The 105,614-nt window shown below is 49.3% G+C and overlaps 1 protein-coding gene, 1 long non-coding RNA gene, 1 other non-coding gene and 1 pseudogene across 4 annotated transcripts; 2 read left to right on the forward strand and 2 right to left on the reverse strand.

The window, feature by feature from the left end:
* Positions 1–5,671: 5,671 nt before the first annotated feature.
* On the reverse strand, positions 5,672–5,812 carry LOC114806236. Its single transcript, XR_003754272.1, has one exon. It is a non-coding gene; the product is annotated as a small nucleolar RNA SNORA7 (small nucleolar RNA).
* Positions 5,813–14,270: 8,458 nt separating this feature from the next.
* Positions 14,271–14,391, forward strand: LOC114806238 (annotated as a pseudogene).
* Positions 14,392–14,571: 180 nt separating this feature from the next.
* Positions 14,572–25,708, reverse strand: LOC114806133. Of its 2 annotated transcripts, XR_003754222.2 has the most exons (3): positions 25,502–25,708; positions 17,147–17,248; positions 14,572–15,176 (listed from the first exon to the last, which is right to left on the reverse strand). It is a non-coding gene; the product is annotated as an uncharacterized LOC114806133 (long non-coding RNA). The 2 variants fall into 2 exon arrangements; XR_003754221.2 differs by lacking the exon at positions 17,147–17,248.
* A 5,790-nt stretch (positions 25,709–31,498) lies between these two features.
* NPSR1 (neuropeptide S receptor 1) lies at positions 31,499–83,257 on the forward strand. Its single transcript, XM_039910075.1, is given in 9 exon segments — positions 31,499–31,633; positions 39,056–39,191; positions 66,315–66,418; positions 68,085–68,178; positions 70,174–70,375; positions 72,460–72,536; positions 76,771–76,857; positions 82,898–83,078; positions 83,167–83,257. Coding segments are annotated over 9 exon segments (1,107 nt in total).
* The last annotated feature ends 22,357 nt before the right edge of the window (positions 83,258–105,614 follow it).

The raw sequence follows: 105,614 nt of genomic DNA on the forward strand, positions 1-105,614 counted from the left end.
AGGAAGGGGGAGAGGACAGGGGCGGAGATGTAGATCTGTGTGTCATCTGCATAGAGATGAGAGTTGAAGCCGTGAGAGCGGATGAGTTCACCGAGGGAGTGAGTGTATATGGAGAACAGAAGAGTGCCAAGAACTGACCCTTGAGGAACCCCAACAGTTAGAGGATGGGAGGGGGAGGAGGAGCCTGTGAAGGAGACCGAGAATGACCGGCCAGAGAGATGAGGAGAACCAGAAGAGGACAGAGTCTGTGAAGCCAAGGTGAGATAAGGTGTGGAGGAGAAGGGGATGGTCGACAGTGTCAAAGGCAGCTGAAGGAGAAGGAGATGTGTCTTCAGTGATCAACCTTTCTGCACAACCTCGTGGAAATTGGCCCCGGGGTCTCTCCCCTAACCTCTGAACCCCCCCAGCATCACACAAGGTACTCTGTGGAAACCACGAGCACCGTGGAAACGCAATTGGCCAGGAAAATCTCCACAAGGAGGGCTTTCTGTCACGGATCAGGGCTGGCCCTCAAGATCCAATCATTCCTTCCGTGAGCGGCAACTGCTGAGCATCTCCTGACTGCGAGGTGCCATGCTAAGTTCATGGGAGAGCTCAACTGCAGGAACGACAGCAGCTGCCAGACCCACGATCCGGACATGGCTGTCAGGGTTGACCAGCTTCCCCGGACCGGGTTCCTCAAGTGCGGAAGCCCGGAGCCCGGAGCCCAGAGCCTGGAGATGCAGGCCTGCACGAGGTGGCGCTCGCTGTTCCGTGAAGACCGCCTGCGGGTTCCCTGTCCCCTCACCCCTGCTAGCAGGCCCGCACGCCATGGACTGATGCATAGTGGCTCTCAGCTGGCGCTCCAATGGAGGAAAATGCAGCCAAGAACTTCTTTGAGCTTCACAACTATGAATAGCATTTATGGAGTGCCAGCTGGGTGCAGGGTACTGTAATCAACACTGGGCAAAGTCTAATAGGCACAATTCCTGCCTTCAAGGACCTTCCAGTCTACCGTGTGAGGAGCACTGTGCTAAGCGTTTAGGAGAGTAAAACAGAGTTAGTAGGTGCAATCACTGCCCTCGAGGAGCTTCCAATTTACTGCAAAGCACTGTGCTAAGTGCTTGGGGTGTGTACAGTGGAGATAGCCAGAACAGTCCCAGTCCCTGAGAAGCTTCCAGTCTAGCAGAGGCACATCTAAGTGTTTGGGAGAGTAACTCAGGGACAGGAGACATGAAATCACTGTTGTAACACGAGTGGTCTCAGCCAGACCTGGACCTGGGAGGGGACCCTGCCCATGACCGGGGGGAGGGGAGGAGGTGGGTCTCGCTGGCTTGGCCAACAAGGTTGGGACAAAAGCCGGGACCAGATGTGACCCATAACAGGAAGGGAAGAGATTCCTGCTTTCCCTCCACCCCTCCTTGGACTAGGAGCCCAGTGGGGGACAAGGACCCTGTCCAATCAGTAAATTGGAGATTTAGACTGTGATCCTCAGGTGGGACATGGACTGTGTCCAACCTTATTAACTTGTATCTACCCCAGTGTTTAGTACCACTCTTGGCACATAGTAAGCACTCAAACACCATTAATAGTCAGTGAAACCCATACCAGCCGTTAACGCTGCCCCCGCAGAACTCTTTGAGCAAAGAAAACCAGTTCCCGCTGTTACCTGGGCACCTTGGGCCTCCCCACCCCCTCGGGAGTCGCCCCCCACCCCCACCCCCAGGCACCCCGCTTACTAAATTGCAAATAAGGAAAGTGATGGAGTATAAGATTACGTTATATAAGTGCTGGGAGGATGGGGGTGGGATGAGTACCCGAGTGATTAGGAGGTGAGGACTAAGAGCATAATTGGGTAAGGATATAGGGAGGGAAAATAAGGTGTGGAGATGAGAATTTTGTCAGGAAGCCCTTCTGGGAGGAGATGTAACTTTAGTAGAGCTTTGAAGATAGGAAGAATACTAATCCACCAAATTTGCAGGGGGGAGGAATTCCAGGCAGGAGGGATTCATTCATTCATTTATTCAATCGTATTTATTGAGCACTTACTGTGTGCAGAACACTGTACTAAGTATTGGGGAGAGTACAATACAGCAATAAACAGTCACTTTCCCTGCCCTCAGTGAGCTTACAGTCTATAGGGGGGAGACATACATTAATATAAATAAATAAATTTGTAATCTATTAAATGCTGTGGAACTATGGGTGAACAAAGGGAGCAAGTCAGAGAGATGCAGAATGGAGTAGAAGAAAAGGAAAGGGGGGTGCTTAGTCAGGGAAGGCCTCTTTGAGGAGATGTGACCTCAGTAAGAATGTGAAGCAGTGGAGAATAATTCTTTGTCAGATTTGAGGAGGGAGGGCGTTCCAGTCCAGAGGCAGGATGTGGGCCAGGGGTTGGCAGTGAGATAGACGAGATCGAGACACAGTGAGAAGGTTAGCATTAGAGGAGCTTCGTGTGGGGGCTGGGTTGTAGTAGGAGATTAGTGAGGTCAGGTAGGAGGGGGCAAGGTGACTGAGTGCTTTAAAGGCAGTAATGAAATTGGCATAAGCAAGGGATCTACCAGGAGAAGTGAAAGTGAGGCCCAGGAAGTAGGTTGGTATTAGAGGAGCAAAGTGTGTGGGCTGGGGGAGGAGTAGGGTACTGAAAATGTTTGAGGTATGGGGAGATAGAATGATTTTTTTTAAGAAAAATGATCCAAGCAGCAGAGGGTACAGTGGACTGGAGAGGGGAGAGGCTGGAGGCAGGGAGTCAGAGAGAAGGCCAATGCTGTAGGTGAGCAGGGATAGAAGTGCTGCCTGTTCGCTATCTTCATTTGGTTACTCTTCCATGGCTCCTTCTCCTCTGCTCTCAAACGTACCCGTGTATCTCCTAATCTAAAAAAACCCTCCTTTGACCACCCCCTACACCCTCCTGTTATCTCTCCATTTCCCTCCTACCATTCCTATCCAAACTACTTGATTCCCCTTGATTCCACTCCCTCTCCTCCAGTTCTTTCCTTGACCCTCTGAAATCTGGCTTTTGCCCCTTCCACTCCATTGAAACTGATCTCTCCAAGGTCACAATGACATCCTCCTTGCAAAGTCTAATGGTCTCCACTCCATTCTAATCCTCCTTGACATCTCAGCGGCCTTTCATACTGTAGATCTCCCACTTCTCCTGGAAACTCTATCTGACCTTGGATTCACTGGCATTATCCTCTCCTGGTTCTCCTTTCTCTTTGGCCATTCCTCCTCAATCTGTTTCCCCTGATTGTGGGGAGGGTCCTGAAGTTCTGGGTCCCCATGTCTTCTCAATCTAGACCCACCCTCTTGGGAAGCTCATCTACTTGCACAGCTTCCAAAATCTACTCCTCCCAGTTGATTTTCAAAGCTGCTGCTTCATCCCTGGCCTCTCTCCTCTGTAATCTTGTGATTCTTCATGGCTTCAGAACATCTCTACTTGGAAATTAACATGTCCAAACCAGAAAACATCATCTTCCCACACAAATCAGTTAACCAATCAATCATTTTTATTGAGTGCTTACTATGTGCAGAGCACTGTACTAAATGCTTGGGAGAATTGTGGTTTCAATAAGACTTTAAAACAGAGTTTGTAGGTATATTCCCTGCCTACCCAAACCCTCGTTTTCCCCAACACTGTAGCCAATACCACCGGCCTCCCTGCCTCAAAAGTCCGTAAACTTGGCATTATCCTTGATTCATCGCTGTCCTTCAACCTTTATATTCAGGGAGTCACCAGATGCTCTCTGTTCTATCTTTACATCATCTCCAGAATCCACCCTTTCCTCTCTATCCACACAGCCACCATCCTGATCCAAGCACTTGGCGCATATCATCTCTACTCCTGCATCAGCTTCCTCACTGACTGCAGTACCCCCAGGCCTCACCTCCCGCCCCTCCTCCTGCCGCATAGGTCCATACTTCACTTTGCTGCCCAAATCATTTTTCTAAACATAGTTTTGTGTACCTTTACCCACCTTTCCAATGGCTGTCCATTTCTCTTCTCATTAAACAAGAAACACTGATCATTGGCTGTAAGGCATTCAGTTAGTTCTTTCACTCCTCTCCCATTAGAGCCCAACTTGCACATTTTAATCAATCAGTTAATAGTATTCACTGAACGCTTACTATGTTCAGAGCGCCGTACTAAATTCATTCATTCAATAGTATTTATTGAGCGCTTACTATGTTCAGAGCACTGTACTAAGCGCTTGGGATGAACAAGTCAGCAACAGATAGAGACAGTCCCTGCCATTTGACGGGCTTACAGTCTAATCGGGGGAGACAGGCAGACAAAAACAATGGCAATAAACAGAGTCAAGGGGAAGAACATCTCGTAAAAACAATGGCAACTAAATAGAATCAAGGCGATGTACAATTCATTAACAAAATAAATAGGGTAACGAAAATATATACAGTTGAGCGGACGAGTACAGTGCTGTGGGGTTGGGAAGGGAGAGGTGGAGGAGCAGAGGGAAAAGGGGAAAATGAGGGTTTAGCTGCGGAGAGGTAAAGGGGGGATGGCAGAGGGAGTAGAGGGAGAAGAGGAGCTGAGTCTGGGAACGCCTCTTGGAGGAGGTGAGTTTTAAGTAGGGTTTTGAAGAGGGAAAGAGAATCGGTTTGGCGGAGGTGAAGAGGGAGGGCGTTCCAGGACCACGGGAGGACGTGACCCAGGGGTCGACGGCGGGATAGGCGAGACCGAGGGACGGTGAGGAGGTGGGCGGCGGAGGAGCGGAGCGTGCGGGGTGGGCGGTAGAAAGAGAGAAGGGAGGAGAGGTAGGAAGGGGCAAGGTGATGGAGAGCCTTGAAGCCTAGAGTGAGGAGTTTTTGTTTGGAGCGGAGGTTGATAGGCAACCACTGGAGTTGTTTAAGAAGGGGAGTGACATGCCCAGATCGTTTCTGCAGGAAGATGAGCCGGGCAGCGGAGTGAAGAATAGACTGGAGCGGGGCGAGAGAGGAGGAAGGGAGGTCAGAGAGAAGGCTGACACAGTAGTCTAGCCGGGATATAATGAGAGCCCGTAACAGTAACAGTAAGGTAGCCGTTTGGGTGGAGAGGAAAGGGCGGATCTTGGCAAGTACAGTACAACAGAATTAGCAGACTCGTTTCCTGCCCATAATGAGCCCACAGTCAAGCTTATTCTTCTCAAGCTAACCTACTCACAGGCCTTTATCTCATCTCTCCCACTAACAATCTCTTGCTCACTCCCTCCTACCTGCTTGGAACTCCCTCCCTCTTCACATCTGGTAGACTATTGCTTTCCCCATCTTCAAAGCCATTTGAAATCACATCTCCTCCGGGAAGGGGGTCTTCCCTGATTAATCTCTCAGCTCCCTAATCTTTTCCTCCCCTCCACTTACTGCCATTTCAATGTTTGTGGGTCACCTAAGAATGTGGCTACCCTCTGCTCATCCTCGACCCCTGGTAGCACTTATATATACTTCTTTAAACTCTGCTTCTCCCTCCTTGTCTTGTCTTATGATGTCGAGTAGTTTCCGACCCATAACGACTCCATGGATGCATCTCTCCCAGAATGTTCCACCTCCATCTGCAATCGCTCTGTTAGTCTATCCATAGAATTTTCCTGGTAAAAATACGGAAGTGGTTTACCATTGCCTCCTTCCACACAGTAAATCTGAGTCTCTGTCCTCGACTCTCTCCCATGCCGCTGCTGCCCAGCACAGGTGAGTTTTGACTTGTAGCAGATTGTCTTCCACTTGCTAGCCACTGCTCAAGCTAGGGATGGAATGGGTAGGCCTCTGCTTGACTCTCCCTCCTAACAGTCTCGAGACTGGTAGAGTACTGGAAGCTCCCCAGGTGTGATCCTGAGAGGGTTTCTTCCTCCTACCTAGAAATAATTTCAGGACCGAATCCCCTGCTGGACTGTAACTCTATTGTACCTTCCCAAACCTGTAGTATAGTGCTCTGAAGAGGGTAAGCACTCAATCAGTACTATTGATTGATCAATTAGGAGTGGGTGGGAGGAATCCCATACTCAAGAATTAGTGAAGGGAAGCTCAAGAAGGGTGAATCTCAAGTTTGTAGGAATGTGGGTGGGATGAGGTAGAAGCTTCAACACTGCCCAGGATATAAAGCCCTGAGTAGAGAGAAAAAAAGAGATGAGACAGAGACACAGACAAAGAGAGAGACAGAGAGAGAGGTTAATTGGTCATTCCAGAGAAGATGTACTTACTGTAGGAAATGGTACTCCTCACAATTCAATCAGTAAATGGTATTTCTTACAAAGCACTTACTTTGTGGAGGACACTGCTAAATGATTTTCTCTGACAAACATGTCTTTCTGGTCGCTGAAGAACTAATGTTCTCTCTGTTCTGTTTATGTCCGTGAGGACAGAAAACCAGCTGGAAAGAGGAGCACAGTCGGTTCAGAATTGTTTTAAAACAGCTGGCCTATCCCTGCCCTAGCCCAGTAGCTGTTCTTCTGAGTCTGTATTTCTGAGGAATAGTTATGCCCGTACATATACCCACATCCACAGATGTGTATTCACAAGAACACACAAACAAAGGGGCAAACATAATCACATACCAATAAACACACACCCATACACCAGTACCAGTTGACTCTGATCATGGAAATCAACCTGTCCAGAAAATAATAATAATAATAATAATGATAATGATAATGAAAAGGGCCTCCTTCCTCTGCTTGGTAATACTGATGTAGGCAATGGGTCTATCTGGAGGTCGGTGAGACTACTGTGGCCAATTCATTCATTCAATACCATTTATTGAGCACTTACTATGTGCAGATCACTGTACAAAGCACTTGGAATATACAATTCGGCAACAGATAGAGACAATCCCTGCCCAGTGACGAGCTTACAGTCTAATCGGGGGAGACGGATGGACAAAAACAAGACAACCTAATCACGATAAATGGAATCAAGGGGATGTACACTTCATTAACAAAATAAATAGGGTAATAAAAATATATACAAATGAGCAGTGCTGAGGGGAGGGGAAGGGAGAGCAGGAGGAGCAGAGGGAAAGGGGGCTTAGCTGAGGGGAGGTGAAGGGAGGAAGGGGAAGGGAGCAGAAGGCAGAGGGGGAGCAGAGAGGGAGCAGAGGGAAAAGGAGAAGCTCAGCCTGGGAAGGTCTCTTGGAGGAGGTGAGCTCTCAGTAGGGCCTTGAAGAGGGGAAGAGAGTTAGTTTGGCGGAGGTGAGGAGGGAGGGCATTCCAGGACAGCGGGAGGACCCAGAGGTTGACGCTGGGATAGGTGTGAATGGGGGACGGTGAGGAAGTGAGCGGCAGAGGAGCGGAGCGTGCAGGGTGGGCAGTAGAAAGAGGGAAGGGAGGTGAGGTAGGAGGGGGCAAAGTGATGGAGAGCCTTAAATCCCAGAGTGAGAAGTTTTTGTTTCGGGCGGAGGTTGATGGGCAACCACTGGAGGTTTTTAAGGAGGGGAATGACATGCCCAGAGCGTTTCCGCAGGAAGATGATCCGGGCAGCGGAATGAAGAATAGACTGGAGTGGGGAGAGACAGGAGGAAGGGAGGTCAGAGAGAAAGCTGACACAAAAATCCAGCTGGGATATTATGAGAGCTTGTACCAGAATGGTAGCAGTTTGGATGAAGAGGAAAGGGTGCTCTGTGTATCAAAGTACTTTTTTTATTTTTTATGGTATTTTTTAAGTGCTTACTATGTGACAGGTCCTTACAAAAAAAACCCCTCTCTCGTCCCCACTTCTCCTTCCAGTTATTGCCCTATCTCCCTACTACCCTTCCTTCCAAACTCCTAGAATGAGTCATCTACACTTGCTGTCTAAAATTCCTTAACTCCCATTCTCTCCTGGACCCCCTCCAATCTGGCTTCCGTCCTCTCCACTCTACCAAGGCTGCTCTCTCAAAGGTCACCCATGACCTCCTTCTTGCCAAATCCAATGGCTCCTACTCTATCCTAATCCTCCTTGACCTCTCAGCTGCCTTTGACACTGTCAACCATCCCCTTTTCCTCCACACCTTCTCTCACCTTGGCTTCACAGACTCTGTCCTCTCCTGGTTCTCCTCTTATCTCTCTGGCTGTTCATTCTTGGTCTTCTTCGCGGGCTCCTCCTCCCCCTCCCGTTCTCTAACTGTAGGAGTTCTTCAAAGGTCAGTTCTTGGCACTCTTCTGTTCTCCATATACACTCACTCCCTCGGTGAACTCATCCGCTCTCACGGCTTCAACTCTCATCTCTATGCAGATGACACACAGATCTACATCTCTGCCCCTGTCCTCTCCCCCACCCTTCAGGTTCGTATCTCCTCCTGCCTCCAGGACGTCTCTACCTGGATGTCTGCCCGCCACCTAAAACTCAACATGTTCAAAACTGAGCTCTTTATCTTCCCTCCCAAGCCCTGTCCTCTTCCTGACTTCCCTATCACCGTGGATGGTACGACCATCCTTCCCATCTCTCAAGCCCGCAACCTCGGTGTTATCTTTGACTCAGATCTCTCATTCACCCCACACATCCAATCCGTCACCAAGACCTGCCGGTCTCACCTTTATAATATCATCAAGATCCACCCTTTCCTCTCCACCCAAACTGCTATCTTACTGCTACAGACTCTCATAATATCCCGACTGGATTACTGTGTCAGCCTTCTCTCTGATCTCTCTTCCTCCCGTCTCTCCCCTCTCCAGTCTATTCTTCATTCCGCTGCCCGGCTCATCTTCCTGCAGAAACGCTCTGGGCATGTCACTCCCCTTCTTAAAAACCTCCAGTGGTTGCCTATCAACCTCCACACAAAACAAAAGCTTCTCACTCTAGGCTTCAAGGCTCTCCATAACCTTGCCCCCTCCTACCTCTCCTCCCTTCTCTCTTCCTACTGCCCACCCTGCACGCTCCGCTCCTCTGCCACCCACCTCCTCACCATCCCCCATTCTTGCCTATCCCACCGTCGATCCCTGGGCCACGTTCTCCCGCTGTCCTGGAATGCCCTCCCCCCTCACCTCCACCAAACTAATTCTCTTCCCCTCTTCAAAGCCCTACTTAGAGCTCACCTCCTCCAAGAGGCCTTCCCAGACTGAGCTTCCCCTTTTCCCTCTGCTGCCCCTCACCCCTCCCTTCACCTTCTCTCAGCTAAGCCCCCTTTCCCCCCCATTTTCCCTCTGCTCCTCCCCCTCTCCCTTCCCCTCCCCTCAGCACTGTGCTCGTCCACTCATTTGTATATATTTTTTATTACCTTATTTATTTTGTTAATGAGATGTACATCACCTTGATTCTATTTATTGCTATTGTTTTAATGAGATGTACATCGCCTTGATTCTATTTAATGCTATTGTTTTTGGTCCATCTGTCTCCCCCGATTAGACTGTAAACCCGTCAAGGGGGAGGGACTGTCTCTATCTGTTGCCGATTTGTACATTCCAAGTGCATAGTACAGCGCTCTGCACATAGTAAGCACTCAATAAATACTACTGAATGAATGAATGAATGAATGATAGACACTGTATTACGCTAGGGTAGATATTAGCTAATCAGGTTGGACCCAATCCACATTCAACATGGCGTTATCTCCGGTTTACAGATGAAGTAACTGAGGCACAGAGAAGCCAAGTGACTTGCTCAAGATCACACAACAGACTAGACTGTAAATTTGTCATGGGCAGGGAATATGTCTGTTATATCGTTTTATTGTACTCTCCCAAGTGCTCAGTACAGTGCTTTGCACACGGTAAGTGCTCAATAAATATGATTGACTGACAAGTGGCAGATCGGGGATTAGAACCCAAGTCCTTGCTGTACCTACCAGGCAACGCTGCTTTCATCCTGCTTACCGGGTGAAGTCTTTCCTTTCTCTCTGTTTGTTTACATCTCTCAGCTTGATCTCTGTCTCCGTCCCCGTCTCTCTGGGGCCGCCAAGCAATGTCCCCGTGGCCACGGAGGCCTCACTTGACAGTTCTCTGGGGACTGTGCCAGGCCCCCCATTGTTCAACACAGATAGAAGGGGCCTGCCAAGTCTCAGCAGAAGCCGGGGGCGGGCGCTGCTCAGCCCCCAACAGCAAACAGGGCATGGAGGGTGGAGATGGGAAAGCAGAGGCAGATGACCCTGACAGGCTGAAACCCACCTGCTGTCAATGAGGACAAAGAACCTTCCCTGGAAAGAGAGCCCTCTTTTCCATCCTTGCCACCCCCAGGCCTCTGTTCTTTAGATTGGGCGGTAAACAGCTGGCTGGGCTGGACCGCGGGCTCCCCTGTGACCCTCAACCCTTTTTCCTCTCAAAATAGCTGCTCCTTATGGAGCCCATCCAGCCCCCACCTCCTGAAAACTGGCCCATGCTGATTTGGGACAACCATGTTCAAGATGGGGGTTGGAGTTTCAGGAGGTTCAGAATAACCCAGCCCACTCTTCTCCAGATGGCCAAGGGAGGCACCCGAGATATCCTCTGTACCAACACTGCTCCCCCAGGTACAATGCTCTTTGTTTACGGAGGGACAGTGTTCTCTATGCACAAGCAGTGCTTTCTATGGTCCAACAATACTCTCCCCACACAATTTGCATTGTCCCTTTACTTGGGAAGGACTCCAACAAGCAGCAGCAGCCTGAGTCTTCCATTGCTCCCCTCACTCCAGCACTCTGACCTCCACCATTCTCCACATGGGATTGTCCCGCTCCCACAGCCACCGGGGCTCCCATCAGCCCCAGCTCCAGCCTGAGGAGGGCTGGGACAGTGTCAGGATGAGGCCTTCTCAACTTCCTTCGGACAAAACCATGGCTGAGACATCGGCAATGTCCAGATTTGTCGTTCCTGTACTCCAACCTAGTCCTCCTCAACCTCTCAGCTGCCTTCGACACTGTTGACCACCCCTTTCTCCTGGGAACATTATCCAACTTCGGCTTCACTGACACTGTCATCTCCTGGTTCTCCTCCTATCTCTCTGGCCGCTCATTATCAGTCTCTTTCAGAGGCTCCTCCTCTGCCTCCCAACCCTTAACTATGGGTGTACCTCAAGGTTCAGTTCTATTCTATTCTCCATCTACACCCACTCCCTTGGAGAACTCATTTGCTCCCATGACTTCAACTACCTCTATGTGGATGATTTGCAAATCTACAGCTCCAGCCCTGATCGCTCGCCTTCCCTGCAGTCTCGTATTTCCTCCGGCTTTCAAGACATATCTACTTGGATGTCCTGCTGATACCTCAAACTTAATATGTCCAAAACAGAACTCCTTATCTTCCTGCCCAAATCCTGTTCTCTCCTTGACTTTTCCATCACTGTAGTCAGCACTACCACCTTTCCTGACTCACAAACTGAGAAGCAGTGTGGCAAAGTGGACAGAGCGCAGGCCCGAGAGTCAGAAAGACCTGGGTTCTAGTTTCAACTCCACCACTTGTCTGCTGTGCGAACTTGGCCAAGTCATTTAACTTCTCTGTGCCTCAGTTACCTCATGTGTATAATGGGGATTAAGACTGTGAGTCTCATGTGAGATATGGACAATGTCCAATCTGATTATCTTGCATCCCCAGCACTTAGAATAGTTCTTGACACATATTAAGTGTTTGATAAGTACTTTTTTTTTTAAAAAAAGCCTATAAACTTGGTGTTATACTTGACTCATCTCTCCCATTAAACCCACATAGTCAATCTGATGCTAAATCCTGTTGGCTCATCCTTCACAGCAAAAGTAAAATCAGCTCTTTTCTCTCCATCCAAACTGCTACCACATTGATTCAAGCACCTATCCTATCCACCTTGATTCCTTCATCTGCCTTCTTGCTGATCTTCCTGACCTCTTGTTTCTCCCAACTCATGGGTTAGGGGAAAGAGCATAGGCTTGGGAGTCAGAGATCATGGGTTCTAATCCCAGCTGCACCACTTGTCAGCCGTGTGACTTTGGGCAAGTCATTTCATTTTTCTGTGCCTCAGTTCCCTCATCTGTAAAATGGGGATTAAGATTGTGAGCCCCACGTGGGACAACCTGATTACCTCCAGCATTTATGTACATACCCATAATTCATTTAATCATATTAGTATCTGTAATGGACGATTTACCATTCTGTCTCTGTTCTGTTTCCTTCCCATATTGTACTAGGCACTTGACCATCCTGTCTCAATAAGTGCTCTGTAATAAGTAAGTGCTCAATAAATACTGTTTATTGAATGATTCTTTCCCAGAATTTAGCATCATACCCTCCTTAGTTAACTGTTCCAAACACAGCCAGCTGCATGCTGAGATGGCTATAACACTGATACCACATAGAACACATGACCCTGGTGAGCCAGGGGAGAGGAAGAATCCATAGCAACACACAGGTTTTTATTAGAAGTGCAGAAAGTGATTTGTAGGATGCATTGGGTCATCTTCTTGAGTTGTGGATCACACCTCCTGGTGCAAAACAAACCCTGCTGAGGTAGATTTTAAAGTAGAAAAAGCTTAAAAACTCAGTAATACTGAGGAAACTTTCGACCAGAAAAATCTCGGTTCCATCCAAATCTGCCCTCTTAACTACTACCTCCTCTTCCTCCTCTCTTCCTCATCTTCCTCTCCTTTTCTTCCTTCTTCCTCTTTGCTTCCTTCCTTCTCCTCTTCCTGCTTTCTCCTCCCCTCCTCCTCTTCTCCTTCTCTGCATTCTCATCTTCTTCCCCTCTCCTTTCCTTCTCCTCTTCCTTCTCTCAGTCTATTTTTTGAGCCCTTACTACGTGCTAGGCACTGTACTAAGTACCGAGTCGATGCAAGCTAATCAGGTTGGACACAGTCCATTTTTGACATGGGGCTTTGTACTACACGATTTACCATCCTGTCTCTGTTCTGTCTCCTTCCCATAGTGTACTAATAATAATCTTAATAATGTTGGTATTTGTTAAGCGCTTACTATGTGCCAAGCACTGTTCTAAGCGCTGGGGTAGACATAGGGGAATCAGGTTGTCCCACTTGGGGCTCACAATCTTAATCCCCATTTTACAGATGAGGTAACTGAGGCACCGAGAAGTTAAGTGACTTGCCCAAAGTCACACAGCTGACAAGTGGCCGAGCTGGAAATCGAACCCACAACCTCTGACTCCAAAGCCCGTGCTCCTTCCACTGAGCCACGCTGCTTCTCAATTGCTACTAGGCAATTGACCACCCTGTCTCCATTCTATCTCCTTCCAATATTGTACTAGACATCCTGTCTCCATTTAATCTCCTTCCCCTGGTAGATCAATCAGTTAAGTTTGGGTAGCAATGTGTCAATTACATTACCCTATGCAGACCACTTCTAAGAACTGGTTCTGATTGAAGGGTGGAGAACGGGTAACACAAGGGAATTGGGTGGGATTTTGGGTGCACCCTGGAAGAGTTGAGGTCGAGTGGAACGGAAAACACTTGCAAATAAAGGTTCCAGGTTCAGGACTGCTTGGCGCTGTTTGTCATTCGTACCCCCCAGGGCTGAACGGGTGGCAGCCACTTTCCGCCCTTTCCTGCTTTCTCGGCTCGCTCTCTTGAGTCTGTTCGTTTCTATACCAAGGTCACGAAACCCTCTCATGCGATTGCGAGATCAGAGTGGTTTCTCTGCTAAAATTCTGTAACAGCTTACAGTTTGAATCCCCATTTTACAGATGAGATAATGAGGTACAGAGACCTTAAGAGACACATCCAGGGTTACACAGATAACAAGTGGTGGAGAGGGATTAAAACCCAGGTCCTTCTGACCCTCTCCTCTTCCTTCTATCTTCCTTGTCCACTTTTTCCTTTTCCTCTTCTCTCTAGTTCCTTCTCCTTTTCTCCTTCTCCTCTTCCTCCTCCTCCTGCCCTTTCTCCTACTCCCTCCTCTTCTGCCCGAACCCCCATATGTCACAAGAACCAAATCTTCCTTACTCAATCTAGATGGCACTAGGTAAATGGGAAGCTAGGGGACTAGGGTGGGCCCTTGACAGAACTGACTTCTCAGAGACTTCCTGGATGAAAGAAACTTTACAAAATTTAGTATAGCAAGGCTATAAACTCTAAAGGAAAGTCTGGGCTGATTGCATGGGTTGGGTTGTGAAAATGTGCATAACCAACTAAACAAAAAACAGGCTACCGATCAATCATTCATTCAGTTGTATTTATTGAGCACTTACAGTGTGCAGAGTACTATACTAAGCGTTTTGGCAAGATCTGCCCTGTGGCTACAAAAACTGACATGTGACTAGTATTTCCCTCTATACTACTTGTAAAGAATTATAACAATAATAATGATAATGAGCAATATATGTTAATTGGTATATTTGTTAAATGCTTTCTATGTGCTGAACGCTGGAGTAGATATAATGCAGTCAGAACAAACCCAGTCCTTGTCCCACAGGGACTGTCCCACATGGGGCTCCCCATCTTAGGGGAAGAGAATATTAATGGTCCTCTTGAGAAGTTTGGAAGACATCTTAGTGGCCTTTACCACACATATATGATTAGGGGATTGCCACCTACTTGGTGGCATCTAACCAGGTTTTGGGGATGTTACAGATTTTTATCAGAGAAAACGACTCTGATCTCACAATCACATGAGAGGGTTTCGTGACCTTGGTGTAGAAGTGAACAGACTCAAGAGAGTGAGCGGAGAGAGCAGGAAAGGGCGGAAAGAGGCTGCCGCCCATTCAACCCAGTGGAGTACGAGTGACGAACAGCCATGAGCCATCCCGAACCCGGTACCTTTATTTGCAAGCACTTCCACGTTCCACTCGACCGCAACTCTTCCAGCACACACCCAAATCCCACCCAATCCCCTTGGGTTGCCCATACGCCACCCTCCATTCAGAACCAGTTCTTAGGAGTGGTCCGTATAAGGTAACATTACCCAAACTTAACTAATTGATCTACCACAGGAGGAGATTAAACTGAGACAGGATGTCTAGTACAATACTGGAAGGAGAAAGAATGGAGACAGGATGGTCAATTGCCTAGTACAACATGGAAAGGAGACAAAACAGAGACAGAATGGTAAATCATCCAGTACAATCCCCTCTTTGATCCTAGGTGTGGTAACCACCGCAGGATCACAAATCATTCCGATAATGGTGGCCGAAGGCCTCCTGAGTCTCACGAGATTATCCATCCAGTCGAGGACCATCTGAGACGTAGAGCAGGAATTCGTGTGTAGGGTTGTTGATTCTCCATGGGGTCAGTTCCACCATCCGCAGGTCACTCACCGGGAGAACCGTCCACGATCGCTGGCTTGACCATCTAAAGGTACTGCTTGGCAGCTGATAGCGTCTTGCTGGAGGGTGTTCAATTCCAGCTGCAGGGAGATTAAGTACTTTGCCAGGGTTTCATCACCTCCCATGAGAGTGACAGACTGATCCGGTCTTGGGACCTCCCCAGCGGAAGAGGGGTGACCAAACAGTAACTCATATGGGGAGTCCTTCAAGTCCCCTTGAGGATGGGAACACAATTGTAACAGCGCATTGGAGAGGACCTGAGGCCACTTTAAATGTCTCCATACACAATTTTCCTAACATAGTTTTAAATTCCTGATTAGCCCTCTCAACTTTCCTGAGCTCTGGGGATAGTAGGGAGTGTGCAGGCTCCTCTCAATACCTAGACAGTGATAGACCTCAGCCAAAATGGACTCGGTAAAATGGGAACCCTGATCCGAATCATGACGGAAGGGAGCCCAAATCGTGGAATAATCTCCTGTAACAACACCCTAGCAACGAACGCAGCAGTTGTGTGCTGGGTCGGGGAAGGACTCTAATCAACTTGTAAGGTGTTCAATGATGGTCAGAACATAACGGTACTCTTCAGCCCTAGGAAGGGTAATGAAATCTATCTGGAACCCCTCAGAGGGGTGGTAAACTCAGGCTTGGCCACCCCAGCGAAGGGCCCGAGGTCAGTTGGCATTAAAACTCTGGCAGATGGGACAGGCCACTGTTACTCGCTGGTCTACAGGATGGATACCAGGAGCAAACCAGTGATGTAAAACTGTGGCAGCCAGGGCACCGGGTCCAAGGTGGGTATTCTGGTGAGTCTGTAAACAAACGACTCTAAGGGCACTTGCAGGAAGTATTGGGTGGCCATCTGGAACCCAGAAAAACCCATTACGCTCGACAGCCTCGTATTTAGTGGGCCATTAGGATTGTTCCTTCTCCGTAATCAGAAAACCGAGCTGAGGCGCGGTGACCACGGTGTTGAGAGCTTCCAGAGGAGGGTTGGGCACATGTCGCATAACCCAGCAAGAGGCTTGGTCAGCTTTATGGTTTCCCAGACTAAACGAGTCCTTTCCCCGGGTGTGCGCTCTAATACGGATAACAGCGAGAACAGTGGGAAATCTGATGGCAGCTAAAAGGCTGGCTACTCGCTCACCATTTGCTACTGGCTTTCCTCCGGAGGTCAAGAAACCTTGGCTCTGCCACAAGGCACCGGTCACATGGCAAATGCCAAAGCCGTACTTGGAATCCGTGTACATATTAGCGTGCAATCCCTTTGCCAGGTGAGAGGCCTGAATCAAAGCCTCGAGCTCAGCCGCCTGAGCACTAAAAGGGGAAGGGACAGATCTGGCCCAGAAAACAGAATCGTGAGTGACCACCGCAGCCCCAGTGTAGCATTTATCCTGGTCCATAAAAGACTAGCCATTGGTGAACAAATCCACATCTGCCATCTCCAAAGAAGTATCCTGGAGATCAGAGTGGGCCACCACCATGGTTTGAACACCCTCACTGTTGTGTTCCTCCCCACCCCTAGCCAGGAGATTTGGGCCCATGAGTGTGGCGGGGTTCAAAACTCTACACCTTTCCACTTGAACCTGGGGATTTTCAAGCAAGGCCAGCTCATATTGGGTTAAACGAGAAACTGACAGTGCCTGTGTAGCAGCACCCCATAGCAAAAGGACTACATTATGTGGAGCACACAGAATAACCTTGTGGCCCAGAAGGATGTCATGCACCTTTTCTAAAAGCAGGACGGCTGCAGCAATACAGCTTATACAGGGGATCTGTCCCAAGATCACTGGGTCGAGCTGGACTGGATAATATGCAACTGGGCGGCATTCCGGACCCAATGTTTGGCAAAGGACGCCAGAAGCCACCCCCATCTTCTCATGCACATAGAGTAAGAAGGGTTTTTCATAGTCCACCAGTCTTAGAGCAGGGGCTGAACTTAAGCTGACTTTAAGCAGACCACCTCTGGGGGCCAATCAAGGGGATCAGGGGACTACTTCTTCAGGAGATGAAAAAGCAAACGAGTTATCAGTCCGAATTCAGGGATCCAAACCTGGCAAAATCCTGCCGCTCCAAGGAAACCCCGAAGCTCCAGGTTGGTGGTGGGCCGGGGGCAAGGCCTGGATGAGGTTGGCAGGACTGGGTTCTCTCTCCCCTGCCCGGAGAATGAACCCCAGATATTTTACCTGCCTTTGACACGACTGCAACTTCTTATAGCTAACTTTGAGGCCAACAGCAAACAAATGCTGCAGAAGCATCAGAGAGCCCTGCCTGCACAATTCCTCAGATTCTCCAGTAATCAAAATATCGTCTACATATTGAAACACTCCCACTCCACTGGGAAACTGAACCGGTAAAAAAACCCTTGTAAAGGGCCCTGGAACGCACAAACCCCTGGGGCAATCGTGTCCGGATCCCAAGTAACCCCTTGTCAGCTGTGTGACTGTGGGCAAGTCACTTCACTTCTCTGTGCCTCAGTTCCCTCATCTGTAAAATGGGGATGGAGACTGTGAGCTTCACGTGGGACAACCTCATTCCCCTGTATCTCCCCCAGCGCTTAGAACAGTGCTCTGCATGTAGTAAGCGCTTAACAAATCTCACCTTCTTAAAACCATCGCCCCTGCCCTCCTCCCTTCCTTAACTTCTATTTTTAACCACTCAATCTCCAAGGGCTCCTTCCCCTCTGCCTTCAAACATGCCCACGTCTCCCCCATCCTAAAAAAACCCGCTCTTGACCCCACTTCCCCCTCCAGTTATCGTCCTATCTCCCTACTACCCTTCCTTTCCAAAATCTTAGAACGAGTCGTCTACAATCGATGCCTAGAATTCCTTAACTCCCATTCTCTCCTAGACCCCCTCCAATCTGGCTTCCGTCCCCTCCGCTCTACCGAGACTGCTCTCTCTAAGGTCACCCATGACCTCCTTCTTGCCAAATCCAATGGCTCCTACTCCATTCTGATCCTCCTTGACCTCTCTGCTGCCTTTGACACTGTCGACCATCCCCTCCTCCTCCATACCTTATCTCACCTTGGCTTCACGGACTCTGTCCTCTCCTGGTTCTCCTCTTACCTCTCTGGCCGATCATTCTCGGTCTCCTACGCTGGAGCCTCCTCCCCCTCCCATCCTTTAACTGTTGGAGTTCCTCAAGGGTCAGTTCTTGGCCCTCTTCTGTTCTCCATTTACACTCACTCCCTCGGTGAACTCATTCGCTCTCACGGCTTTGACTACCATCTCTACGCAGATGACACGCAGATCTACATCTCCGCCCCTGTCCTCTCCCCCTCCCTTCAGGCTCGCATCTCCTCCTGCCTCCGGGACGTCTCCACCTGGATGTCGGCCCGCCACCTAAAACTCAACATGAGCAAGACTGAGCTCCTCATGTTCCCTCCCAAGCCCGGTCCGCTCCCAGACTTCTCCATCACCATGGATGGCACAACCATCCTTCCCGTCCCGCAGGCCCGCAATCTCGGTGTCATCCTTGACTCGTCCCTCTCGTTCACCCCACACATCCTATCCGTTACCAAGACCTGCCGGTTTCACCTCTACAATATCGCCAAGATCCGCCCTTTCCTCTCCACCCAAACGGCTACCTTACTATTACGGGCTCTCATTATATCCCGGCTAGACTACTGTGTCAGCCTTCTCTCTGACCTCCCTTCCTCCTCTCTTGCCCTGCTCCGGTCTATTCTTCACTCTGCTGCCCGGCTCATCTTCCTGCAGAAACGATCTGGGCATGTCACTCACCTTCTTAAACAACTCCAGTGGTTGCCTATCAACCTCCGCTCCAAACAAAAACTCCTCACTCTAGGCTTCAAGGCTCTCCATCACCTTGCCCCTTCCTACCTCTCCTCCCTTCTCTCTTTCTACCGCCCACCCCGCACGCTCCGCTCCTCTGCCGCCCACCTCCTCGCCGTCCCTCGGTCTCGCCTATCCCGCCGTCAACCCCTGGGTCACGTCCTCCCGCGGTCCTGGAACGCCCTCCCTCCTCACCTCCGCCAAACTGATTCTCTTTCCCTCTTCAAAACCTTACTTAAAAATCACCTCCTCCAAGAGGCCTTCCCAGACTGAGCTCCTCTTCCCCCTCTACTCCCTCTGCCATCCCCCCTTTACCTCTCCGCAGCTAAAGCCTCATTTTCCCCTTTTCCCTCTGCTCCTCCACCTCTCCCTTCCCATCCCCACAGCACTGTACTCGTCCGCTCAACTGTATATATTTTTGTTACCCTATTATTTTGTTAATGAATTGTACATCGCCTTGATTCTATTTAGTTGCCATTGTTTTTACGAGATGTTCTTCCCCTTGACGCTGTTTAGTGCCATTGTTCTTGTCTGTCCATCTCCCCCGATTAGACCGTAAGCCCGTCAAACGGCAGGGACCGTCTCTATCTGTTGCCGACTTGTTCATCCCAAGCGCTTAGTACAGTGCTCTGCACATAGTAAGCGCTCAATAAATACTATTGAATGAATGAATGAATGAACAAATACCTACATTATTATTATTAAAGGCAAAAATGTACTGGCTTTCAGGGGATACTGGGATGGTGAAGAACGCCCCATTCAAAGTAATACAGGTAAATGCCGGAGCCCGTGAGCTAATTCCGCTAATTACTGAGGTTGGGCTAGGGATCACCACATGAATAGGGGTGACATTAGCATTAATTACCCGCAGGTCCTGTACGAAACGGTAAATCGGGGTGGGGGGGGTGGGGGGGGGGGGTGTTCCCTGGTTTACGTATTGGCAACACTGGAGTATTGCAGGGAGAATTGCCCTCAACAAGGATTTTGTTTTCCAAGAACTCAGATAATTGCGTCCAGGCCTGCACGGCCCTCAGGTGGCATAGGTGGTATTGCCGGACACAGGGAGGAGATTTATGGAGCAGGGTATTGATCTTAACCAGGTCAGTTCCCCGGAGGATACCCACGTCTGACGGCCAGAGCCCCAAAGGCTTGGTGGCAAAGTAAGCAAAATGGGGTCTTCAGTTTCCATGGGGACTTCAGCAACTACCATCAGGGAGTCTTAGCTCCTTGGGCTGAGCAGGTCTGGTTTAACAAGGAGACTCCCAATAGCTAGCATGATTCCCTCCTCCTCACATTTAAGCGTGACCTGAAGTTTACAAAGGGGCTAGAAGGGCGTTATCTGCCGGGAAGGTGGAAAGGGCGCCATAAACTGGCGGTAGCGGGGGAGGAGAGGCGGCAGAGAGGGATATATATATGAAAGGTCCATGGGCTGGGCAGTCCTGGGGTTTTATCGGACTGACCACAATTTAGGTCTATCAAGGGACATTCAGCATCTGTCTTCAATGGCGCGTTCGGATTAATATTAGTAGGGGTTTTTTTATAATATATATATATGTTTATAATATAGCCAAGATCCCCCCTTTCCTCTCCACTCAAACGGCTATCTTACTGTTACGGGCTCTCATAATATCCCGGCTAGATTACTGTGTCAGCCTTCTCTCTGATCTCCCTCCTCTCTCTCCCCGGTCCAATCTATTCTTCACTCTGCTGCCCGACTCATCTTCCTGCAGAAACGCTCTGGGCATTTCACTCCCCTCCTTAAAAACCTCCAGTGGTTGCCTATCAACCTCCGCGCAAAACAAAAAATTCTCACTCTAGGCTTCAAGGCTCTCCATCATCTTACCCTCTCCTACCTCTCCTCCCTTCTCTCTTTCCACTGCACAACCCGCACGCTCCGCTCCTCTGCCGCCCACCTCCTCACCGTCCCTCGGTCTCGCCTATCTCGCCATCGACCCCTGGGCCACGCCCTCCCGCGGTCCTGGAACGCCCTCCCTCCTCACCTCCGCCAAACTAATTATCTTCCCCTCTTCAAAACCCTACTTACAGCTCACCCCCTCCAAGAGGCCTTCCCAGACTGAGCTCCCTTTCTCCCTCTACCGCCCCCCTTCACCTCTCTGCAGCTAAACCCTCTTTCCCCCCTATTTCCCTCTGCTCCTCCCCCTCTCCCTTCCCATCCCCTCAGCACTGTACTCTGCTCAACTGTATATATTTTCATTATCCTATTTATTTTGTTAATGAAATGTACATCGCCTTGATTCTATTTATTTGCTTTTGTTTTAATGAGATGTTCATCCCCTTGATTCTATTTATTGCTATTGTTCTTGTCTGTCTGTCTCCCCCGATTAGCCTGTAAACCCGTCAGAGGGCAGGGACTGTCTCTATGTTACCGATTTGTACATTCCAAGCGCTTAATACAGTGCTCTGCACATAGTAAACGCTCAATAAATACTATTGAATGAATGAATGGGCGGCAGCAATCCCTCTGACAATTTTGCCCAACAGTATCAATTAACACATCTCATCGGGTTTTAAGTAGATCAGAATTTCACGTAAAATCTGCAGGGCTGTAGGATCAAAAGTAACCCCTTCTGGCCAAAAATAGAGACCCTGCCGATTAAATTTGTCCAAGAGCCATGGCACCATCTCAATTGATTTTTCGTCATTCCTCTTACTTTTTTTTTTTTTAACGGGAGATGACCTTGATCCCAGGATTGGAGAACTTTTGAACACAGGAGACATCTCTAAACTGACGAAACCCCATCCTTCCCTGTACCGAGAAGCCCCTTTCCTTCAACCACGAAAGACCCTCTGGGACGTCTCCCAGAGTCCCGTAGGACGTCTCCTAGGATGATTCCCTTCTCCAAATCCGAAGTCCCCTCTCTGCGGGAACCGGGCAGAGTCCCCTTTCTGTGAAACACAGAGAGAATCCTACCCGCTTACCCACTCAACCCGCGGGCGCTCCGAATTAGACTGGAGAGATCTCAAGGAAGGGGTGTCCGGACCCTAAAAGCGGGTTTAATTACAGTTTTCCTTTGAGCGTTGTTGGGACCTAGTTCCCGGAGATTCTCGACCTGGTCTGTCCAATCCTGAGCACAAGGCCCCTTCGTGGTTGCCAAAACTGTTACGGAATTTTATCAGAGAAAACGACTCTGATCTCGCAATCTCATGAGAGGGTTTCGTGACCTTGGTGTAGAAATGAACAGACACAAGAGAGCGAGCCGAAAGAGCAGGAAAGGGCGGAAAGTGGCTGCCGTCCGTTCACCCCAGGGGGGTAGGAGTGACGAACAGCCCCGAGCCGTCCCGAACCCGGTACCTTTATTTGCAAGCATTTTCGCGTTCCACTCGACCGCAACCCTTCCAGCGCGCACCCCAAATCCCACCCAATCCCCTTGGGTTGCCCGTACTCCACCCTCCATTCAGAACCAGTTCTTAGGAGTGGTCCGTATAAAGTAATGTAATTGACACATCGTTACGCAAATTTGACTGATCCACCACAGGAAGGAGATTAAACAGAGACAGGATGTCTGGTTCAATAGTGGAAGGAGATAGAATGGAGACAGGATGGTCAATTGCCTAATACAACATGGGAAGGAGACAGGGCAGAGACAGAATGGTAAATCGTCCAGTACAGGGGGAAGCAGTGTGGCTTAGTGAAAAGAGTGGAAAGTGGCTTGGTAATCAGAAGTGCATGAGTTGTAATTCCCACTCTGCCACTTATCTGCTGTGTGACCTTGGGCAAGATGCTTAACTTCTCTGTGCCTCAGTTACCTCATCTGTAAAATGGGGATTAAAATTGCGAGCCTGACATGGACAACCTGATTACCTTGTACCTACCCCCGCGCTTAGAAGAGTGCTTGGCACATAGTAAGCACTTAACAAATACCATTATTATTATTATTACTACACTAATGTGGTTGCTGCTGGCAGGACCTCTGCTTTCAAATCTGCCTCTAGGCCTCCTGGTATTCCTGAATCTTCTGCTCACAGAGAGCGACCCCACTCCCTGAGTGCCATCTGCCTTAGTACAGTGCTTTGCACATAGTAAGCGCTCAATAAATAGGATTGAACGAATCTACCAGGCTAGTTGCTGTGTTTTGCTGCTGTCTCCTGCTAGCTTGTGACTCTACATCACTGTTGAAGTACAGGCTTCCCTGCATCTTTAAAGTCTTTCCTCTGTCTCCTGGTCTGCGTGGGTCCTATTTCACTCCCAAACCCCAGGATTAGAATGCACAATTTGCTCCTCCCAAAAGCAGTCTGACATCTTCTCATCTGACCTCCAACTCCAAAGAATGAGAGAGCCTCACTCTTAATTACAGCTGTGAGTGATCTAATTTGAGCTCAGGTTAAGGTGAGAGTGGAGAGAGCCCTACAGATTCCACAGGAGTATTTTCAATCTAGAAGAAAAGAAAAAAAACCCAACATGGAGAAAGCGAGAGCCAAGGGAAGAGGTTTCACCATGGTGACAGAATTGCATTACCCAAAGTTCTTGCCCAGGGGTTCTGTTGCCAGCCAGATGAGCATCTGATTAACATCCCACTGATTTGCATACCACCTTTTCCCTAGGGTCTCGGGCCAGCAAAATCAAGATTATTTGGAGGGATCCTCGAGAGGCTGAGATGAACCATCAGCCCTAGGGAATTACGCAGGGTTAGAGGGATTAATTAGTGAAAAGAGTGGAAAGCTCTTAGTAGGAAGAGGCTTGGTAGTCAGAGGGCATGAGTTCTAATCCCCACTCTGCCACTTGTGACCTTGGGCAAGATGCTTAACTTCTCTGTGCCTCAGTTACCTCACCTGTAAAATGGGGATTAAAACTGTGAGCCCCATGTGGGACAACCTGATTACCTTGTATCTACCCCCACGCTTAGAACAATGCCTGCCCCATAGTAAGAGTTTAATAAATACCATCATTATTATTTAAGGCTAAGGAAACTGAGGCACAGAAGAGTCCCAAGGTCACACAACTGGCAAGCGATAATTACTTGACTGTAAAGTCTTCAGAGATCTTACACCAGGGATCATGATTACATGGGCAGAGCACTGGAGAATAAGGCTTAAGAACTTAGTGATCTCGAGATCACCCAGCTCTTGGACAAGACCTACAGCTCCCCATAGGCGCCGTTTCTCGCGGAAGACCTTTGTACCTCAAGGAGGGACATGTGATCTCCGCAGGGTCTGGGCCCTGCTGGGATCAAAAGGGGAGATGAGGTAACTGAGGCACCGAGAAGTTAAGTGACTTGCCCAAAGTCACACAGCTGACAAGTGGTAGAGCCGGGGTTCGAACCCATGACCTCTGACTTCAAAGCCCGTACAGCACCTGGCACCTAGCAAGTGTTTAACAAATACCATAAATTGCTGAGGGTCTTGTGCTCCAAAGAGAATCGGGCAATTCTCCAAGTTCAGTGGTCCTCGGGGAGTTTCTTGGTGCCTGGACTACCAGGACCTTAGCTGCATTGTCCTGTTTCATAGTCTCTACATGACGAGCAATCCCTCTGAGTTAGGTAAGGGGCTTAGAACTCCATCGGGGAATAAATTTATCACAATAACTAGAAATTTTCCCTTGTTTAACAAAGGCGGTAGCCAGAGCCCTGACGTCCCGATCATTATCCAAATTCAACTGCAATAATAATAATAATGTTGGTATTTGCTAAGCGCTTACTATGTGCCGAGCACTGTTCTAAGCGCTGGGGTAGACACAGGGGAATCAGGACGTCCCACGTGGGGCTCACAGTCTTAATCCCCATTTTACAGATGAGGTAACTGAGGCACAGAGAAGTTAAGTGACTTGCCCACAGTCACACAGCCGACAAGTGGCAGAGCTGGGATTCGAATTCATGAGCCCTGACTCCAAAGCCCATGCTCTTTCCACTGAGCCACGCTGCTTCTCCGGGTTGATGAGATACCTGTACCGGGGCCATGACTGCGGGAGGTGGATGCACGGGTGGGAGGTAGGATGGTGGGGAAGGGCTAAGTGAGGGGGCAATGGGCAACTGAGGATATAGTCCAGGTGGCTGGGGAGAACTGCACCCAAGAATAGACGTTTTAGGGGTGGCTACTGCTTCGGGAACACTGCCAGGATTTTCTCTTGTTCCCGCCTCAGCCCATAAATACCAATAACACATATCCCCGACACTAGAGACGCATAGGATCTCCCGGGAGTCTTTTGAGAATTTGAGGATCAAACGAACCTCCTTCAGGCCAGATATAATGGCCGGTTTGATCTTGAAACTGGGTCCATACTTTATGACACTGCAAGAACTTTTTTCTCGTCATTCCTTTTTGTACCGGAAGGACACCCTCATCCCACAACTTCTGCCATTTAGTTAAACACTCATTAGGCTTACTGTGACCTGACCCCATACTGATCAACGGTCCCGCCTAAATGATTAGGATCCTGGGTTGCCTCCCAGACCCTACCCTGGGACGTCTCCCAGACCCTAGTGAAACGTCTTTCACTAGAAACCCTCCAACCCTATACCGGGAGGAGAACCCTTTCCCTATTTCCGGGAAAGAAACATCGCTTACCCGCTCTCTGACGGGCGTTCCTAATTAAGCAGAAACGGGTCAAAGGAGGGAGGGAGGATCCGGGCCCTAAAAGCGGATCCCTTAGACTTACGATTGCGCGCTAGGTGGATTCACCGTCCCCTCTCTGATCCACTCTGCGTTGAAGATTGCGCGCTAGGTGGATTCACCGTCCCCTCTCTGATCCACTCTGCGTTGAAGTTGGTCACGGCACGAGGGTCCCTTCGTGGTTGCCAAGAAACTGTACTCGAAAAGGGAATGGAACTAAAAGGCAGTGAGGATTCGAACCCAAGGTGGTGACGCAAGCAAGGAAAGTAACACTCAGATAATGTTGGTATTTGTTAAGCGCTTACTATGTGCCGAGCACTGTTCTAAGCGCTGGGGTAAACACAGGGGAATCAGGTTGTCCCACGTGGGGCTCACAGTCTTAATCCCCATTTTACAGATGAGGGAACTGAGGCACAGAGAAGTTAAGTGACTTGCCCAGAGTCACACAGCTGACAAGTGGCAGAGCTGGGATTTGAACTCATGAGCCCTGACTCCAAAGCCCGTGCTCTTTCCACTGCGCCACGCTGCTCCTCGAGACAGTGTGGATAGATCAGAAAAGGGAGGAAGGTGACCGAGTGCCCGTTCACCTCCGGAGAGGTACGAGTGACACAACGGCACCCCTCTCCTGTTTGGCTGGGCCTTTATTTGCAACATATAGGAGAAGTAGCCAATCACAAAAGAACTCGGACAATGTGTTTTCTTCAATGACAAAAGAGACTCTTCAAGCAGGCCTTATCTGTTTTGGGTAAGAAGCAATCTCCTGTCCAAGCAGGCCTTATCTGTTTTGGGAAAGAAGCAATCTCCTGTCCCCTGGAATTTGGAATTTGCAGATGTGATATACATCCCACCTGAAATGGGGGACTTCCTGAGACAAAAACAGAGTCATTTAGATCAAAAGCTGCTATGCTCAGAATGCTGTTTAGTGAATACCATTAAAAAAAATAGGCCAACCAAAAAATCGTATTTATTAAGCACTTACTGTGGGTAGAACATTGTATCAAGTGCTTAATCATTATTTTCCAGTGCTCTGCCCATGTAAGTACGCAATAAGCAAAACCTCCTCACTTTTGGCTTCAGAGCTCTCCATCACCTTGCCTCTTCCTACCTCACCTCCCTTCTCCCCTTCTACAGCCTACCCCGCACACTCCACTCCTCTGCCGCTAACCTCCTCACTGAGCCTCGTTCTCGCCTGTCCTGCTGTCGATCCCTCGCCCTCATCCTACCTCTGGCCTGTAATGCCTTCCTTCTTCACATCTGCCAAACTAGCTCTCTTCCCCCCCTTCAAAGCCCTACTGAGAGCTCACCTCCTCCAGGAGGCCTTCCCAGACTGAGCACCCCTTTATCTCTGCTCCCCCTCCCCTCCCTATCACCCTAACTCGCTCCCTTTGCTCTATCTGCCTTCCCACCACAGCACTTGTATATACATGTACATATTTATAGTTCTATTTATTTTTATTAATGACATGTCTAAATCTAAAATTCTTTTTATTTATTTTGAAGCTATTGATGCCAGTCACACCCTTCTACCCTGTGAGACCATTGTGGGCAGAGTCTGTCTCTGTTGCTGAATTGTACTTTCCAAGTGCTTAGTACAGTGCCCTGCACACAGCAAGTGCTCAGTAAATATGATTGAATGAATGAATACATTAGTTTATTGATTGATTGACTTCCCACCCTCAATGGGTGGCCTGGGTTTTTTGAGGGGTGGGTGTTAAGTTATACTTTGACATGAAATCCTAGGAAAATGGTATAGACAATCCTTTCTGCTGGAGTTGGGGGACAGTCCAGAGCTAGATGAGAACCAGTTTGTCATCCTTCCATCTCTTGATTAATGCACATCTCCAAGACTTGGATACCCTGACAGCCTCTTAAACACGACATGTCCAAAACTGAACTTCTCATGGGGATAATGATCATAATGCATTTATTAAACCAGCTACTAAAGTCGTGTCTGAAATTTGTATGTGCAAGCAATCACATCCCGTTAGCTCCTTGAGAATGGGGGATTGTTAACAACTCTGTAGTGTCCTCTCCCAAGTGCTTAGTACAATGCTCTGCCCACAGTCAGCGGTCATTAAATGCCATTAAGATCTCAATAAATACCATTTCCAAAGAGGGAAGTGAGCCCAGATGGAAAACAGTATAGACAAGTTAACAATTCACGTCCCAGAATACGGCTCTGAGCTCCAGAGGGTATGGCTGAAGCTGGCTGGGTGACTTCCCCAGCCCCTCCTCCCGGGCTGCCTCGGTACTCTGGGCTGGACCCACCCGTGGATCCATTCTGTGCCGTGGCCCTAGAGGCAGGATGTGGGTTACGCCTGTGTTGGACCAGTGCTGATGCCAGTTCTGCCAGTGGGTAGAGCTTGGGCCACCCACAGCCAAGTTGTCCACCAACCTGGGGTTTATTGATTAGAACTTGGAAACGATGATTGAATTGTTATCCATTTCAGTACAAAATGACCTCCCCTTAGCATATGCTCTGATAGCCCCTCTCCCTGCCTGACAGCAAAGAAACTGATGATGGCACTGGGGATCCTGATTGTCTTCACACCCAGTATGCCTTTCTCTGCAGTTGCCTACAGAGCTGCCTTCAGAGAGTCTACATTCAAAGCAGGAGACAGGCAAAAAATATTTGCAAATAGTAGTAATTGTGGTATTTATAAAGGGCTTGCTATGACACAGACAGTTACAAGATAATTAGGTTGGACACCGTCCTCTTTCCACATGGAATTAAGGAGGAGTGAGAACTGGAGGAAAGAGCATGGGTCTGGGATCTGAGTTCTAATCCTTGATCCACCACTTGGCTGCTGTAAATCACTGTGATTCACTCACTCAGTGAATCATTTGTGCCTGTTACCTCATCTGTAAAATGGGAATTAAGTTTGTGAGCCCCATGTAGGACAGGGACTATGTCCAACCTGACTAGCCTTGTATCTACTCCTGCACTTAATACAGTGCCTAATTATAATGATGATGATGGTATTTGTTAAGCGCTTACTATGTGCTAAGCACTGTTCTAAGCACTGGAGTAGATACAAGGTTCTCAGGGTAGACACAGACCCTGTCCCATGTGGGGCTTACTGTCATTTCCAATTTTACAAATGAGGTAACTGAGGCACAGAGAAGTGAAGTGACTTGCCCAAGATCACACAGCAGACAAGTGTCTGGCACATAGTAAATGATTAACAAATACAATTAACAAAAAGCCCCCCAAACCCCAGGTACTTAATTATCCTTTTACAGCTGAGGAAACTGAAGCCCAGAGGAGTTAAGTGATTTGCGCCAGGTCACCCAGCAGGCAATTGGCAAAGCAGGGAGTAGAACCCATGTCTTCTGACTCCAGACCTGTGCTCTTTTCACTTAGCTAATTGAAAATAGGAACGAGAAGGATATAAAAGGCAGAAGTACAACTCTCAGGATGAAATTGCCAATATAAGACACATATATATCTGTACATAATTGCTGAGGATGGGAAATTAGCACATCAATTCTAAGGGTGCTCCTTGTGGGCAGGGAATGTATCTGTTTACTCCCCCAAGCGTTTAGTACAATGCTCTGCACACAGTAAGTGCTCAAATAATTGAATGAATGAATAAGGGCAGCTGTTGGTGACAGGTGAGAGGATTAGATATGGATTAAAGGGAAAAGGCTGGTTAGGGGAGTGGGATTTTAGGAGGGCTTTGACAGTGGGGAGGGCTGCGGTTTGGTGGACTGCGGGGAAGAAGATCCAAGCCGAGGGAGCAGCGAGCAAAGAGCAGAAAACACCCCAAGGATGGCAGGCTGGACGGGGTCAGGATGGAATCGCTGTGGCCTGGAGCTGAGGAGGGGCCACTGGGTGCAGAGGGTAGGGGGTCTGGCCGAGGCAGGGCATTACTCCAGGCCCAGAATCGCCACGAAGGGTCAAGACAGGATGAAGGGCTACTCCCTGCAGGGCCCGAGGCAGAAAGGGGGACCCAGCCGGTCATCGCCCAGCTGAGATCTGGGCTTAAGAGGATGACTATTCACACCCAGAGCCCCTCAGGCTGCAGAAATCCGGAGTGGAGCAGACAGCCATCCCGACCTACCTTGGGGTGGGGCAGAGTCCAGGCCGGAGCTCCAGGGGGCCATGGAGCTGAGGGCGGAGCAGGTGGTTGGTGGGCAAGGAGCCGGGTCGGGTGGTTGGGAGACAACAAGCAGGGCACATGTGGTGTGGGGGGTGCTGAGGGTGGGAACAGGAGAGCTGGAGCTGGGCACAAGTGATCTGGGGGTGCTGAGATGGGGGGGGGGAGGAGCCAGAAAGGTGGAGCTGGGGGTGGCAGGCAGGGGGCACTAAGATGGGGGCAGGAGCTTGGAGCAGGTCAAGTAGGGGTGGTGGTAAGGGGATGCTGAGTGGTGGATGGAGGCAGGAGAGCTGGCGGTGGGAGAGGTATTTGAGGGGTGTTGAGCCGGGGGTGGGCACAGGTGGTCCCGAGGCTCTGAGCTTTGGGGGCTGAAGCTCGTGGTTGGTGGGCAGTGAGCCTGGGGCGAGACAGGTGGTCTTTGGGGAAGAAGTCCTGAGGTAGGGGCAGGTAGAGGAGACCTGAAGGAGGGTGCAGGTGGTTTTGGGGAGCTGAACTGGGCATATGGGCAGGTATTCGGGGGGCACCGAGCTGGTGAGGCAGGAGCAGGAGCAAATGAGGCGGGATGGGCGCTGGTGTTAGGGGCCACCGAGCCAGGGTTGGGGGCTCGTGGCCGGGGGGCGTCGAGTCGGGGGTCGGCAGTCTGGCAGTGGGTGGAGCGTGTACAGGTGAAGAGAAGCAGCATGGCGTAGGAGATGGAGCACTGGCCTGGGAGTCAGAAAGTCATGGGTTCTGATCTTGTCTGCTGTGTGGCCTTGGGCAAATCACTTAACTTGTCTGTGCTTCGGTGACCTCATCTGTAAAAAGGGAATTGAGACTGTGAGCCTCACATGGGACAGGGACTGTGTCCAACCCGATTTGCTTGTATCCACCCCAGCGCTCAGAACAGTGGCTGACACGTAGTAAGCGCTTATCAAAAACCATTATTATTAGGTGGGCTGGAGGAGGCTGGGCAGGGGGTGGGGGCACGTGGTCTCGGTGTGTGTTTGGGGGGTGGGAGTGTCACTGAACCGGGGGCAGGTGGTGTGCGGGGGCACATGGCCTGGGATGGGGGTCACTCAGCCGGGGGCGTCCGGTCAGGCAGGGGGCGGAACGTGCACAGGGGGGCTGGAGGAGGCTGGGGCCACCTAGTCACTCGGCTGAGCGCTCACGGTGTGCAGAACACTCTACTAAGCGCTTGGAAGAGGACAATGCAACAACATAGGAGACACATTCTCTGTCTACAGCGAGCTCGGTGGGAGCTGAGCCGGGGACGGGGAAGGTCGGTGCACAGGTGGGCTGGAGAGGGGATTGAGAGGAGCGGGGCGTGCACAGGTGGGCTGGAGGAAGTATTGGGGGGAGCGGGGTGCGCACAGCTGGCCTGGAAGGGGGGCGGTTGGGGGGAGTGGGGCGTGCCCGGGTGGGCTGGAAGAGGGGTATGTCCAGGTGGGCTGGAAGGGGATTTGTGGGGAGCGGAACGTACACAGGTGGGCTGGAGGAGGGTTGAGGGGAGCGGGGCGCGAACAGGTGGGCTGGAGGGGGCTGGGCGTGCCTGGGTGGCCTGGAAAGGGTGTGTGTCCAGGTGGGCTGGAAGGGGGGGTTAGGGAGAGCGGGACGTACACGGTGGGCTGGAGGGGGGCGGTGCACAGGTGGGCTGGAGGGGGGATTGGGAGGAGCGGGGCGTGCACAGGTGGGTGGGGGAGGGGGAGAGCAGGGCGCGCACAGGTGGACTGGAAGGGGGACGGTGCACAGGTGGGCTGGAGGGGGCGTTGAGGGGAGCGGGGCGCGCACAGGTGGGCTGGAGAGGGGCTTAGGGGGAGCGGGGCGTGCTCAAGTGGGCTGGAGGAGGCTGGGCCGGGGGCGGTGCCCAGGTGGGCTGGCAGAGGCTGGGCGGGGGGCGGGCAGTGGAGCCGGAGCCGCCGGCAGGGTGGCAGCCCCGGGCAGGGCGCCGAGGAGCCAGGCCAGGCATGCCCGCGTGGAGCAGCGCCGGCCCGGGCCGCCCGCAGCCCTCGGCGGGGCCCTGCCCACCCACCGCCGCCACCGCCGCCCCCCAGCCCCGGGACCGGCCACACGCCCCCACCTCCGTCTATGCCGCCTTCAAGGTAGGGACGGCGCCGACAGGCGCGACTGGCGCGACAGACGACAGGGGGAAGCGGCTTCCCCCCCCGGGACCGGCCCCCCCTGGCCTGCCGGCTCATCCCTTCACTTAGCCATTCGCATTTACCGCCTACTCGCCTCCCTTTTATTGATTTCGATGCTTCTTGACTTGCCCTGCTGTCTGTCTTCCCCCCTTCTAGGCTGTGAACTCGTTGTGGGGTAGGGTCGATCTCTATTTTGGGGCCGAATTGTACTTTTCAAGCGCGTAGTCCAGGGCTGCGCACACAGTAAACGCTCCATAAATACGATTGGATGAATGAATGGATTGACTCTCATTATTGTTGTGTTTTCCCAGTCCCTTAGCACAGGGTTCCGCCCACGGTAAGCGCTCAATAAATGCGATCGGATGAATGGAAGTGTGCATATGAAAGTGTCCAGCGGGGAAAGTTTAAGATGAGATGAAACTTGAGGAGGGAGCGGGAGAGGAGCTGCCACCCGAGCTGGGGGCATTTGGGGGTCAGCATGTGTCTGTGTATTGGGGTGTAGCGGGAGTGCTGGTTCTTGCTGGCACCACCCCAAGCTCCGCGCCTCACTTTCTGTGCGGGCTTCGGACCTCTAAGCGGGACAAGCGAGATGGTGAGAAAGAAAACTCTCTTAGGGGCTGCTGCCCAGCCAAAAGAGGGCCATTCAGAAAGGGAGGGCTTCCAAGGGCCAGTCAACTAATTGTATTTACTGAGCGCTTACTATGTGCAGAGAACTCTACTACGGCCTTGGGTGAATACAACAGAACAATAAACCAACACGTTCCCTGCCCACAATGTGCTTACAGTCTGGGGGGGGTAGACAGATATTAATATAAATAAATTGCAGATAATGTACATACGTGCTCTGGGGGTAGGGGTGGTGAATGAGGGGAACAAGTCAGGGAGATGTAGGAGGGAGTGGGAGAAGAAGAAAGGAAGGCTTAGTCAGGGAAGGCCTCTTGGAGGAGATGTGCCTTAATCTAAGACTTTGAAAGGGGAGAGAGTAATTGTCTGTTGGATATGAGGAGGTAGGGCATTCCAGGCCAGATGTAGGATGTGGGTGGCGGTGAGATAGATGAGGTCGAGGTACAGCGAGAAGGTTGGCATTAGTGGCGTGAAATAATCGGGCACTAAGACAGGTCCAGCCAGCCCTGCCCTGTCTTGGGAAGGGGGCTGTTATTTGGTTCTAGCTGATAGAGTCCTGGATTTACAATGTCAATGATTTGTAATGTCTTTAAGCTCCTTGGGGGTTAGAGTTTGGCTCTACCAATTCTGTAGAGCACTCTCCCAAGCGACTAGTACAGTGCCAACCGTACTAGCTCTCAAAAAATGCCACTAGTTGATCTACCTTTAGAAAAGATTTCAGAGACTGCTGCTTAAAGTCACAGGAAAAAATAGGGCTGATGGTGTCCTCTTTGGGCTGGAGACTGCTCGATCCAGCGTCATAGTGGTTGTACAGCACTAAGGTGCGGGGCGGAAGGGGAAAGGGAGGCAGGTGTCTCCATTTACTGTTGTCTAGAAAAAACAAACTTTCCAGTTTTGCAGCAAACCCCACTGTCTGTGGTAGAAACAGATTCACAGTCGCATGCATACACTGCCTTTCTCGGGGTCGTTGGTAAGACCTCAGTCCAGGGAAGAGGAAGAAGAGGCTTGGCCAAGGCTTGGTTTTTGTGAGTGAGAACAGGCATTAAGACCACGGTCCCTAAGGTCAGTCAGCAACTTCTGCCATTGCACTCTGACCTGACATTTATCCCTGTTGTTACACCTCCATAGACTGTGAGCCCCATGTGGGTCAGGGACTGTCTGATCTAATTACCTTTCATCAGTCCCAGTGCTTGGCAGGTGGAAAAGGCTCAGTGGACACCACAATTACCGATGATTAGTATTATTTGCACATGCTGGGGAAACAACCAGGAGTGAGTCTCTAAATGTTGAGTGGTGAGTACTGTTGAGTTGGTGAGGTGATTCTAGGCAAGGTGAGGGCCGACTAGGTGGACTTGGACAACTCTTTCTGCACTAGGACTAAGATACTCTCCAAGTAGAGTTTTAGGGGCCGGGGGGTGGCCTTGATGACCTCTGAAGATACCCGCTTGTCCTAAGGAGTGTACTTAAATTGCAGGTGGCTCTTGTGTACCATGGGGTAAGCAAGTGGAATTGGAAGCTCCCTGCTGCTTTGGATGTTTTGCAGACTTCCCAACTATTCATCACTAATGTTAAGAGTTTGTTTTCCAGGAAGCTGAGACAGTTACATGGTTCCCTGGTGCAAGTAGGCTTGGGGACTGGATCAGGCTCATTTCTGTTTAATAAGGAACACTCTCCCACACGCTACACAATCACACCGTACTCTAAGTACTTGAGAGAACATATAACAGAGTTGGTGGACAGGTTACCTGGCCACGAGAAGGTTACAGTCTAGAGGGGAAGACAATATTAAATTACAGATGTATACATAAGTGCTGTGGGACTGAGGGAGGGGTAAATGAGTGAAAATCCAAGTGCAAGGGTGATGCGGAAGGGAGTGGGAGAAAAGGAAATGAGGGCTTAGTTGGGGAAGCCTCTTGGAAGACACGAGATTTTAATAAGCCATTAAAAGTGAGGAGAGTGATGGTCTGTCAGATATGTCAGGGAGGGAGTTCCAGACCAGAGGCAGGACATGGATGAGGGGTCAGCATTGAGCTCTTCTCTAGATGGAAGTAGAGGGAGTAGGTCAGCATTAGAGGAGTGAAGTGCGCAGGCTGGGTTGTTGTAGAGAAGTGGCGAGCTAAGGTAGGAGTGGGCAAAGTGATTGAGGGAAGGGAAGCAGCATGGCTTAGTGGATAGAGTATGGGCCTGGGAGTCAGAAGGACCTGGGTTCTAATCTTGACTCCACCATGTGTATACTGTGTGCCCTTGGACAAGTCACTTAACCTCTCTGTGCCTCATCTGTAAAATGGGGATTAAGAGTGAGAGCCCCATGTGGGGCAGGGACTGTGTCCAACCTGATTAACTTGTATCTATCCCAGTGCTTAGAGTGCTTGGCACAGAGTAAATGCTTGACAAATACCACAATGATGATTATTATTATTGAGTGCTTTAAAGTTGATGGTAAGGAGTTTTTTTTTGATGCCGAGCTGGATGAACAACCACTGGAGGTTCTTAAGGAATGAAGAAATGTGGACTGCATTTTGAAAAATGGTCCTGGCAATAGAATGATATATGGACTGGAGTGGGGAAGGACATAAGGCATGGAGGTCAGCAAAGAGGCTAATGCAGTTGTCAAGATGGGATAGGATAAGTGCTTGGAGTAACAAAGTAGTTTGGATGGAAGGAAAGGATGGATTTTAGTAATGTTGTGAAGGTTGGTTCCAGAACTGGGGACTCAGACTAATTTCTGTTTGATAAGGAATCATCTCCCCACCATCCCCTGACCCCACATACTCTAATAAAGAAGCCCCAAGACCACTACAATGGTGAATTGAAGTAATGACCTAGCACCAGCTTGAGGGCATTTCAGGTGCTAGAACCAGACACACCGGTAGATGGGATGGTCACAGGCCTCAGCCTCTGATCTCCCTCCTGACTGGGGAGGTGGTGCCCAACAGCCCCAGCAGTTTGCAGGGGGAGAGGTGGATGAGACATTCATTCATTCAATCACATTTGTTGAGTGCTTACTGTGTGCAGAGCACTGTACTAAATGCATGAGAGAGTACAATACAACAATAAACAGACATATTCCCTAACCACAATGAGTTTACAGTGTAGAGGTGCAAATCCTTTTAAAGTATTGTCTGCATACTTGACAACAGCAGCTATCTCAGTCCTCAAAGTGCCTGTAGAATGATTATGCAGATCAGCTTGTTATATCACTGAAAAAATCCATTCTTTGACACAAGGTCACCATCATAAATATAACCCCCCATCAATCCAAATATGGATTACAGATATGGATGTAAGTGCTGTGGGGCTGGGCGGGGGGGATGAATAAAGGGAGCAAGTCAGGGCAATATAGAAGGGAGAGGGAGAAAAGGAAAGGAGATATGTCTTCAATAAGGCATTGAAGAAGTTGGAGATAAATTGTCAGATTTGAAGAGGGGGCGGTATTCCAGTTCAGAGGCAGAATGAGGGGGTGACAGTGAGATGGACGAGATCAAGGTGCAGTGAGAAGGTTGACGTTAGAGGAGTGAAGTGTGAAGGCTGGGTTGTAGTAGAGTAGTGAGGTAAGGCAGGAGGGTCACATTTCCTGGGTGATGATGATACCTCTTTACTCACAGTGGTAACCTCCCCTTTCACCGCCCCTCCCCCCTGCTGCTATGATTATGGCTTAGGATGTTTCCTGGAAGTTGTGGTATAGCTGGTGATGTCTCCAGACATTATGGGAACACTCTGGCAACTCAAGTGCTTGCTGCTGAGTCTGGTGGGGAGCAGCGGGTACACTGGTGAACAGATGTGGAGGGGGATTAGATGTGCATGGATACACTTGCATACAACAGAAGCTCTTCAATTTCAGACACCCAATTCCCAGGCTCAGGAGGAAGGACATGCAGACAAATCAATTCCCTGAAGCTCTGGGCTGAAATGCTCAAAAGACAAAGCCTGCCAACTGCTGAGCCTTCTCAGTCTGGGATGTCCAGTGGGGCCCATTCTTAAATGGGGAGGATTGCCAGCCATGCTTCTCACCACTGTGGATCTTTGGAGGGTGAAAATGAACTTGACAATTTAGAGGCTGGCTGATTTAAATCAGATGCCCTTGGCCTAAGCTCTGGGAGCAGCCAGAGGTCATTCTATTGCCCACTATGGTATCTGGGTCCAGTTCATTACAGCCTGGAAGCCAAGGCCAACATGAACGCAGGCAGCCTGGATGGGAATGAGACTACAGTCGGCCCGGGCCAAGGCCGAGCCCTGAGATCTAGCACCTTGACTCAGCTGGCCAGTTTTAAATTCCAATCAGATTATGACAAACTCATTTGGGGATTTGATTGGTCCTGTGCCACCCCAAGTGGAAGGGGGGAGGCACATAGGGTGCCCCCAACTCCCTGTTCCTCTGGGCGGGATTGCCAGATTGGAAATGCCGGCTAACCTTGGATTTGGGGAGCACAGGTAGTGCAGGGAGGAGACAGATGAGCAGCAATGGCTGCGGTGCCCACAGGATGGTCAGGAAAGTCTAGGGATGAAGAGGAAAAACCTGGCTGCCACCACCCAGTCTCGGAGGTTGGCTTGTGGGGATGGTGGGGAGAAAAAGCCCAGGTTTGGGAGCAGGACATGAAGAGAGCAGATGTGTAAGGAGCAGCAGGAGTACATTCTCTTTTTGTTCATTTGTTTTTGTAGTTTATTGGTTAAGCACTTATGTGCTTATTATGTGTCAAGTGCTGGGGTAGATATAAGTTAATCGGACCCATTCCCGGTCCCATGTGGGGCTCACAGTCTGAGTAGGAGGGAGAACAAGTATTGAATTCCCATTTTGAAGTTGAGGAAACTGAGGCACAGAGAAGTCGTGACCTGCCCAAGGTCTCACAGGCAAGTGGCAGAGCTGGGATTAGAACCCAGGTCCCCTGGCTCCCAGGCCTATGCTCTTTCCACTAGGCCATGCTGCTTCCAAAGAGGATTTGTAGAGTCTCTTTTTAATTACAATTGGTGGAAATTCCATTATCTTGGTCTTCCTGCGGAAGAAGCGGAAATCCTGCTCAATAGTAATAATAGTGGTAATGGTCAAGTGCTTTATTATGGGTCAAACACCATGCGAAGCGGTGGGGTAGGTACAAAAAGGTTGGAAGCAGTTTCTGCCCCTCATGGTATAAGTAGGAAGAACTGGAATTTAATCCCCATTTTAAAGATAAGAAACTTGAAGCCCAGAGAAGTTGAGGAGCTGGGTGGCCTAGTGGAAAGAGCACAGACCTGGGAGTAAGAGGACCTGGGTTCTAATACTGGCTCCTCCAACTGTTTGCTGGGTGACTTAACTTTTCTGTGCCTCATTTTCCTCATCTGTAAAGCAGGGATTCAATTCCTGTTCTCTCTCCTACTTAGCTTGGAAACCCCATGTGGAACAGGGACTGTGTCTGACCTGATTAACTTCTATGAAGCAATTAACAATTCACTTTTTTAAAAATGGTAAGTGACTAGCCCAAGGACATACAGCAAGCAGGTGGCATTCATTTAATAGTGTTTATTGAGCGCTTACTATGTGCAGAGCACTGTACTAAGTGCTTGGAGTATACGGAGGATGGGTGGAGATAAGAATTTAGGTGACATTCAAATAGGTCTTAGACTAGACTGTAAGGGTCAGATTTTTTTTACCAGGATGGAGGCTGGGCAGTTGAGGTAAATCTGGAAATCATCCCCATAAAGGTGGGAACTGGAATCATGTGAGATGGTGAGCTCTTTGAGCAACTGTCTGTGGAGCAAGCAGAGAAGGGGACCCAGAACACAGCCTGTGCATGCCTAGAGTTAGGAATTAGAGGTAGAAGAAGAGCCAGCAGATGAGACGGAGGAGCAGTACAGAGGTGGGAAAAGCAGGCAGTGAAGTCCAAGAATTTCTAAGAGTGGAGAGAGGTCAACAGTAGCCACATTGGCCAATAAGTTGAGGAAGACCACAGCTAGGAGGAGGTCGTTGGTGACCCTCGATAGGGTGGGTCTGGTTGCAGTGAAAGTAGGAGAAATGTGAGGTAGTAGGTAGAGAAGAACTTCTGGGGAAAGGAAGTGAAGGCAGCAGGCATTGATCATTGGTTTGAGGACATGGACAGGAGTGAGAGGTAGGAGAAGGGGATGACTGCCAGAGGGGGATGTGGAATCAAAAGGGTTTTTTATAGTATGAGGATGACTTGGTAGAGCTAATGTAGATGGCCTAGTGGAAAGAGCTTGGGGTTGACAGTTGAAGATCTGAGTTTAAACCTTGGGCAAGTCACTTCACTTTTATGTGCCTCACTTCCCTCATCTGCAAAATGGGGACTGACTGTGGAGCTCCACATGGGACATGGACTGTGTCCTGCCTGATTATCTTGTGTGTTCTTAGTACAGTGCCTGGAACATAGTAAGTGCTTGACAAATACCCTTTAAAAGTTTTTTCAAAATCAGCCCTCTCTTCTGAGGGGAGAGCAGACTCGGATTGTCACAGGGCTGAAGTGGCAGCTGGTGGAGACCCTCTGTTCTGGGACCAGATTAGATGACATTAACAAGATTTGAGGCTCAAACTCCTCTATCTTGGTTTACTGGACTAAGACTTTCCCCGGAATGACTATCCTGATTAGGAACTCCTCTAGACTATAAATTCTTTGTGGGAAGGGAACGTGTCTACCATCATGTCTATTCTCTCCCAAGTGCTCTGGACACAGATATTGCTCAATAAATACCACTGATTAATTGGGGTCTCACTTGTCCTGAACTGCCTTGCTCCCCACCTCTTCCATCCTCACTGTGTTTCTTTGCTCCTTTTAGACGGAGCAGCTGGTCACCCTGTGGATTCTCTTTGTCGTGACAGTAATTGGAAATTCCATCGTCCTGTTCTCTACCTGGAAGAGGAAGCGGAAATCCCGCATGACCTTCTTCGTGACCCAGTTAGCTATTGCAGGTAAGGGGCTGTGCCTGAAGTTATCGTTCCTGCTGAGGAAACAAACCCTAAATGAAGCCAACAATAATATCTGTGGTGTTTTAGCATTTGCATGTCAAGTACTGTGCTGATACAATGCAACCAGATTGGACACAGTCCCTGTCCCTTATGGGTCTCAGGTAAAGAGGGAAGAGAGAATGGGTATTGAATTCCTAATTTACAGAAACTGCAGCACATAGAAGTGAGGCTAGAGGAGCAGTGTGGCCAAGTGGGCAGAGCAGTAGCCTGGGAGTCAGAAGGATCTGGGTTCTAAATACAGTTCTGCCACTTGTCTGCTCTTGTGACCTTAGGCAAGCCATTTTACTTCTCTGTGCCTCAGTTACCTCACCTGTAAAATGCGGATTAAGACTCTGAGCCCCAAGTGGAACTGTGTCCACCCTGATTACCTTGTATCTTCCCCAGCACTTAGAACAGGGCCTGGCACAGAGTACGTACTTGAGAACCATAAAAAAAAAAAGTGGTTTGCCCAAAATAATGCAGCCTACTGGCTGGAGGGGGAATTAAGAATTAAGAGGAGCGGGGCATGCACAGGTGGGCTGCAGCAGGAGGGGGGGGGTGCACAGGTGGGCTGGAGTGGGGGCCGTTGGGCTTAGGAAGTAAGGCTTAGAAACCAGGTCTCCTGACTTCCAGGCCTGTGCACCTTCCATTAGGTCACGCTGCCTCTCTGAACTTCTGTTGCAGATTCCTGGGACCCCCACAGCCCAGGACATGCATGTCTGAAGGGAGCAGGCATTTGTCGGCAGACTTCTTGACTCCAGAGCCAGCAACAGTCCTGCCGAGGGAGTGGAGGCTCAGGGCCAGTTTGCACATATAGCACAGAATGTGGTAGGGCAGTTGACTCTGTCCAATTTTGCAGGCCGGCTAGGAAGGCAAAAGGAAGTTTTAAGAGGTGAGGGGATCCTGACAGAAAGCTCGATGATGCCCCTGCTGCTCCACACATCATCGGGGATGGAAGAAGTGGTTCGCCGGGGCTGGATCCACCCATGTGTGGGAGGAGGGAGGGCAGGTCTTTCCTCCAGGGGAGCAGACAGACACAGGTGGGAGAGTTGAGAGGGAAGTACACTTAAGCAGGCTAGAGAGGTAAGAAGAAAGGGCTGTGTGGATAAGTGATTACAGTGTGGAAGTTGATGTACTTTTCAAGCACTTAGTTCATTCATTCATTCAATAGTATTTATTGAGCGCTTACTATGTGCAGAGCACTGTACTAAGCGCTTGGAATGAACAAGTCGGCAACAGATAGTCCCTGCCATTTGACGGGCTTACAGTCTAATCGGAGGAGACAGGCAGACAAAAACAATGGCAATAAATAGAGTCAAGGGGAAGAACATCTCAAAAACAATGGCAACTAAATAGAATCAAGGCGATGTACATTTCATTAACAAAATAAATAGGGTAATGAAAATAAATACAGTTGAGCAGACGAGTACAGTGCTGAGGGAATGGGAAGGGAGAGGGGGAGGAGCAGAGGGAAGTGGGGGGAAAAGAGGGTTAAGCTGCGGAGAGGTGAAGGGGGGTGGTAGAGGGAGTAGAGGGAGAAGGGGAGCTCAGTCTGGGAAGGCCTCTTGGAGGAGGTGAGTTTTAAGTAGGGTTTTGAAGAGGAGAAGAGAATCAGTTTGGCGGAGGTGAGGAGGGAGGGCGTTCCAGGACCGCGGGAGGACGTGGCCCAGGGGTCGACGGCGGGATAGGCGAGACTGAGGGATGGTGAGGAGGTGGGCGGCAGAGGAGCGGAGCGTGTGGGGTGGGCAGTAGAAAGAGAGAAGGGAGGAGAGGTAGGAAGGGACAAGGTGATGGAGAGCCTCGAAGCCTAGAGTGAGGAGTTTTTGTTTGGAGCGGAGGTTGATAGGCAACCACTGGAGGTGTTTAAGAAGGGGAGTGACATGCCCAGATCGTTTCTGCAGGAAGATGAGCCGGGCAGCGGAGTGAAGAATAGACTGGAGCGGGGCGAGAGAGGAGGAAGGTAGATCAGAGATAAGGCTGACACGGTAGTCTAGCCGGGATATAACAAGAGCCCGTAGCAGTAAGGTAGCCGTTTGGGTGGAGAGGAAAGGGTGTATCTTGGCGATATTGTAAAGGTGAAACCGGCAGGTCTTGGTTACGGATAGGATGTGTGGGGTGAACGAGAGAGACGAGTCAAGGATGACACCGAGATTGCAGGCGTGGACATGATAGTCAAACCGTGAGAGCGAATGAGTTCACCAAGGGAGTGAGTGTAAATGGAGAACAGAAGAGGGCCAAGAACTGACCCTTGAGGAACTCCAACAGTCAAAGGATGGGAGGGGGAGGAGGTGCCTGCGAAGGAGACTGAGAATGACCGGCCAGAGAGATAAGAGGAGAACCAGGATAGGACGGAGTCCGTGAAGCCAAGGTGAGATAAGGTATGGAGGAGGAGGGGATGGTCGACAGTGTCAAAGGCAGCAGAGAGGTCAAGGAGGATTAGAATGGAGTAGGAGCCATTGGATTAGCAAGAAGGTCATGGGTGACCTTAGAGCAGTCTCGGTAGAGTGGAGGGGACGGTAGCCAGATTGGAGGGGTCCAGGAGAGAATGGGAGTTAAGGAATTCTAAGCAGCAATTGTAGACGACTCGTTCTAGGATTTTGGAAAGGAAGGGTAGTAAGGCGATAACTGGAGGGGGAAGTGGGGTCAAGAGCGGGTTTTTTTAGGATGGGGGAGACGTGGGCATGTTTGAAGGCAGAGGGGAAGGAGCCATTGGAGATTGAGTGGTTAAAAATAGAAGTTAAGGAAGGGAGGAGGGCAGGGGCGATGGTTTTAATAAGGTGAGAGGGAATGGGGTCCGAGGCGCAGGTGGAGGGGGTGGCACTTGCGAGGAGGGAGGAGATCTCCTCTGAGGATACTGGAGGGAAGGATGGAAAAGTAGGGGAGAGGGTTGGTGGGGGAGAGGGGAGAGGCGGAGGGGTGACTTTGGGGAGCTCAGACCTGATTGTGTTGATTTTTGGGATGAAGTAGGTGGCCAGATCATTGGGGGTGAGAGATGGGGGAGGGGGAGGAACAGGGGGCCTAAGGAGAGAGTTAAAGGTCTGGAACAATTGGTGGGGGTGACGGGCATGGGTGTCGATGAGGGAGGAGAAGAAGTTTTGCCTGGTGGAGGAGAGGGCAGAGTTACGGCAGGAAAGGATAAATTTGAAGTGTGTGAGGTCAGTTTGGTGCTTGCACTTTCGCCAGCAGCGCTCAGCAGCTCGAGCATAGGAGCGTAGGAGGTGGACAGAGGAGGTGATCCAGGGCTGTGGGTTAGTGGAGCAAGAGCAGCAGAGGGAAAGGGGGGTGAGAGAGTTGAGATGAATAGAGAGGGTGGAGTTGAGAGCGGAGACCTGATCATCGAGAGTGAGAAGTGAGGACAGGGCGGCAAGGTGAGGAGAGATGCTTTTGGAAAGATGGATGGGATCAAGAGAGCGGAGGTCTCTGTGAGGCAGTAGCAAAGATTTGCAGGGGGAGGGAGTGTGAGAGATGAGGCAGGTGAGAAGGATATGGTCAGAGAGAGGGATTTCAGAGTTGGTGAGGGAGGAGATAGTGCAGCGGTAGGAGATGACGAGATCGAGGGTGTGACCTAGTCGGTGAGTGGGCGCGGTATGATGGAGCAGGAGCTCGACAGAGTCGAGGAGGGATAGCAGGCGGGCGGCAGAGGAGTCACCGGGTACATCCATATGGATGTTGAAGTCTCTGAGGATCAGAGTGGGCAGAGAGAAGGAAGGTGAGAAAGGGATCTAGGTGGTTGAAGAAGTCGGAGGTGGGACCAGGAGGGCGATAGATGACAGCGACAAGTATCTGGAGGGGGTGGTAGAGGCGAATTATATGGGCTTCGAAGGAGGGGAAGGAGAGGGAGGGGAGAGGAGGGATAGTGCGGAAGCGGCAACGGGGTGAGAGGAGGAAGCCGACGTCTCCTCCCTTATCGGTGAGTCTGAGGGAGTGTGAGAAGGAGAGGCCTCCACTGGAGAGAGCAGTGGCGGTGACCATGTTTTCGGGAGTGAGCCACGTTTCTGAAAGGGCGAGGAGGAGGAGAGAGAGGGAGAGGAAAGGTCATGGACGAAAGGTAGTTTAACTATAATGGAGCGGGGGTTCCAGAGGCCACACTTGAAAGTAGCTGTGGGTCCAAGGGGGGGGGGGAGAGCGGGGGAAGGGGAGGGTTTGGATGGGAAGGAGGTGGCGGGGCCCTGGACGGGGTAGTGGTGGGACAGGAGGACTGGGATGGGGCGTGGGTGGGGAAGGGGGGAGGGGGTGAGGAGGGTGTTTGGGGGGGAAATAGGGGGAGGGGGAAGAGGGTTATTGCTGGTAAAGTGGGGTTCTAGGGTGGAGGGGACGGCGGGAGGAGGCAGAGGAGAGAACGGGAAAGAGCTGAGCGAGATAGGGGAAGGGGAAGGGGAGGATAGGAAGGGGCGGGCAGGAGGAGGTGGGGAGGAGGGACATGTTGAGGCCAGAGAGTTGGGTGGCAGCACTGACAACAATAAACAGTAACAAACCAAATCAGTAATACAGCAACATGATACAGTATGATACAATACAACAGTGTTAATAAGCAGGCTTGACCAGGGTCTGGGGTAGGCTTGATTAAGGGCCGACCTGATCAAACTCAAAGTCAAGCGGTTGGTGAGGCCAGAGTGGTGGGTGGCAGCACTGACGACAATAAACAATAACAAGCGAAATCGGTAATAGCAACATGGTACAGTATGATACAAGACAATAGTGTTAATAAGCAGGCGATGACCAGGGTCGGGGGTCGACCCGACCTGATCAAACTCAAAGTCAAGCGGCTAGTGGCCGAGAGAGTCCCAGAGCTCGTGACCAAATGTCTGAGGCGACGGCGGGTGCCTTGAGGTTGTCCCGGGGCGGGGGGTTGTGAGCATAGGCGGCGGCTAAGGTAAGGTAACACGTTGAGAACAAGGACATCAGTGTGGGGGGGCTGTTGAGTTGGATTTCCAGGGAAACCTCCCTCCTCCCTCCTGTAGAGAGTGAGAATTGCCCTTTAGCTCTAAAATGATGCTAAGGCTGAGATTGTGTGTGTGTGTGTGTGAGAGAGAGAGAGAGAGAGAGGGAGAGAATTTCCCACCCACACGGTTTAGGGAATAGGATCAGTGCTGACTAGATGGATGAGTGTTTTGGTTGGGTGGATCCGATGTGGAGAAGGAGGAGGCATGGTGGAAGACACCTGGCCCGGTAGGAGGGGAGATGAGGACAGACCCGACAGCCCTCACAGCATTAATTCAATCGTATTTACTGAGTGCTGAGTGTAGAGCACTGGCCTAAGCTCTTGGAAAGTACAATTGAGAAATAAAGACAATCCCTGCCCGCACCAGGCTTCCAGTCTAGAAAGGGGAGACATACATCAAAACAAGTAAACAGGCATCAATATAAATAAATAGAATTATAGCTATGTACCTATATACACAAGTGCACTTCCCCTTCCAGTTATTGCCCTATCTCCCTACTACCCTTCCTTTCCAAAATCCTAGAACGAGTCATCTACAATCGCTGCTTGGAATTCCTTAAGTCCCATTCTCTCCTGGACTCCCTTCAGTCTGGCTTCTATCCACTCCACTCTACCGAGACTGCTCTCTCAAAGGTCACCCATGACCTCCTTCTTGCCAAATCCAATGGCTCCTACTCCATTCTAATCCTCCTTGACCTCTCTGCTGCCTTTGACACTGTCGACGATCCCCTCCTCCTCCACACCTTATCTCACCTTGGCTTCCCGGACTCCGTCCTCTCCTGGTTCTCTTATCTCTCTGGCCGGTCATTCTCGGTCTCCTTCGCAGGCACCTCCTCCCCCTCCCATCCTTTAACTGTTGGAGTTCCTCAAGGGTCAGTTTTTGGCCCTCTTCTGTTCTCCATTTACACTCACTCCCTTGGTGAACTCATTCGGTCTCATGGCTTTGACTACCATCTCTACGCAGATGACACGCAGATCTACATCTCTGCCCCTGTCCTCTCCCCCTCCCTTCAGGCTCGTATCTCCTCCTGCCTCCAGGATGTCTCCACCTGAATGTCGGCCCGCCACCTAAAACTCAACATGAGCAAGACTGAGCTCCTCATCTTCCCTACCAAACCCGGTCCTCTCCCAGACTTCCCTATCACCGTGGATGGCACGACCATCCTTCTCGTCTCTCAGGCCCGCGATCTCGTGTCATCTTTGACTCGTCTCTCTCGTTCACCCCACACATCCTATCCGTTACCAAGACCTGCCGGTTTCACCTTTACAATATCGCCAAGATCCACCCTTTCCTCTCTACCCTAACGGCTACCTTACTGCTACAGGCTCTCGTTATATCCCGGCTAGACTACTGTGTCAGCCTTATCTCTCATCTCCCTTCCTCCTCTCTTGCCCCACTCCGGTCTGTCCTTCACTCCACTGCCCGGCTCATCTTCCTGCAGAAACGATCTGGGCATGTCACTCCCCTTCTTCTGTAAAATGGGGATTAAGACTGTGAGCCCCACGTGGGACAACCTGATTCCCCTATGTCTACCCCAGCGCTTAGAACAGTGCTCGGCACATAGTAAGCGCTTAACAAATACCAACATTATTATTATTATTATTATTCTTAAACACCTCCAGTGGTTGCCTATCAACCTCCGCTCCAAACAAAAACTCCTCAGTCTAGGCTTCGAGGCTCTCCATCACCTTGTCCCTTCCTACCTCTCCTCCCTTCTCTCTTTCTACTGCCCACCCCGCACGCTCCTCTCCTCTGCCGCCCACCTCCTCACCATCCCTCAGTCTCGCCTATCCCGCCGTCGACCCCTGGGCCACGTCCTCCCGCGGTCCTGGAACGCCCTCCCTCCTCACCTCCGCCAAACTGATTCTCTTCCCCTCTTCAGAGCCCTACTTAAAACTCACCTCCTCCAAAAGGCCTTCCCAGACTGAGCTTCCCTTCTCCCTCTACTCCATCTACCACCCGCCTTCACCTCTCCGCAGCTTAACCCTCTTTTCCCCCCATTTCCCTCTGCTCCTCCCCCTCTCCCTTCCCATTCCCTCAGCACTGTACTCATCTGCTCAACTGTGTATATTTTCATTACCCTACTTATTTTGTTAATGAAATGTACATCACCTCGATTCTATTTAGTTGCCATTGTTTTTGAGATGTTCTTCCCCTTGACTCTATTTATTGCCATTGTTTTTGTCTGCCTGTCCCCCCCGATTAGACTGTAAGCCCGTCAAACGGCAGGGACTGTCTCTATCTGTTGCCGACTTGTTCATTCCAAGTGCTTAGTACAGTGCTCTGCACATAGTAAGCTCTCAATAAATACTATTGAATGAATGAATGAATGTGGGACGGGGAAGGTGGGTAGAGCAAAGGGAGTGAGTCAGGGTAACGGAGAGGGGAGGGGCAGCTGAGAAAAAGCGGGGCTTAGCCTGGGAAGGCTTCTTGGAGGAAGTAAGCCTTCAGTAGGTCTTTGAATGGGGGAAGTGTGTTTGGAGGATTTGAGGAGAGAGGGTGTTCCAGGCCAGAGCTAGGACGTGGGGCAGGCAAGAATGAGGCACAGTGAGAAGGTTAGCCCAAGAGGAATGAAGTGTGTGGGCTGGGATGTAGAAGGAGAGAAGGGAGGGGAGGTAAGAGGGGGCAAGGTGATGGACAGCTTGGGAGAGTACAACAGTAAATAGACACATTCCCTGTCCACAGTGATCTAGAACGGGGGAAACAGACATTAATAAATAAATCACAGATATGTACATAAGTGCTGTGGGGCTAGGGAAGGAAAGAACAAAAGGAGCAAGTCAGGGCGAAACAGAAGGGAGTGGGAGAAGATGAAAGGGCTTAGGGAAGGCCTCTTTGAGGAGATCAGCTTCAGTAAGGCTTTGAAGAGGGGGGTGAGTAATTGTTGGATATAATAATAATTACAGTATTTTTTAAGCACTTACTATGTGCCAAGCACTGTTCTAACCCCTGGAAGGGAGGGCGTTCCAGGCCAGATGAAGGACGTGGGCGAGGGGTCGGCAGTGAGATAGAGGCACAGTGAGAAGGTTGTCATTAGAGTGAAGTGTGCAGGCTGGGTTGTAGCAGGAAAGTAATAAAAAATAATAATGGTATTTGTTAAGCACTTACTATGTGCCAGGCACTAAGGTGAGGTAGGAGGGGGTAAAGTGATTGAGTGCTTTAAAGCCAGCAGTGAGGAATTTTTGTTTGAGGAAGTGGATGGGCAATGGTTGGTACCAATGTTGTGCAGGGAAAAGGAGAAGAACTGACCTGTCACCCAACCCTGGACACCCGTCACCCCCCAGCTCTGGCGATCCCTCACCCTAGCCCTCCTGGTCCTGGAACCCCCTCGCCCCAGTCCTCCCCTAATCACGCCAGTCCCGGTGACCAGTCACCCTGGCCCTCCAGCCCTGGTGACCCCCATCACCCCCCACAAACCACCAGCAATGCAGGATATGCCCCTGTAGACCCTGAGGTGACCTGATGACCTGAGTGGAGAAGAATTTAAAACCTAGCAATCCTTCGACATTCTATCTACACAGAGTCCCTCAGCCGCCCCTGCCCTAGGCCTCAGCAGATGGATAGCCATGGGGGCTGAATAAATAGTGACCTTGAGGAGACAAGGAAATAGCTTACCCTTCCACCAGGCAGTGTCTTTCAGGGGAAAGAGCCAGGGAGCGGGAGTCAGTAAACTGCACAGCTTTCATGGATAAAGCATGGATCATGGAGGCGAAGGACCTGGGTTCTCATTCCAGTTCCTCGCTTGCCCATTATGTGACCTTAGTGCCTCTGTAAAATGGGAATTCAGTACCTTTCCTCCCTCCTACTTACACTTTGGGACAGGGATTGTGTCCAAATCAATTAACTTGTATCTTTGCCAGTGCTTAGAATAGAGCTTGGCACATAGTAAGCACTTAAAACCATAAAAAAAATTCTGGGTTCTAATCCAAGCTCTGTTCTTGGGTGGTTGTGTGACCTTAGACAAGTCACTTAACCTCTTTGTGCCTGTTCCTTAATTGGGGATGAGACCCTCTCTCCCTACCCCTTGGATTGTGGGGTGGGAATGATATCTGACCTGTTTCTTTTTTGTCCCCAGAGCTTGACCTAGTGCTTGAAATAAAGTCCTTAATAAATCCATAATTAGCAGTAGTAGGAGCTTATTGTGTCCACGTTGTGCAGTTCACTGTACTAGGTCCCTGTGGTACACAATAACAGAGTGACACACTTCCTGCCCACCCTCTGAAGAGGGAGACAAACATACAAATATTTATATCTAATGGTAATAATTATAGTTTTGTTAAGGGCTTATTCTGGGTCAAGCAAGTACCAAGCACTGGGGTGAATACATGATAATCAGATTGGGCACACTCTCTATCCTACATGAAGCTAGGAAACTGAGGCACAGAGAAGTTAAGTGATTTGCTCATGGTCGCACAGCAGACAAGTGGCAGAACTGGAATTAGAACCCAGTTCCTCTGACTTCCAGGCTCTAACCACTAGACCACGCTGATGCACTTGGCTCAACTGCAGTGGTTAGAATAGATAATTGAATTCTCATATCTGAATGCACCTTGGTACTCATATAAGTTCCCAGGTGATAAGCTGACATGAAGCTTCAACTAAGGTGCTGATTCAGAACCAAGAGATAGATGGACTTTGGAAAAAAGAGGAAATGGGAGCTCAGAGGGTGACTTCCTTGCCTTCACATCTTGGCCTGGGAATGTGGGCAGACTGGAGTGCCTGAGGCCAGGAGCATTTGTGAAAGGAAGTTTGGGAGGGAAGTTCCACGAGGAGCAGAATTTCCCTGTCGCTGAGCTCTTCCACAGCCCTTGGGAAGCTTCTGAGTGGCCTCTCTTCCTGGCTCAGGACTGTCTGGAACAGCTAGCCTCAAAAATTGCCCCTAACCCATCCATCCACCTGCTAGCGCCAGACTGCCAGGGCCAGCCTCTGCCATGGGGAGCTGTCAATGGGGAGGGCATCAAAGATATTAGCCCCACCCCCCGCAGAAGGAAATGAAATCCTGGCTCCAGAAATGTGGGTTCTCCAGAGGCTCTATCAAGGAGCTTCACAGTATTACCATTGACAAAGCAATTTCCTGTTGTTCCTCCCTAGTCATTAGTGTTTGGGGTTAATTTACTCCCCGAACAAATGTGAGTTTAACTGGCAGTGAAAGATCTAATTAATAGAGCAAGAGCTAATAGCCCAACTTTATGGCTGTGCTAATGGCACCAACTTAAAGCTTTTCACCCTGAACAATAGCAGTGTATTTGGGAATATTAAAAATTCACTCATCCCTTGAGGGCAGGGACTAGAGAAAGTGATTAGGGCTCTCTCCTAGAGTGACTCAAGCACTGTGCTCTGTCAAGTATCACAGCATGGAATGTTGGGGGATACCTGCTGCAGGATGGCTAGCGAAGGTGGGGAGCAGCCAGTAGATAGTCCTCAAAAATACTGGACCTGGGGAGGCATGAAACTCTCTTAAGTTGGTCCTGTGCTAAAGCATAGCAATGTTAACTGAGAAGTAGCATGGCCTAGAAGGACGGGCCTGGGCATTAGAAGACCTAGGTTCTAATCCCGGTTTTGCCACTTCCCTGCTTTGAGACCTTGGATAAGTCACTTAACTTAGTGCCTCAGCTACCTCATCTATAAAATGGGGATTCAGTCCTACTCCCTCTTAATTATGGCATTTGTTAAGCGCTTACTATGTGCCAGACACTGTACTAAGTGCTGGGGGGAATAAAGCAAATTGAGTTGGACAAAGTCCCTGTCCCACATAGGGCTCCCAGTCCCCATTGTACAGATGAGGGAACTGAGGCCTAGAGAAGTGAAGTGACTTGCCCAAGGCCACACAGCAGACAAGTGACAGAGCTGGGGTTAGACTATGAGCCCTATGTGGGACAGGGACTCTCTCCAGCCCGGTGATCTTGTATCTATCTCAGTGTTTAGTTCAGTTCTTTGCACATAGTAAGCATTAAACAAGTACCTTAATTATTAACATAAGCTCAATGTGGGTAGGAAACATGTCTTCCAAGTACTTAGCACAGTGTCTGCACACAGTAAATGTTCAATAAATACCATAATAATACCAGTACTTAGTACAGTGCGTGGCACATAGTAAGCCCTTGACAAATACCGTTATTATTTAACCCTTTTGCAGTAACCCTGGTGGTGCCCCCCCCACTGAGGGCATTTCTCCCGTGGCATCTCTACACACCCTCCCCTCCTCCACCCACCAACTCACATCAGCTGTAGAGCTGTGCCATTCCCTGTCCAAATCTCCCACTGTGCAGAAGCCACTTCTGTGGAACTCTGCTGCAGACGCCAAAGTTGAGGGCTCTGGAAAGAAACACAAATCTCACACACGAAGACATTTGGTGCCAAAGCTGCACAGGATAAGAGACCAGTGAATACCAGACGGCCCGGTATAAAACCGGATCAACAGTTTTCTTTCAGACCAGTTTAATGTGCAGCAATCAGAAGAGGGGTTGCTCTCCTCAAAATGGGGATGCCAAGAGGCAAGCTAGAAAAGTCAAGAATGGGACAAACCCAATAATGCACCCAAGACCTACCCTTGAAGCACATATAGTGTCATGGAAAGGGCCAGTCCCATGCCAGGCACACTCATGTATGGATAAAATATCCACCATAGGCATCATCTAAAATGGAGACGTAGGTGTCAGTGTGTTGGGGGAAGTGACGTGTATGTAGCAACAAATTGTGTATACCCATTCATTCATTCAATCATTTATTGAGCATTTCCTTTGTGCAAAGCACTGTACTAAGCCCTTGGGAGCACAGTACAACAACAAATTTAACCTAGGTAATGATAAATCTCTAATATATCATCACTTGGTGTTCTTATGCTGAATAGAAGGTGAAAGATAACATTTGGTAAATGAGTATTTACAAGTACTTGGGAGAGTACATTACAACAACAGACACATTCCCTTCCCAGATACAATAATCAGGAATCAGTGGTATTTACTGAGCACTTAATTATGGGTAGATCACTGTACTGAGTGTTTGGGAGAGCTTATGGACTAATACCACTATTATCATTATTACTCATTTTATAATATTATTATGACACTGGTTAAGCATTTACTATATGTCAAGTACTGTTCTAAGCTTGGGGTTGATATGAGTTAATCAGATCAGACACCATCCCTATTCCTCAGGGAGAACAAGTATTGAATTCCCATTTTACATTTGAGGAAACTGAGGCACAGAGACTTTAAATGACTCATCCAAGGTCACATAGGCAAGTGGTGGATCTGGGATTAGAACCCAGGTCCTCTGACTCCTAGGCCTGGGCTCTTTCTGAAAGGCCACACTGCCTCCAAGGGCTCTTGGTTATGCTGCCATTCAGTTGAGTTAAAGGTGTTTCCCACCGACCCAACATTGCATTCTGACAGCAGTCTTGAGGTTTCCAGGACCTGAGAGGTCCTGGAGCATAGTGGCTTTTAAAATATGTTGGGCAGTATTAGATTTTGTGTGCTACCCTGCTCTCCTATGCTGGTAAGTAACTCAGCTGTCTCCAGCTGTACATCTTGGAGTAATCTGAGGAACTCGATAAGCTTTTCAGGGAGCTGCAGACAGTGACAGGATGTACATCCCGTCATACTTCATTATAATGATCTTTTAGCAGTAAAACTCTTTTGAGAGAGCCTTAATGCACTTTAGTGCTGGTATTTCTTAGATTGCTCTCGTGGCTAGATAATATGTGCTCAATAAATACGTTTGAATGAATGAAAAAGAGCGAAGTTTAGTTTGTCTTAAACATCTCACTTCTTTCTTTCTCAACCTTGGAAATATTTGGTCATACTTGAATAGAGTGATTAAAGCCCATTTCTATTTCTATTTAGTATTAGAAAATGACAGATGTATCCATGGTGAAGTTCCCCTTTGGAATGATAGATGACCCTTGGTTATAAGGAAAAACATGTAGCCTAATGGATAGAGCACAGGCCTGCCCGATGTTGGGCAGGGATTGTCTCTATCTGTTGCCCATTTGTACATTCCAAGTGCTTAGGACAGTGCTCTGCATATAGTAAGCGCTCAATAAATACAATTGAATAAATGAATGAACCCTAGCTCCTCCACTTGTCTGCTATGTGACCTAGGGCAAGTCACTTAACTTCTCTGTGGCTCAGTTACCTTATCTGTAAAATTGGAGATTAACATGAGCCCCATGTGGGACATTACTGGTACAAGCTTTCATAATATCCTGGCTGGATTATTGTGTCGGCCTTCTCTCTGATCTCCCTTCCTCTTGTCTCTCCCCACTCCAGCCTATTCTTCATTCCGCTGCCCAGATCATCTTCCTGCAGAAATGCTCTGGGCATGTCACTCCCCTCCTTAAAAACCACCAGTGGTTGCCTATCAACCTCTGCACGAAACAAAAACTTCTCACTGTGGCCTTTAAGGCTCTCCATCACCTTGCCCCCTCCTACCTCACCTCCCTTCTCTCTTTCTACTGCCCACCCTGCACGCTCCGCTCCTCTGCCGCTCACTTCCTCACCGTCCCCCATTCACACCTATCCCAGCGTCAACCTCTGGGTCCTACCGCTGTCCTGGAATGCCCTCCCTCCTCACCTCCGCCAAACTAATTCTCTTCCCCTCTTCAAAGCCCTATTGAGAGCTCACCTCCAGGAGGCCTTCCCAGTCTGAGCTTCCCCATTTCCATCTGCTCCCTCTGCTCCCTTTCTGCCCCCCCTCCGCCCTCTGCTCCCTCCCCTTTCCCCACTTCACCTCCCCTCAGCTAAGCCCCCTTTTCTCTGCTCCTTCCCCTCTCCCTTTTCCTCCCCTCAGCACTGTGCTCATTTGTATATATTTTTATTGCCCTATTTATTTTGTTAATGAGATGTCCATCCCCTTGATTCTATTTATCAAGATTATGTTGTCTTGTTTTTGTCCGTCTCCTCTGATTAGACTGTAAGGCCGTCAGGAATTGTCTCTATCTGTTGCCGAATTGTACATTCCAAGTACTTAGTACAGTGCTCTGCACATAGCGCTCAATAAATACTATTGAATGAATGAATAGACTGTGTCCAACCTGATCATCTTGTATCTACTCCAGTGCTTACTACTGTGCTTGTCAAATAGGTGCTTAACGAATGCAGAAAAACAGTGTCTTCAGGTACAAGAACCTGGGTCTCATCTTAGGCTGTCGGGTCATCTCCAGCCTATAGCGAGGCCATGGACACATCTCTTCCAGAGCGCCCCACCTCCATTTGCAATCGTTCTGGTAGTGGATCCATAGAGTTTTCTTGGTAAAAATACTGAAGTGGTTTACCACTGGTAAACTCAAATCTCCATTCTCGACTCTCTCCCATGCTGCTGCTGCCTAGCACAGGTGAGTTTTGACCTGTAGCAGATTGCCTTTCACTCGCCTGCCACTGCTCAAGCTAGGAATAAAATGGCTATGCTTCTGCTTGACTCTCCCTCCCATAGTCAAGACTGGTAAATAATTGGAAACTCTCCAGGTGTGACCCTGAGAGGAGCAAGAAGCTGGGTGGAAGAAGTTATTTTAGTACTAGTGGACTGAACTCTCTCTTCCCTGTAGACTGTAAGCTCCTTGTGGGCAGGGATGCAGAATATATACTTTCCCCAGGGTGTAATATAGAGCTCTGCACACAGCAAAAATTCAGTAAGTACCATTGATTGATTGCCAGCAATGCTTCTGCTGGAGCATGGAACACTGAGGCATATTAGGTGCAGGTCCTCTTTGCAACCAAAGTGATACCGTGTCATAGTGCCATGACGTTGCATGGACGTTGCATGGAGGTTACAAGGAGGTTACAAGGAGGTTGCCTTTGTAACCTCTCTGGCCTTTACCATCATTGATGAACTGCTTAGGGAGTTCTGTGAGTTGGACAGGCCCAGTAGGAATCTTGAAAGATAGCTGTTCAATGTGGGCAGCAAAGGTACATTTAACTTGGATGACGTTACAGCTCTAATATATCAGCACCCAGTGTCTTTGTGCTGAGTAGAAATTGAGAGATAACCTTTGGAAAATTAAGTATTTACATATGAACACGTGACAAACTAGTTAGGCAATCTTATATAGCTATTTGTACAGAGCAGCCAGGCCTAGGGGAATGAGACCAGGCCTGGGAGTCAGAATATCAGGGTTCTAATCCTGGGTCTACTTGCTGTGTGTGCTTGGACAAGTCACTTGACTTCTCTGTGCTTCAGTTTTTTCAGCTATAAAATGGAGATTAAGTATACTTTCTCCCTCCTAGTTAGACTGTGAGCCCCATGTGGGGCATTGACAGTATGCATCCTGATTAATAGAACAGTGCTCTGCACGTAGTAAGCGCTTAACAAATACCATCATTATTATTATTATTATTAACTGGGTATCTACCCCAGTGCTTAGAATATGGCTTGAAACATAGTAAACACTTAACAAGTACCATAATAACAATACAACTATATGTATTCTCATCATAGTTTTTAAAATTTATTTAGATTCTTTTTTTTTGGATTTTGTGAATGCTTTAATGCACTTTATGCTCTGTCCTAAGGGAAGCCATACTTGGTTTCGTGCTCTTTTGCTTAACATTCTGTTTTCTTGGAACCACTTAGGAGCAAAGCCCTAGTCCTTTGGCACCAGACATCACATTTCTGGCTCCAAGATGCAAAAGTCAATAAAATAATTTTAAGTCACTTCAAGAACTGTTGCTTGCAAAGTGCATAAGGAGGAACAGCTGCGGCTCTCAGTAAAAGAGGTCTCCTCCCAGTGAATAACAGCAAATTTCCCTTTGCTCAATCAAAACCTTTCTTGCAGTTCTCAATCAATAACTGGTATTTGAGTGCTTACTGTGTGCCAAGAACTTTGCTAGGTGCCCGGAGGAGAACATAAGAGTTGATAGCTATGGGATCCACAAACAAGCCTTATTGAAGACACATCTCCAAGAGGTCTTCCCCAACTATGCCCTCATTTCCCTTCTCCCACTCCCTTCTGTGTCGCCCTTGCATTTGGATTAACATTTTCTATTTATCCCTCCTTCAGCCCCCCAGCACTTATGTACATATTAATAATTTATATTAATGTCCGTCTTCCCCTCTAGACTGTAAGCAAGTTTCTTTTGGGAGGGGTGAGGTGTGAGGGTGAGGGGCAGGAGGCCTGAGGAGTTGAGGAAGCAGGCAGCTGCGTGGTCATTAAGAGATTTAGAAGTCCCCAGGGAGCAGTATAAGAGGGGAGGAGGAAGCTGGTCAGGAATTTGGAGGTACTTCATAGCTAGTAATTGTAGTGAGGGTGATAGAGGCAGAGAATGTTGGTGACAAATGAAGAGAAATTGAGGGCAAGTAGCGTTGGGAGGGTTGGAGGAAGAGGCCAACTTCTCACATCCCAATGAGTCAGAGGGAATGAATGAGTGAGTCGATCTCATCTGTCTGATCGCCAACCCTTCGCCCACATCCTGCCTCTGTCCTGGAATGCCCTCCCTCCTCATATCCCACAGGCAATCACTCTCCCCTGCTTCAAAGCCTTATTGACGGCACATCTTCTCCAAGAGGCCTTCCCTGACTAAGCTCTCATTTCCTCTTCTCCCACTCCCTTCAGTGTCGCTCTTGCACTTGGATTTGCATCCTTTATTTCCCCCTCCCTCAGCCCCACAGCCCTTATGTCTTGTCTTATGCTGTCGCGTCATTTCCGACCTATAGTAACTCCATAGACATGTCTCTCCCAGAAAGCCTCACTCTCCAGGTGCAATCATTCTGGTAGTGTGACCCTAGAGTTTTCTTTGTAAAAATATGGACGTAATTTACCAATGCCTCCTTCTGTGCAGTAAACTCGAGTCTCCTCCCTTGAATCTCTCCCATGTTACTGCTGCCCAGCACAGGTAAGTTTTGACTAGTAGCAGATTTTCTCCCACTTGCTACCTACTGCCCAAGCTAGAGAATAGAAATGCCTCTACTTGACTCTCCCTCTTGTAGCCAAGACTGGTAGAGTACTAGAAACTCTCCAGGTGTGATCCTGAGAGGGTGCAACACTTACGTATGTATCCATAATTTATTTATACTAATGTCTGTCTCCCTGTCTAGACTGTAAGCTCATTGTGAGCAGGAACATATCTACCAACTCTGTTGTATTGTACTCACACAAACGCTTAGTACACTGCTGAGAAAGTGAGGCCCCTTGGGAGAGAGAGGCAGGAAAGACAGAATCACCTGGGGGGGATCCAAGTTTCAGGGATGACAAGCAGGAGCAGTGCCTGGGTTAAGAACAGGGCGTAGATGAAGGGGAGTTTGCCCAACTCCTCCTCCACTTTCTTCACCTTCTCATATTTCTCCTCTTCCTCATCCTTTTCATGTTCCTGTTTTCTCCTTCCTCTTCCTCTGTTTCCCTTGGTCTTGTCATTCATTTCCGGTACACTTGAGTTTTTCCTTTCTCCTGGGCTTCCCAGTTTGGTTTTTGCTTCTCCATTTCTGTCTTGTTCTCTCTTCTTCTCCCCTTTTCTGCTCAACCACAGGCTCAGACATCTGGCTACTCGGAATTAGGGAAAAAAATTCCAGGTTCTTTTATTCCATGTGACATTATACACATTTTGCAATCTCTCAAAAATGACATTGGGATGCAAGTTGGGGATCTCGGAGATCAACTGCTCAGGACCACCATTTTGAGAGGGGCTACCTTGGGGCGGGTGCTTACCTTGAGTACCATCTGAATCTGACCCTGTTCCCCCCTTTGGTTTCCTCATTTTTCTCCTTTCCCATCTGTTCTTTTCCTTTCTCTCTTGTCCCTTGTATTTCTTTGTGTGTTTTCTTTTAGTTTTTTAGAGGCCCGGCCCCCTCTCCCCCTCCTTTTTCTCCTGAACCCATCCCTGCACATGGCCTAGGGGGCTGGCTTCCTATAGTGTGTCCAGGACCCTCATTTCAGGCTGGGAAGTGTAGTTGAAACAGCCTAGCCTGAGCCATCATGGTGGTCAGTGCCCTGACCTGAGCCCACGTGGCAGACTAAGGTAGAGAAATAGCTCCGAATGCCCAAACCCCATCTCCGGGCTGGGAACCAGGATCACTTCAGCTTTCCAGCCATGCTGCTGCCGGGTTCTGGACAGAGCTCTGTCCGGCCTCGCTGCCACGGAAGGGAAGATGGGGTTAAGTGTGGGGAGGGAGGAGTGGTTTAGTCGAGTGCACCCTGCTGCTGCTGTGAGGGCAGACAATGATAATGCTCTTCTGTGGTCTGGGGAACCTGCTCCTGTATAGGTGCAGAGAGGAAGAGACCCTATAGGGGAAGGGCTATACCATCCTGGAGACAGAGCCAGGCCAGTACCCCTCCAGGTCTTGACCTGGCCCCCACCCCCAGCATGGTTGGTACCCTGTATGGGATGCTGGTCCCATGAACATGGCTCAATGGGAAGAGCCTGGGCTTGGGAGTCAGAGGTCATGTGTTCGATTCCCGGTTCTGCCACTTGTCAGCTGTGTGTCTGTGGGCAAGACACTTCTCTGTGCCTCAGTTACCTCATCTGTAAAATGGGGATTGACTGTGAGCCTCACGTGGGACAACCTGATTACCCTGTATTGACCCCAGCGCTTAGAACAGTGCTCTGCACATAGTAAGCGCTTAACAAATACCAACATTATTATGAGCAAGAGACCCTGGGCTAATGGACTGTAAAAGGTTTGCCTGCCTTGCCTTCTGGAGGCTCCTGGACTCCTGCAGGAGTTGTAGGCTGCTTCTGTCTCAGTCAAGGGACACAATCAATTGCTCCAGTCGAGGTGGTGATTCCAGGGAAGAAGTTGGCTATTGCTCAGGGCAGGAGCTGGGAGGCTGCAACCCCTTGATTCTATTTATTGCTATTTTTTTTGTCTGTCTTTCTCCCCCGATTAGACTGTAAGCCCATCAATGGGCAGGGATCGTCTCTATCTATTGCTGAATTGTACATTCCAAGCGCTTAATACAGTGTAAGCACATAGTAAGTGCTCAATAAATACTATTGAATGAAATGAATGAATTGGGTGGGTGGGTCACTGTCCAGGCTTGTGGCCCTGAGTCTTGGGGGAGACAGGTTAGACCCAGATGGAGGTTATATCATGGTGGAGACAGGGCCAGTTGGCAATGGCTGGAGGGGGCCATTCCCAGGGCAGAGCTGTCTGGTAGACAGACTGGCTCTCTGTTGGATGATGAGGTCCTGCAGCAGTTTTGGGGTGGTGATGGTTGCCATGGAAACATAGGGCGGGCACACACACACACACTCACACACACACACACACACACATTCATATGCTCATTTCCTCAGCTTGATGGAACTTTAAAGGTGCACCATTCATCATTTGTAGGAAATCAGAGATTGGTGTCCAAGGTCCCCTGGCTTCAGCAGCAGGAATCTTTTCTCCTGAGATTGTAGAGATAGGGTGGCAAAGTTTCCCCAGAAAGAGTTTTTGGAAGAAAAATCTGTTTGCCCTCATATAGTGGCAAACGAGGTGATTTTAGCTCCACCTACCATTCGTTCCTTTCTAACAAGCCTTCTTGGGGAATGTTAAATCAGGGTGCCTGCTTGCCTGATTGACAGGTGCCATTTCCAATCTTCCTGCCCCTATTCCTCGCTGCCAACCTGGAGGAACCTCAGGGTAAGCCCCAGAGTCTAGGCCAGGTGGGAGTGGGTACAGGAGATCAGAGAAGAACATAGTGTCTGGCAACTCTGGGCAACAGCCATTAATCAGATGGATTCATGAGCCATTCAGGAGGCAACATGAGGTCATAATCTCATAGCAAAAATACTTTGACCTCTCCTTGGCTTTCCAGGTCCCTACACTGATGTGTCCAATAGTATTTGCAGCTGTCTTCTGATTGCTGGCTGGCTAACCAGGCAGGCTTTATGCCTTTGTTAAGCTGATTCCCTGGGGGCCCGTTTTTGCAAGAGTTTAATAAAACCTACTTTCAACCAGGCTCAGAACAGTGGCAAACCCCTCTGACCAGTGGTCTTAACTACTAGCTGAAGTGATTTTATGTCCCTCTATTGTCTCCAGACTTGTTTCCACTGTGACCCGTTCTGACCAGTCATGTAGATGTCACCCGATTTTCAGAGTGAGAGGAACTGACCCAGCATGAACAGGATTTGCCCATTTCCTGACGGGAAGGTTGGGTTTCCAACCTCATAAACCTCAGTACCTCTCCCTACCAAGAAGCCCATTATGAGCCTTAACACTGGAACCATACCCCTTCCCCGAAGTCACAACAATCAATCACTCAGTGGTACTTATTGAGTACTTAACTGTGTGCAGAACACTGTACTAAAGACTTGGGAAAGTACAACATAACAGAGTTGGGAAATGTGATAGCTTCCCATAAGGAGCTTACAGTCTACAGACAGATGTTAAAATAGATTACAGTTAGGTGAAATAGAGTATACAAATATTTGCATAAGTGCTGTGGAGGTAGGGTAAATATCAAGTGTTGAAAGTATTCACAGCCAAGTGCATATTTGACACAGAATGGGGGGCAGTTAGAGGAAATGAAGGACTTAGTCCAGGAAGCCCTCTCAGAGGAGATGTGACTTCTGTGTCACACAGAATTTCTTCCAGAGATCAGCGACACAGAGCTGAGAACAATACGCCGAAGTGATTAAGGCTTTGGCCAGTACCTGTAATAATACCGTTCCCTCTAATTGTCCAATTTCCTCAATGCTAGCTGAACAGTATTAACTGAGCACCCGGGAGAACATTACCCCACAGTGGATCATATCTTTGCAAATGGAGATGGATCATATCTCCGCAAAGACTCTGTCGGGTCAACAGCTGAGCAGTCTGTCCAGAGATATGATCCATTCATGGGATAATGTTCGCCTGGGTGCTCAGGGATTAACGTGCCTCTCAAGTAGTATCTTCTGGAACTGTATAGTGGGGGGCCCAATAAGTATCATTCCTATTCATCTGGTCTATGAACTCTGGGGCTTGGGAGCAGAACATTGTCCTTATGACATGTTTTCTGAGTGGAAGACCCAGCTCTTCTGCCCTGTTGTTCCCATCCAGGGAGTTTGTGTGTGAGGGGGCCATGCACAAGATTGGAGAGGAGACTGTGATGCACGGCCAGGTTTTATGAACCACATCAGCGCCGGCTGGCCCGGACCCCTTGATGCTTTGGCTGAATGCCCCGAGCAGGAAGAAGTTGGTTACTCCTGTGGCCCACTATGCCCGAAGGGGGATACTGCACAGCTGCACTATTGCGCTTTATAGGAATACGCAAGTACAGAACGCACACTGAAAGGATGCCCTAAGGTGCAGCTTTATGAGATCCTCACCTTGGGCTCCTGGGTGTGCCGTGGGATCCCCGAACTCTCCATGTGGTTACTGGGTCTCTCCGTGCTGTTTGGAGTGTAAGTGGCCCAATTAAAGCTACTGGTTTACCACGTGTGTGTGCAGAGTGCCATTTCTGCCTCAGTATTGACCTCTGTTCAACACACTGGGTTTGGGGCCAGGAGGATTTGTCATGGGTCTGCGAAAGGGGAAATTGAAGAGGGACCCCAGCTGGGTTTCTCGGGTGTACCCAGGATGTAGCAATGTACCAGGCCCTGCTGCCATCCAGCAGAACCCAGAAGGGAGGCTGCAGAGTGATGGCACCAGATCCTAGGCATGGTGGATGGGTGCCCTAGGTGGAGATGCCTCCAAACTGCCACCAACTTACAGCTGGCACCAGGTCCATTTGTCACAGGCAGTGTCCTTTTTGGCACCAATCTTCCTTACTCTGGCCAGACTTTAGAGTACAGAGACACAACTGCCATTTATTGCCCTATTTCCAGGGCTACAGTTCTGGGGAGACACAGTGCTGATTTTCTGCAAATAACCCAGTGACCAGTGCTTAATAAATGTCAAAAATTCCGGCAGGAGAGTAAATCCCTTGGGAAATGTCAGTGAAAAAGCAGGAGCTGAAACACTCCCAAGGGCAAGTGTCCAGGTTGCTGTGGGTAGGGAATGTGTCTATTATTAGATTGTACTCTCCCAAGTGCTTAGCACAATGCTCTGCACACAGTAAGCTCTCAGTAAATATGCCTGAATGAATGAATGAAAGGTATTTGGAGGCTGGGGCTTCCTTCCTGAGTCCCAAGACCCAGGATGGAGTGCCGAATGAATTTCGACTAAAAATTCAGATTCCAGAGGCAGCAGCATTCCACCCCCACCAGAGAGTGAGGTCCTCTTTATCAGCTTCCAACAGAGCTCTAGGTTTAGAAATGCTAGTTCAAGCCCTTTTTAAAATATAATCAACCTGAACAATTCAGAGTAATGAACTACGTTTCCTTTCATTTTGAACTCTAATTGCACCTAAGAAAATAAGAACAATCCATTCTGGCCATTCTCACTTGGGTAAAAATCTCTGCAAGTAGATGTCTCAGTGACTAATTTAATTTTAATGCAATGTCCCTACTGGGTATTGCCTCAGACTTGCAAAACTGAGTTGGTTAGTTTCCCCAGATTCCAGTTGAGGACCAGGAACCCTCTCCCCAATTTCTTCCTGAGTGCTCAGATGATCCAAGTATATGTGTGTGGGACAGGGAGGGGGTGTCCCTGCCCCTTCCCCAGGTCAGACCTAGGGACAAAGACACAGGGATGTAGAGTCGGGGTTAAGGGTCCCACTTCCATCCTACCAGCCTGAGCCTGCCTTGAGTCCTACAGGAGAGTTCTGGGGTGAACCGGATAGAGGAGGCAGAGCCCTGGCCAGGCAAGGACCTGGGTGCTGGATGCAGAAGGCTCCAGAGGGAATGTTGAAGAGTTCATGACCTGGCTGTCACTTTCACCCCAAGTGCAAATGAACTCCCTAGACAGAGCGGGCATCATTGGGGCGCTCTCTTCCCTAGATTCTTCTTCATGCTAAATCTTGATCCTGGGACAGCATGTTTCATATTTTATGCTCTTGGAATCAATTGATCAATAGTATTTACTTGGTGCAGGACACTGTATTAAGCACTTGGGAGAGCATAGTACAGTTGGTAGACACAATTGCTGCCCTTAAGGGGCTTACAGTCTGGAAGAGTACAATAGAATTAGTAGATATAATCCTCTTCCTTAAGGATTTTCCAAGTGAGCAGGAGTCAGGCAATTAAGTAAATGACAGGTAGGAAGACGTAACAGTATATAAGATACGGCAAACTATAAGGAGTGTTATGAGTACTTAAGTGCTTAGATAGTAGGCGTGCAGTGATGTGGCACTTTGGAGATTTAAAGTGAGAAGATTAGATATTGTCTGGAGGAGATGGAATTTCAGAAGGGCTTGGAAGATGAGGAGAAATGTGGTCTGTTGGATGTGAAAAGGCAGGGTGATCCAGGCAGGGCATAAGTATGAGCAAGAGATCAGTGGTGGAGAAAAGAGAACATAGCATTATGACTAGGTTACTAGGAAGGAACAATGAGTGTGGAACGGGGGAAGAGGGTGGATTGGTAGGAGAGGGAGAGCTGATTGAGCACCTTAAAACTAGTTGTCAGGAGTTTCTGCTTGATGTGGAGAGGAACAGTCAGCTATCAGAGGTTGTTGAGGAGTGGGGAAATGTATATAAAATGACATTTTAGGAAAATGATTCGGGCAGCTGAGTGAAGAATGGATTGGAGAGGGGAGAGACTAGAAACCAGGAGATCAGTAAAGCGGCCGATGCAGTAGTCAAGCCACGACATGACAATAGCCTGGACCAGCGTGGTGGCTGTTTGAATTCATTCACTCAGTCATATTTATTGAGTGCTTACTGTGTGCAGAGCACTATATTAAACACTTGGGAGAGTACAATACAACAAAAAAGGACACATTCCCTGACCACAATGAGCTTACAGTCTAGAGTGGGGAGACAGACATTAATATAAATCAGTTCATTACAGATATGTACATAAGTGCTGTGGGGTTGGGATGGGGAAGAATAAAGGAAGCAAGTCAAGACAATACAGAAGAGAGGAGGAAAGGGGGCTTAGGGAAGCCCTCTTGGAGGAGATGTGCCTTCAATAAGTCTTTGAATGGGGGAGAGTAATGGTAGGATTTGAGGAGGGAAGGCATTCCAGACCAGGGTTAGAACATGGGAGGGGGTCGGTGGTGAGATAGATGAGATCAAGGCACACTGAGGAGTGAAGTGTGTGGTCTGGAATTGTAGAGGAAAAGCTGAATGGATTTAGTGACATTGAATAAGTCAGCTTGAGAGTAGAAAGTAACAAAGGATGATGCCAAAATTATGGTCTGGAGAGGACGGGAGGATGGTGGTGTGGTCAACCTTGACAGAAACGTTGGTTGGAGGAGGAGAGTTTTTGTTTGTTTGTTTTTATGGTATTTGTTAAGCCTTACTCTGTGTCAGGCGCTGTTCTAAGAGCTGGGGTAGAGGTAAGTTAATTTGGTTGGATAAAGACCCTGTCCCACTTGGGATTTACAGTTTTATTCCCCATTTTACAGTTTAGGTAACAGGCCCAGAGAAGTGAAGTGACTTTCCCAAGGTCACACAGCCATCAAGTGGTGGAGCTGGGATTAGAACCCACTAGATTGATGATGTCCTTTTAAATCACTATTGGGTATCAGTTATACAAAATGTGGGATTCCCAAGACGTTGTTTTTTTCTTCTTTGGACAATTTTGAATGTGAATTCTGATTCATTCACTCATTCAGCTGTATGTTTGCTACCAAACTAGTTAAAAATTTCTTTAGTTTGTCTATTTCAAGCCTAGTTGAGTTCTAACTCTGCTTTTGGAAGAGGCTGAGGAAGTTTCTGGGTGCTGGAGGGAGACATTTACCTAGGAGGCTGAGGAATAGGAATAGAGAGAAGATTCCTCCAACTTTCCTGCACCCCAGCCTTGGAATGGAGGACAGCTGGCTGGGACCCCAAATAAGTCAATAGGTGATGGTGGTGCCCTTATGGTGTTGGAATTGGGGTTCGCTTGGCAGGGCACCAGATTCTTAACCTGTGCATGGAAGGGCTAAAGCACCTTGCTTCCATTCACAGACACCCAGGCCTTCTTCTGGGGGCCCCAGGGCTACTTTGGTGGGAGAAAGGCTAAGGAGTGATAAAGATTCAGAAACCAAGGACCTGTGTGAAGGAATTGATAACAGCGTTAGTGATTTGGTTAGCACTACTTGTATTATTCCACCCTCCTCATGCATGTTTCCAGAGGGGCAGTGAGTGCACCAAACAAGTGGGCAGCTAGGGGGTACAGCATATTGGGAAGTGCTGGAAAGAATTTTATATATCAAGCCCTTTTATGGCCAAAATATGGCCCCCTGGGAGTCAGAGGACCTGGGTTCCTATCCTGGCTCTTTCACTTTGTCTGCTGTTTCTCTATTTCTCTGTTGAGTCAGTTACCCTTAGCTGTTAAATGGGGATTAAGACTGTGAGTCCTGTGTGGAACAAGGACTGTGTCCAACCCGATTATTGGTATCTACTGCAGGGCTTAGTACACTGCCTGCCACGTAGTAAGCACTTAACAAATACCATTTTAATAAACCTGGATTCTAATTCTGGCGCTGCCACTTGTCTGCTCTGTGTCCTTGGGTGAGCCATTTCACCTTCCTGGGCCTCAGTTACCTCATCCATAAAATGGGGATTAAATCCTCCACCCTCTGACTTAGACTGTGAGCCCCACATAGTCTTTTTATTTATTATCTTTTATTTACCCCAGCACTTAGTACAGTGTCTGGGACATAGTAAGCGCTTAGTAAGTACCATAAAAAAGAGAAACAGCATGGTCTAGTGGAAAGAGCCTGGGCCTGGGAGTCAGAAGGACCTGGGCTCTTAAGGCATGTTCTGCAACCTGCCTGTTGTGCTGCCTCGGGCAAATTACTTATCTTTGCTGTGCCTCTGTTTCTTCCTCTGTAAAATGGGAAATAAAAACTTGTTTCCCTCCCACAGCCCCCGAGCCCCATGTGGGACAGGGACTATGTCCAAACTGATTGTACTCTATTACAGTGCTTGGCACATAATAATAATAATAATAATCATTATGGTATTTATTAATCGCTTTCTATGTGCAGGGCACTGTTCTAAGCGCTGGGGTAGATACAGGGTAATCAGATTGTCCCCCATGGGGCTCACATTTCTTAATCCCCATTTTTACAGATAAGGTAACTGAGGCCCAGAGAAGTGACGTGACTTGCCCAAGGTCACACAGCAGACAAGTGGCGGAGTCGGGATTAGAACCCACGACCTCTGACTCCCAAACCCGAGCTCTTTCCACTAAGTCACTCTGCTTCTCTTTTTGTGGTATTTGTTAAGCACATAGTAAGTGCTTAACAAATATCACAATTATTAGCATTGGAGAATAATAATAATAATAATGTTGGTATTTGTTAAGCGCTTACTATATGCAGAGCACTGTTCTAAGCACTGGGGTAGATCCAGGGTAATCAGGTTGTCCCACGTGAGACTCACAGTTAATCCCCATTTTACAGATGAGGTAACTGAGGCACAGAGAAGTGAAGTGACTTGCCCACAGTCACACAGCTGACAAGTGGCAGAGCCGGGAGTCGAACTCATGACCTGTGACTCCGAAGCCCAGGCTCTTTCCACTGAGCCACGCTGCTTAAGAGGACGTGCTGAAAAGATTAGAACTCTTCAAAATAGACACTGACCTACTGGGGACTTGGTTGTCATTTATAAAGCCAACAAAAATGAAGTGTGGGCACACTTTTGTGCCAAATCACACCCCATTGCAATGAGGGATACGTGTCAGAGCTTGAGGTTGGCCCATTCAAACCAAACCAACAGAAACATTTCTTCTCTCCCTTGAGACTGGAAGCTTATTGTGGGCCGGGAACACATCTAACAACCCTATTATATTGTACTCTCTCAAACGCTGTCCACACAGTAAGCACCCAATAAACACCACTGATTGACCGAGGGCAAGTTCATGGTTCCGCTCCCACATCGAAGGGTTCGAGAGGGGGTTGGGATAGTTCTGTGGATGGAAGGAGTTCCTGCTGGGTCACTGGAGGGAAAGTTCTGACTGAAGAGGGGGGAGCAGATAACCCATCCCTAGCCATGAGGATACTGTCAAAGAGGGAAGAGATCTCATTCTTTCCCCCGGTGTCCATCCATGCTGGTGTCAGAGGCTGGTGGCCAGGCTGGGGCTCTGACAGATCTTAGAGAGGGGTGCTCAGAGCTGCTAGCCCCGAACGGTCAGAGAAATCTGGGAACGGGGCTGATGGGCAGATCCAGTGGAATCTCGGAAAAACACGAGTGCCTTTCCTGCTGTTTTTGCCCAGATTTATTTACCGGACTCGTCAATATCCTGACAGATATCATCTGGCGCCTCACTGGAGATTTCATGGCCCCCGACCTGGTGTGCAGAGTCATCCGCTACCTGCAGGTCAGTGCTTTTGGAAATATTTACCTAATCCATCAACGGTATTTATCAAGGACTTACTATGCACGGAGGACTGTCCTGAATGCTTTGGATGAGGCTGGGTCGGGTGGGGTTTCAAAGTGGGTCCTTGTCTTCTGAGCGACTACCTTTCCTCAAGGTCTCTGAGGGTCCTCTCCAAGTTGCCCAGCCAACTGCCAGGGTACAACCCGGCTCTGCTGCCTCTCCTCTGTAGAAGCAGTGTAGCCCAGTGGAAAAAGATCAGGCCTGGGAGTCAGAAGAACCTGCATTCTAATTCCAGCTCTACCACTTGTCTGCTGTGTGATCTTGGATAAGTCACTTCACTTCTCTGTGCCTCAGTTTATTCATCTGTTACATGAAGATTAAGACTGTGAGCCCCACATGGGACATGAGTTGTGATCAAACTGATTAGCTTTTATAATATAATAATTATGATATTTGTTAAGCACCTACTATGTGCTGAGCACTGTACTAAGCACTGGGGTGAATATAAGGACATTGGATTTTGGACACCGTCCCTGTCCCACATGGGGCTGAGTGGTTCAACCCCCATTTTGCAGATGAGGGAACTGATGCACAGAGAAGTGAAGTTACTTGCTCAAGGTCACACAGCAGACAAGTTCTGGAGCTGGGATTAGAACCCAAGACCTTCTGACTCCCAGGCCCATGTTCTATCCATTACGTCATGCTGCTTCTCATGCTTCTCATGCTGCTTATCTACCTCAGTGTTTAGTACAGTGCCTGCCACTTAGTAAGTGCTTAAGCATCATTAAAAAAACCCAAAACCCAAAAATCTCTGGAAGAGCCAGAGGTTCTGGGTCATCAGGGTGTGGGAAAGGCAGAAATGGTTCTGTAGAGGGGAATGAGCCTGTGGTGTCTCAGGGTTTAATCAATCAGTCAACCAGTGGCATTTATTGAGTGCTTGCTATGTGCAGAACACTTTACTAAGCGCTTGGGAGAGTACAATACAACAGAATTAGTGGGCACATTCCTTGCCCATCAGTTGTCTGTGGAGCTGGCCAGTTTAACCCCTCAATCCCCCTTTCCTGGGCTGTTACTGAACATGCCAGGAATGCTGGTTTGTGATCAAACAGTAATGAGTGCTTACTGTGTGCAGAGTACTGTATTAAGCTCTTGGGAGTGTCCAACATGTTCTCCTGAGTCAGTGCTGACTAGCAACACTCAGAGTGAAGAGCTCACAAGAGCCCAGGTGTTGGAAATGCTGCAAGCAGCATTTGGGAATGGTGGGAATTGTGGGCTCTGCTTGCCCCTATCCAGAATCAACCCTGGAGGAGCTGGGTAGAAATATCCCAATCCACTGGAGGCCCAAACACCAGGAAATCATTTTGGAGTAAGAGTTCTTCTAAACGTGTCACTCAAAGGCCTCCAGAAGAAGTATCCTGGATGAGGCAGTGTCCTGGATGAGGCTCACCAATGCTCAATACGCAGCTGGGGTGTAAGTCCTGCCCTTTCCTACCTCTCTGCAGCAAGCAGCCTTCCCTTCAGGGACAGGGCTAGCAAATGTCTCCTCCATTCCTCTCCTCTGCACCCTCTTCCCGCCTCCTTGCCCATGGCAAGGGTATCCTTCATTCCCCTCTTCTGTGCCCACATCCCCTCCGCTGGCAAGTGTCTCTTTTGTTTCCTCCTCCAGGTGGTGCTCCTGTATGCTTCTACATATGTCCTGGTGTCCCTCAGCATCGACCGCTACCACGCTATTGTGTACCCCATGAAGTTTCTCCAAGGGGGTAAGGCCAGGTTGCTTTGCCAGCTTGCCGGTGGGGTTCAGCTAGGGTGGTTTTCCTTTGCACCGTGATTGCCTCCTTCAGGCTGTGCATCTCTCTGAGTTAAGGATTATAGGGATGATGAGAAGGTTCATCAGGCCCAGTCAGCAAGATGTGCACAAGAAGTCTGACAGCCCCAGCCGATGGCTCGTCAGGTTAACCTCATGTCAGGGGTACAGGGTGAGCGGACCCTGACTCTTTCTGCCCTCCTCTAGGCCTTTCCTGGCTTCTTCCCACCATTCTAGCCTGGTTGAGCTCTCTCCTGCGGGGCGGAAAGGTTCAGTTCCAACACTGACTGAAGGCCCCAGCTCTCAAATCCAGGGAGACACGCCGAGCAAGGGAGGCTTTATTTCCCAGGAACCCAGGAGCCTAGGGCTGAAGGCGGCCTCCCTGGTGGTTTCTTTCATGGGTGCCCTTTCTCTTTCAATCAGCGGCTTGAGAGGGTTAGAAGGCAAGGGAAGGTTTCTGGGATAGAACCCAGGCCAGGCCATCATGCACATACAAGTTTCATTCCTGTCAAAGAACTCTTGCTATCATTGTGTGGATTGCTGTCATAATAATGTTGGTATTTGTTAAGCGCTTACTATGTGCCGAGCACTGTTCTAAGCGCTGGGGTAGACACAGGGGAAGCAGGTTGTCCCACGTGGGGCTCACAGTCTTACTCCCCATTTTACAGATGAGGGAACTGAGGCACAGAGAAGTTAAGTGACTTGCCCACAGTCACACAGCTGACAGGTGGCAGAGCTGGGATTCGAACTCATGAGCCCTGACTCCAAAGCCCGTGCTCTTTCCACTGCGCCACGCTGCTTCTCTAATAATGTTGGTATTTGTTAAGCGCTTACTATTTGCCAAGTACTGTTCTAAGCGCTGGAGTAGATGCAAGGTCATCCATGGTCAGTCCCTGTCCCCCATTGTCAGTGGATAACTGACAATGACACTGTTGCTGGATAACTAGTGATTATGGAGAAGATGTGATTTTTAGAAGAGCTTCAAAGATGAGGATTGTGGTGGTCTGTTGGATATGAAGGGGAGGGAGCTCCAGGCAGGAGGGAGCCAGTCTTTGTGGCCAGGCCCTGCCTGGACACTTATAGCTAGGGACTCCCACCTGATGTCCCTCTGGATGGCCTCAGACACCCCAAGCTCTCGCTATCTCCCCTCCCCATGCTGATGGGGTAGGGAGGGAAGGGGACCTCACTGAAAGGAAGAGAGCCAGGGCTTTAAGGAGGAGCAATTGGTGCTGTGGAGGAATGGGTTAAAGCCCTGGAATGCTAGAGAGGCACAGGGCTGAGTCCTGGAAAATTGTATGAAGGGAGAAGCCCTTTAAAAGCTGCAAAAAAAGCCTTCAGTTTTGCCCAGTGGTTCCAGATCTTTTTCATGTTAAGACGGGGGATGAAAAGGGGACAGAAATTTTAGAGGTTTTCAAAACTGGAAGAGGACTCATTTCAAAGAACCACCATATTGGGCCTGTTCAGCCCCGACTGGGCTCTCTCAGGACTCGTCAGAGACTTGGGATGAGCTAGCCTGGGGATCAAACACTTAGTATGGTGCTCTGCACCCAGTATGCATTCAATAAATATGATTGAATTAGTGAATGAATTAATCCACCTCAACAGCAGTGAGGGTGACCACTCCCAAAGAGTGGACATCTGGGGCTCTGCCCCAAGCCCCCTTTTTGCTGCCCACTCAGTGTTATATAGAAACACACGTATGTGTATGCACAGCCCATCTATTCCAATAGGAATAACATATGTCTAACTCAGCTGAGACATCACTGGTTGATGTCACATGTTGGAAAGGACAAAGAAGCCAGCTCTTTTTTTTCAGTGGTCACAGGCTCTGTGTTCAAGGTCCCTGGGTATGTTCTCTGGCTTCCCACCCCACTGCAGTATTCTCTCCTCCTCTTGGTGGTCCTCCTCATCCCTGTCCTCTTCCTCCTCCTTCTTTGCTTTCATTCCACAGAAAAGCAGGCCAGAATCCTGATCGCAGTGGCCTGGAGCCTTTCTTTCCTGTTCTCGATTCCTACTCTGGTCATCTTTGGGAAGAGGCATCTGGCCAACGGGGAAGTGCAGTGCTGGGCCCTGTGGCCAGACGAGTCGTACTGGCTTCCCTACATGATGGTCGTGGCCTTCCTGGTCTATTTCATCCCCTTAGCCATCATCAGGTGAGGGGGGGGGGCTGGGCAGCTGTACTGTTGGACCGCAGGCTGAGCAGGGGAGAGGGGAGTCTGAGTTAGAATGCGGGTTGAGAGGGAAGGAGGGTATAGGCTGGACTGCAGTGTGAAAGGGGATGGGAGTATGGAGGGGTGGGGGTATGGGTTAGACTCAAGAACTTACTGCAGTGCTTTGCACAAAGTAAGCGCTCAAAAGCTGAATGAGCTTTTGAAAGAGAGCAGAGTGCGGGTTAAACTACAGGCTTGGAGTGGAGGGGATACGGGTTAGATTGTAGGTTGGGAGGGAGGGGAGTACTGCATCGTACTGTCCCAAGTGCTTAGTACAGTGCTCTGCACACAGTGAGCGCTCAATAAATATAATTGAATGAATGAATGAGGGTTGGACATCGGGGGAGAGGAAGGAAGTGCAGGCTGAACTGCAGAAGCGAGGGAGGGGAATGTGGACTGGACTGCAGGTGGAAGGGGCGAGGACTGGGGGTGAGATTGCAGGTTGGAAGGGCGGGGCAGTGTGTACTATAAATTGAGAGGGGAAGGGGATGTGGGTTAGATGGCAGATTGAGAGAGAGGGGAATGGGAGTTGGACTGCAGTTTGGGAGGAAAGGGAGACCGGGTTGGCCTGCAGGTTGGGGAGGGGAGAGGAGTGTGGACTGCAGATGGGACGGTAGGGGAGTCTGGATTGGACTGCAGGTTGGCATGGGGGGCAGTGCAGGCTGGAAGGAGGGGGGAGTGTAGGTTCGACTTCAGGTTTGGAGATGAAGGGAGTGTGGGTTGGACTGCGGGTCTCGGGGAAAGGGGAGCAGGTCAGATTATGTGTTATACTGGAGAGAGAGAGAAGAGGATAGAATAAATAAAAATAAAATAAATGATGGTATTTGTTAAGCGCTTACTATGTGCAGAGCACTGTTCTAAGCGCTGGGGTAGACACAGGGGAATCAGGTTGTCCCACGTGGGGCTCACAGACTTCATCCCCATTTTACAGATGAGGTAACTGAGGCACAGAGAAGTGAAGCGACTTGCCCACAGTCACACAGCTGGCAAGTGGCAGAGCCGGGATTAGTGGCAGAGCCGGGATAGAGGTAAGAGAGGGCTAGACTGCACAGGGCCAAGAGGAATGTGGCTTAAAGGGTGCCGTATAAGCTCTGCTCTGTCAGTCAGGAGAACTCGGTTCTAGTCCTAGGTCTGTTCCCCGCCTGCAGGATCACCTTGGGCAAGTGACATCCTCTCTGGACCTCAGTTTCCTCATCTGTAAAATAGACTTCCCTGCTCCTCCCCACGATCATTTGGGGAGGGGCGCGGTTTGAGCTGTTGATCTTGTGCTGAACGATCAAATCAATCAGTAGCATTTATCAAGTGCTTTCTTGGTGCAGGACGCTACTTAACACTTGAGAAAGCACAGTATAAAAGAGTTGGTAGATGTGATTTCTGCCCACAGGTTACTTATAGTCTACAGGGGGAGACATATTAAATTTCAGATAAGGGAATTAGGAGGGTGTAAATCTATGTACATAAGTGTTGTGGGGGTTGGGTGAGTATCAAACTGCTTAAGGGGCATTCAGCCAAGTACACAGGTGACATAGAGGGAAGGACAGGTAGGGGAAAGAAAGGCTTAACATAGTGTGCTGCATAGTTCTATATTAAATCAAGAGGATTTTAGAGTGTGCTTTACAAGGGGAGGGGTGTGAAAGCATCTGCATTGCCAGGACAGTAGGTAAGAGTTCACTGCACATGATGGGGGACTCAGAAGATGATGCACTGTGAGAGGGTGGAGAGAGCAGGTTAGTCTGCGAGATGGGAAAGACAAAAGATTGCATGAGATCTGGCAGGCTGCTGCCTTGAATACAGAGGAGAATGTGGATAAAACTGCCCTTGGGGAGAGGGAAACAGGTCTCCCCGCCCCCGCCCCCCCCAACCCTCCCGGCTTCCTGGCAGTCCACCCTGAGGGGCCCCTCTCCCAGAGAGTTGGCAATGGGACCACCCCTGCTCCCATTAATGCTGTCCGGGCGGGTGGCTGGTCTCTGTCGACATCACAGTGAGATCTTGCATGGCATCACATGTGGCTTTGCTTTCTCCCCCAGCACCATTTACTTCCTGGTGATCCGGACCCTATGGACCAAGAGCCAAGCCCAGGAGATGGTGATTTCCAAGTGTTCCGGTCAGTGTCTGCCATTCCACTGGCCTCATGGGCCGAAGGATTTCATGAGCTGGATTTAATTCTCTAAGCTATTTGTGAGGTTGAGAGCTCTGGTGGGCTCCGTTCTCGTTCGTCCAAATGACAGCAGTCAGAGTTATTCAGAGCACTGCTTTGGGCACCTCCTGTGTGTTAAGTACTATACTACCTCCTGGGGGTATGGCACTGTACTGAGCCCCCTGAGGGACAGGGACTGTGTCTAATTCCCAACTGTTTATTCTCTCTCAGCACTTAGTGCAGGGATGTGCACTAATAATAATAATAATTATGGCATTTAAGCTCTTACTATGTGCCCAGGCACTGTACTAAGTGCTGGAAATGCTTAATAAATATTATTACTACTATACTGAGGGCTTCCCAGGGGTATGGCACTGTACTTGATCCTTCTCACACTTAGAACCCATACTAAGAAATTCCTGGATTCAGGGCATTCTATTGTGCAGGTGTTTGGGAAACAACAATAAAAGTAAATATCATGTTCCCTGCTCTTGTAGACCTTACAGTCTGAATTGGTCATGCATGTAAATTGTGCTACCCAACTCTTCTAGGACAGGATTCTCTCTACACTGAGATTTCTGTGGGGTCCGGTGCCCTTGAAAAGAAAGGGCTTGTTTAAAATCAATCAGTGGTTATTTTCTAAGTCCCTACTGAGCACGTAGGAGAGAGTTAGCATAGCAGGTCACATGTTCCCTTGCCCTCTCAAGACTTCACACTGTAAGAACTCAACCATAACTCAACCATCATCAATTGGTGTTCCCTGCCCTCACAGCCCTGATACTCTAATGGGGAAGAGAGATGTAGAAATATTCCCAAGTAGTGGAAGCAAAATAAATGAAGTATGAATGTTCAATTAAATATATGTCCATATTCATGTGCTCAAAAAGGGCTTAAAGAGGGAGTGGCAAGTGAAAAGCGAAGGGGACTAGGGACAGGAACTTGAGGAAAACCTACAGCAAAGGGGCAAGATATGGAGCCAAGGAGGTGGTGAAGGAGCATCCAGAGAGGTAAGAGGAGAAACAGGAGAGGACCGTGTTGGTAAATCAAGAAGGAGGGAGGAAGTGGCCCCCAGTTTCAAAGGGAGCTGAGAGGTGGAGGATTGGGAGAGAGATAAACCCATTCAGTCTGACAAGAAGGACATTGGTGAGCTGGAAGAGAACAGTCTCAGTTGAGTGAGGGGGATAGAAAACAGATTCAAGGGAGAAAGTTGGAGAACAGGAAGCAAAGGCAGTGGGCGATAGGTGCAGTGGAATTGAGAGAAGGCTTTGTTTACAATAATGAGTCCTGGGTAGGTTTGAAGGCAGAGAGGAAGGAGGTGAATGTCAGAGTCAGTAATGGCTGGTGCCCTGCTGGGAAGACTGGAGAAGCAGTGTGGCCTAGTGGAAAGAGCACGGGCTTGGGAGACAGAGGACCTGGGGTCTAACACCATCTTCACCATGGCTGTTGTGTGACTTTGGGTAAGTCACTTAACTTATCTGTGCCTCAGGTCCCTCATATGTAAAATGGAGATTAAAGCTGTGAGCCCCATGTGAATCCCACCACCCTGATTATTTTGTATCTATCCCAGTGCTTAGAACAGTACCTGCCACATAGAAAACAATAAATACTATTTAAAAAATTTAAAAAGCCTGTGAGGAGAGTGGTTCACAGCAGAATGGTTTGATTGCTCATGTGCTGGCTAGACATGTTCCTGTGGCCATGAGGATAGAGTAGGGGCTATGTATAGCTCTCATTCTACCATGTAGCTCACAGGATATTCATCCCCTCCAAAGTGAACTGGACCCTCCCTCTATCTCCTCGTCCCAAGGCTATCTGCCCTGGGAGACAGGGAGAGCCTAAACCCTGAGTAAACTGGGGCCGTGTCAGGACCTGGACACCACTCCTTCCCCTGGCCCTGCTGACTGGGCCCCGGACAGCCATGACTCTCCCTGCTCTGCTGCCTGGAGGGCTTGGCCTATCTGACCCTTCTCCTGGGGCTGCAGGATGAAGAGTGTTTCCAGTCCGACTTCTCTGAGAACTGAAGAACGGGCCCTCAGCCCAGGAAACAAGGATAACCCTAGTAATGAAAGGCATGGGCCAAGCTGGCCCAGGCCCTCAAATTCCCGCAAACTCATTTGGTGCCTCTGGCCATCAGCCCGGCCAGTAAGCGACTCACTCCCATGTCAGCTACTCCATTAAGTAAAATCCAGGCTGAGTCTCCCCAGGACAGGAGTTCCTTCCAAACTCCTTGTGACTTAATGCCCTTTGAACTATGGCACCTTGTGGGGAAGGAGGAAACACAGCCCAGGGGAAATGGACATGTTTCTTTTCAATCACTCCATCAATCAATCATAGTTATTGAGCATGTACTGTGTGCTGAGCACTGTACTAAGCGCTTGGGAGAGTACAATATAACAATATAACAGAAACATTCCATGCCAACAATGAGTTTATAGCCTAAAGAGGGAGACAGACATAAACATAAAAAAATTATGGAAATGTAAATAAGTGCTGTGGGGCTGAGGTTAGGGTGAAAGGAAATAAATCAGGGCAATGAAAAAGGGAGTGGGAGATAAGGAAATGAGGACTTAACCAGGGAAGACCTCTTGCAGGAGATGTGCCTTTAATAAGGATTTGAAGGTGGGGAGAGTAATTGTCGAATATGAAAAGGGAGGGTGTTCCAGGCCAGAGGCAGGATGTGGGCAAGGAATCAGCAGCAAGATAGACAAGATCGAGGTACAGAGAGTAGGTTGGCATTAAAGAAGAAAAGAGTGCCGGATGGGTAAGCTGATGGTAAGGAGTTTCTGTTTGCAGACCCCGGGAGGTGCTTAAGGATAGGAGAAACGTGGACTGAACATTTTTGTAGAAAAATGAGCTGGGCAGCAGCGTGAAGTATGGACTAGATTGAGAGACAAGAGGCAGGGAGGTCAGCAAGGAGGTTGATGCAATAATCAAGGTGGGATAGGATAATTGCCTGGATTAATGTGGTAGCAGTTTAGATGGAGAGGAAAGAGTGGATTTTAGCAATGTCGTGGAGGTCAAACGAACAGAATTCTCAGAGGAACTTTGGCTGAATCTCCTGCAGGAAGAGCCATGTCATTTCACAACTCCGGAACCCTCAATTATTGCCTTATTGAAGACACATCTCCAAGAGGCCTTTCCTGACTGAGCCCTCCTTTCCTCTTCCCCCTCTCCCTTCTGTGATTCCCTGACTTACTAATCATCCCCCCTCCCATCCCCATGGCACTTATGTAAACATCTGGGAAGCAGCATGGTATAGTGGAGAGAGCACGGGCCTGGGAGGCAGAGGTCATGAGTTCTAGTCCCAGCTCTGCCACTTGTCTGCTGTGTGACCTTGGGCAAGTCATTTCACCTCTCTGCGCTTTGGTTCCCTCATCTGTAAAATGTGAATTGAGAATTGTAAAATGGGAATGGGAATTGAGACTGTGAGCCCCATGTGGGATAGGGACTGTGTCCATCCTGATTTTCTTGTACCCACTCCAGCTCTTAGTACAGTGCCTGGCACATAATAAGTGCTTACAAACACCCTATTATTATTATTTATTTATATTAATGTCTGTCTTCCCCTATAGAGTGTAAGCTCATTGTGGGCAGGAAATATGTCTGTTTTTGTATTGCATTCTCCCAAGCACTTAGTACAGTGCTCTGTACACAGTAAGCACTCAATAAATACAATTGACTAACTCAACTCTAGGTCATTGTCTAGCAGAAAGAGCATGTGTCTGTGAGTCTAAAGTCCAGGATTCTATTCCCTGCTCCGCCATTTGCCTGCTATGTGACCTTGAGCAAGTCACTTAACTTCTCTGAGCCTGTTTCCTCACATATATAATGGGGATAAGATACCCTTTCTCCTACTTAGACTGTGAGTTCCATTTGGGGCAGGGTTGGCATCCAACATGATTCTCTTGTACCTACCTCAATTCTTGGAATGAGTGTTTGGCACATAGTAAGCACTTAACAAAGACCAAATCATTGTTATTATGATTGGGCTAACCAGAGGGGCTACCTTGATCTCATTAGTGGCCAGGGCTATCACATTTAATTTGGGCAGAGTCTCTTGGGTGGAGGGCCAAGAAAGGGAAGAGACTTTAGAGGCCTGGTGTTCGTGGTAGTAAATATCCATTTCATTATCCACCTTTATGAGAGGCAGAAAACAAGTCACCATGTGCCAGAAAGCATTCCTCTCCCTTTGTCTTCACAGATGGAAAATTTTGCACCAGCTACAACCAGGGGCTCATCTTAAAGGCTAAAATAAAGGCCACCAAGTACAGCATCGTGATTATTTTCGGTAAGTCCAGTTTGTGTCCAAACATCTGAGCCGTGGAAGGGCAGCTAGCCCAGAACGTGGGAGTCGGGGCTCGGGCATTGATGCCAACCATGCTCGCTGTAGCCCTCTCTGGCCCTCCTGGTGCAGAGGGCAGCAGAGGCAGAGGAGTGTCTGCGAGAGGGTCCTACTCAGGAGGCGGGAGTGAGAGGTGGGGGCCCGCAATAAGCATCTGAACTTATCCGTGGCTCAGCCCCCAGGTAGTTAAGATGGTGACTGTTTTACCTCTCCAGTGCCCACTCTTTGCCCATTTGTTGCCCACCTCATGCCACCAGCATAAGAGTGAACAGCTCCGGGCTGACTCTGGGCGGGAGCTGTGTCCTGTGGCCACTCCATGTGACTCACTGCAACTCTCTGTGGCCACCATAGGTGGCTTGCCGCTGCTCCCTGTGATGGTGGTCACCAAAGGGAATGAGGGTTTGGAAGTCCTGGCAAGCCCTGGGTTCATCCCCTCCGAGGTGTCTCCCTAATCCATACTGCCCCCCATGTCACTTTTCTTCTTTTCTTTTTTTAAGGAATTTGTTAAGTGATTACTATTTGTTAAATACTGTTCTAAGCACTGGGGTAGATACAAGTTAAATAGAACCCAAACCCACCTCCAACCTCCCCACAGGTGAGTGGGTAGAGATGGGGTTCTGCTCTCCCAGGACAGTCCTGGACCTGAGGCTTTGAAAGCCGAGACACCTGAAGTCTTTCTCTCCAGACCCAGGGAGCCAACAGCAAGGAGGTTGATTTCTACCTAGTAAGGCACAGGCCTGGGATGGTAACTGAATGAAAAAGAATGGGCATTGGGAGTTTTCAGGTACTCTGAAAGTTAGTAATGCTGTGTTAAGCATCAGGTATGAAATAATTTCCAACCTAGTCCCTCATTCAGGGAACTTTTTTCTTTTTTTAATGGCATTGGTTAAGCCCTTACTATGTGTCAAGCACTGTTCTAAGTGCTGGGGTAGATACAAGTTAATTTGGTTGGACATTGACCCTGTCCACATGGAGCTCACAGTCTAAGTAGAAGGGAGAACAGGTATTGAATCCCCATTTTACAGTTGAGGTAATTGAAGCACAGAGAATTTAAACGACTTGGCCAAGGTCACACAGCAAGTATGTAATGGAGCTGAGATTAGAACCCAGGTCCTCTGTCTCCCAGGCCCTTGCTAATTACTCTGTATGTATGCTCTTCCCACGAGGCCCCACTGCTTCTCACGCTTCTTACTCTTTCTATAACAAACTCTTCTCCTCTTCACCCTGACCCTTCACCTCCCTTCCTTCAGGAGCCTTTGACCCATACTTCTAACAATACATGGGTCCTTTCTCTGCATCAGCTTCATTGCTCTGCTCCTCTGACTGAGGGCCAGATTCCCTCTGGCCCTCAGTCAGAGGAGCAGAGCAATGAAGGTGATTTCTTATCTGCAGCCACAAATGTTATCTTCTTGCTATTTTTTCTTTTCTTTCCCTCTTACTTTGCAGCCCCCTTCTGCCTCTGGCTTTACCCAAGTCCTCCTGTGAAATAATTCTTTATATCCAGGCAGTTTCTGAAGTTACCAGAGGTTTTCTTGGAGGGGGGGGTAATTTAGGCAACCTGAGAGAATAAGCTATCTGTCTCTGTGCCCTTTAGTCCCTAAATAATTTGTATTAGTTAGCCCATGACTCTTAGAGACTTCCAGAACTCTTCTCTCCTGTCTCCAAAAGTCAGGGGACCGTCCAGCCTCTCCAGGAGTTGTGTTCATGAGTTGTGGGCAGAGTGGGGCTTGGCAGCATAAGAGATCCAGCCCCAAGGAGCTCTCAATCCAGTCCAATAGATAGTATTTATTTAGTGGTTACTGTGTACTAAGTGCTTGGGTGAATACAATATAACAAAGTTGGTAGATGTATTCCCTGCCCACAATGAGCTTACAGTCTAAAAGGGGAGACAGACACTAATATAAAGAAATTATAGATATGTACATAACTGCTGTGGGGTTGAGGGCAGGATGAAAGGGAACAAATCAGGGTCATTAAAAAGGGAGTGGGAGAAAAGGAAATGAGGGCTTAGTCAGGGAAGGCCTGTTGGAGGAGATGTGGCTTCAGTAAAGCTTTGAAGGTGGGAAGAGTAATTGTCGGATATAAAGAGCGAGGATGTTCCAGGCTAGAGACAGGATGTGGGCGAGCAGTAGACAATATAGACAATTGGGGTACAGTGAGTAGGATGGCACTAGAGGAGAGAAGTGTGCCAGCTGGGTAAACCGATAATAAGGACTTTCTGTTTGTGTAGCTCTGGAGATTCTTGAGGATTGGAGAAAGATGGACTTAACGTCTTTGGAGAAAAATAATCTGGGCGGCAAAGGGAAGTGTGGACTAGAGTGGTTAGAAACAGGAGTCAGAGAAGTCAGCAAGGTGGGTTAGAATTAGTGCTTGGATTAATGTGGTAGATGAGGGAGTCTAGAGGGCTTGAGACCATCAGGCGGGATCTCCCTAAAAACTCTCCGGCTTTTCTCTAGTCTTTCTCTCCTCTTCCCCTTCTTCAACTCCCTCATCTTTCTCAGCAGTATTTCAAGAGGAGATCTCCCACCTCTGCTCAAAATCCACACTCTTCACCTGAGCCTCCAACCCCTTCCCTTCTTCCCTCCCTGACTACCATCTTCAACTGTTCTCTCTCCAACAGCTTTTTTCTCACTGCTTTCAAACATGCTCATGTCTCCCCTACCCTAAAAAAACCTTCCTTGACCCCACAACTCCCTCCAGTTATTGCCCCATCTCCCCCCTACCATTTTTTTACAAACCCCTTGAGCAAGTTGTCTACACCCGCTCTCTCAAGTTCCTCTCCTCCAATTTTCTCTTTGACCCCCTCCAATCTGGTTTCTGCCCCCTTTACTTCACCGACACCCTCTTTAATGTCACCAGTGATCTCTTTCTTGCCAAATCCAACAGTCTCTACTCCGTCCTAATCCTCTTCAACCTCTCAGCTACCTTTGACACTGCTGACCACCTTCTCCTGGAAACATTATCCAACATTGGCTTCACTGACACTGTCCTCTCCTGGTTCTCCTCCTATCACTCTGGGCACTCATTCTCAGTTTCTTTTGTAGACTCCTCCTTTGCCCCCTCCCCTAATTGCCAGCCCCTGAAGGTCATTTCTGGGTCCCCTTATTGTCTTCACCCATTCTCTTGGAGAATTCATTGACTCCCATGGCACAAACTAAAATCTAAATGCTAATGATTCCCAAATCCACTTTTCCAGCCCTGAATTCTCTCTTTTTCTCCAGTCTTGTATTTCCTCTGCCTTCAGGACATCTCTCTTTGGCTGTTCTGCTGACACTTCAAATTTAACACGTCCAAAACACAACTCATCTCCCTGCCAAAGCTCTGTCCTCCCACTGACTTTCCCATCACTATAAACAGCACCACCATCCTCCCTCTCATAAGTCCTTAGCCTTGGTACTATCCTCGACTTAACTCTCTCATTCAACACACATATCCAGTCTTTCACTAAGTTCTGTCAATTCTGCCTTTTCAATATTGCAAAAATCCACCCTTTCCTCTTCATCCAAACTGCTACCACATTAATCCAAGCACTTGTCCTTTCCTGCCTTGCTTGCTTCATCAGCCTTCTTGCTTACCTTGCTGCCTCCTGTTTCTCTCCACTCCTGTCCATTCTTCACCCTGCTGCCTATAGATCATTTTTCTACAAAAATGGACAGTCCACATTCCCCCACTCCGCAAGAACCTCCCGTGGTTGCCCATCCACCTCCTTATCAAACAGAAACTCCTTACCGTAGACTTTAAAGCCCTCATTCACCTTGCCCTCTCCTATCTTACCTCACTGATTTCCTACTACAACCCAGCCCAAACATTTCATTCCACTAATATAACCTACTTAATGTACCTCGATCTGGTCTATCTCGCCAACTACCCTTACCTATGTCCTGCCTCTGGCCTGGATCTACCTCCCCTTCATATCAGTCAGGCAGTCAGTCAATCCTGTTTATTAAGCGCTTACTTTTTCCAAAGCATTGCACTAATTGCTTGAGACAGTATCTGACAGATGATCACTCTCTCCACCTTCAAAGCCTTATCACCTCCAAGAGGCCTTCCCCGACTAGGCCCTTATTTCCTCTTCTCCAGCTCCCTTCTGCATCACCCTTGCACTGGATTTGTGCTGTTTTTTCACATCTCCCTCAGCCCCACAGCATTTGTGTACATATCTGTAATTAAATTTGTTTTCATGTCTTTCTCCCCCTCTAGACTTTAAGGTCATTGTGGGCAAGGAATATGTTTACTGACTTTCTTATATTGTACTCTCCCAAGCACTTAGTCCAAGGCTCTGCACACATTAGGCACTCAATAAAGAGAAGCACTGTGGCCTTGTGGAAAGAATTCAGGCCTGGGAGTCAGAGGGCCTGAGTTCGAATTCCAGATCCATCACCCCAGGCCAGGAATATGAAAAGAGAAGCAGCATGGCGCAGTGGAAAGAGCCCGGGCTTTGGAGTCAGAGGTCATGGGTTCGAATCCTGGCTCGGCCACTTGTCAGTTGTGTGACTTTGGGCAAGTCACTTCACTTTTTGGTGCCTCAGTTACCTCATCTGTAAAATGGGGTTGAAGACTGTGAGCCCCATGTGGGACAACCTGATTCCCCTGTGTCTACCCCAGCGCTTAGAACAGTGCTCGGCACATAGTAAGCGCTTAACAAATACCAACATTATTATTATTATTTAAAAAGGTGTCCCTCACCCCTGTGCTAACCAAATAAGGTATGTAAGTGTATGGGTGAGGGTGGAGATTGGACAAGCAGAATCCAAAAGCCTGAACAGCCAGGAAAGATGGGTGATAAATACCTGCCACCTCCAATATTTCTGGGCAGCGGATCAAAACTCGCAGCAGCTGGCTGTGGGTCGCCCCTGCCCAGAGCGTGGTATGCCTGCTCCATCTCTGGAACCAGTGCACTAAGCAAGAGACCCAGGGACAGGTGTGAGCCCCTTTGCGTGCTCATAGGGCTGGAGCCAGGTGTTTTGAAACATGCATGTAACCACATGAGTGTATTCCTCTTCAGAGGGAAGCACTCGTGAGCAGTAGCTAGATGCTTTGGCAAGTGTGAGTAACACATAAATGCATTCCTCCCAAGAAGGAAGTGTTTGTGGGGAGGGAGCTAAGTGCTTCCCTACCTACAAGTAACTTATGTATTCCTCCCAAGAGGGAAACTTTCAGTTTGATTGGACACAGGGCACCTTAGGCATGGGGCGCCAAACTAAAATAAGTGTATTCCTTCTGAGAAGGAAGTTCAATTTGCTGCATGCGAATAACTAAAAATAAGCATATTCCTCCTGAGAGGAAAGTTCAATTGGCCACGTGGAGTATATTTTGCATGGCTCAGTCTTTCTGACTCCGGTCTCTCACTCTTGCTGTGCCTATGCTGGAAACTGTCCCCACCTGACGGGGGACAGAAAGGAGGAGGAGCAGGGGACCCCCGAGGCCAGGGCTCTCTGCAGCCCAAGGGCCACCAGCCACCTGGTCATTCGGGAGCCTGATTGGCCCTCTAGTCCTGCTTGTGTGCTGATCCTTCCCAATCTGCAGGGTGACAGGCAGCAGATCTGCTGTCCCTAGGTTTTTCTGGAAATGACTGGCCCTTCCTGGGCCACCTACCTCAAATCAAAACCTGAAATAAGCAAAAACATCAAAATCCAGGGCAGTGGGACAAGTTGACTCACCTGCATCCTTAGCTTGACTCTCTCTCCCCTCCCTCCTCCCCCTTCCCTCCCCTATTCCTGCATTTCCCCTCCCCTTCTCCCCTCCTTCTCTCCTTCACCCACTGCTTCCCCTTCTCCTTCCCCTTCCCCTCCCCTTCCCTTCTCCCTTCCCTTCCTTCCCTTTCCCATTCCCTGCCTTCCTCCTTTCCTTCCCTTCCCCCTTTCATTTTCCTCCCTTCCCTTCCCCCTTTCGTTCCCTTCCCTCTTTCATTTCTTCCCTTCCCTTCCCCCTTTTCTTCCCTTCCTTCCCCTCCTTTCCCCTCTCCTCCTTTCACCTTCCCTTCCAGCTTTTGTGTGCTGCTGGAGTCCCTACTTCCTCTTTGACATTTTGGACAATTTCAACATCCTCCCTGAGACCCAGGAGCGTTTCTATGCCTCTGTGATTATCCAGAACCTCCCAGCCTTGAACAGCACCGTGAACCCCATCATCTACTGCATCTTTAGCAGCAGCCTGCGCCAAGCTTTCTGGTAGGAGCTGAGGGGATCGGCAGCTGTCTTGTATGGCCCCGGCCAGACTGGGGATGGACTCAGCTTGTCTTGTTTTCTCTTCACTCAGGGAGAGGAGGCCGAAGCCCTCAGAGGGGACGTTCCGAGGCCGCAGCGAAAAGCACGAGATGCACGTTCGGCCTCACCCCGAGTTCATCTAGGCCCTAGGTCAAGAGGCAGACCTGCAACTGAGGCCACAGCCCAACCCTCCATGCCCCTAGCCTTCGCTGCTTCCATCCCAGTTCGGCCCCGTGAATTCCTCCGTTCCCCGGTCCAAACCCGACAAGTTACGAGAAAATTCAGGGCCTTGGCCGAAGCAGCATGGCCTAGTGGAAAGAGCACAGGCTTGAGCCTCAGAGGACATGGGTTCTAATTCTGGCTTTGCCACTTGTCAGATCTGTGACCTTGGGCAAGTTACTTCACTTCTTGGTGCCTCAGTTACCTCATCTGTAAAATGGAGATTAAAACTTTGAGCCCGATGTGGGACAGGGACTATGCCTGATCCAATTACCTTGTAGCTACCCCAGTGCTTAGAATAGTTCTTGGCACATAGTAAGCACTTAACAAATACTAGTTCTACTATTATTATTATGATATCGTTACCTATTCCTGGGACCTGTTTGCTCTTCTCTGCAGTACATGCTGATAGGAAATCAGGGGAAGAACCTGATGATCAGGGGAGAAGGTCTGCCTTTTTTGAAGGTATTTCTTAAGTGCTTTCTATTTACCAGGCACTGTACTAAGTGCCAGGGTAGATACGAGATAATCAGGTTGGACTTGGTCCCCGTCCCACGTAAGGTCTCACAGTCTTAATCGCCATGTTACAGATGAGGTAACTGAGGCACAGAGAGGTTAAGTGGCTTACCCAAAGTCACATAGTAGACAAGTGGCAGAGTCAGCATTAGAACCCAGGACCTCTGACTCCCTAGCCTGTACTCTTTCCACTAGGCCACACTGCTTCTTCTGCTTTGTCCTGTTTCTCTTTCCCCTCTTCTTTTCCTTGTGCTTTGCCCACTCCATCCTGTCTGCTCCAGAACTCCTCTGCTGTGAGGTAGGTGTTTTAGGTGTTCAGGTTTTAAATAAGTGTTTTAGAAGACTTTTCTCACCTGTTTCTGAGGATCACCCTTCAGGTTGGGTTCTGAGCCAAGGAAGAGTCTATGCAGTGGCTGTGGTCAGGAAGCCATCTGTCTCTGGAAGGCTGGTCAGCTTCTCTCCAAGCTTCCTGGGCCCCTTGACCAGAAGATCCATGGAAAGAACCATCTGGGGCTAAATCCTGAGAGGAGTCTCCTGGAATGGTTCTGGACCACTTGTGGATTAAGGGGATCAGAGCACATCTGTTGGCAGAAAAGCCAAAACTGGATCTGGGAAGGCAGAGGGCTTGTGGCCTCAGGAGAACCAATGCATTTTAGTGACAGAGAGGCAGTAGAGGCAACCTGACCTTCACAGACCCGGGATGAGAAGGCAGCTGGGACTAGCCCTCCTGCATTTCCTCCTGCCTTCAAGACATCTCTACTTGGATGTCCTCCCATCACTTCAAACTTAAACTGTTTAAGCCCAAACTCCCCATCTTCCCACCCAAACCCTGTCTTCTCCATGACTTTCCCATCACTGTAAGCGTCACTACCATCTTTCCTGTCTCACAAGCCTGTAACCCTGGCATTATCCTTAACTCCTCTCTCCTATTCAACCCACACATCCAATCCATCACTAAATCCTGTCATTTCAACCTACACAAACTGCTAAAATCCACCCTTTCTTCTCCATCCAAACAACTACCACATGAATCCAATCACTTACCCCGTCCCGCCTTGGTTATTTTATTAGCCTCATTGCTGACCTCCTGCCTCCTGTCTCTTCCCACTCCAGTCCATACTTCACTCTGTTTCCCAGATTATTTTTCTAAAAAAAGTTCAGGCCATGTTTCCCCACTCCTCAACAACCTTCAGTGGTTGCCCAACCACCTCCACACAAACAGATATTCCTTACCATTGGCTTTTAAGCACTCAGTCACCTTATCTCTCCTACCTCACTTGACTCTCTCCTACTACAACCCAGTCCTCACACTTCCCTCCTCTAATGCTAACCTTCTCACTGTACTTCAGTCTCATCTATCTTGCCACCAAACTCTCTTCCTTGTCCTGCCTCTGGCTTGGAAAGTCTTCCCTCTTCATATCCAACTGACAGTTACACTCCCCAAATTTCAAAGTCTTATTGAAGGCCCATCTCCTCCAAGAAGTCTTCCCTGACTAAGTCCTCTTTTCCTTCTCTTCAACTCACTTCTGTGTCACTTTAACTGGCTCCTTTATTCATTCCCCTCACCTAGCCCCACAGCACTAATGAGTATATCTGTACATATCTGTAATTCATTTATTTATATCAATGTCGGTCTTCCCCTCTAGAGTGTAAACTCGCTTAGGCTCTGAGTGGAAGATAGGCCCAGGACATGGCTCCTCTAGCCATCAACTCTTTTTGATCCCTAGGATCACTGACAGGCTTACTCAGCTCCCTGCCTGGACTGGCTCTTGGTTGGAAATGCTGCCTAGCTGCAGGTCTTCCCCTACTGGAATAGCATCTCTCCTCACCTTGCCGCCCTGTCCTCTCTTCCCACTCTCGACGATCAGGTCTCCGCTCTCAACTCCACCCTCTCTACTCATCTCGACTCTCTCGCCCCCCTTTCCCTCCGCCGCTCTCGCTCCACTAACCCACAGCCCTGGATCACCTCCTCCGTCCGCCTCCTACGCTCCTATGCTCGAGCTGCCGAGCGCTGCTGGCGAAAGTCCAAGCACCGAGCCGACCTCACACACTTCAAATTTATCCTTTCCTGCCTTAACTCTGCCCTCTCCTCCGCCAGGCAAAGCTTCTTCTCCTCCCTCATCGACACCCATGCCCGTCACCCCCGCCGATTGTTCCGGACCTTTAACTCTCTCCTTAGGCCCCCTGTTCCTCCCCCTCCCCCATCTCTCACCCCTAATGATCTGGCCACCTATTTCCTCACGAAAATCAACACGATCAGGTCTGAGCTCCCCAAAGTCACCCCTCCGCCTCTCCCCTCCCCCCCAACAACCCCCTCCTCTACTTTCCCATCCTTCCCTGCAGTATCCTCAGAGGAGATCTCCTCCCTCCTCGCAAGTGCCACCCCCTCCACCTGCGCCTCGGACCCCATTCCCTCTCACCTTCTTAAAACCATCGCCCCGCCCTCCTCCCTTCCTTAACTTCTATTTTTAACCACTCAATCTCCAAGGGCTCCTTCCCCTCTGCCTTCAAACACGCCCACGTCTCCCCCATCCTAAAAAAACCCGCTCTTGACCCCACTTCCCCCTCCAGTTATCGTCCTATCTCCCTACTACCCTTCCTTTCCAAAATCTTAGAACGAGTCGTCTACAATCGATGCCTAGAATTCCTTAACTCCCATTCTCTCCTAGACCCCCTCCAATCTGGCTTCCGTCCCCTCCACTCTACCGAGACTGCTCTCTCTAAGGTCACCCATGACCTCCTTCTTGCCAAATCCAATGGCTCCTACTCCATTCTGATCCTCCTTGACCTCTCTGCTGCCTTTGACACTGTCGACCATCCCCTCCTCCTCCATACCTTATCTCACCTTGGCTTCACGGACTCTGTCCTCTCCTGGTTCTCCTCTTACCTCTCTGGCCGATCATTCTCGGTCTCCTACGCTGGAGCCTCCTCCCCCTCCCATCCTTTAACTGTTGGAGTTCCTCAAGGGTCAGTTCTTGGCCCTCTTCTGTTCTCCATTTACACTCACTCCCTCGGTGAACTCATCCGCTCTCACGGCTTTGACTACCATCTCTATGCAGATGACACGCAGATCTACATCTCCGCCCCTGTCCTCTCCCCCTCCCTTCAGGCTCGCATCTCCTCCTGCCTCCGGGACGTCTCCACCTGGATGTCGGCCCGCCACCTAAAACTCAACATGAGCAAGACTGAGCTCCTCATCTTCCCTCCCAAGCCCGGTCCGCTCCCAGACTTCTCCATCACCGTGGATGGCACGACCATCCTTCCCGTCCCGCAGGCCCGCAATCTCGGTGTCATCCTTGACTCGTCCCTCTCGTTCACCCCACACATCCTATCCGTTACCAAGACCTGCCGGTTTCACCTCTACAATATCGCCAAGATCCGCCCTTTCCTCTCCACCCAAACGGCTACCTTACTATTACGGGCTCTCGTTATATCCCGGCTAGACTACTGTGTCAGCCTTCTCTCTGACCTCCCTTCCTCCTCTCTCGCCCCGCTCCGGTCTATTCTTCACTCCGCCGCCCGGCTCATCTTCCTGCAGAAACGATCTGGGCATGTCACTCCCCTTCTTAAACAACTCCAGTGGTTGCCTATCGACCTCCGCTCCAAACAAAAACTCCTCACTCTAGGCTTCAAGGCTCTCCATCACCTTGCCCCTTCCTACCTCTCCTCCCTTCTCTCTTTCTACCGCCCACCCCGCATGCTCCGCTCCTCTGCCGCCCACCTCCTCGCCGTCCCTTGGTCTCGCCTATCCCGCCGTCGACCCCTGGGTCACGTCCTCCCGCGGTCCTGGAACGCCCTCCCTCCTCACCTCCGCCAAACTGATTCTCTTTCCCTCTTCAAAACCTTACTTAAAAATCACCTCCTCCAAGAGGCCTTCCCAGACTGAGCTCCTCTTCCCCCTCTACTCCCTCTGCCATCCCCCCTTTACCTCTCCGCAGCTAAAGCCTCATTTTCCCCTTTTCCCTCTGCTCCTCCACCTCTCCCTTCCCATCCCCACAGCACTGTACCCGTCCACTCAACTGTATATATTTTCGTTACCCTATTTATTTTGTTAATGAATTGTACATCGCCTCGATTCTATTTAGTTGCCATTGTTTTTACGAGATGTTCTTCCCCTTGACGCTGTTTAGTGCCATTGTTCTTGTCTGTCCGTCTCCCCCGATTAGACTGTAAGCCCGTCAAACGGCAGGGACTGTCTCTATCTGTTGCCGACTTGTTCATCCCAAGCGCTTAGTACAGTGCTCTGCACATAGTAAGCGGTCAATAAATACTATTGAATGAATGAATGAATGAATCTCCTGGGCCTGGCCAGAGTGTGAGAGCTGTTCCTAATAGGTGCCAGAAGTCCCTGGCTGGTTCCTGGCCTATTGGCAATCCAATGTGAAAAGAATCCAGGTTCATTTGGGCGCCCTCTCAGGGTCTCAGGTTTTTCAGTGATCTGAAGCTTCTCTACTTGTCCACAAGTGGCTCATCTGCCAAGACTCAGGTAGGGGAAGCTGAGCAGTGCAGTGTCCGGTGCCTCTGGGATGGTGAGGGGAGGAACGTGGGGTGGGGCAGAGAGAAAGAGCCTGCTGGAGAAGAGCAGAGGGCACAGTGGGTCAAAGGACCCGGAGTTACCAGCCCACAGACACCCCACCCCCGCAAGGAAATGGCCTCCCAATCATTCTAGGAATCCCTCTGCCCTCCAGGGAAAGAACGGTCATGATCTAAAGAGGGAGATATCTGACTGCTGCTCTGCAGCCGTTGTACCCCCAGTAAGGGTTGGGTGGCCTGGCTGATAGCCATCCTCGGAGCTCGAAGATCATCCCGCTGTTGGGGAGTTCGCATCATACTCGTGAATATAGCTAATGGGCAGTCTCCTCATTGTGTGCATGGAAAACCTTACTGCCCTGTTCCATTTGCTCCCACATTGCTTGGCCCTACTTATCTTCTCTGTCTCTCGGTGTCTCTGTCTCTCTCCCTCCCTCTCTCCCCAGAACATCTGCTCCAAGTGGTCACTTGAAAGTATTTTTTCAGTCCACCCTGTTTGTGGGTACCCCATTTTGGGGCATAATAGAGTAGTTGTTTGGGTTTTCTGCCACCAGCCACCTCTCTCCCATGTCCTGCCTGGTGAAGGTGAAGTGTACTGGGCATTGTGCCAATGCTTTTGTTTTAACTGTGTTCCAAGACCTATTTGTTTGTGATCCTGTGTTTCCCGTCAAGGGTTGCATGTCAGTGGTGTCAGTGGAACTCCTCACATGTGATACTTGTGCTTGATTTGGGTCTCCCAGCTATAAAGAAGTTGGAATCTGCAATTGGTCTAATGGTCCTTTGATTTTTTTTTTTGTTTTATGGTATTTGTTAAGCACTTAGCATGTGCCAGGCACTGTACTGAGTGCTGGGGAAGATAGACTGTAAGCCCGTCAAAGGGCAGAGACTGTCTCTATCTGTTACCGATTTGTACATTCCAAGCGCTTAGTACAGTGCTCTGCACATAGTAAGCACTCAAAAAATACTATTGAATGAATATAAGATACTCATGTTGGACACAATCCCTGTCCCTCACTGAGCTCCACAGTCTTAATCCCCATTTGAAGACAAGGTAACTGAGTTACAAAGAAATGAAGTGATTTGCTCAAGATCACACAGCAAGACAAGTGACTGTGAGCTCACTGTGGGCAGGGAACGGGTCTGCCAATTCTTTTATATTGTACTCTCACAAGTGCTTAATAGAGTGCTCTGCACACAGGAAGTGCTCAATAAATGATGGATTGATTGAAGTGGAGGAGCCAGGATTAGAACCCAGGTCTTCTGTTTCCTAAGCCCATGCTTTTTCCACTAGCTTAATGTCGCACTTCCATCTACGTGCTTTGGTCAGTCTCCCAAAGGACATATTAATCTTTCTGGTCTGGTTTGCTCTATCTGTTTAGCCTTGCCTTGGACAGTTTGCTGCCCAAGGAATAGAATTCAGGGGCAACAGTCACATGGACCTTCTCCAAGGTCACACATTAGACAAGTGGCCAAACCAGGATTAGAACCCAGATTCTAAGATTCCCAGGCCTGTGCTCTTTCCTCTAGGCCACACTGCTTCCTCAAACCTCTTTCCATCCAGGAGTCACCAGGTTACTGATTTCAGTGCTCTTCCCCACCTTCACTTCCCAGGCAGTGATACCTTTAGTGTTGAGTGTCCCAGGTCAAAGTGGAATTGGCACCACAAAATCCTCTTTCTAGGTCCACGTGATCTTGGGGAAAATTCCCTGCTAAGGCAAAATCATTTGTCCAGGCCTGACCTCCTCCCTACACCATAATGGAAAGACCCTTGAGGAGCCTGAGCTTAGCTGATTTTGTGGCTGAAATGCACTACTCGCCCTTCAACTTCCTTGTTTCATGAACTAGACTTTGTGTTCTCACTCAGGAGTTGACCCTTTCCAGGACTGTGAGCAGGAAAGGTTGAATGTAAGGGCTTTAGAGGCTACAGTAGAATTCATAAAACTGCCGCTTCAAGGAAGTTAAGCTCTGTTGGCCACAGACGCCAGCTACAGAAGACAACTATGCTCCCATCCCTGAGCGTGGCTGTGAGCTCATGGACGACCACTACCTCCTCAAGCCATGGACTGGAGCCCTTGTGCTGCCATATCCCACCTGCAGCCGTGACCCAGAGACCCCCTGCGTGCCATCTGTGCCCCCACCGTCACTGAAATGGCTCAACTGAGGATGTGTGTTTGCAGAAGGGCTTTGGAACTGGTACGAGCTGTGGTCTGGGGGAGGGACTGTGGAGGGACAAAGGATGGCAGGAGCAAAGAGCTGGGAGTAGGAGAGGTGAGAGATAGGGGTGGTGAATCCGAAGCTGTGCTCGAGAGAAGCATATAGAGCTGTCCCCCGGGCCTGGGCCCAGTCACAAAAAAGTTAAAATGCACTGGACTGATGGAGGGGAGGGACGCAGAGGGAAGAATTGAGAGAGCAATTTCTTACTGCTTCCATTGGATCAAGGGTTTGAAAAACAATGTCAGATAGCAAACCTAGAAAAGATGGCAGCACAACTCAAAAGAGGAAAGTGTAAACGTTAAAAAGGATTTGTGAGAAACTGGTTAAGCAAAATTCCTAAATTGACGATTTCAGCAGGGATTGGTGATTCACGAAGCAACGAGATTTGAGTATCTGGGCGAGGTCATGGGAGCAGTTCCCACCAGCGAGTCCATTCATTCATTCATTCAATTGTATTTACTGAGCGCTTACTGTGTGCAGGGTACTGAATGAAGCTTTTGGAGTACAATACAACAATAAACAGTCACATTTCCTGCCCACAACGAGCTTACAGTTGGGGAGACATATATATATCAATACAAATAACTAAAATTAGAGATATGTACATAGGTGCTGTGGGGCTGGGAGGGAGGAAGAGGAAAGGGAGCAAGTCAGGATGTTGCAGAAGGGAGTGAAAGATGAGGAAAAGTGGGGCTTAGTCTGGGAAGGATTATTGGAGGAGATGTGCCTTCAATAAGTCTTTGAGCAGGGGGAGAGTAATTGTCAGATTTGAGGGAGGGCATTCCAGGCCAGAGGCAGGATGTGGGCTATGGGTCAATGGCAAGTCAGGCAAGAAGGATGCACAGTGAGAAGGTTAGCACTAGAGGAGCAAAGTGTGTGGGCTGGGTTGTAGAAGGAGAGAGGTGAGGTGAGGTAGTGGGGGCCAGGTGGAGGACTGCTTTAAAGCCAGTGGTGAGGATTTTTTGTTTTATTAAGTCTATGCTCACTTCCTCTACCACACAGGGTTGGATACTGGGCTAGAAGGAAATGCAATAATGTATGAACCTGGGTCTTTGTGATCTGGGGGTTTGGCAGCCACACCCTAATCTGACTACAGGGAAAGAGGGAAGGGGAAGAAAAGCTGGCTGCAGCAGCTTGGAAACGGAATGTCCCACAATCCTGGCAGGCAAACAATAGGCAGCAGTTCCGATGGCTGATGGGTCAGGTTGAGGCCACTCTTAGGAGAGATCTTGGTGTCCTTGGGCAGGTCTTAGTCCTGTTAGATGTTTGCTTGTCCACTACTGTTTATGACCCTTCAGATGAAAAGATCTCAGCATCTTCAGGCAGGTCCCTGACCTGGTGGGTGGTTGATGGTCCGTGCAGGTTTTTGCCCTTCTGGGTGGAGAGATCTCAGAGTGAAATAGCTGATTCTTTGGGGAGACTGGTTCTAGAACCAGTCCTATAAGTCTTATAGATTGATAGTGCCTTCCAATCTTATCTTGCTTTGAAACCTAAACATCCCACAACTAACTCCACAACACTTTGGGGTTATACTCAGTATCAAACAGCAAGACAGACTTGCAGACTACATAATTTTAGATCAAAGTTTGTTTCCTAGCATTGAAGCTCTGCCTACCACAACACAACTGCACTGGGTGGGACAGAGTAAGCCCTCATTTCCTCTTCTCCCACACTCTTCTGCATCACCCTTGCATTTGGATTTGCTCCCTTTTTTAACTTCTCCCTCAGCCCCACAGCAATTAAGTACATAGCCATAATTCATTTATATCAGTGTCTTGTCTCCCCTTCTAGGCTGTAAACTCGTGAGTGGGGTGGGAACGTTATCTACCAACTCTATTGTACTCTTCCAAGTACTTAGTAGAGTGCTTTGCACACAGTAAGTGCTGAATAAATATGATTGATTGACTGGTTGATTGATGACTAAAGAGAATGGAGAGCTGATAATTAGAAACTAAAAACAAGGACCAAGACAATATTTCAAGAATATGGTAAATCAAATGATTGTATTGAGCACTTACTGTGTGCAGGGCACTGTACTAAGCACTTCAGAGTACAAAATAATAGAACAGACTCATTCCCTGCCCACAATGAGCTTACACTCTAGATGAGGAGCCAGACATTAATATAAATAGATTATGGATGTGTACATAAGTGTAGGTGGTCTGTGGCCGGGATGATGAATAAAATGAGCAAGTCAGAACAAGGCAAAAGGGAGTGGGAAAAGAGAAAATAAGGGCTAAATCAGGGAAGACCTCATGGAGGAGACATGCCTTCAATAAAGCTAGGTAGGGAGAGTAATCGTCTGATAGATCTGAAAAGGGAGGGTGTCCTAAGATAGAGGCAGGATGTGGGTGAGAGATTGGTGGTGAGGCAGAAGAGATTGAGGTACAATGAGTAGGTTGGCATTAGAAGAGTGACGTGTATAGACTGGGTAAGATAGTAATGAGGTGAGGTCAGAGGGGGCAAGGTGATTGAGTGCTTTAAAGCCAACGGTGAGGGGTTTCTCTTTTATGTGGAGGTGGATGGGCAACCACTGGAGGTTCTTAAGGGGAAACATGGGATGAACTTTTCTGTAGAAAGATGATCTGGGCAGCAGAGTAAAGTATGGATTGGAGAGGGAAGAGTCAGGAGTCAGGAAGGTCAGCAAGGAGGATGATATAGCAATCAAGGCGGGATAGGATAAGTGCTTGGATTAACATGGTAGCAGTTTGGATGAAGAGGAAAGGGTGGATTTAAGCACTGTTGTGAAGGTTGGACCAACAGGATTCAGTGATGGAATGAATTCGTGGGTTGAATGAGAGAGAGGAGTGGAGGATAACGCCAAGGTTATGGGCTTGTGAGACAAGAAGGATGATAGTACTGCCTGTAGTGATGGGAAAGTCATGGGGAGGACAGTGTTTGGGTGGGAAGATGAGTTCTGTTTTTGGACATGTTAAGTTTGAGGTGATGGCAGCACATCCAAGTAGAATTGTAGAGCAAAGTCTCAGGCAATTTTTTTTTTTTACAGTATTTGGTGTTTACTATGTGCCAGGCAGTGTACTAAGCAATGGGGTAGATACAAACAAATCAAGAGTTCGCAGTCTTAATCCCCATTGTACAGATGAGGTAACTGAGGCACAGAGGAGTTAAGTTAGTTGCCCAAGGTAACACAGCAGACAAGTGGTGGAGCCAGAAGTAGAGCCCAGGTCCTTCTGACTCCCAGGCTGTGCTTTGTCCACTAGGCCATGCTGCTTATCAGAGTCAGTTAAGAGTCAGTTACCAGAGAGACCAGCATGACACACTTCAACCAAGAAAGGAGTACCTCCTTCTCCCCATCTAGACTGTAAGCTCATCGTGGGCAGGGAATGTGTCTGTTTACTGTTACTGCACTCTCCCAAGAGTTTAGTACAGTGCTTTTAGTAAGCACTAAATAAATGATTGAATGAAGCTCTTTTTCAGCAGAAGCTTCATAGTGCTCAAGTGACAAGGAGGCCAAAAGGGCAAACATCAGAGGCTGCAAACGGATATAATAGCACAAAATGACATTCTTTTACTTCTGGTCTGTGTGTACTGCAGTAGTCTTTTCAATCACACATGCAACTAGAGGTGAATTTCACTATCAGTGACCCCTCTTTTGAGGACAAAGGAAAACTTGTATAACCAATCATATTTATTGAGCATTTATTGTGTTCAGAGCACTGTACTAGATGCTTGGGAGATATAATGTTAAACGGTTGGTAGATGTGTTTCCTGCCCACAAACAGCTTGCAGTCTAGAGGAAGAGACATTAAAATAAATTAGAGATATGAAAGTAAGTGCTGTGAGGCTGAGAGTAAGATGAATAAAAAGTTCAGATCCAAGTGCAAAGGTGATGCAGCAGGGAGAGGGAGTAGGGGAAATGTGAGCTTAGTTGGGGAAGGCCTCTTGGAGGAGATATGATTTTGATAAGGCTTTGAAAATGGGGAGAATGATGATCTGTCAGATATGAAGAGGAAGGGAATTCCAGGCCAGAGGCAGAACGTGGGCGAGGGGTCAGCAGCAAGATAGACCAGACTGAAATACTGTGAGTAGGTTGGCATTAGAAGAGTAAAATGTGCAGCCTGGGCTGTAGTAAGATATCAGAGGGGTAAGAAAGGGGGACAGTTGACACGGTACTTCAAAGCCAATGGTAAGGAGTTTTTGTTTGATGCAGAGGTGGTTGGGCAAGCAGTGGAGGCTCTTGAAGAATGGGGAAATGTGGAGTGAGCATTTTTGTAGAAAAATGATCCAGGCAGCAGAGTAAAGTATGGACTGGAGTGGGGAGATATAGGAGGCAAGGAATTTGGCAGGGATTTAGGACTGAAGTAACTGGAAAACCTAATTTTGGAAAAAGAAAATGTTTGCTAGTCCTTTTGGGGGGTTTGAGGAAATGAAAAGACACTGACTAACTGCACAAGCACAACTAAATGAGTTTTTATTCATTGCCTTGCTCCTGCTCTGTGTTGAGGGCTGTGGAAAATGAGATTGAAAGCAGATAGGGTTGAGATTTTGATAGTGGAAAAGGAAAGATGTGCTTTCCCCTAAACTAACTGTGGGCAGGAAATGGATTCTGCTGGCTGGTTATTTATCAGCTGTAATTTAAGTGATCGCAAGTCCACTGAGCACCATCTTGCTGCCAGAGGTGCCCACTGATTCCCTAATGCCTCCAATTAGAGGATTGTCAGGGATAAGGTTGGTTGCCCTTGCCTAAGCACCTCCCCCATTCTTGGTCCTGTATGGTGGCTCTGCCCCCCCTCAGCATCCCATCCCCGCCTCTCCCACCCTCCCTAAACAACAGTCACTGAGTGGATTCCGGCCATGAGCACAAACCACATGGCCTAATGGATAAGAGCATGGGCCTAGGAGTCAGAAGGACCTGAGTTCTAATCCTGGCTCCGATCTTATCTTCTGTTTAATCTTAGGCAAGTTACTTAACTGTACCTCAGTCACTTCATCTGAAAAATGGGGATTAAGACTGAGAGCCCTATGTGGGGCAGGGACTGTGTCCAACCTGATTAACTTGTACCTACCTCAGTGCTTAGTACAGTGCCTGGCACATAGTAAATGCTTAACAAATACCACAAAAAAAAATTGGGGCAGTAGAATTGGCCACTCTGCGGCCTGCTGTGGCTTCCTGGGTGGAGGAGGAAAGGAAATAGAACTGGACGATTAGCACTGTAGGTGCAGAGTGTGGGAGTGTAGAACTCTGAGGGGGGAGGACCAGGTCTGGCCAAAGTTTGCTGGGCCATATAGTCCCAGTAGCGTGGTCTAGACATCAATTAAACAATGGTTTATTCAGCACTTACTGTTTACAGAGCACTAAGTGCTTGGAAGAGTACAATATAACAGAGTTTAGACATGTTCCCTGCCCAGCACAAACTTACAGTCTAGAAGGGAAGCCACAGGTGCTCTGCCAGGCTGGAGGGATGAAGAGAGACTCTGTATGCCAGCCCTGCCTGAGCCCCGGTGGTCCCAGGACAGGTTGTGGCACTGATGATCCCTGGGCCTGCACCTGCACAATCGGCAGAGAAAGTTTGAGGCACTGGGCCCCGGTGGGGGAGACTTGGGCTCGGCTGGACAGTGTTCGGGGACCCTGAAGCTGGAAGTGGAAGCAGATGTGGAGAAGTCCGCCTTTGAATGGGTCCAGGTGAGCCACCGCCTCCTTTGTGAACCCTGGCAGTGAGCGGAATCGGTCCACCACTCCAGGGCCTGGTACCTGACATCACTCCAACTACTACCAATCACCTAGTTGAAGGGGTGCAAAGTGAATCTGTATTCCCTGTGGCCTCAGAATGACCAGTCAGAACCTGTGGGGGGCATCTTGCTCCCTGGAGCCAATGAATAGCTCTGGCCGGATTATTGGTCAGAATGGCTCCATACCCACTGGCCCTCTGCCATCCTAGCGGGCAGATGGGAGGATGACAACTGGTCACTTACTGGGGATCTGAAACCGAAGTCCAGGCATGACCTCTTCCTATGGGGACACCTTAGGGCATCCAGGGCCTGGCTGGCTGGGAGCCACTCAGCAGTGGATTCACTAAGTACACTGGCCCTTCGGCTACTGAATCTGACAACTGCGGTGTGGGGAAAGCGATCAGCAGGACCACTACCCGCATCTTGGGAGATGATTGCCCGAGTCCCCTTTTGGAGTGAGAGCTCCTTGTAGACAGGGAAGTTGTCACTTTCTTGTTTTGTACTTTCCAAGCACTTGGTTCAGTAAAATTCACACCTGGTTGGTGCTCAATAAATACTCCTATTACTATGGGCCACATCGAAGCAAGGATCTAGAAAGTTTCCTCTTGAAGTCAAGTTGGAAAGGCTGGGAGAGTTAAGTTTTGGAGGGGTTGGAAGATCCTCTAGGCTGTAAGCTCACTGTGGGTAGGGAATGTGTCTGTTATATTGTTGTATTGTGCTCCCCATTCATTCATTCATTCTATAGTATTTATTGAGCACTTACTATGTGCAGAGCACTGTACTAAGCGCTTGGGATGAACAAGTCGGCAACAGATAGAGACAGTCCCTGCCATTTGACGGGCTTACAGTCTAATCGGGGGAGACGGACAGACAAGAACAACGGCAATGAATAGAGTCAAGGGGAAGAACATCTCGTAAAAACAATGGCAACTAAATAGAATCAAGGCGATGTACAATTCATTAACAAAATAAATAGGGTAATGAAAATATATACAGTTGAGCGGACGAGTACAGTGCTGTGGGGATGGGAAGGGAGAGGTGAAGGAGCAGAGGGAAAAGGGGAAAAACAGGGTTTAGCTGCGGAGAGGTAAAGGGGGGGTGGCAGAGGGAGTAGAGGGAGAAGAGGAGCTCAGTCTGGGAAGGCCTCTTGGAGGAGGTGAGTTTTAAGTAGGGTTTTGAAGAGGGGAAGAGAATCAGTTTGGCGGAGGTGAGGAGGGAGGGTGTTCCAGGACCGCGGGAGGACATGGCCCAGGGGTCAACGGCGGGATAGGCGAGACCGAGGGACAGTGAGGAGGTGGGCGGCAGAGGAGCGGAGCATGCGGGGTGGGCGGTAGAAAGAGAGAAGGGAGGAGAGGTAGGAAGGGGCAAGGTGATGGAGAGCCTTGAAGCCTAGAGTGAGGAGTTTTTGTTTGGAGGGGAGGTTGATAGGCAACCACTGGAGTTGTTTAAGAAGGGGAGTGACATGCCCAGATTGTTTCTGCAGGAAGATGAGCCGGGCAGCGGAGTGAAGAATAGACTGGAGCCGGGCGAGAGAGGAGGAAGGGAGGTCAGAGAGAAGGCCGACACAGTAGTCTAGCTGGGATATAACGAGAGCCTGTAGCAGTAAGGTAGCCGTTTGGGTGGAGAGGAAAGGGCGGATCTTGGCGATATTGTAGAGGTGAAACCGGCAGGTCTTGGTAACGGATAGGATGTGTGGGGTGAACGAGAGAGATGAGTCAAGGATGACACCGAGATTGCGGGCCCGAGAGACGGGAAGGATGGTTGTGCCATCCACGGTGATAGAGAAGTCTGGGAGAGGACCGGGTTTGGGAGGGAAGATGAGGAGCTCAGTCTTGCTCATGTTGAGTTTTAGGTGGCGGGCCGACATCCAGGTGGAGACGTCCCGGAGGCAGGAGGAGATGCGAGCCTGAAGGGAGGGGGAGAGGACAGGGGCAGAGATGTAGATCTGCGTGTCATCTGAGTAGAGATGGTAGTCAAAGCCGTGAGAGCGAATGAGTTCACCGAGGGAGTGAGTGTAAATGGAGAACAAAAGAGGGCCAAGAATTGACCCTTGAGGAACTCCAACAATTAAAGGATGGGAGGGGGAGGAGGCTCCAGCGAAGGAGACCGAGAATGACCAGCCAGAGAGGTAAGAGGAGAACCGGGAGAGGACGGAGTCCGTGAAGCCAAGGTGAGATAAGGTATGGAGGAGGAGGGGATGGTCAACAGTGTCAAAGGCAGCAGAGAGGTCAAGGAGGATTAGAATGGAGTAGGAGCCATTGGATTTGGCAAGAAGGAGGTCACGGGTGACCTTAGAGAGAGCAGTCTTGGTAGAGTGGAGGGGACGGAAGCCAGATTGGAGGGGGTCTAGGAGAGAATGGGAGTTAAGGAATTCTAAGCATCGATTGTAGACGACTCGTTTTAGGATTTTGGAAAGGAAGGGTAGTAGGGAGATAGGGCGATAACTGGAGGGGGAAGTGGGGTCAAGAGCGGATTTTTTTAGGATGGGTGAGACATGGGCATGTTTGAAGGCAGCGGGGAAGGAGCCATTGGAGATTGAGTGGTTAAAAATAGAAGTTAAGGAAGGGAGGTGGGCAGGGGCGATGGTTTTAATAAGGTGAGAGGGAATGGGATCCGAGGCGCAGGTGGAGGGGGTGGCATTTGCAAGGAGGGAGGAGATCTCCTCTGCGGATACTGCAGGGACGGATGGGAAAGTAGGGGAGGGGGTTGGTGGCGGGGAGGGGAGAGGCGGAGGGGTGACTTTGGGGACCTCAGACCTGATCGTGTTGATTTTCGTGAGGAAATAGGTGGCCAGATCATTGGGGGTGAGAGATGGGGGAGGGGGAGGAACAGGGGTCCTAAGGAGAGAGTTAAAGGTCCGGAACAATCGGCGGGGGTGACGGGCATGGGTGTCGATGAGGGAGGAGAAGAAGTTTTGCCTGGCGGAGGAGAGGGCAGAGTTAAGGCAGGAAAGGATAAATTTGAAGTGTGTGAGGTCGGCTTGGTGCTTGGACTTTCGCCAGCAGCGCTCAGCAGCTTGAGCATAGGAGCGTAGGAGGCAGACAGAGGAGGTGATCCAGGGCTTGGGTTAGTGGAGCGAGAGCGGCGGAGGGAAAGGGGGGCGAGAGAGTTGAGATGAGTAGAGAGGGTGGAGTTGAGAGCGGAGACCTGATCATTGAGAGTGGGAAGAGAGGACAGGGCGGCAAGGTGAGGAGAGATGCTATTGGAAAGACGGATGGGATCGAGAGAGCGGAGGTCTCTGTGGGGCAGTAGCGAAGATTTGCAGGGGGAGGGAGTGTGAGAGATGAGGCAGGTAAGAAGGTTATGGTCAGAGAGAGGGATTTCAGAGTTGGTGAGGGAGGAGATAGTGCAGCGGTAGGAGATGACGAGATCGAGGGTGTGACCGAGTCGGTGAGTGGGCGCGGTATGGTGGAGGAGGTCGGCAGAGTCGAGGAGGGATAGCAGGCGGGCGGCAAAGGAGTCGTCGGGTACATCCATATGGATGTTGAAGTCTCCAAGGATCAGAGTGGGCAGAGAGAAGGAGAGAAGGAAGGTGAGAAAGGGGTCAAGGTGGTTGAAGAAGTCGGAGGTGGGACCGGGAGGGCGGTAGATGACAGCGACAAGTATCTGGAGGGGGTGGTAGAGGCGAATGATATGGGCTTCGAAGGAGGGGAAGTGCTCCTCCCAAGTCTTCCAAGTGCTTAGTATAGTGCTCTGTATAGTCCCTCAATTAATTAATCAATTGTAATTTTTAACTACTTACTGTGTATAGAAGACTGTACTGAGCGTGTGGAAGAGCACATTAGAGTAAGTAGACATGAGCTATGCCTACAAGAAGGTTGCAATGTAGTGGGAACATGGATGCAAAAAGCAATTATAGGTAGGGGAAGCAACAGAGTATAAAGTTGTTTGTTTTTTAAGTGCAAATTTTTAAGCGCTTACTAAGTGCCAGACACTATACTATGTGCTGGGCTATAGTGTTGGTAGACTGTAAGCTCCTTGTGGGCAGGGAGCACATCTACAAATTCTATTAGTACAAGCACTTGCCGTTCTGCACACAGTAAATGTTCAGTAGATACTATTGATCTGCTGTTAGGATAGAGGTTGGTATATGGGCTCAAGTGCTTGGTGATGCAGTAGGGAGGGGGCGATTAGAGGTTCATCAGGGAAGGCTCCCTGGAGGTGATGTGATTTTAGTAGGGCTTTGAAGAAGGGGAGGTGATGCTCTCTCAGATATGAATAGGGAAGTAGTTCTCGGCAGGAGGGAGAGCTCAAACAAGAGGTCAGTGACAAGAGAGATGAAAGCAAGGCACAGAGATAAGGTTGGTGTTGGAGGAGAGAAGTGTGTGGGCTGGTTTGTAGTCAGAGAGGAGCAGTGATAATCGATTGGTGATATTTATTGAGTACTTACTGCGCGTGGAGCACTGTGCTAAATGAGAGAGTATACTGCAACGGAATTAGTAGAGGTGATTCATCTCTCCCGCCCCCGCCCCGGGCGACGACGTCCTTGTTCTCACCATGTTACCTTACCTTAGCCGCCGCCTACAGCTGCCACCCACCCCGGACAACCTCAGGGCCCCCCCGCCGCCACAGGGTTATTTGGTCATGAGCTCTGGGACTCTCTCGGCCGCTGGCTGCTTGACTTTGAGTCTGATCGGGTAGGGTCGGCTCGTCCCCCGACCCTGGTCATCGCCTGCTTATTAACACTATTGTAGTGTGCCTTACTGTAGCATGTTGCTATATTAGCGATCTCGCTTGTTATTGTTTATTGTCGTCAGACTTTGAATCTGATCAGGTCGCCCCTTAATCGAGTCTACCCCCGACCCTGGTCATCGCCCCTTTGATTAACACTACTATATTGTATCATACTGTGTCATGTTGCTATATTAGCACTACCGTATTGTATCATACTGTATCATGTTGCTATATTACCGATTTCGTTTATTACTGTTTATTGTTGTCAGTGCTGCCACCCACCTCTCTGGCCTCGCCATGTCGTCCCCCCCCCCCCCCCGCCCCTTCCTATCCTCCCCTTCCCCTCTCTTGCTCAGCTCTTTCCCGTTCTCTCCTCTGTCTCCTCCCCCCCCTCCCCTCTCCTGCCCTAGAACCCCACTTTACCAGCGCTACCCCTCTTCCCCCTCCCCCTACTCTTCCCCCCACCAAACCCCCTCTTCACCCCCTCCCCCCTTCTCTCCTCCCCACCCATGCCCCATCCAGTCCTCTTGTCCCACCGCTACCCCTCATCCCCCTCTCCCTGTCCAGGGCCCCGCCACCTCCTTCCCATCCAAACCCTCCCCTCCCCCCGCCCTTTCCCCCCTCCCCCCCTTGCACCCACAGCTACTTTCAAGTGTGGCCTCTGGAACCCCCGCTCTATTACAGGTAAGCTACCTTTCATCCATGACCTTTTCCTCTCTCGCTCTCTCCTCCTCCTCGCCCTTTCGGAAACGTGGCTCTCTCTCGAAGACACGGTCTCCGCCGCTGCTCTCTCCGGCGGAGGCCTCTCCTTCTCCCACTCCCCCAGACTCACCGGTAAGGGAGGAGGCGTCGGCTTCCTCCTCTCGCCCCGTTGCCGCTTCCGCACTATCCCTCCTCCCCCCTCCCTCTCCTTCCCCTCCTTCAAAGCCCATATCATTCGCCTCTACCACCCCCTCCAGTTACTTGTCGCTGTCATCTATCGCCCTCCCGGTCCCACCTCCGACTTCTTCAACCACCTTGACCCCTTTCTCACCTTCCTTCTCTCCTTCTCTCTGCCCACTCTGATCCTCGGAGACTTCAACATCCATATGGATGTACCCGACGACTCCTCTGCCGCCCGCCTGCTATCCCTCCTCGACTCTGCCGACCTCCTCCTCCTCCACCATACCGTGCCCACTCACCGACTCGGTCACACCCTCGATCTCGTCATCTCCTACCGCTGCACTATCTCCTCCCTCACCAACTCTGAAATCCCTCTCTCTGACCATAACCTTCTCACCTGCCTCATCTCTCACACTCCCTCCCCCTGCAAATCTTCGCTACTGCCCCACAGAGACCTCCGCTCTCTCGATCCCATCCGTCTTTCCAATAGCATCTCTCCTCACCTTGCCGCCCTGTCCTCTCTTCCCACTCTCAATGATCAGGTCTCCGCTCTCAACTCCACCCTCTCTACTCATCTCGACTCTCTCACCCCCCTTTCCCTCTGCTGCTCTTGCTCCACTAACCCACAGCCCTGGATCACCTCCTCTGTCCACCTCCTACGCTCCTATGCTCGAGCTGCTGAGCGCTGCTGGCTAAAGTCCAAGCACCAAGCCGACCTCACACACTTCAAATTTATCCTTTCCTGCCTTAACTCTGCCCTCTCCTCCGCCAGGCAAAGCTTCTTCTCCTCCCTCATCGACACCCATGCCCGTCACCCCCGCCAACTGTTCCGGACCTTTAACTCTCTTCTTAGGCCCCCTGTTCCTCCCCCTCCCCCTTCTCTCACCCCCAATGATCTGGCCACCTATTTCCTCACGAAAATCAACACGATCAGGTCTGAGCTCCCCAAAGTCACCCCTCCGCCTCTCCCCTCCCCCCCACCAATCCCCTCCCCTACTTTCCCATCCTTCCCTACAGTATCCTCAGAGGAGATCTCCTCCCTCCTCGCAACTCACCTCCTCCAAGAGGCGTTCCCAGACTGAGCTCCTCTTCTCCCTCTGCCATCCCCCCTTTACCTCTCCGCAGCTTAACCCTGTTTTTCCCCTTTTCCCTCTGCTCCTCCACCTCTCCCTTCCCATCCCCACAGCACTGTACTCGTCCGCTCAACTGTATATATTTTCATTACCCTATTTATTTTGTTAATGAATTGTACATCGCCTTGATTCTATTTAGTTGCCATTGTTTTTACGAGATGTTCTTCCCCTTGACTCTATTTATTGCCATTGTTCTTGTCTGTCCGTCTCCCCCGATTAGACTGTAAGCCCATCAAACGGCAGGGACTGTCTCTATCTGTTGCCGACTTGTTCATCCCAAGCGCTTAGTACAGTGCTCTGCACATAGTAAGCGCTCAATAAATACTATTGAATGAATTTAATGAATGAATGAATAGTAGACATGTTCCCTGTCCAAAAGGAACTTTACAGTCAAGGGTGGGGGGTGAGACAGACATTACAATGAATTACAGATATGTACATAAGTGCTGTGGGGCTGAGGGTGGGGTGAATATCAGGTGCTTAAAAGGTACAGATCCAAGAGCATAGGCAATACAGAAGGGGGGGGTAGGGGAAATGACTTAGTTGGGGAAGGTCTCATGGAAGAGATATGATTTTAATAAGACTCTGAAAGTGGGGAGAGGGATGGTCCATTGCATATGAAGGGGGAGGGAGTCCCAGGCCAGACGGAGGTTGTGCGCAAGAGGTTGGCAGCAAGATAGACAAGGTCAGGGTACAGTTGAGTTGGTTAAGAAGTTTGATGTGGTGGTGGATGGGCAACCACTGGAGTGGGAAGACATGGATTGAGCACTTTCTTGGAGAAATGATCCAGATAGCAGAGTGAAGTATGTACTGAAGTAGGGAGATACAGGAGGTGGGGAGATCAGTGAGGAGCCTGATGCAAACTGTTACTACAGTTGGATATCCTGCTTTGTCTACTGCATCAGCCAAGGCAGGATATCCAACCGTAGTAACAGTTTGGATGGAGAGGAAAGGACAGATTTTAGTTTTGTTGTGAAGGTAGAACAGACAGATTTTGGTGACAGATGAATCAGGGAAGAACTTCTGTTGGTTTTTTGAAGTGCTTTGAGGGTGGGAAGAGCTGTGGTCTGGCAGCTAGGAAGGTGCGGTAGGAGGTGAAAGCACTTGTGTGAGGGATCAGATGCAGGAGTTGAGAGAAGGCCCAGAGGGACGGTGAGCTTGAGAGGAACAGAGAGTGCTGTGGGGTGTAGTGGGAGAAGGGAGAGATTGAATAAGAGGATCAGCGCTAATGGAGGGTGCAGAGGAGAATGGGTAGCCATTGGAAATTTATGAGTCATACTGCAGAATATTTCTAAAAAATGATCTGGGCAGCAGAGTGCAGAATAGACAGGAGATGAGAGATCATTAATTCCATTGTATTTTTTGAGGGCTCACTGTGTGCAGAGCACTGTATTAAACACTCGGGAGAGTACAATGCAACAACATACATTCCCTGCCCACAGTGAGTTTACAGTCTAGAGTTGGGTGGGGAGGGGAGACAGACAATATAAATAAATGAATTACAGATTTATATATGTGTTGTGGGGCTGAGGGGGAAGAACAAAGGGAGCAAGTCAGGGTGAGGCAGAAGGGAGTGGGAGAAGACAAAAGGGAGACTTAGTTAGGGAAGGCCTCTTGAAGGAGATATGCTTTCAATAAGGCTTTGAAGTGGGGGGAGAGCAACTGTCAGATTTAAGGAGGGAGGGTATTCCAGGCCAGAGGCAGGATGTGGGTGAGGGGTCAGCAGCAAGATAGACAACATAGTGAAAAGGTTAGCAATAGAGGAGCAAAGTGTGTGGGCTGGGTTGCAGGAGAGTAGATAGGAGGGGGCAAGGTTATTGAGTGCTTTGAAGCCAATGGTGAGTTTTTGTTTGATGCGAAGGTGGATGGGCAACCATTGGAGGTTTTTGAGGGGTGGGAAAACACGTCCTGAGCGTTTTTGTAGAAAAATGATCTGGGCAGCAGAGTGAAGTAAGGACTAGAGTGGGGAGAGATGGGAGGCTGGGAGGTCAGCAAGGAGGCAGAGGCAGTAATCTAGGTGAGATAGGATGAGTGATTGTATTAACGTGATAGCGGTTTGGATGGAGAGGATAGGGTGGATTTTAGCGAGGAGAGTGGTGCAGTAGTCAAGCCAATTTATAACAGTGCTTGGTCCAGTTTGGTGGTCAATCAGAGTCAGTGATGTTTATTGAGTGCTTACTGTGTGCAGAGCACTGCATTAAGTGCTGGGGAGAGTCCAGTCCAATAGAATTGGTAGACATGATTCAAACGATCTGGGTAGCAGAGTGAAGTATGGACTGAAGTAGGAAGAGATAGGAGGCTGATATGGTAATCAAGGCAGGATAGACTAAGTGCTTGGATTAACGTGGTAGTAGTTTGGATGGAGAGGAAAGGGTAGATTTTCGTGATACTGTAAAGGTCAAACTGACGGGATTTAGTGGGCACCAATAAGGATGGAGAAATTGCCACGTAGAGCCTGTTGTACTGTTCTCTCCCAAGCGCTTAGTACAGTGCTCTGCACACAGTAAGCACTCAGTAAATACAATTGACTGACAATGAGAAACCCCCACAGTTTGGGGATGAAAAGTGGAAGAGATGTCCACAATAGAAAGAGAAAGAACAGCAGGTGAGTGGTCAAGAGCGATAGGGCAGCAGCCCGAGA

Source organism: Ornithorhynchus anatinus, chromosome 21 (assembly GCF_004115215.2).
Source record: "Ornithorhynchus anatinus isolate Pmale09 chromosome 21, mOrnAna1.pri.v4, whole genome shotgun sequence".
NCBI lineage: Eukaryota > Metazoa > Chordata > Mammalia > Monotremata > Ornithorhynchidae > Ornithorhynchus > Ornithorhynchus anatinus.